Source organism: Megalopta genalis, chromosome 2 (genome assembly GCF_051020955.1).
Source record: "Megalopta genalis isolate 19385.01 chromosome 2, iyMegGena1_principal, whole genome shotgun sequence".
Classification (NCBI taxonomy): Eukaryota; Metazoa; Arthropoda; class Insecta; order Hymenoptera; family Halictidae; genus Megalopta; species Megalopta genalis.
In genome coordinates, this window is record NC_135014.1 from 29,830,083 (window position 1) to 29,968,202 (window position 138,120).

At 41.1% G+C, this 138,120-nt stretch overlaps 15 protein-coding genes and 2 long non-coding RNA genes across 45 annotated transcripts in view; 9 read left to right on the forward strand and 8 right to left on the reverse strand.

Annotated features, from left to right (window-relative positions):
• Nucleotides 1-34,806, reverse strand: part of Pkc53E (Protein C kinase 53E) — a 66,018-nt gene extending 31,212 nt beyond the window's left edge. For all 3 annotated transcript variants that reach the window (XM_033486810.2, XM_033486809.2, XM_033486808.2), the window contains exon 1: nucleotides 34,133-34,806. In XM_033486810.2, coding sequence (XP_033342701.1) covers nucleotides 34,133-34,332 — 200 coding nt within the window. In that variant the 5' untranslated portion in view covers nucleotides 34,333-34,806. The remainder of the gene's footprint in view (nucleotides 1-34,132) is intronic.
• Nucleotides 34,807-35,089: 283 nt separating this feature from the next.
• On the reverse strand, nucleotides 35,090-35,420 carry LOC143258846 (uncharacterized). The gene is made up of 2 exons (XR_013032742.1): nucleotides 35,288-35,420; nucleotides 35,090-35,219 (listed from the first exon to the last, which is right to left on the reverse strand). It is a non-coding gene; the product is annotated as an uncharacterized LOC143258846 (long non-coding RNA).
• Nucleotides 35,421-38,021: 2,601 nt separating this feature from the next.
• LOC117229894 (cationic amino acid transporter 2) lies at nucleotides 38,022-43,960 on the forward strand. Of its 3 annotated transcripts, XM_033486812.2 has the most exons (13): nucleotides 38,022-38,219; nucleotides 38,281-38,400; nucleotides 38,656-38,834; nucleotides 40,311-40,557; nucleotides 41,074-41,358; nucleotides 41,609-41,713; nucleotides 41,827-42,205; nucleotides 42,268-42,407; nucleotides 42,578-42,680; nucleotides 42,768-42,916; nucleotides 42,988-43,154; nucleotides 43,228-43,336; nucleotides 43,410-43,960. In XM_033486812.2, exons 1-13 carry the CDS (start codon nucleotides 38,165-38,167, stop codon nucleotides 43,535-43,537), a joined length of 2,166 nt encoding a protein of 721 aa, XP_033342703.1. In that variant the 5' UTR covers nucleotides 38,022-38,164; the 3' UTR covers nucleotides 43,538-43,960. The 3 variants fall into 3 exon arrangements, with proteins under 3 accessions (XP_033342703.1, XP_076375176.1, XP_033342702.1); XM_076519061.1 differs by lacking the exons at nucleotides 38,022-38,219; nucleotides 38,281-38,400; nucleotides 38,656-38,834 and adding an exon at nucleotides 38,987-39,666; XM_033486811.2 differs by lacking the exons at nucleotides 38,022-38,219; nucleotides 38,281-38,400; nucleotides 38,656-38,834 and adding an exon at nucleotides 39,640-40,232.
• A 310-nt stretch (nucleotides 43,961-44,270) lies between these two features.
• Nucleotides 44,271-47,917, reverse strand: Prp6 (pre-mRNA processing factor 6). The gene is made up of 9 exons (XM_033486806.2): nucleotides 47,743-47,917; nucleotides 47,601-47,660; nucleotides 47,400-47,526; nucleotides 46,772-47,322; nucleotides 45,911-46,691; nucleotides 45,635-45,850; nucleotides 45,213-45,554; nucleotides 44,801-45,144; nucleotides 44,271-44,709 (listed from the first exon to the last, which is right to left on the reverse strand). The coding sequence occupies exons 1-9, from the start codon at nucleotides 47,835-47,837 to the stop codon at nucleotides 44,430-44,432; spliced, it is 2,796 nt and encodes a 931-aa protein (XP_033342697.1). The 5' UTR covers nucleotides 47,838-47,917; the 3' UTR covers nucleotides 44,271-44,429.
• A 161-nt stretch (nucleotides 47,918-48,078) lies between these two features.
• On the reverse strand, nucleotides 48,079-51,750 carry LOC117229699 (NF-X1-type zinc finger protein NFXL1). 2 transcript variants are annotated; one of them, XM_033486367.2, is made up of 6 exons: nucleotides 51,618-51,750; nucleotides 51,235-51,436; nucleotides 50,810-51,092; nucleotides 50,613-50,725; nucleotides 48,864-50,544; nucleotides 48,079-48,786 (listed from the first exon to the last, which is right to left on the reverse strand). In XM_033486367.2, exons 3-6 carry the CDS (start codon nucleotides 51,071-51,073, stop codon nucleotides 48,352-48,354), a joined length of 2,493 nt encoding a protein of 830 aa, XP_033342258.1. In that variant the 5' UTR covers nucleotides 51,074-51,092; nucleotides 51,235-51,436; nucleotides 51,618-51,750; the 3' UTR covers nucleotides 48,079-48,351. The 2 variants fall into 2 exon arrangements, with proteins under 2 accessions (XP_033342258.1, XP_033342259.1); XM_033486368.2 differs by lacking the exon at nucleotides 51,618-51,750 and having other exon boundaries at nucleotides 50,810-51,089; nucleotides 51,235-51,572.
• A 198-nt stretch (nucleotides 51,751-51,948) lies between these two features.
• LOC117229702 (Protein phosphatase 4 regulatory subunit 2-related protein) lies at nucleotides 51,949-56,857 on the forward strand. 2 transcript variants are annotated; one of them, XM_033486374.2, is made up of 2 exons: nucleotides 51,949-52,041; nucleotides 53,030-56,857. In XM_033486374.2, the coding sequence occupies exon 2, from the start codon at nucleotides 53,110-53,112 to the stop codon at nucleotides 55,072-55,074; it is 1,965 nt and encodes a 654-aa protein (XP_033342265.1). In that variant the 5' UTR covers nucleotides 51,949-52,041; nucleotides 53,030-53,109; the 3' UTR covers nucleotides 55,075-56,857. The 2 variants fall into 2 exon arrangements, with proteins under 2 accessions (XP_033342265.1, XP_033342264.1); XM_033486373.2 differs by lacking the exon at nucleotides 51,949-52,041 and adding an exon at nucleotides 52,531-52,651.
• LOC117229701 (ATP-binding cassette sub-family B member 10, mitochondrial) lies at nucleotides 56,787-60,185 on the reverse strand. Its single transcript, XM_033486371.2, has 3 exons — nucleotides 58,511-60,185; nucleotides 57,325-58,439; nucleotides 56,787-57,255 (listed from the first exon to the last, which is right to left on the reverse strand). The coding sequence occupies exons 1-3, from the start codon at nucleotides 59,103-59,105 to the stop codon at nucleotides 56,995-56,997; spliced, it is 1,971 nt and encodes a 656-aa protein (XP_033342262.2). The 5' UTR covers nucleotides 59,106-60,185; the 3' UTR covers nucleotides 56,787-56,994.
• Nucleotides 60,186-60,618: 433 nt separating this feature from the next.
• Nucleotides 60,619-62,643, forward strand: Idh (isocitrate dehydrogenase [NADP] cytoplasmic). The gene is made up of 2 exons (XM_033486378.2): nucleotides 60,619-60,995; nucleotides 61,168-62,643. The coding sequence occupies exons 1-2, from the start codon at nucleotides 60,804-60,806 to the stop codon at nucleotides 62,374-62,376; spliced, it is 1,401 nt and encodes a 466-aa protein (XP_033342269.1). The 5' UTR covers nucleotides 60,619-60,803; the 3' UTR covers nucleotides 62,377-62,643.
• Nucleotides 62,644-64,331: 1,688 nt separating this feature from the next.
• LOC117229693 (uncharacterized) lies at nucleotides 64,332-73,200 on the forward strand. Of its 6 annotated transcripts, XM_033486352.2 has the most exons (11): nucleotides 64,332-64,763; nucleotides 66,114-66,481; nucleotides 66,792-67,022; nucleotides 67,098-67,298; nucleotides 67,380-67,793; nucleotides 67,869-68,339; nucleotides 68,966-69,253; nucleotides 69,755-70,186; nucleotides 70,276-70,412; nucleotides 70,489-70,607; nucleotides 70,669-73,200. In XM_033486352.2, the coding sequence occupies exons 2-11, from the start codon at nucleotides 66,158-66,160 to the stop codon at nucleotides 72,663-72,665; spliced, it is 4,614 nt and encodes a 1,537-aa protein (XP_033342243.1). In that variant the 5' UTR covers nucleotides 64,332-64,763; nucleotides 66,114-66,157; the 3' UTR covers nucleotides 72,666-73,200. The 6 variants fall into 6 exon arrangements, with proteins under 6 accessions (XP_033342243.1, XP_033342246.1, XP_033342247.1 ...); XM_033486355.2 differs by lacking the exon at nucleotides 64,332-64,763 and having other exon boundaries at nucleotides 64,774-66,481; nucleotides 70,489-70,547; XM_033486357.2 differs by lacking the exon at nucleotides 64,332-64,763 and having other exon boundaries at nucleotides 64,776-66,481; nucleotides 67,869-68,000.
• Nucleotides 73,201-73,331: 131 nt separating this feature from the next.
• On the forward strand, nucleotides 73,332-87,905 carry LOC117229691 (intermembrane lipid transfer protein VPS13A). 7 transcript variants are annotated; one of them, XM_076519043.1, is made up of 52 exons: nucleotides 73,332-73,733; nucleotides 73,823-73,930; nucleotides 74,002-74,128; nucleotides 74,190-74,337; nucleotides 74,405-74,616; nucleotides 74,860-75,034; nucleotides 75,102-75,577; nucleotides 75,653-75,877; nucleotides 75,940-76,052; nucleotides 76,123-76,331; nucleotides 76,399-76,574; nucleotides 76,639-76,756; nucleotides 76,818-77,120; nucleotides 77,250-77,382; nucleotides 77,455-77,685; nucleotides 77,753-77,892; nucleotides 77,962-78,059; nucleotides 78,131-78,330; nucleotides 78,403-78,582; nucleotides 78,657-78,846; nucleotides 78,916-79,076; nucleotides 79,149-79,529; nucleotides 79,591-79,757; nucleotides 79,837-80,098; nucleotides 80,215-80,281; nucleotides 80,420-80,757; nucleotides 80,830-80,971; nucleotides 81,039-81,331; nucleotides 81,410-81,578; nucleotides 81,654-81,845; nucleotides 81,907-82,154; nucleotides 82,222-82,486; nucleotides 82,561-82,715; nucleotides 82,783-82,985; nucleotides 83,060-83,396; nucleotides 83,522-83,734; nucleotides 83,810-84,283; nucleotides 84,352-84,621; nucleotides 84,688-85,050; nucleotides 85,114-85,293; nucleotides 85,353-85,487; nucleotides 85,562-85,713; nucleotides 85,783-85,951; nucleotides 86,021-86,220; nucleotides 86,290-86,476; nucleotides 86,552-86,686; nucleotides 86,763-86,880; nucleotides 86,949-87,072; nucleotides 87,133-87,199; nucleotides 87,269-87,414; nucleotides 87,488-87,614; nucleotides 87,688-87,905. In XM_076519043.1, the coding sequence occupies exons 1-52, from the start codon at nucleotides 73,593-73,595 to the stop codon at nucleotides 87,826-87,828; spliced, it is 10,284 nt and encodes a 3,427-aa protein (XP_076375158.1). In that variant the 5' UTR covers nucleotides 73,332-73,592; the 3' UTR covers nucleotides 87,829-87,905. The 7 variants fall into 7 exon arrangements, with proteins under 7 accessions (XP_076375158.1, XP_076375160.1, XP_076375159.1 ...); XM_076519045.1 differs by having other exon boundaries at nucleotides 86,027-86,220; XM_076519044.1 differs by having other exon boundaries at nucleotides 81,907-82,148.
• A 348-nt stretch (nucleotides 87,906-88,253) lies between these two features.
• osa (trithorax group protein osa) lies at nucleotides 88,254-105,938 on the reverse strand. Of its 9 annotated transcripts, XM_076519051.1 has the most exons (22): nucleotides 105,171-105,937; nucleotides 104,836-105,074; nucleotides 104,538-104,660; nucleotides 104,246-104,449; nucleotides 103,873-103,932; nucleotides 100,224-100,356; nucleotides 100,012-100,110; nucleotides 99,609-99,934; nucleotides 99,128-99,515; nucleotides 98,925-99,050; nucleotides 98,673-98,854; nucleotides 98,421-98,462; nucleotides 97,065-97,262; nucleotides 96,039-96,258; nucleotides 95,787-95,963; nucleotides 95,412-95,522; nucleotides 95,073-95,232; nucleotides 94,738-94,996; nucleotides 94,493-94,658; nucleotides 94,102-94,412; nucleotides 93,774-94,013; nucleotides 88,254-93,688 (listed from the first exon to the last, which is right to left on the reverse strand). In XM_076519051.1, the coding sequence occupies exons 1-22, from the start codon at nucleotides 105,673-105,675 to the stop codon at nucleotides 91,724-91,726; spliced, it is 6,234 nt and encodes a 2,077-aa protein (XP_076375166.1). In that variant the 5' UTR covers nucleotides 105,676-105,937; the 3' UTR covers nucleotides 88,254-91,723. The 9 variants fall into 9 exon arrangements, with proteins under 9 accessions (XP_076375166.1, XP_076375162.1, XP_076375163.1 ...); XM_076519047.1 differs by having other exon boundaries at nucleotides 99,609-99,931; nucleotides 104,836-105,937; XM_076519048.1 differs by having other exon boundaries at nucleotides 97,074-97,262; nucleotides 104,836-105,937.
• LOC117229712 (uncharacterized) lies at nucleotides 101,612-104,480 on the forward strand. The gene is made up of 3 exons (XR_004492619.2): nucleotides 101,612-102,353; nucleotides 102,445-102,699; nucleotides 102,797-104,480. It is a non-coding gene; the product is annotated as an uncharacterized LOC117229712 (long non-coding RNA).
• Nucleotides 105,939-106,820: 882 nt separating the features above from the next.
• On the forward strand, nucleotides 106,821-110,132 carry Gmppb (GDP-mannose pyrophosphorylase B). The gene is made up of 6 exons (XM_033486383.2): nucleotides 106,821-107,710; nucleotides 107,976-108,207; nucleotides 108,301-108,694; nucleotides 108,790-108,951; nucleotides 109,029-109,260; nucleotides 109,386-110,132. Exons 2-6 carry the CDS (start codon nucleotides 108,055-108,057, stop codon nucleotides 109,552-109,554), a joined length of 1,110 nt encoding a protein of 369 aa, XP_033342274.1. The 5' UTR covers nucleotides 106,821-107,710; nucleotides 107,976-108,054; the 3' UTR covers nucleotides 109,555-110,132.
• On the reverse strand, nucleotides 108,955-112,320 carry Sse (extra spindle pole bodies like 1, separase). Of its 3 annotated transcripts, XM_033486375.2 has the most exons (9): nucleotides 112,027-112,320; nucleotides 111,738-111,954; nucleotides 111,234-111,508; nucleotides 111,014-111,150; nucleotides 110,728-110,944; nucleotides 110,170-110,648; nucleotides 109,947-110,092; nucleotides 109,708-109,859; nucleotides 108,955-109,620 (listed from the first exon to the last, which is right to left on the reverse strand). In XM_033486375.2, the coding sequence occupies exons 1-8, from the start codon at nucleotides 112,222-112,224 to the stop codon at nucleotides 109,711-109,713; spliced, it is 1,818 nt and encodes a 605-aa protein (XP_033342266.2). In that variant the 5' UTR covers nucleotides 112,225-112,320; the 3' UTR covers nucleotides 108,955-109,620; nucleotides 109,708-109,710. The 3 variants fall into 3 exon arrangements, with proteins under 3 accessions (XP_033342266.2, XP_076375178.1, XP_076375177.1); XM_076519063.1 differs by having other exon boundaries at nucleotides 108,955-109,859; nucleotides 111,234-111,466; XM_076519062.1 differs by having other exon boundaries at nucleotides 108,955-109,859.
• Nucleotides 112,321-112,658: 338 nt separating this feature from the next.
• On the forward strand, nucleotides 112,659-120,067 carry Sf3b3 (splicing factor 3B subunit 3). The gene is made up of 13 exons (XM_033486362.2): nucleotides 112,659-112,811; nucleotides 113,094-113,558; nucleotides 113,762-113,934; nucleotides 114,022-114,518; nucleotides 114,592-114,757; nucleotides 115,010-115,178; nucleotides 115,833-115,984; nucleotides 116,214-116,369; nucleotides 116,587-116,878; nucleotides 117,034-117,700; nucleotides 117,784-117,900; nucleotides 118,171-118,549; nucleotides 118,624-120,067. Exons 2-13 carry the CDS (start codon nucleotides 113,162-113,164, stop codon nucleotides 119,110-119,112), a joined length of 3,654 nt encoding a protein of 1,217 aa, XP_033342253.1. The 5' UTR covers nucleotides 112,659-112,811; nucleotides 113,094-113,161; the 3' UTR covers nucleotides 119,113-120,067.
• Nucleotides 120,068-121,372: 1,305 nt separating this feature from the next.
• On the forward strand, nucleotides 121,373-129,687 carry LOC117229698 (uncharacterized). Of its 2 annotated transcripts, XR_013032740.1 has the most exons (6): nucleotides 121,373-121,880; nucleotides 122,615-124,171; nucleotides 124,229-124,763; nucleotides 124,839-125,535; nucleotides 125,778-126,037; nucleotides 126,099-129,687. XR_013032740.1 is itself a non-coding variant. In XM_033486365.2 (5 exons), exons 1-5 carry the CDS (start codon nucleotides 121,878-121,880, stop codon nucleotides 125,878-125,880), a joined length of 2,895 nt encoding a protein of 964 aa, XP_033342256.1. In that variant the 5' UTR covers nucleotides 121,373-121,877; the 3' UTR covers nucleotides 125,881-129,687. The 2 variants fall into 2 exon arrangements, 1 of the variants encoding a protein (XP_033342256.1); XM_033486365.2 differs by having other exon boundaries at nucleotides 125,778-129,687.
• Nucleotides 129,688-129,777: 90 nt separating this feature from the next.
• On the reverse strand, nucleotides 129,778-136,608 carry LOC117229694 (ATP-binding cassette sub-family C member 4). Its single transcript, XM_033486359.2, has 16 exons — nucleotides 136,448-136,608; nucleotides 136,229-136,339; nucleotides 135,763-136,156; nucleotides 135,170-135,301; nucleotides 134,886-135,077; nucleotides 134,510-134,818; nucleotides 133,723-134,250; nucleotides 133,343-133,648; nucleotides 133,048-133,254; nucleotides 132,466-132,964; nucleotides 131,758-131,988; nucleotides 131,460-131,696; nucleotides 131,047-131,309; nucleotides 130,538-130,977; nucleotides 130,335-130,464; nucleotides 129,778-130,262 (listed from the first exon to the last, which is right to left on the reverse strand). The coding sequence occupies exons 1-16, from the start codon at nucleotides 136,519-136,521 to the stop codon at nucleotides 130,050-130,052; spliced, it is 4,266 nt and encodes a 1,421-aa protein (XP_033342250.2). The 5' UTR covers nucleotides 136,522-136,608; the 3' UTR covers nucleotides 129,778-130,049.
• Nucleotides 136,609-138,120: the final 1,512 nt, after the last annotated feature.

Genomic DNA, 138,120 nt, shown 5'->3' on the forward strand with positions numbered 1-138,120 from the left:
AACATTGTCTTTTCTCATCTTGGAAATTATTACGATCGAGAAACTTCTAATTACAGTAATGTCTCCCTAACTGACGCTCAGATTTTTATACGTTCGATATCGATGATTTATGATGTGCAGGTAATAGCAATCGCAGTTTTATCAAATCAAATTCTGATCTCTATTGTCATCGAAACATTGTCTTTTCTCATCTTAGAAATGATTACGATCGAGAAACTTCTGATTACAGTGATGTCTCCCTAACTGACGCTCAGATTTTTATATGTTCGATATCGATGATTTATGATGTGCAGGTAATAGCAATCGCAGTTTTATCAAATCAAATTCTGATCTCTATTGTCGTCGAAACATTGTCTTTTCTCATCTTGGAAATGATTACGATCGAGAAACTTCTGATTACAGTAATGTCTCCCTAACTGACGCTCAGATTTTTATACGTTCGATGTCGATGATTTATGATGTGCAGGTAATAGCAATCGCAGTTTTATCAAATCAAATTCTGATCTCTATTGTCGTCGAAACATTGTCTTTTCTCATCTTAGAAATGATTACGATCGAGAAACTTCTGATTACAGTAATGTCTCCCTAACTGACGCTCAGATTTTTATACGTTCGATATCGATGATTTATGATGTGCAGGTAATAGCAATCGCAGTTTTATCAAATCAAATTCTGATCTCTATTGTCGTCGAAACATTGTCTTTTCTCATCTTGGAAATTATTACGATCGAAAAACTTCTGATTACAGTAATGTCTCCCTAACTGACGCTCAGATTTTTATATGTTTGATATCGATGATTTATGATGTGCAGGTAATAGCAATCGCAGTTTTATCAAATAAAATTCTGATCTCTATTGTCGTCGAAACATTGTCTTTTCTCATCTTGGAAATGATTACGATCGAGAAACTTCTGATTACAGTAATGTCTCCCTAACTGACGCTCAGATTTTTATATGTTCGATATCGATGATTTATGATGTGCAGGTAATAGCAATCGCAGTTCTATAATTCACTTATTGTCAATTTATTGGCGTAAAAGGTCTCATACGGCAGATTCAGCTTATTTTCGCTGCACAGTAATGTCTCCCTTACTGACGCTTAGATTGTCCACTAAAATTTGGGAAAAGGAGATACGATTATTCGAGCCTCGCGGCTCGTTCTTATAATTGTTGAAAATCGGTAACTATAAAAACGAGTCGCAAGGCTCGAATAATCGTACCTCCTCTTCCCAAATTGTCCATTTCTGTGGACAATCTGAGCGTCAATTAGAGAGACATTACGTAATTACGAAGAAAATGGTACGGCAAGGGGTTAAGGGTTTAACCGTGTCCTCGGAGACCACGAAGCTCGCGGGTCGCCGAATTTAACCTCGAAACCGTGTTCGCGGCAGCGAGTGGACGAGTCCGCTTCGCGAAGCGCAGAAACTGGCGTTCCACGGTTTGCAACAGTGACACCGAGTTCGGTTGCAGACCAAAATGGAACCGGGTGGCCGGCAAACCGTCGAAAGTTTTGCGAGCGGTTGGCCTAGCCGACGGCTAGCTGAATCGTGAACTGCATTTTCAACGTCCAGGCTGCTCGCGGTTTATAATCGGCGACGACGTTTCTACGCTGGACCCTCGATTAAGTCGGCTTCGACGAGCAGATCGATATTTCAAGGTTCCGCCGACCAGCAACGTAACGTTTTGCCCTCCGAACACGAAAATACGATCGCGTAACTCTTTCCCCCTTTGCTAGGGAAGCTTTCGTTCTGCGCGGAATAGCCTTCGGTATCCTTCGCTGTGTTTTCTTTTTTCGTCGATCGGTCATTGTCGCGCTAATTGCCGAAAGCGGAGGCCGCGTACGTCGTCGACGAGTGCTTTCAACGACTAAGATTTCGAGAACGGACGGTCAAATGTGAAGGGTTCACCGGTAGGATCGTTTTCCCTTCGCGAGAACAGCTTTCGTTCTGCGAGAAATACAGGGTACCCCATAATTATGCTAACAGTGAGAAATAGGCGATTCCTGAGGTCATTTGAAGCAACTTTTTCCTCGGCGAAAATTCAATCCGCGGCTCCGTTTACGAGTTATTAACGAAAAACGGTGGCCAATGAGGTCGAGCTCGGCTGGCGCGAGGCGGGCCGAGTCGATGGGCGGAGCTGGGCTTCGCGCGCTCGTTGGCTCGGCCGCCTCGCGCCAGCTCAGCTAGCCTCTAATTGGTCACCGTTTTTCGTTAATAACTCGTAAACGACGCCTCGTAGACAATTTTTGTAAAGGAAAAAGTTGCTTCAAATGACCCGAGGAATCATCCCTTGCCGAGTGTTACCATAATTATAGGACATCCTGTACACGTCGTGGGACGCCTTCGCGACGGTCGCCGTAGTTTCGATTCGGGCCGACTTTCCGCGAGTCGAGCGATCATAATCGCGCTAATTACTGAAAGCGGGGGCCACGTACGTAGCCCGTCGAGTGCTCCGAACGAGCAAGATTTTCCGAGAAAACCGGCCAGAAGCCGGGTGTTCAGCCGCAACGACAATGACAATCAACGAAACGCGGCGAACCCGGGGGGGGGGGGACGAAGTCAGGGAAACGCCGACGAGACGCGAAGAAACGGCCAATGAAATGCAAGCTGGATAGACGCGGGACACCGGGGACGGGGGATGAAAATCGCCGCCGCAAATCCGCGATTAGCCTACATTCCTCCGAAGCTCCCGTCGAAACGTGCTCGGTTACGTCGCCGTTCAGGTTGCCGCGTACCTGTGTACCGCGCGAAAATAAAATCATTTAAGCCATTTTCCGAGCGGGCTTTCGCGCGAGGACGCGCGATCCCGCCTGGCTTGTTCGCGGGACAAAAGGGGCGCCAAGAGGTTCTTGGACAAAGTTTCGTGGACAGATTCGTTTCGAGAATGGACCCGGATTCGGTCTTAGATACCGGTGGAGAGGCCACGGTTGCAGGGAACGGGATTAGACAGTGAGGAAAATTATCTAGGATGTTGTGGAAATTAGGCGAGTCGTGCACCGTGAATGTTGCACCTCGTCCGCGGTGCCCAGAATTTGGGGAAATGAGAGAAGGGTTCGTGGATTACGAAGAGATTCGAATCTTTGCGTGAATTAGCCACGCGCATTGATCTTAAAGTAAATATTAAGAATTTGGTTAATTTTAGGGCAACCGTGATCGAGTACATTCGAATCTTTACGCGTCAATTTTCTTTTATTTTTCTAGTTGCTGTTTGAACGTGAAGATTAATCGTTTTATTCAACCCTTTCGCTGCAACATCGAGTCAGAGTTAAATTATTTCTGATGGAAATTTCGAACATAATCTACTAAATATGCGAATATATTACTCAGTACTAGGTCAAGAATATTATTCGATATTAGAGCAGATTGAATATAAAATATCGGAAATGTTTAAAGAATTTAGAAACACTGTTGCATTATTTTGATCTCAATAAAATAATACAAGAGTTAAAGAAATGTTTGTATATATATATATAGCTTCTGTATCTTGCAATTAAGGCAAGCGATTTTTATTTCGCGTAAAAATCCACAGTTTGATTCTTCTGTTACCAAAATCTAGGAACGAAAATGTACAGAGACACGCGAAACAAAAATTGTCTCCTTCCACTAGGAAAATGATTAACCCCTTGACATACAATTTTCTTCTCAGAAGGGAAAGAAAATTGATGCTAACCGTGTACCTAAATTTACTCGAATGCTTAAATACTGATAACAAGAGATTGGTTATTATTATTTCGATTGTTACTAGAAATTTTCATGACGAGTCACTTTCGTACGCCAAAGGGTTGATAACGAAGAAGCGTTGATCAACGCGGCTGCGAAAGAAATCGTACTGCAACAGCGCTAAAACGTGACAGCAATAGCTAACGGTTCGCTGGAAAATTGGGATTTAAATGGAACGTTTGCGACCGTGGGCCAAAATGGACGCAGGTATCGGCATCCGGGGACAAAGCGATGAAACCGTACGCGACTCGTGTTCGGGAGAAATTTGCCACCCACGGAGAGAGAGAGCTTTGGAGAAATTTTTCGAGGCTCGTCGCGAGGCTTTAGAAAAATGAACCGGCCGAGCGTCGAGTTATTAACCGGTTAAATTACACATGCATGCTGTTGCAGCTTTATTGCATAAACGCTTGGAGAGTTCGGCGAAGGAGAAAGGGCTCGATGAAAACCGATCCCGGACCTTTTGTAAAAATGGACAAGGCGAGCGTCGGATTATTGAATGGCGTCGAAAAACGACCCCTAAAAAATCAGGAGCACCGCCGCGCCGCTCGAGTGTTATTCGCGAAAGTTTCGGGAGCGTGTGTCGTCGGGTCGGCGAGGTATTATTAAAAAAAAAAAGGTAGAAAAAAGAAGAAAAAAACGAGCGAATAAGGAAGAAAATCAATATACGAAGCCTGATTTAATATACAGAGCGAAGCGGCCGATGAAAATTCGCCATGCCTCGGACAGAATTTCCCGGCGAGCCGGTCGCGGACGGGGGATCGATCGACGACACACAGGCTCGGAACCAAAAGAAACCCGTAATTCAGCCCTGCCGGACAGAGAAATCGCGGGTGGTGTTAGCGCCCGCGCGCGCGCGCGCGTTGGCGCACGCTGTCTAAAAATACCCGGTTTCGCGAAAGCCCCGACGGTTTCCACGGATCACCGTGTTTTACTATCGCCAGAAAACTCTCTGTCCCGGGAGTTCTACTTAAACTACGGCTCAAAAGGAAGCCGAATCAAATGGCCGTCTTCTCGCGAATCGAGGGCTCGCCGTACCTTTGTGACAGCTATAGCTATTCGAACGGACTTCAACGGCTCCGGAAAGTCCTCTGTTCTCGGAGTTTCAGCGTCAAGGAAAAAGTGGAAGCCTCGAGATTTGAAACGGGCTGAAGTTTATTGTAACGCGACTCTTTTACGCGAAATTGCGAAGACCGGTTCGAGCGTCGCGGATTTATCGGAAATCGGGTTTGCGTGCCGCGTGTTTTGATTATCACGGGACAACTAACTTTGCAAATGATTTTCTGCGCGTGCAAGATATTCGAGCGAGACAAGAATTGAACAATTTTTCTAAAATTTTATGTCGCTACGTAAGGGTAGAGGAAAATTCGTCCGGCGACAGACGAACTGGCATTCCTGCAGGAATCGTCTCCCTTAATGTCTCCCTTACTGACGCTCAGATTGTCCACTAAAATGGATAATTTGGGAAGAAGAGATACGATTATTCGAGCATTGCGGCTCGTTTTTATAATTGTGGACAAATTTGGAACTATAACAAATAAACCGCAAGGCTCGAATAATCGTATCTCCTCTTCCCAAATTGTCCATTTTTGTGGTCAATCTGGGCGTCAATTAGAGAGATATTAGTGTACACGATGATTTTAATCCTTTGCACTCGAAGCCATTTTAACTGTAAATTTAAATTAACTTTTCTGACTTACAGTATTTCCATTTTATATGACAAAGCGTATTGCATGCGTATGAAATTGAGTCTTGTGACTCGTACAACAGTTAGACTTTTAACAATCTTTTTACATCTAAGCTTTGATAATATAAATATTATTTTAGAACGCGATGTAATAATTTTAGTGGTGCCTTCACCACTCGAGTGCAAAGGGTTAATAATAATAATAAATAAATGGTAAATAAAGAGAGAGAGAGAGAAAGAGAGAGAGAAAGAGAGGGGAGAGCAGTCATTTCGTCGTTTTGAAGTAAATTAATATATCCGCGTAATCGCACGCCACGTAATTAATTCCGCGTCCCTATTTAATTCAACATCAAATATATTCAATCCCGATTCCGCAGCGAACGCACGAAGATTGCACGCGTGTAATGTTCGCGTGCGCATAGCCGAACGTTTAAAGAAAATTGTCAAACGTTTGACCTATAAAAGCCGGACCGTGTGCCGAGTCTAAAGAATCGCTTGGAATGGACAGCTCTGAATGGGCATGGCCCCTTAATACGGACTGGTTTAAAATGTCAACTCCGTGGAATAGGAGAGCCTGTGCAGGGTAAGAGACACAGAACTGCCGCGGCAACCTGACGCCGCTATTTTCGGGCGTAAGGGGGAGGGTGGGAAGGGGCTGGGCGAAAGGTAATTTTCGCGCGGGCCGCGGCGCGATTGCGCGGATCGGCCGCGATCCGCGAGCTTCTCCTCGGGGGTTGAATCCAATTTCGCGAGGCGATATTTTCGTGCTTCTTGGGGTCTCGACGGGTTTCACCCGGGATAAGATCCGCGCTGCACGCGTCCGGTCGGCCCCGGTCCCGTCGGCAATCCTATAGAATATAGATACACGCGGCGAATCCACCGAAAGCCTTTTGTTCCCGCCTAATTGGATGCGCTCGGTGTCCATCGATTTTCTACTCGCTGGCTCCCTTTGCGGCAACGGACCAGCAAAAATTCCCAAAGATAGCCTCGTCGAACACCGACCGAGCTTCGCTGGTACACCCTCTCTTCGACCCCCGCCTCGTCCCGCTACAAAATTCAGCCACGTCTCCACCCCCGCGAACCCCTCCGGTTTCCTCGGCGAGGCGCTTGTATCAGCTCGGTCCGCCACCGCGGAGAATGCCCGGAGTACGAGAGAGAGTCGCTTCTGCCCCCGTGAATACACCCTGTATCGAACTCGGCTCTGGCTGCAGCATCGTGCTCCGACCCGATACGTTCCATTTCATCGACCCACTTCCCTCGGAACCGACCGTGACTCGACCCGCCGCCAGCCACCACCGTCGAAACACCGGCCAAAATCCGCCTCGCAACGACTGAAAAAAGCCTACATCTTCGATCGACTCACAAACCCTGGACAAGCTCCCTCCGCCCTCCCACCCCCTTGAACTTCTCGAAGTAACCGCAACAAGCTGGCCGGCTCGAATGGAAACTCGTCTCTTCGGCTCGTGGCCGAAATTGTACGAAACATCTGCAAAACGCGGCACCGCGGAGGCTACGCGTTTTTTTGGTTCGGATGGAAATTTTCTGAAGCGGTGGCAGAGGAATTCGTCGTTTAAATTATCCTTGTTCGTTGCGCTAATTTTTTTCACCCACTGCGATGTAGTAAGTTTATATTATATTATTTATATTTATATTATATTTATATTATATTTTTATTATATTTTTATATTGTATTTATATTACATTTATATTATATTTATATCATATTTTGATATTATATTTATATTATATTTATATTATATTTTTATATTATATTTGTATTATATTTATATTATATTTATATATTGCGTAAATTTATTGCTTCGAAATCGAAACGGACTTTGATCCTTTCGTAATGAAAAACGTAATACAAATCTTAGAGATGAAAGTGCAGTAAATTCTCCCTTTTCCTTCAAAACAAATTCCTTGTAAACAAAAATGGCCTCGTTTTTATAATTATTGATAATCAGGGGGCTCGAATAATCGTATTTCCTCTTCCCAAATCGTCCATTTTTGTTCACGAGCTGAAGGAAAATTGGGGGGAAGTTACTGTGATTCTATTAGGAAAATTATTAACACTAGGTTCATGGTACCCAGAAAGCAGCCATTTTATTTCTCTACGTGAAAGTAACGATATTATATTCGCTCGGAATTTCAACAATTCTTATATATTGAATAAATGGCTTATAAATCGTAAGGATTGTAGATTCGGAAATTTTGAGTCCGCCATTTTGTCGGCGGAGAATTAACCGACGTAGCTATGAAAGAGATTACAGTGCAAGGAGTTGAAGAACTGCAGCACGCTCAAGAAAATTTTCGGATGTCACTGCAAGATCTTTAATTATAATATAATATAATATAATATAATAATATAATTTAATTATAGATTTAATTACAGATGTTACTCTGTCCTTTAAAATTGGAATAAAATTCTAATCTCTCGTCAATCTCTATACTTAAACGTTCAAATAAATTTAGACACACGATTAGCATCAATTTCTATTCCCTCCCAAGAAATTATTGCGATCGAACAATTTCTAATCGCAATAAATGCGGAAAAAATGCTATGACATTAAGGGGTTAAAGGGGTTAAGCAACTGCGGGGCAATAGAATTCGTATGTTCCTGCGTTCGAGGCGACGAAAATTTTTGCGAAGCAACTCGCCACTTTCTAATCGCGACGAAATTATCCGAAAACAACTGCAACACCGTCGGGATCGAGTGCAAACTCGCCCCTTCTTTTCGCGGCCGAAAATTTTCCCGAAGCAACTGCAAGTCGCGCGACAATGGAGGCCGTCCCCTGTTCAAGATGAAAATTCTCCGGAGCGAGCTCGTAAGGGAGAAGTCGAATGGAAACTAATTTCTTGTTCCACTCGGGATCGAAATTGTCCGAAGCAACTGCTGGGCAGAAGAAGCGTCGGGTAGAAATTTCTTCTTCCATCGGTGACCCAAATTTTCCTAAACAACTGCAAAGACGCGGGACAATAGGAGCCGCTTCTTTCTCTGCTCGACACGAAAATTCCCCGATTTTCACGTATTATCCGCCGCCGATAATTTTATCATTCTTGGAAGTCTACGATTTATAAATAAAAACTGCTCGATACGCCGAGCACCGCCGACGATCATTAATTTTTAACTGGTTCTCAAAACTCATTGCTATTTCAACGCCGCGAATATTCTCTCTTTGTAGCAAAAAAACTTTCGTTCGAAACATTTTCTTACAGATTTTTTTTTGTATAGATTACAAGAAAAATCAAAGCGAATCAAAGTGATTTACCGAATAATTCAGAATGCAAAAGAGTAAAAAAAAGCCGCCATCCACTATAATAAAATTTCAACTTTCGCGTCGTCACGCTTTCATCAGAGTTTCTATCGAATTACTTTCAATTTTCTGGGAATTTCGTGACGTCGATTTTCGCCGCTGCGACGCGTTAATAAATTGTTTAGCGGCGTTAACCGTATCAATTATGCGCCGTCGGCTCGATCCCGGTAACATTATCATCGGGTAAATAAAGCGATAAAACTAGAGATCGAAAGGAACCTCGCGATTGAAATCGTTCGCGGCAATTACTGCACAGAAACGATGTTCTCGGTGTCCAATTTTCCGCGACGGTGCTTCCGACGGTGATTTTTGCCGCGACCGCGTCGAATCGGTGGCACTAATCCGGGGTTGGTGCGCGTCGGAAGAGATCGGCTCGTGGCACGGATGACGGAGTATCGTTGAATTTCAAGCATCTTCCTGTTCGTAGGTGGAAATTGGGCTCGCGAACGCGTGGGCGTTCGTTCGGTCACGGGAACAGGGAGTCGCGCGGAGCCGTCGTGTAGGCGGTGGTTAGACGAACGACGGTTGGCTGCACGCCAAAGTTCATCGTCGGCCCTCTGTGCCTCCCCCGTACGAACGGTATCAATCATAACTATGTATAATAACATTCTTATCGCGTGCACCGAGGCGATCGGCTCGCGGCCGCCTTCGAATCCCAGAAAACAAGCAATCGCGTCGTCCCGCTCGGTGGCGCGAACACTAAATCTACCGTCGAAACGGCCGCTTTCGAAATCGTCGAAATTATTAGGTTGTAAAGTCACTTTGTTCATCGGGCTCGGACGTGATTTATTTATCCGTTCGTGCCGGCGAAGAGCCGGAATTCCGCGAACACCGAGAGAGATTACGAAACGAGGTAGCAAAAGGTCCTGGATGGAGAATGATCGACGCGTCAACGAAATCGTGAACGTTCGAGGAACGTCTTTCGTTCTTAACCGTCGTAAGAAGAGCAACGGAATTGCTCATCGAACGCCTATTACTGTAATGTCTCCCTAACTGACGCTCAGATTGTGCACAGAAGTGGACAATTTGGGAAGAGGAGATACGATTATTCTAGCCTTGTAGCACGTTTTTTTTATAACTGTTGACAATCGGTGACTATAAAAACGAGTCGCAAGGCTCGAACAATCGTATCTCCTCTTCCCAAAATTGTCTATTTCTGTGGACAATCCGAGCGTCAATTAGAGAGACATTACTGTAGAACGAACGCTTAATAGAGCCACGCGACGGACAAAAAAAACAGCGAATGGCCCAAATAAACGTGTTCCACCGTTTTACGATCGGTCAAAAAACGATCCAGGAAAATTCAATCGACGCGATAACGGATTCCGCGAACGCGAGATTACGAAACGAGATAGCGAAAGGTCCTGGATGGAGAATGATCGACGCGTCAACGAAATCATGAACGTTCGAGGAACGTCTTTCGTTCTTAACCGTCGTAAGAAGAGCAACGGAATTGCTCATCGAACGCCTATTACTGTAATGTCTCCCTAACTGACGCTCAGATTGTGCACAGAAGTGGACAATTTGGGAAGAGGAGATACGATTATTCTAGCCTTGTAGCACGTTTTTTTTATAACTGTTGACAATCGGTAACTATAAAAACGAGTCGCAAGGCTCGAACAATCGTATCTTCTCTTCCCAAAATTGTCTGTTTCCGTGGACAATCCGAGCGTCAATTAGAGAGACATTACTGTAGAACGAACGCTTAATAGAGCCACGCGACGGACAAAAAAGACAGCGAATGGCCCAAATAAACGTGTTCCACCGTTTTACGATCGGTCAAAAAACGATCCAGGAAAATTCAATCGAAGCGATAACGGATTCCACGAACGCGAGATTACGAAACGAGATAGCAAAAGGTCTTGGATGGAGAATGATCGACGCGTCAACGAAATCGTGAACGTTCGAGGAACGTCTTTCGTTCTTAACCGTCGTAAGAAGAGCAACGGAATTGCTCATCGAACGCCTATTACTGTAATGTCTCCCTAACTGACGCTCAGATTGTGCACAGAAGTGGACAATTTGGGAAGAGGAGATACGATTATTCTAGCCTTGTAGCACGTTTTTTTTATAACTGTTGACAATCGGTGACTATAAAAACGAGTCGCAAGGCTCGAACAATCGTATCTCCTCTTCCCAAAATTGTCTATTTCCGTGGACAATCCGAGCGTCAATTAGAGAGACATTACTGTAGAACGAACGCTTAATAGAGCCACGCGACGGGCAAAAAAGAAAACGGCGAATGGCCCAAATAAACGTGTCCCAGCGTTTTACGATCGGCCAAAAAACGATCCAGAAGAATACAATCGACGCGATAACGGATTCCGCGAACGCGAGATCACGAAACGAGATAGCGAAAGGTCCTGGATGGAGAATGATCGACGCGTCAACGAAATCGTGAACGTTCGAGGAACGCGTCTTTCGTTTTTAACCGTCGCGAGAAGAGAAACGGAATTGCTCTTCGAACGCCTAATAGAACGAACGAACGCTTGAAAAACGTCGCAACAAAAAAAGAAAGAACGGCGAATGGTCCAAATAAACGTGTTCCACCGTTTTACGATCGGCCAAAAAACGATCGAGCAAAATTCAATCGACGCGATAACGGATTCCGGCCCGTTCTCGTAATCGACTTTCGATCGCGTGGCCCATAGAACAGTTTCGCGCTGTTCTAAATTCGTTGGCGAACGTTCTTTTTATTCGTCGTAGCGCGGACGAAACGAGTTTAGCGGACTGCGCGGATCTCGGCGCGTTCATAGAAACTCGCGCGAAAGATCCATTCTCTGGCCTGACTCCGCGCGAATTATTGGATCCGATCCTGTTACGAAATAACGCGATCGACCAACTCGCTCCCGGAATATCAACCGAAACGAAGACCACGGGGTGCCCGGAGTTTTTTAGAAGCTTCCGACAGCGTCGATTGGCTTTCCGTGCATTCGTTTTCTCGCGAGCACTCGGAATTTCTCGAAATTACCTCGAGAATTACCGTTCGACTACTCGTGCGTTATTCGATAAAGCGTGTCGATGAAATTAGAGTGTCATCTACAGGGCGTTCCATAATTGTAGCCGAGCTCATTCGAAACAACTTTTTCCTTAGCGAAAATGCAATCCGTGGCTTCGTTCGCGAGTTATTAACGGAAAAAAACAGTGACCAATGAGAGGAGAGCGCGGCTGGCGCGAGGCGTGGCCGAGCCAATCAGCGGAGCTGAGCTCCGACCGCTATAGTTACCGATTTTCGTATCGTATCTCCTCTTCCCAAATTGTCCATTTTTGTTCACGAGCTGAAGAAAAATTGGGGAGAATTTACTGTGGTTCTATTAGGGAAATTATTAACACTAGGTTCATGGTACCCAGAAAGCAGCCATTTTATTTCTCTACGTGAAAGTAACGATATTATATTCGCTCGGAATTTCAACAATTCTTATATATTGAATAAACGGCTCATAAATCGTAACGATTGTAGATTCGGAAATTTTGAGCCCGCCATTTTGTCGGCGAAGAATTGACCGACGTAGCTATGAAAGAGATTACAGTGCAAGGAGTTGAAGAACTGCAACGCGCTCAAGAAAATTTTCGGATGCAACTGCAAGATGGATACTGGAATTGAATGAAAAAAAACTCGTGTCTTTAATTATAGATTTAATTATAGATATTACTATTTATATTACTAATTATATAATTACTGATATTACTGAGCGTCAGTTAGGGAGACATTACGGTATTTCTGTGGACAATCTGAGCGTCAATTAGAGAGACATCACTGTAGGTCCAACGCGTCGGGGGTGCGCACCCCTCGCGCGACTCCCGCGACAGTTTAACGCGAACGAACGCCGTGAAGACGTCCGAGGAACTCGGGCCAGGGTTTCTCGCAGATTCGTACGTTATCGAGGGAGGAGCGATAGAATCGAGTTAGGAAAGTTGGCCGATCGCGAAAGTTCCGCGCGGCGAAGATAGCCGCGGGGGGACACTCGGCCGCGGAAGTTGGCCGGGGTTTGTCCCTGGATCGATCGATCATCGGGGAAAAAGGGGGGCTTGCCCGGTTGATTTCGATGGCGAATTCAACAGGCGGTTCTCCGATTGGCGGTCAGCCAGAGACAGACAAAACTACGTTCGCTTTCGAAGGTCCGTGCTTTTTTAGCGAGCCTGGCGCCCCGTGACCCTCGTCGAGAGATTACGAAATTCGGCCGCGATTCGCGAAAATCCGGGTACTTTTAAAGTCGCGGAACGGAACGGAACCGAACTGGATCGGATCGGATCGGATCGGATCGGATCGGGCCAGAGGGAAGTGACTTAGCTCGCTTAGACGACGAGCAGGATTCCCGTGAATTTCTGAGGAACGACGGGGATTAGCGGAATCCGTGTCCCGGTTGCCGGTAATCCCGGACGCGGGCGACGGAACGCGAATAAGATTCGATTCGATTCGATTCGGTTCGGTTCGATTCGATCCGTGGCGATTCGATTTGTACGATGCCACCACGCCTCGCCTCGCCTCGCTTCGTAATCCCTTTGTTACATAAACAATGTTTGCGCGCCCGTGTGTGCGTTTGTCGAGCAAAATGGCACTAATTTGTAACTGTTAGTAACGTTTCGCGAACGTTGCCAGGGCCTTTGGTATACAAAAGTGTTGAACTAACGCGGTAATTTCTCCCGGAAATGCTGGGAGCGCGGAATTGAAACCGGCAGATACGAGAATGCCGAGTCACGATTCTTCGGGTCTCGCGGCTCGTTTTTATAGAAACTCATCGCACATTCGCATATCGGCATAAAAAGGTAGTTGCCAGCATGACGGTGTACGTTAATTTGAATACATAGTAATGCTGGAATGAAAACGATGACGTAAGTATTTTACTTCTAATCTTTTGCCACGATTCGAAGGCAATTCGGAGGCTACGAGACACGATTCGAAGGCGATTCGGAGGCTACGAGACACAATTCGAAGGCAATTCGGAGGCCAGATGCCACGATTCAACGTTATTTCTCCATCTCCTTCCATCTCCCTAATTTTCCATCAACTTTCAAACCGAAATGAACAATTTAGAAGCAGAAGAGACGATTATTCGAGCCTTGCGCCTCGTTCTTATAATTACCGGCAATCGATATAAAAATGGGAAATTCGCAGCAACCCGAAATTTGCCATTTCCGAGAGAAATCGCTGTGCATCCAACAGCCAATTCGAACTCTCTCGCTTCGACTACGTCTATCGAATCGACGATGTAAGAATGTTTAAAGCCGATGTTCATCGTTCGTCGCGTCGATCGTCGTAGAAGACAATCTTTCGCCGAGCGAAACAGAGTTCGGCAACGTCTCGAAAAAGTCTAAAAGAAGTGAAACTCATCGCGCGAAATTACCCGGCGAGCTTTGCCAGAGGTTGTAATAATAATTTGCTGGCGTCGTAGGACGCGCTGCGTGCGAGCTAATGAAACGAGAGATCGCTGATTAATCGGCGAGATGAGAAACGAAAGCTGCGAACACGGACGCGCGGCCCTCCGCGAGCCTATAAATATTGAGCCCGACGAAAGGGTTAGGATCGAGAGAAACGGGTCTGCCAAAGCAGACGAAGTCGCCCCGATCCCGTGGTCGCTCCGACGATCGGGATACCTCGTTTTCCGCGACCGTCGCGGTTTGCGGCTTCGCGGCGGCTGTCTAGCGTCAAAGCTTTCGGATCCGCGGAACCCCGAAAATATTTTCAAGCATCCAAAAATAACGATCGCGTTGTTAGCCGAGCTTCCGCGGAACCGTTCCGCGTACGTTTTCTGCACCGTTTCCGGGACGTGATTGTCGCGACGCGATCACCCGGCGACAGATAGACGACGCGCGGCGCGCCGCGTCTCGGAGCGGAATTGCCGCGTTTACGGCCGTCTCCGCGGGGAAATCGGTGTTTTACAGTCGTCGCGAACACGTTTCCGCGAATTGCGGCGCGATTCGAAGCACGGTTTCAACGCGGAAACGCGTTTTGCACGCGCTCCGAGACCGCTCCGATCGGCTCGCTGAAAACGACGACACACGCGTTCCGAAACGTGCGCGCGATTCCGATAGAATCTCGGTTCATCCGAATCGATCGGGACTGTTATTTAATTAATGCTCTAATACGGAACGCTGTGCTCGTTACGTAACGCACGTACATCCTTGGTGTGCGTGTGTGTGTGTGTGTTACGTTCACGATATTTATTATGTTCGCAAAGCGAAGCGATCGAAGGTCAGAAATTCGTGTCCAGCAATTATTCATTCGTTCCCCTTTGTATGCATCATCGAGATATCTAATTCCCAGCATGCGGATAAAAAATTGTTAGCGAAACGCGAGTTTCGTATTCCTCTGGAATTTCAATTAATTGCTAATTTTCTTAACGATCTTTTATTTAGACATTAAATTAGCGCCACTAACCGCATAGAAAAGTTCAAATCGTTCGATCTATCCTTGACGGAGTTTTGAAAGGTGCTCAAGGTTATTTTCTTTTTCTCCATATATTCGCTCCATCGTTGATGTTACATCACTGTGTAAGTGACGAAATTGGCGAACGCGCGCTATTATATAAAATGATGAAATTCATTCGACATTTTCTTTTTCTTTCAAATCGCTCGCTCTTTTAGCTCGCCTAATTTTGCTTTTTCTAAGTCACGCATCCGTAAGTTGTTGATCCAATTATCCCCGGCTTAAATGCACGGCTCTATTTAGATCGCATTAGATCAATCCGTTTGCAGTAAATTCGCCCTAATTGGCGCTCAGCTTGTAAACAAAAATGGACGATTTAGGAAGAGGAGGTTCGATCATTCCAGCGTTGCGGCTCGTTTTTTTATAGTTCTCTTCGCGTCTCCTCTTCCCAAATCGTTCATTTCTGTGCACAATCTGAGCGTCAATCAGGGAGAATTAAATATTAACAACAAAGAATTTCGATATCGAGTGGTTCGAGTTATCGAAGTCCCGTTGTACAATGCGTCCTTGAATACAGTAATATATAGTTTCCACGGTTAAATTATACTCGGAATCGTGCTAACAAAATAAAATATATAATATAATAATATATATATATATATATATATATATATATATATATATTATTATATTATTATATTATATTTTATATATATATATATATATTATATTATATATATATATTATATATTATATCTTATATAGAGAGAGAGAGGGAGAGAGAGAGAGACAGTTCTCGCGTTTTTCTTTCTGGAAGATATATTAAATATATATTTTATTATATATTATATTAATAAAACAGATAAATAAAATATAAAATAATATAATATAACATAAAATATAATATATATATATATATATATATATATATATATATATATATATATATATATATATATATATTCTAAAAAATATATTTAATATAATATATATATATATCATATAATATATAAGAAAATATTATTATTATAATATTATATTATAATATATAAGAAAATATTATTATAATATTATATTATAATATATAAGAAAAACGCGAGAACCTTCTGGCCGAAGATGAATTTTAGTTTCCCGCGAACCTAATTAGAAGCGAATCGTAGCCCCTCGCATGGTCGTTTCGACGACCTTCGACGACCTTGAGCGATCGTTCGCCGGCCGCGAAAATTCGAAAATCCAGTCGTTCCGTTCGGAACGCAACGATTCCGACGACCTCGGAACCTTCTCAGTGGTTCGCCGCCCACGCAAAAAATATTTGCACCGTATTATGTCCACCCCCGTCCGCGCCACGCGTGTTTTCTATGTAATATTTTTGTTTTCGCGGATGAAAATTGATTGCCGCGGAGGTGGCACGCCGACGGTGGAACGGCGGCCAATAAAATCGCATCGCGTCTTAAAAATACAAGTTTTTCCTGGACGCGCTTTGGCGCGCGCTGCAGCCGCGGCTGTATGTAGATACATACGTGCATACATACGTATACCGGATCGTTCTAGCCCGGTCTTTGAAAATAGTCCACCGCGACAATGGTCTAGCGACGCGGACGGAAGTGTCGGTACAATTTCGGGACGCTTTTAACGGCGTCGAGCGACGCGTCGCGTACGGGCGACGCTAATTTTTCGAACCGACGATTCGAACATTCATTTTCGTTCCAATATGCTTGGACAAAGTGAATTTGACTAGGATGTTCCGAATGCGAAGGAATTCCAATGTGATTCACTGTAATAAATTTTAAGGTAAATTTTAATTTTATTAGTTAATTAATTAGATTAATTTATTAATTAAAATTTCGACTTCTTAATTAAAAATTTTCATTGCGATATGCTCGGACAAAGTGAATTTGACTAGGATGTTTCGAATGCGAAGGAATTCTAATATAATTCACTGTAATAAATGTTAACTTTCTAGTTTATTAGTTTATTAGTTGATTAATTAGATTGATTTAATAATTAAAATTTGACTACTTAATTAAAAATTGTCATTCCAATATGCTCGGACAAATGTGAATTTGACTAGGATGTTTCGAATGCGAAGGAATTCTAATATAATTCACTGTAATAAATGTTAACTTTCTAGTTTATTAGTTTATTAGTTGATTAATTAGATTGATTTAATAATTAAAAATTTGACTTCTCAATTAAAAATTGTCATTCCAATATGCTCGGACAAATGTGAATTTGACTAGCATGTTTCGAATGCGAAGGAATTCCAATGTAATTCACTGTAATAAATTTTCGCTTCCTACTTTATTAGTTAATTAATTAAATTGATTTATTAATTAGAAATTCGACTTCGACTTTCTGCGAATTTAAGTGGCTCCTTGTCGGCGCTGAACGTGTTGGAGTGCTAGAAAGTGAACACCGGCCGTGAAATAAACGCGCTCTTACTATTTGCACAATTACGATGATTTATCAATAAACCAACTATAATCAAGAGGATATTCCGAAGCGAAAGCACGAAGAATTGTATCCAAAAATTGGACTCCCTCAAGGTACACGCTTCCGAAAACCGTTCCTGCGAGATAAATTTCTCGAATTCGCAGAAATAACGAAGTTACGTGTGTTCGACACACGTGAACCGTAAAAACGTTTCTCTCGGAACCATAGTTTCTGATACGGCTGACACGATATCTCAAGATACAGCCTCATCCGGCCGACTTCAAATTTGGACGCAATCTAGCAAACGTGCCGGCTATCGGCCCTGACACAATTATCGATACATCTCGACACACGAGAGCGAAGCTTGAACCACGAAGTACAGTAATATCTCCCTGATTTTCCTTCGTCTAATTCTTATAGTCGCCGACGATCCTAAAAAAAACGAGGCGCAGGACCCGAATAATCGCATCGGCACCTCCAAAAATTGTCCATTTACGAGCCGACGGAAAATCATAAAAACGGAATATTACAAAGTATAATATAATATTATATAATATAATAATAATATATTATACAAAATAATATAATATCATATAATATAATAATAATATATAATATAATATAATATAATATCATATAATATAATAATAATATATAATATAATATAATATAATATCATATAATATAATAATAATATACCATATAATATAATAATAATATATTATATAATATAATATTATTATAAAGTACGGTACAAATTATATATTATATATATATATATATTATTATAATTATATATTATATATATATATATATAAACAAATAATATAATAATATATATTAATTATATATATATATATTATATATATATATATTATTATATATTATTATATTATTATAACAATATATATATTATTATAAAGTACGCGCGACGGATAACGTATCGTTAAATAACGCAACTAACGAAGAATTTTCTGTGTTTTCGCTTCGCAAACGCGCGGCGCGTCTCGAGCGTTGTTTAACGCTCGCGCGCGCGCGCGGAACCAATGCGAAATAGTCGTTCGCGGTGCAATAAAAAAAGAAAGGAGAAAAAAAGGAAGAAACAGAAAAAAAACGCTCCCAAAGAAGACCTGAATAATGAAGGGCCCCCCTGGAGCAGAGACCGGGGGCCATTAATCGGCGCGAGATTGGCCGCTTAACGCGACAATGATTTTTAATCGGCGCGAGGAGGCAAGAAGCGTGAGAAGCTCGAGGAAAAAATATTCCAGCGGAAGAAGTAGCCGCGCGCGGCGCTGCGGCGCATAGTTTGTAATAAACTGGTCCGGGATGTGTTAAAAGCGCTCGTCCCTCTGGAGCGTGCTCTCGTCTGCAACGCTTGGCGCGGTGTTTCGCTTCGCTCTCGAGTGGAAAGGGATGAGGCTGCTCCTCAGTCGAGATCGTTTCATTTCCTCGAGTCGTCTTTTCCAGTGGCTGCCTCGCGGCCCGTATAAATGAATTTCCAACCGACCGGAAAGATCCCGCGCGGATCCCGAACAGTCCGACTGTGCGCCGCGCGACCGACCGCGCTCCTCCTCTCATTCCACACAATAATCTTCGTTTCCTAATAAATCATCGAATTTACCGCGAACACGCTCCGACGTTCTCTATTAGCCGGCACCGGATCCCCGTGATCTATCCCGCGCCGACGAGCTACGGTTCCGGCGAAAAATCGTACCGGAGAATTTCATCAATTCGTGCTTCCGAGCACGGTCGAACGATCTCTTCCACGATTAACAAGGGTTTTTCCTCAATTTTTGCAAGATGATCTGTCCAATGAATGAACACCGGTCGGCGAATGTGCGAATTTTGCGAAATAAGAACATTGCGAATGTCAATATGATTATAAAAATTGCAATATGATTACGAAATGTAATGTATGAAAATATAATGTATAAGAATAATAATTATAAAAATTGTAATGTATTTGCAAATATAATACAATTGAATGAAATTATATATTTATACTGAATATACACAGGGTGTCCCAAATATGTCTCGCAATACGAAAGTGGCGGATTCCTCAGATTATTCGAAGCAACTTTTTTCTTTACAAAAATTTTCTCCGAGGCACCGTTAACGAGTTATTAACGAGACATAGTGACCAATGAGAGGCGAGCTCGGCTGTCGCGAGGCGACCGAGCCAATGAGCGGAACTGGGCTTCGTGCGCTGGTTGGCTGGGCCGTACTCGATTCTTATTGATCACTGTTTTTCGTTAATAACTCGTTAACGGTGCCTCGGAGAACATTTTTGTAAAGGAAGAAGCTGCTTCGAATGATCTGAGGAACCCGCCATTTCCGGATTGCGAGACATTTTTGGACATTTTTGTATATTATATATGTATTATATATTTATTATTTTTTATATTGAACATATATTATATATATTATATATTTATATTGAATATATATTATATGTATTATATATTTATATTGAATAAAATAAAATAATATATTATAATATGATATATCACAGAGATACGATTATAAATAACCTTGCTGCTCGTTTTTATAGTTGTTAATAATCGGTAACTGTAAAAATTAAATCCCAGTCCCAAAGATTAAATCCCAAATTGTCCATTTTTGTGCACAACTGGTTTTAATATTATATATAATAATAATATATGTACAATAATGTACAATTATAATATAATATAATTATCTTTGTGCGGCCAACCAGGGAGAATTTACCGTAAACGAAAATATTCGTGCGTCGAGGGGTTAAAAAATGCGAAAAGCTGATCAGACCAATTAACCAAAATGGAGGTTAAGAGGAAAAGTATGCGAACGGCGGAGCAACACCACGATCGAATTAACGATTCGATTGAGAAAACTATTCGAACAACAATAAAAAAAAACGCGACGATGTATTATAATAAAAAGTAGCACGGAATTAAAATAAATCGAATCTGATCGTCGTTATGAAACGATATAAATTGGTCGCGTTTAAGGCTCGGTAGTTCTAGCGTTAAAAGGCGACTCGTCTGGTCGAGTGGTAGCTAGCAAATAGCCGTGGCCGCTTCGACAAACGGAAGAGAGCGAGCGCGTATCGGGACCGCAATAAAGCAACGATAATAAATCTATCGGAGCGAACGTCGTCGTCGAAGGCGTATGCCTCCGAGTAATCGTTTGCGGATCGGTGTTTATAGAGAGGGTTGGCTCGGGCCGAGCCCTTCTTCTTCTCTCATCGTCTCGCCGACTCGTTTTTCCCTCGGCCCCATAAAATCGTCTTCGTCCCGAAAAAAAAAGAAAAAGAAGAAAAAGAGACCAGATATACATACACACAATCGTGGAAGGAAGAACCGCCTCGTGGCCGGCCGGGTCGGTCGATCGGTCGCGTTTTTCTACGGCATCGGAACGCGTGGCTCGTTTTGTCGCGGCTGTCGAGGCCTCGTAACTCTACACCGGGTCAATCTAATTCCATTATTTCGCTCGCGGAGCAAACGATAAAGCTGTCCACCGGCTACGTATTCGATTAGTCAACGAAAACCGGTTCTCGCGTGATCGCGCGATCGCGCTCGATCACGTTCGCGCAAACGACCAACCGAGAGAACCCGTGCTGGCCGAACGTGATTAACGGACCGCTAACAATGAAACGAACTAACAAAAAAAAAAAAAAGAAAAAAGAAAACAGAGCCGATCGAACGCAAAATTGAGAACGACGTTTAATTAATGCCGATTATTCGTGCCTGCTGCTACAATGAAGTTCTACTTGTTAAAACGATTAAGCACATACACTATACAGACACATTTCTGTATAGTAATTTCTTCTTCTCTTTTAAAATATAGACATTCCTTCTTGCAATTAACGCGGAAAGTTTGCATCTTGCGTAAAATTTAATTTTTCTCACTTAATACGGACAGTTTATAGTTCGTAAAATATTATTATTATTATTATTATTATTATTATTTCATCTAGCCTGTAAAGCTTTGCGATACTTCTCTTCGAGCTTCGTAATCTTTTACATTTCTCAATTCTCTGTCCTACAAGGAAAAAATTCCATGTTGTCTTAAACTGCGTAGAATCTATATTTGGTAAATCATGCTCGAAACTTCGCGACGAGCCCGACACGTTGTCGCAGCGTAAGAAATCCATTAAAAGACAAACGATCAGCTTCGCGGCGTTGACATACTGCAAGTATGTAAAATTCGTTGAGCAAAGATAACTTTGTACTTCAAGCAAGCCGGCCTGTTTTCTGACGAACGTGAACACGAAATTATTTATACAATTATTTCGCCGAATTTCTTGCTGTTACCGATTCGTAAATCGACGGCGTCCGGAATCTCGGATCTCCGCACGAAAAAACCTCGGATCTCCCGAAGCACCCCGTCCGACCAAAATATAATATCGTTAACGTCTATTAGCGCTAACAATAACGTTCGCGCCGGTGAGAATGAATTTTCTCGACAGAGCCACCGGACTCGTTTAAATAATCAGCTGTTCGTTTCGCAGCAGCGCGGCACGGATTCGAACCGTGTTAATTTATACCGGTTTCTGTTTCGTCCAGCATCTCCGCCGCGTCGTTCGCGGAATTTATCGCGTTTAACGCTTCTATCGCGGCTCGGCCGTGATTCGCGGTGAAAACAGAGGCTTTCCGCGATTCGCCGGGCGATTCGCCAAGCGAATTTTCTTCACCGTCGCGGGTCCCTCTCCTTCCGATGAACGTTCCGGCGAGCGATCAATCGATTTATGTAAAACGACGCGCGACAAGCCGGGCTTCTTCCGCAAACAAGATGCAAATGGCCGCTCGAATTTTATGTAATCCAACGTGACCCGAGGGGCATAATGAGCCGGCAATAATTATGAGCGCGGCGGACTGTGGCTTCCTTCGAGACCTATCCGCCCGGTTCTTCTGCAACGAATCGCCGCGAAGGACCGCGGGGAGTACAGTAATGTCTCTCTAATTGACGCTCGGATTGTCCACGAAATATTTGTGGAAACAGAAACCGGTGAAGAGATGCGATTATTCGAGCTTTGCGGTGCGTTTTTATAGTCACGAATTGTCAATGATCGTAGAAACGAGCTTCAAGGCTCGAATAATCGTGTCCCCCCAAATTGACCATGCGTCAGTAAGGGAGACATTACTATAATTCCCGGTAGAGTAATGTCTCTCTCACTGACGTTCAGATCGTCCACGAAAATGGACAATTTGGGAAGAGGAGGTGCGATTATTCGAGCTTTGCGGTGCGTTTTTATAGTCACGAATTGTCAATGATCGTAAAAACGAGCTTCAATCATGTCCCTTCTTACCAAATTGTCCATGCGTCAGTAAGGGAGACATTACTGTAATTCCCGGTACAGTAATGTCTCCCTTACTGACGTTCAGATTGTCCACGAAAATGAACAATTTGAGGAGATACGATTATCCGAGCTTTGCGCGGCTCGTTTTTATAATTGTTTGACAATTTATAAAAACAAACCGAAAGGCTCGAATAATCGTATCTGCTCTTCCCAAATTGTCCATTTTCGTGCACAATCTGAGCGTCAATTAGACAGATATTACTGTATTAGGCGTTCGTAGAGCAATTCCGTTTCTCTTCTCGCGACGGTTAAAAACGAAAGACGTTCCTCGAACGTTTACGATTTCGTTGACGCGTCGATCATTTTCCATCCAAGACCTTTCGCTATCTCGTTTCGTAATCTCGCGTTCGCGGAATCCGTTATCGCGTCGATTTACTTTTTCTGGATCGTTTTTTGACCGATCGTAAAACGGTGGAACACGTTTATTTGGGCCATTCGCTGTTTTTTTTGTCCGTCGCGTGGCTCTATTAAGCGTTCGTTCTACAGTAATGTCTCTCTAATTGACGCTCGGATTGTCCACAGAAATAGACAATTTTGGGAAGAGGAGATACGATTGTTCGAGCCTTGCGACTCGTTTTTATAGTCACCGATTGTCAACAGTTATAAAAACGAGGCTAGAATAATCGTATCTCCTCTTCCCAAATTGTCCACTTCTGTGCACAATCTGAGCGTCAGTTAGGGAGACATTACAGTAATAGGCGTTCGATGAGCAATTCCGTTGCTCTTCTTACGACGGTTAAGAACGAAAGACGTTCCTCGAACGTTCACGATTTCGTTGACGCGTCGATCATTTTCCATCCAAGACCTTTCGCTATCTCGTTTCGTGATCTCGCGTTTGCGGAATCCGTTATCGCGTCGATTTACTTTTTCTGGATCGTTTTTTGACCGATCGTAAAACGGTGGAACACGTTTATTTGGGCCATTCGCTGTTTTTTTTGTCCGTCGCGTGGCTCTATTAAGCGTTCGTTCTACAGTAATGTCTCTCTAATTGACGCTCGGATTGTCCACGGAAACAGACAATTTTGGGAAGAGGAGATACGATTGTTCGAGCCTTGCGACTCGTTTTTATAGTCACTGATTTTCAACAATTCTAAAAACGAGGCTCGAACAATCGTATCTCCTCTTCCCGAATTGTCCATCTTTCGCGTACAATCCGAGGGTCAATTAGGGATGCATTACTGTAACCGAATAAAAGCGGCGGCGCGTGGCCGGATCGAAGCGGCCGCGTGAGCCCCGGTCGACATCCTTGCCAGATAAAGCGAACTTGTTAGCGCGAAACCACACAATTCGATAACGATTTACGGTTGCTCCTAAATGGGTTAGGAGCTGCGATCCGGACACGCGCGCGTGAGCCGACGCGGCGCGGCGCGGCGGGGCGCGTGCAGGAAGCCAGCGAAGTAAATATTAGCCGTGGCCGTATAAGCGGCGAAAACCTCGCCGGCTGCGTTTTTCCGAAGCGATCCACCTGAACCATGACGTATCCCGCATTCGTTTGCATATCTAACGCAGAAAATCGCTATCGATTCCATGCAAATACGAGATCGCGCGACGCCGATTAGCTCCACATTCAGCGGCCGCGCCGCGCCGCGCCGCGAAAGAACGTTCCCGTCCCGCGGACGGCGATGCGGAATTTTCGTTTCTTAGACCGTTCCGCTGCGCCTCGCTCTGCGAAACTCGATAAGATACTCCCTGGAATCCCAGGACTCTGAAGTATCCTGCCTCTACCCACGGAGATTCCAGTCGTCGGCGTTCGCGGAAACGCGTCCGCGCGTTCGAAAACTTTTCGAATAAGGTCGAGACCTTCTCCCCGGAACGCACACGCGCCTGCCACTCGGATCCAACGACTCCGCGAAAATCGAAACGGAGAACACGCAACTAAACCGGCTTGCTTGCTCGCTGCGGAAAATTGTGACGTTATTTGGGACGAAGTTGCGAGCTGTTCTCGCATTTTCACGATTTAACTAGGAATGCTTCTCGAATCGTTGATAATGTAGCAGTTAGCGTTTATTTTTAATTATCGTTGTTGTTGTTCGATTATTCTTCCGATCGCTGCGAATCGCTGATTCGATGTCTTTTTAATTCGTGGGAACCGATGCTCCGACATTCGCACGCTTTCTTTCTTAATATTCGTTCTGGTTTATTGGTTTGGCCAGCTTTTCGAATCGTTGATAAAGTAGCAGTTAGCGTTTATTTTTAATTATCGTTGTTGTTGTTCGATTATTTTTCCGATCGCTGCGAATCGCTGATTCGATGTCTTTTTAATTCGTGGGAACCGATGCTCCGACATTCGCACGCTTTCTTTCTTAATATTCGTTCTAGTTTATTGGTTTGGCCAGCTTTTCGAATCGTTGATAAAGTAGCAGTTAGCGTTTATTTTTAATTATTGTTGTTGTTGTTCGATTATTTTTCCGATCGCTGCGAATCGCTGATTCGATGTCTTTTTAATTCGTGTGAACCGATGCTCCGACATTCGCACGCTTTCTTTCTTAGTCTTCCTTTTGGTTAAATGGTCTGACTAGTTTTTCGCATTTTTTAACCCCTTAACGCGCGAATATATTTTCTATAGTAAATTCTACAATGAATTTTACAGTAAATTAATAAAGAAAGTTTACAGTAAATTGGACCATTCTTTAACCCCTCGATGCACGAATATCTTCTAGAGTAAATCTGCAGTAAATTCTACAGTAGATTAATAAAGAAAGTCTACAGTAAATTCGACCATTCTTTAACCCTTCAGCCCACGAATATTTTCTATAGCAAATCTACAGTAAATTCTACAGTAAATTAATAAAGAAAGTCTACAGTAAATTGGACCATTCTTTAACCCCTCGACGCACGAGTATTTTCTATAGTAAATCTACACAGTAAATTCTACAGTAAATTAATAAAGAAAGTCTATACAGTAAATTCTCTCTAATTGACCGCATAAAAATAATTATTATATATATATTATATGTAATTATATTATATTATATTATAATTGTACATTATTATACGTATATTATTATTATTATATATAACGTTAAAACTAATTGTGCACAAAAATGGACAATTCGGGAAGAGAAGGTACGATTACAAAAATAACCCTGCGACTCGTTTTCACAGGCTCGAATAATCGTATCTCCTCTTCGCAAATTGTCCACTTTTCTGCACAATCTGAGCGTCAATCGGAGAAGATCTATTCTAAATTTATTTCAATATTTATTTTATCCGTCACTCCGAAACGATCGGTCTTAGTCGTTCGTCGAACGAAAATCAACGTCGCTCGACCTCGCGATAAAAACTCTCGCATCTGCGCGCGTTAAAAAATGAAACGCCGTTTCGAGTTTAATCAAGTTCGCACGGTTTAAAACCGTCGTTCGCACATGCCACAGGCACAACCGATAAGGAATCGACTCCGAACCAGCTGCATTTCGATGAAACCAGCTACATAATTTTGATTTAAGACTTGTCGAAACTACGAGGACCCGTTCACCAGAAACAAATTGACTAAACTGCGAACACGCGTGATCCTAAAAACGCCTGGAAATTCTTCAATAAAATTCGGTCTCGTCGTTTCTACAAACAGCAGAGCACGGCTGAGTCGCGTCGAACGAGTTCGCTAGTTTCTAGTTTTCAATTAGCATTTTCGTTCGCCTGTCTGGTGCGCGCGAAAAATACCTCCGACACGCAGCAAAATTTCTGCGCGACCGTTACCATCCGTAGAACAATGTTCCTCGTCGAACGATACCGTATCCAAGGACATTTCCCGTTCCGCGGAATCGAGACCGCGGAAATTCCCGTCGAAAAGAAAAATGCTCGAGGTCGATTCCGTATTAATTAACGGCTCGTTCTCGGTCGAATCGAGCGCGCAGCAGAAATCAGCGAAATCTCCGCGCGAAAGGTGCGAACGTCCCGGCCGGGCCCGCGGTGCCGTCGCCATAATTAATCATAATTTCATTTTTTTCACGTGACACACCTTCGTCCGGCGGAGGTGCCGTCGATAGCCCTCGCGATACTCTCCCGCAGTTTCGAGTAGACGCGATTCACGAGGACCCGTAGCTTCACCATTTTCATGCCTCGTCGAGGAACGTTCGCGACATAAGCCCGCTTTTCACTGGGCCCACGCGATCGTCCCAGGACGCGGCGGAACGGTCCCGAGGGCTGGGGACTTTGCGGTTCGAGTCGCCTCGGACCGGATCGAATCGATTCGAATCGGTTCGAATCGGATAGCGTCCTCGCTGAACCGGCTGGTTCGTCGCAATTTAACTCGATTACCGCTGGATCTCGTTAACGGAATTCTCCGGGTGGGAGAAGCAACGACGGCGAGACGCGCGAAACAACGGCCACTTTACTTCGCAGAAAGCACCATTTTTTCCGGCATCGCGAGCAATTGTCCGCGTCGAGACGCGTTTCTCGTTGCGCCGGACGCTTGGAACAACGAGCCCTGAACACGAGCGAATGTACGGACAACTGTTTCAGAACGATACTGGCAAGAAACGTTCGAGGTTCGTTCGATTATGCTCGATGATTGGAGGAAAGAGGTCGTGATTCATTTGGTCGATCGTGAAGTTTCAGGACTACAGTAAAGTCTCCCTAATTCGACGCTCAGATTCTGCACATAAATACGGTAATGTCTCCCTTACTGACGCTCAGACTAATGTCTCCCTTACTGACGCTCACTAAAATGGATAATTCGGGAAGAGCAGATACGATTGGTCGAGCCTTGCGGCTCATTTTTATGATTTTTGACGATCGGTAAATATAAAAACGTGCTGCAAGGGTCCAATAATCGTATCTCCTCTTCCGAAACTGTCCATTTTGGTGTACGATCTAAGCGTCAATTAGAGAAACTTCACTGTACAGTAATGTCTCCCTAACTGACGCACAGATTCTGCACAAAAATGACCGATTTGGGAAGAGCAGATACGATTGGTCGAGCCTTGCGGCTCATTTTTATAATTTTTGACAATCGGTAACTATGAAAACGAGCTGCAAGGGTCCAATAATCGTATCTCCTCTTCCGAAACTGTCCATTTTGGTGTACAATCTAAGCGTCAATTAGAGAAACTTCACTGTACAGTAATGTCTCCCTAATTGACGCTCAGATTCTGCACAAAAATGACCAATTTGGGAAGAGCAGATACGATTGGTCGAGCCTTGTGGCTCATTTTTATAATTTTTGATAATCGGTAACTATGAAAACGAGCTACAAGCGTCCAATAATCGTATCTCCTCTTCCGAAACTGTCTATTTTGGTGTACGATCTAAGCGTCAATTAGGGAAACTTCACTGTACAGTAATGTCTCCCTAACTGACGCTCAGATTCTGCACAAAAATGACCGATTTGGGAAGAGCAGATACGATTGGTCGAGCCTTGCGGCTCATTTTTATAATTTTTGACAATCGGTAACTATGAAAACGAGCTGCAAGGGTACAATAATCGTATCTCCTCTTCCGAAACTGTCCATTTTGGTGTACAATCTAAGCGTCAATTAGAGAAACTTCACTGTACAGTAATGTCTCCCTAATTGACGCTCAGATTCTGCACAAAAATGACCGATTTGGGAAGAGCAGATACGATTGGTCGAGCCTTGTGGCTCATTTTTATAATTTTTGACAATCGGTAACTATGAAAACGAGCTGCAAGGGTCCAATAATCGTATCTCCTCTTCCGAAACTGTCCATTTTGGTGTACGATCTAAGCGTCAATTAGGTAGACTTCACTGTATTTTGCGGTTTTTCTTCTTTAGTAATCATAGCAGTGCAAAGCAATTCATAGTATTCGTGGCCTGTTCGTTATATAAACGTCGTGATATAAAAAAATCCATGCCACGTCGCGAACGGAGAGAAACTAGAATTTCGTGCTGCGCGAAATTATGAACCTTTTTAATATTCAGTCTCATTGTTTAATTTTTGACTATAACTGTATTTGTTTGTAAGCACAAACAAATATAATGTGAATGGCGTTCGTACGATAAGAATATAATATAAAAAGTAATATAAAAATAATATAAAAAATGATATTAAAAATATAGTATAAAAAACTCATAAAAGTTCTGCAAAATGTAGATATCTCTTCTATCACGCTTACTCATTTTGGTCAGCACTGGATCGACTCGTGAGAGAATGAATACGATAAAAATCGTGAAAAAAATTAGTCACCGCGAGACCATATTTTCTGATACGGCTGACACGATAACTCGAGATCCAGAGTCGTCCGACTAATTTCTTGCGACAGGATTTTCAGTAAACTTTTGATCCTATCGTTCCCGTCACAATTATCAATAAAATCTTGATATTTTCTAATTCATTTGAACGCCAAAAAGCAAGAAAGAAAAGCTACAGAATCGAAGCTTGAACTTCGATGTACCGCCATTTTGTTATTCTCCCAAGACATCTTTTATTCGTCCCTGTACCCGCTTTCGGAAATGCCACCTTATTTAGACTTTCAGTCGGCGAAACAGTGTCAGCCGATGAGACACTTTTTTCCTAACAGACCTCGTTTGTAAATTTCGAATATTTTTCCTTTTAAAAGAATACATAACGCGCCCACGCGAGCACAGCAATTTCTCCCTAATTCGCGTCAGATACGATTCTACAAGACACAATTCGAAGGCGATTCGAAGGCAATTCGGGGGCCAGATGCCACGATTCAACGTTACTTTTCCATCTCTTTCGATCTCCCTAATTTTCTATCAGCTTTTCAACAAAAATGGACAATTTAGGAGGAGAAGATATAATATATATAAATATAAATATATAGAATATATTTAATATATTACATAATATTATCGTTTTAATTAATTAATTAAAACTTAATTAAAACAATTATTATAACAATATTTATATTTACATATATTCTATCTTCTCCTCCTAAATTGTCCATTTATATATATATATATAAATATAAATATATATAAATATATATAAATATATATATAAATATATATAATATAAATATATATAAATATATATAAATATATATATAAATATATATAATATAAATATATATATATAAATATAAATATAAAATTCGAGCCTCGCGACTCTTCTTTATAATCGTTGACAATCGATAACTATAAAAACCAGCCGCGAAGCTCGAACAATCGCGTCTCCTCTTTCCAGATCGTCCATCTTTGCTCGCGTTATGAGCACATTATTCTCCGAAATATTGCAGATACCTTCGAAAAACGAGAACAACGCGAAATAACTGTTCTTTTTCTCGAAAAAAGAAATCCGCGAGAACACGCGAGAACTGCGCCGGTCGGCCAAGATGCCCCTTTTAAGCGGGGCCTTTTAATCGGAGACCTCTCACGGCGGCCGCAGGGATCCGTTCCGAAGAATCTTCGGTGTCGCTGGATCACCGCCGATTTTTTTTCCGGCTGGAACCAAGAAGAAAGGTCCGCGGACGGGTGGAGAGAAAACACGGTTTTCCCAGCGGCGGGCAAACCGGCATCGGGCATCGGGCATCGGAAACGTCTGTTGCGTCCGCGTCCGTTCTCGACGGTAAAATCGATGCCGGCGAAACAAGTTAGTTGGGTTTGGTTACTGGGTCGCGAGCTATTGTGCCTCGATGCTCGCCAGGCCTTTACGTTTCAACCAGAAACCGTAAATGTTTCAACTATAAACGGTAAATAGGTTGTGCAGGACCCGATATCGACAGCCGACGCTCAGATTACTCGGATCCGCGCGATGCGCCCGCATCAATTTAGACCGGAATTTTCAATCCGGCGACCTTTTCTGACCGTCCTGCGCCCTTCCTGCCACCCTTCGACCTTCCGCGGCCACCCTCCGCGCGCAGAAATCGGACGAGCCCGCCGGACAGTCCGCGGCTCGATATTTTTCGATCTCGCCCGTGCTCTCTCTCTCTCTCTCTCTCTCTCTCTCTCTCTCTCTCTCTCGTTTCCGCGAACACGGCGGCCCGCGCGCGGACTTCCCGATAACGAGGGCGAGCACAATTTCGCGCGAGCTATCTGTTGCTCGCGGTCCCGTCTCCTCGCCAACCACCACGGAGCTCCTTTTCGGATCGTTCCGTTCAGCGGGAACATTCCTTCGTGGAGAACCGCCCGTCGAATTCTCTTCGTTCGTTCGGCGAACGGCGGCGAAAATCGGCGCCGCGCTCGGAACTTTCGAAACAAAGAAAAAAAAGAAATTCCGCGATGTAATTTCGGACGAGGAGCTCTGCTCGCGCGGACAATTCTGCTTGGGGCTAGCGAGAAACCCGCGGTATATACGTGCTATCGTAACGCTGATTTTCGCAACTCGCTCTAGCATGTATATTTATAAATCTATTCCTTTGAGATCAAGATAGCCGTTCCATTCGACGCCGTACAATTTACCTCAGCGATTTTGTCTGCCGCGTTTCGCGAAAGAAATTTCGTAATACCCGTGATACATATTTCGCGGAATATCCTCTCGTAACAGAGGAGAGATATTATCGTGATGTAACGTGTAAAATGTTTTCCTCGTTGCGAATTAATTATCCGAACGAACAGCAACGAGGCTGGTTGGCTTGTTCGATGTTCGACAACGGCACGCGTAACGACTCGTTCTCTTTTGTAATAACGGTATAACAAGGGAATGATCGAATGTACATAGAAATGAGATAGGACGGCGTTAACTTCGGGGGAAAAATGTTATATAGAATAAGCACGGTTCCTTTACGTCTTCGGGGAAACTTTCGCAAGGAAATTCCTACCAGGTTAAGAAGTTAAGGTTGCGGAAGTTAATCCTTTGAGGACGGCGAATAAAAACTGGACGGCTTGCGCCAGACGCCGATTAGGTGCATTACTGAAGATCAAAATACTTTGTTTATTTTATCTAGTTTATTATTTATATATATATATATATATATATACATATATTTAATCTATTATCTATATTTTATTCTATATCTATATATATATAATCTATATAATATTCTTCTTCTTCTCTTATAAATAGAATATTTAAATTTATTCTCACTCTCTCTCTCTCTCTATATATATATATATATATATATATATATATATATATACATAAATAGAATATTATATAGATTATATATATAGATATAGATAAAGATATAGATATAGAAGAATATATCTAACATAAAATAGTTTATATATATATATATATATAATATAGAATATATATATATATATATATATATATATATATATATATATATATATATATATAGAGAGAGAGAGAGAGAGAGAGAGAGAGAGAGAATAGAATATAGATAATAGATAATAGATATAGATATAGAAGAGAAGAAAAAGAATATTATATATAATATTGTTGGCGCTTTAAAAAAGATCCTCCGCAAAAAGCTAGAATATTTCAGAATCTGGTAGAGCGGTCACGTCGAATACCGTGCGACCAGCCCGAGGAATGAACGTTCGGAAAGTGGGAATGTTAACGATGCAGATAAGATGTTCGCGCGTATGCCAGCTGGGTACGGTGAACTTAGGCGCTCAGGTTTACACAGGTCGGACACACGTCGTCGTCGTCGTCCGTTACCCGGTTACTCTGGCCAAGGTCCCGACACCGGGGATCCCCGGTCCCGATCTGGAATTCGATGAACGATCGAGCGCACTCGGACAGATCTCTCAACTCGTAAACCCCGCGCTCGGATCGACCTCTCGCTTCTAATTCGGACGAGGCGCGAGTATTCCCAAGGACGGACCGTTTAACCGTTGCTCGAGCCGCTTCGCCGGCAGCTGTCCACTGGATTTACGTCTCTCTCTCTCTCTCTCTCTCTCTCTCTCTCTCTCTCTCTCTCTCTCTCTCTCTCTCGGACGGAGACGGATAGACCGATAAAGGAAGACATCATAAGAGATAGATAGATAGATAGACCGAGAGAGAGAGATAGATAGAGAGAGAGAGAGAGAGAGAGAGAGAGAGAGAGAGAGAGAGGGAGACGCGAGATTCGCGAGAAAATCGGAGGCGATCGCCAGCTCTCCAGGAACATAATCGCACGAGGAAAACAACCGCGAGGCGAGAGAGACGGGCCGCGGCGGGCCGCCGGTCGCATGCCAAATTCCTAATCAAAATGCCCCACCAACTTTTCCGACCTCTGCTCGCTGCATTAAGCCTCGCGAGCTTAGAGCGTCGTTCGGTCACCTTAACGTTCCGCTGGCGGATTTAACGAGAACACGACATGCCGTCCTGTTCCCTGAATTAATCCGCAGTTGAACCGGCGACACACACCGTACACGACCGGCTTTGAAAACAATGAATCATTTGTCCGCGGCAATCGGACACGGTGTAACGGAACCAAGATTAACCGGGCTAATTAAGAGGACATTGATGCTCGGATAATAGGCGAACGATTACGTAGCCGCGACGCTAAAATAAAACATAATTGACTTGCGCGACGCGTTCTGCACTGTACGGATCCATTTCGTGTTGGATTGATAACAGAGAATTCGGATAATCGAGGTTCCGCAGCCGTAACATCGCCCGTACGGAAATGTATCTTTGCAATCTCAGATAATTGTAAAATAAAGAATCTTTCGTTTCTCTGCCTACGACGATGATCGTCCAATATTTGTCCCCTACGTGATTGAAGAACTGTTTTCCTAACCCAGCACCCTCTCGATTCACGCCACGGAGCATCGCGCCGCCGATACCTCTCAGATTTTTAGATCGGATCGATCGGAGGGTACTTATACCTTTCGAGACCTCGGCCGGAGGAACGCTCGTGCGAACTCGAATTAGCACAACGAATTCTATTGAAATTCGATCGTGCTACTAGCTAGCTCGAGTTGCAGAACATTAATATATTATTAATAATAATAATAATAATAATAATAATAATAATAATAATAATAATAATAATAACCGGGCGGCTATGAAATGCAGAACAGTGGAAGCATTTAAAGACTGTTCAATCATTATTGCATTAACTTCATCTCGTTAGGACAATTAAGAAGTGCGATGCTCGTGATTCATGTAGCTCGTAGATTTTGTAATCAACGCGAGCTTTTCTTTCGCATAAAAATCCACAGGCTGGCAATAACGATCGGCCACGGTTGAACCTGGACTACGAGGCACGATGGTATTATGATGGTTTGCGATATAATTGCCAAGTTCGCAAGACACCCGCATTACAGAGTGACACGCAGCTCTCTTAGTAGCTCATCTGGCCTCTCGCACAGGTAGGTCTCTAATGGGTTCGCCCCGTGTGGCGAAACGGGGGTGTTCTCGATCGAAAGCGTTGGCAGGGTAGTTGGGGAGGTGGGGGGTTAGAATATGGTAACGGGATTCGATAGCTCGAGAAGTAGAGATAGCATGTGTCCACTCACCATATGAAATCCTTGCAGTGGCTGCAGAATGTGGGCTGCTTGAAGAACCGGGGCATGAAATTGTGGTTCTTGACGACGTACACATTCTTCTTCTTGAGCGCACCCTTCCGGCCCCGGATCTTCTTGGCGAACGCGGTGTTGGCGTCCCCGGGGCCGAGCGAGTCCTCGCACGTGTTGTTCGCCTCCTGGTCGTCGGCCATGGTGGCCGGCCTCTGGCTCGTTCCTCTCCGAATTGAAAGCCGAAGACGAGACGGAGGCGGCTGCACGCGTTTACGGTTTACGGCGGCCTTACGACGGGTACAGGGAACGCGAGTATGGCTTTGACTGGCAGCAGCGGGTTAGGACACTTCCGCGGCTGATCCCTGACTGTCACTGTCGCTCGAAGGATGCACGAGCGCGCGCGCAAAAGCACGCACGCACCGCCGACCCTGGCTGGCCGCGGCTCCGAGCGGCTCCGAGCGGCTCCGAGCGGCTGCTAGCGACTCTGGAGTCGTACACCGGTGCGTATACCAACGAATCGGATGCGAGATGTCGCCGGAAATAAAGAAACAAGCGGAAAAGGGAACCCCGCTGGAGGTGGTGGTTCCTCGCGACGAAACGCCGACAACCGTCCGGACAAAACGCTGGCCGACGCGAGTTCTCTAAGGTATTATGTTCCTCTCGTAGCTGCCCGATCCGCGCCTCGTCGACCGACCACCGTCGACGATTCTCTGGCCTCGGCCTCTCCAACCCCGCCGCAACCCGCGACCACCCGCTGCCAGCCTCCGCTTCGACCCTCTTGCTCCGTTTCACCGGTTTCACCTTTCTCCCTCCTCGTCGCTCGCTTCGCGGGACCAAGCGCGCGCGCATTCTAACCCGCGGCCGCGGCTTCCATAGCTATACCCTCCTTCTCCCCTCTCCTACACCCCTACTCTTCTGCAAGCAGCCGGTCTTCTTTCCTTTTCCACCTCCCCTGCGTTCCTTCGTATCACCTCGTTTCGACTACCCTGTCTTCATCTCCTTATTCTTCCTCTTCTTCTTCTTCTTCTGCTGCTGCTGCTTCTTCATACCTCCCTTCTGGCGGACGATGTCCGGTTCCACGTTCGTCCTACAAGGGAGCATCGATTAATCGATTGCTCGCTAAAGGAAATTGCCGAGAAACGAAACCGAGGGTACCGAGAGGCGCGACATGCTGTGGCAGATCCGTTCCTACACTTTATCGCAACATTGAATCGTCGATAGTTATCTGCGCGCAAGTAGCCCCTCTTTTCTTCCTCGGTTACGTATTCTTTCATCCATTGCCACGTCCTCTCCTCATTCTACCTCTCTCTCTCTCTCTCTCTTTCTCTCCCCCTCTCCCACTCTATTTCTCGCTTTGGCTCCGTACTCCTCGTCTCGTAATTTTTTCCTCCCCCCTGAATCAAGCTCTCATCAGCTCTACCGACCCCACCTCCTCTGCTTTTCACTCTCCTACCATGCAGGTGTGTAGGTGTATGCACGTAGTACCTATCCAGCACTCCCTCTCTCTCTCGAAGCGAAGCGACCGATAATTTTAGATTCTCGGCGCAGTGGCTCGACACTGCCACTGCTCAGCCTGCGCCGCGCACTAGAATATCGACATCCGACGGCCGCGAGTGCCGCGAGCAAGCCGTGCGAGCAAGTCGAGCGGGCGAGCGGACGAGCGAGCGAGCGAGCGAGCACACGCGACCTCACCGAAACCCCGAGGGAGAGTTCAAATTAGAAGGAGAGAGAAGACCGCCTGCATCAGTCTATTCTGCTCTTTTACTCTCCCTTTTGTCTCTTGCACCCTTCCTTCCTTCCTTCCTTCCTTCCTTCCTTCCTTCCTTCCTTTTTTCCTTTCTTCCTTTGCACCCGCTTCAGAATCATCCCGTGCCTTGTCTATGACACCCGTTTCTTTCCCGCGATTCGTCTTCCCACGATGACCTGTTAACGAGCATGATTTTTAGTTCGCCTGTACGGTCTTGTCCAGGAACGATACATCAAATTTCATGGCTCGCTCTTCTGCTTAATTAACCCTTTTAAGTGTGACAACTCAAACAATTAACTCTCGCAGGGCGCATGCTTTTAGCAATTTCATGGTAGACATGGCTAAATTCAGTCAAATTTCTGCGCACTAATATTTTTTATATATTTTCTAACATACTTTTTTGAAATCAACGTCGGCCTTCTTATTGGGCCCCTAACGCAACTGGTTAATGATTTGAGTTGAAGTTCAAGAAATTAGAATTTAGATGGCACTGAAAGTTTGCTTGGAGCGCCTATAAACGGCAACGTATAATGACAAGCAAATCTTCGGAGCGGCCGCAGGCGCCAACCGTAGTCAATGGTTCAATGTGATATTCATTTCTACCAAATTGGTAAATGGAAATCAATGTTACTCCGCTGTATATCAGTAACGCGGCGGGATAATAAAAGTTCGCCTAAGTCTTCAAATAGTTACGTCGATACGCGTTAAATAATTTAAATAGGACCACGGCGACCTTAATAGTCCACTTAAGGGTTATATATTTTTAGTTTCGAACTTGCTGTTCCGTCTCATTGACTCCGATCTTACTGGAACGCTACCGCTCGAACGTGTGTAGACGATTTCTTCATTGTAATCACCTGAAATAGTTATGGCTTGTTTTACGATGCTGATCGTTAATGACAGTACTTCCGGTAGAGCGGTTTTGAAATCGTACGAAACACATAACTTCCGCTAACGAGAAAAAGTTGAAGCGAACGATGAATGCGATTTCAGTTGTACAAATACAAGTATTCAAATAAAATTGCATTCAACAGTTATCTGACAGATAAGAAAACGGAAAACTGTCAGAGTCCGCTTTACAAATTAATTTTGAGGGTTATCGTTGAGCTCTTTCGACATCTGTATTTATTAATTACAAAGGGAACAGGTTATGTACGATTTAAGAGAATGATAAAAACATAGGCTGTTTTCTCACACAATTGTTCATATTCCTCAGGAACAAACTTATTTGTGATTTGAATTCAAACTCGTACAGTCCGGCAACGTACTGCGAAACCCTTACTGCCATGCTGAACTTTGACGTTAATGGAGGTACACTCGTGTATCGATCGTTGATCTCGTTGACGTCGCATTCGATATCGATTGCTACCTGTTCATCGTCGAAGAAAATATTAAAATAAAATAAAATAAAAAATAAAATTTATCTCACAGTGTTCCACTCAAAATATTAAAAATCTATAATTAAAACTAGAGCATGAATCGAAATTAAATATTTTAATAACTTCAGAGGCTAGATAAGCGAGCTAGATGATCTCCGATATGGCGATGTTCGTTCTTAATGGATGACTAACGAATTAACAAATGAATCAGAAAACTTACTCATCGATCGCAGTTGATAATCAAATTTTCAATTATAATCATCCACTGCTGCATTAAACGCTGCACAATTCTGGTCCGGATGATGCCTATATTTTCTTCGGAAGAAGATCGCGGGTCAGGTGTTCAAAGTAAGGCTTTCTACCAAAATGTAAGATACCTAAATTATAATATATATACATACACATAACATTAGATACGATCTAGGCTGGTCTATTAGAGAATCTGCAATCTTTAACTCAATGCAAGTTTTAACGTACTCGGGTCAATAATACCTCCAAGCTATTTTTAATGACCGGGACCACAGGTGCATGCACGAACCTCTCGCTCGCGTATTTGCTCGAGCGCCACTCGATCACCAAATTTCGATTATATCGAGAGGAAACAATCGATTCGGATCGACGTACCGATTTTTTTTAGATTGATGCGGGTTTATTAGATCGTGTTTGCATTCGATGTATCAGTGCACCAATTATTTAACCTTTAATTTAGATATGTTCGTGCGAGATATGCAGCTGTGTGTGCTCGTTCGAATTCTTACAGGCGCGGTTATGATGATCTCAGTTCTACCAACGACGCGACGCTAATACGATTGTTTCGATTCAAACAAGTGTCTTGTTGTTACGTGTTGTTTGTGGCACGCGTGTATGTGACACCGTTCCTTTTTTTGGATTAAACTCTCATTCGAAATGATACTAAACAAATATTGTTTCCTGCTGATCGTCGCATGCTGTTTATCTATAGGTATGATCAACGTGTGTATATTTTCTGGTGGTATTTGAAATTAATTCATTCATGTTTTTAGGCCACGCCCTGGAGTGTTATGTGTGCACCGATCAGGAAGGTAACAGAGAAAAATGTTTGAAAAGCACAAAAACTTGCGAGCAAGGCCAAGACGCTTGTTTCACCGAGATCAAATGGGGAAGTAAGTTTGAAAAGCTCGTCAGAAAGTTGTGCGACTGTTGACAGTGAGGTTATGTTTACATCGTTCCACGAATATGCTACGAATCTTCGTACAAAGTAAAAGTTTCCTACGTCAGTCACAAGATACAGGAGTCACATAAACAGTTCTTACTTTCTCCAATACTGTCACTAAACTACTGTCTCAAATTGTAGCTACTCGTTCTTTTTTTATAGATGTGTAGACTTTATGTTATTAATTTCAATCTACTGTTTTTAGGCACACCGTATTGGTCTCAGGGTGCTAAGAAACAATTTTACGTTTCTAAGAGGTGTTCCACCAAAAAGGAGTGCGAGAGGATAAAGCACAGCAATATGGATGATTGCACGTACATCTGGTATCAGGATTGGAAATGTTCGGATTGCTGTCAAGGAGACAAATGCAATTATTATGTCATTGTGGGTAACGATACACTTTAATGCTTTTGTCTTTGACAAGTTAGAATATATTTTCTTTTAATTATTCAGTCTGGTGTCGAGAAGTTGCACCCATCCTGGACAATAGGTGTTATAATCATGATGTACATGTTGAACTTATGGAGTAGAACAGATTAACACATGGACTTTCACCCAGTGGAAAAACAATCAACGAACAAGCTGACAAAATAGTTAAGCAATTGTGTGCATGCGACACGACGACTAGATACTCTGTATATGTTCACAGAACTGCCATAGGTATCACAGACGTCGTTAGGATTATTCAGAATGCTTAACCCTGGAAGAGCACACAGTTTCTTCGGAAATGTTACAATAGAATCTCACTAAAGACGCTTCTCAACGCTTCATATTTTCAATGATTCCATGATGCAGGAAGAGAAGATGCTACGAGTCTCAGAAAGTCTAGTGCGCCGTTACAGGGTTAAAGTATTAATAAATCCGTCCATTCTTTTGTATTATATTGACACAAAGTATATAGTATTATAAATATTTTATATTTGTTGCTGCAGCTACGAGTGCAGTTAACGCGAGTGCATTATTTTATAGAAATAAATGTTCATATTTTATATCGTCGACATAATTTCCTCTTACTGTTTACTGTCTCCCTCATGCTCTTGATATTACAGCTGGATGATGTATCATCAACAGCGTACCACATACATATCATGTTCAAAGAGTAATCAATATCAGATAAGAATAAGTAGGGTCTTTAACAATATAGTTTTCCCGAACCAGTCCGGGATCGGCAGAGAAACTGAAAGAATATTCCGCGGACGAGTAATATTCACAGTAGGTATGTGGAAAATAATTCAGATGAATTCGATTCGATACGCGATACTGCATCGCATCAGACAATCTGTCTTAACCATAAGTAACGCGTCACAAAGCACGTGATACAGTGCCATTATACATTTACCGTAAACGATTCGCTAGACTAGATAAAATAACTCACGTCAATCGATCAGAAAACCATTTTTCTTTAATTCTTTAATAAAGGCCAAGGTTGGAGCATTTAATGAGATTAAGCGAGAAATCTGCTTTTCGATCTATACCCATAAAAAACGTTGAATAACTCGGGATCGATAAACTTATCGGAGAGAATCAACGAACCATCAGAGCGGTCGATTCTAATCTAGCCGCGGGGCGATGAAACGATTACAACCAATTGAACGCGGTTCAATCGTACTCGACGACCGATATCTTCCAACTTGATTTAAAGACATTTTAATTAGCGTCTCTTTAGTCGAGAGTCGAGGGCCGTGCGATCGTCGCGTTAGCAACTCAAGTCTGTTCGTACGTGTTCGCTAAACGATTTTCTGCGTCGAAATGAACTCGTCGATGAGTTGCACCCTGTACAAGGTAAGCTTCGGAGCTTTCAGAGGATTAATCTTCATTACGTGTTAAGAAGATTGAACTCTTTCCGTTTGTTTCTTTCAGTTGTACAACATGAGGTCGTGGAAAACTGCGGACCTTCTGAGAGCCTTCGGCCGGAAGAAGGATGTGACTCCTCAGCAGGACACCAAACTGGCGAGGTGTCTGACCACGTTGGACTTAACGGCGTTAGGAATCGGTTCGACTCTCGGCGTGGGTGTTTATGTGCTCGCCGGATCGGTCTCGAAAACAACCGCTGGGCCTGCCGTGATAATCTCTTTCGCCATCGCGGCGATCGCTTCCATGTTCGCAGGTACAGTTCAAAAGTTGTCTGCTTCATCCTGATCCTCGCAGTCCCATCATATGTTTACGCTCGCGCGTAAAACACTTTATTGCATCCACGATAGTCGAATAAATTTCATAGCACCTTGACGACTCCTTCGTCTTGACCATCGTCCATCTTTAGGAATGAACGTCTTCTTCTCTGTCAAGTGGTAGCATTCAGTGGATAGTCTAACGCGAGTGTATTAAAAGAAGTTTCGCTACAAAAAGATTAAGAATACATTAATTGCACATGATTGTGCATTTAGTTTACAACCTACTATAACTTATACTAACTTGTACATACAATTCTCTGGTCTGCAATTGCTACTTCGTTCTATCGTCCTCTTTTCGAATGCCCTACTTAATAACGCATTCGTTTCAGCTTCTCAATTTATTTTCCTCGCCCTTTCTTTTACATATTGTTCTACTTCCGCCTCCACAGGCTCTACATTTCCCTACTTCGTCTGTCCAGAACTGTTAAAAGACGTTTCTTTTCATAAATTAGGATTGTGTTACGCCGAATTCGGGGCTCGAGTTCCGCGAGCCGGATCGGCATACGTGTACAGCTACGTGACCGTGGGAGAGTTCACGGCTTTTCTGATCGGTTGGACGCTGATCCTGGAGTACGTGATCGGTTCGGCGAGCGTGGTACGCGGCTTGAGCACCTACGTGGACGCGTTGTTCAACAACACGATGAGGAACGCGTTCGAATCGGCGGCGCCCATCGACATCAGTCACCTGTCCTCTTATCCGGACTTCTTCGCATTTGGAGTGACTCTAATCTTTTCCGGTAAGCGCCCACGTTCGGGTAAACAATCGGCGTCTACCTATGGGACTTCTCGTTACGAAACTACCCGCCACAGTGGTCCGTATCCGTTGGACACCCGTCAAATCTAAATACCAGAATCCGTTTTAAGGAGAACTACATCTATTCTTTTAATAACAAAAGCGACCATTTTCATAATGAACGATCCATTGTCATGGATCCAGACTAGCTTCCTCTTCCTCTGTGATTCTTGATCGGAAATCGGTTTTCTCAGCTGCGCTAGCCTTTGGGGCGAAGGAGTCATCTGTGGCGAACAACTTCTTCACCTTGGTGAACCTGCTGGTGGTTTTGTTCGTGATCATTGCTGGATCGTTCAAAGGTAATTCAGCAACACGCTTGTTGATCCAGCAAAGGCATCGAAATATGAATAAAGATTATTCTTTGGTCCGACCGAGTGTAATTAATCAACTTTGTAATTCGCTATGGCCGAAGCTGACGTAACCAATTGGAAAACGAAGCCTCCATGCACGGAAGACAGCTGCGATTACGGGACCGGAGGATTCGCGCCTTATGGCATCGCCGGCATCATAACAGGAGCTGCGACATGCTTCTACGGATTCATCGGTTTCGATTGCGTGGCGACCACTGGCGAGGAGGCGAAGGAGCCACAAAAGTCCATTCCAATAGCGATCGTGGTTTCGTTGACCGTCGTCTTCCTGGCGTACTTCGGAGTCTCCACGGTCCTCACCACCGTTCTACCGTACTACGAGCAGAACCCGGACGCACCATTCCCGCATCTCTTCGACAAGATCGGCTGGAGCTGGGCGAAATGGATCGTCACGATCGGTGCTATCTGCGGCCTGTGCGCAAGGTAAATCTGCCCTCTATAATCAGTTCGTATCAAGAAGCCTGTAACTTCACATTCTTGTGCAGCTTGTTAGGTGCGATGTTCCCGCTACCTCGAGTTATCTATGCCATGGCCTCGGACGGATTGATATTCGGATGGATGGGCAAGGTCAGCTCGCGATTCCAGACGCCACTCATGGGCACCTTCTCTGCGGGACTTCTCACAGGTTTGTCTACCACCAGTACGCATGCAATCGTAACTAGAAGTAGAGAATAAATATGAATAGCATCTGAGACTCGGATAAAAAATAGTCTGGCTAATTTGTGTGCTCGAGTAGCAAGATTTTTAGTCTGCACAGGAGCTCAAACTTGAACACAAACTTGAACATGTTCGCAGGTGTGCTGGCCGCAATATTCGAACTGACGCAACTGGTCAACATGATGAGCATCGGAACGCTGCTCGCCTACTCGATCGTTGCAACTTGCGTGTTAATACTGCGGTAACAATGGCATCACGCGTGACCCGCGCTGACCTGAACTGATCAACAGGTAGCAACCTACATAAATTATCGTTCTTCGTGTTTCAGGTACGAAGAAAGCGAAGCATACGAAAAGAAGGGAGATCGTGATCCGAGGTCTGTAACGTTCATCACCAAGCAACTAATTAACGTTAATGGATTGAAACACTCGACGAAACTGACGTCGCAAATCGTCACGTACCTAGTCGTTTGCTACCGTAAGACTAGCTATTCTCCTTTGTTGTCTTCTCTTCCGATTGACGTTACCTCACAGCGTATTATTTCGTAGTTGTTTTGTGCGTCTGCATCGGTGTCATAGCTTCGCTGTATGCCAAGGATATAGCGAATGGAGAAGCCACGATCATTGCGCCCCTAGCGATTTTAGTAATCGCTTTGCTGATCGTCCTCACCTTCATCTACAAACAACCGACTTCAGGAAAGAAACTTGCGTTTTCGGTGCGTACATGCACCGAACAGATGGTTCATAATGTATTTAAGAAAATGGTTTTTTAACTAGCCTAATTTCCAGGTTCCACTAGTACCGTTCCTGCCCGCACTCAGTATTCTCATAAATGTTTACTTGATGCTGATGTTGGACAAGATGACGTGGGTGCGATTCTCGATATGGATGGTTATCGGTGAGTGGACTGAGCTATACAGCAAAACTGATAAAAAGAATCGTAATCGATGCTCTGCTTTTTTTCTTGTTAGGACTCGGCATATATTTCTGTTACGGTGTCCGGCACAGTAAAATTAGGCAACAGAAATGTCAAAAGCCGACCGAGAACGTTGTCAATGAAGAAACATGGAACACCATAGACATCCCCAAACTCACGTGACACCTCCTTTCTTCGTGTTTTAAATTTCTAATAAAAGACTTTTGACAACTCCGAGCAGTTACAGCAATAGAAAACACTCTGTATTACACGAAAGTATTTGTCAAAAGATGATTTCAGACAAGAATAACATCTCGTTAGAAAGAAAAGAGAGGTTTGAGATCGTTCAGAGTGAGCTTCGAGTCAGCAGCATTCCTGTAGCACCATATGTATTTGCTTTCTGTAAATGTTCTATTTTAAACAAACTAGTAAGGCTCCCTTTTGTGCAATCATCAGATCAATATTACCAAACCCAATCTCTTGTTTTGCCAGAGATAATTGCAAGAACCTAAAAAGAAACAGTATTGAATATACATATTTTTATAATATACTTTTGAAAAATTTTATTAAACAAATTATTTAAAGATGTAGGTGAAAACATTGAAATCACTGTTGTGTTTTTCTACCACGCTAATTTCATGTGATCCATTTTCATACATAACCAGAATTTTCAAATTAATGAATATGGCGCGAATATGAAGTATAGAACATACTTAGACGCGAAACTACCGTGTTCTTGGGTGCACTAATTTCCTCTACGCATGCGTTCGTAAGTGGGTCCTGTAAGGGTTGTAACGGGTTGCAACAATTTGTACAGTCCCCCATGAATATAGCCTTGGAAATCTGTATTCAAGTACACATCCGTGTGCAAATTCATATACATACATACTATGAACACAGGTTAAAAAGACAAATATATAATTATCAATATATTTTTATCAAGAATATTACGTTATAAATTTATTTATAACATACGGTAATTCGTTCATGATAATTTAAATTTAACGATTATTTATCACTAGCGCAAGTCCTTAAAAAGTATATATAGCTAAATTAAAGTTTAATTTACATAGTATTATATCGGAATTGGGAGATCTTTCGCCACTAATATTAAAATTTGATCTATACTTAAACACCAGTTTACTATATTCTTCGATACTTTACACCAATTTTCTCCATGGTGTGGTTCCGCAGTAATGCATCGTTTCTTCACATCCTCTTGCTGTTCTTCAGTGCCATTTAAAAGTTCGAATTTGTAAAAGTATGCCCACGCGTCCCCCAAATCAGGGTCAATCTTCACTGTTCTGTTGAACCAATCCCTGCACTTTGAAATTTTATGTTCGCACCAAAACAATCTGAAAAGAAAAACATACGTAATAGAAAAATTGATTTTTAACACAACAGCAATAGATAATAGTAATAGATAGTAAATTGTGTGTTACTAACTTGGAAACTGCGAGAAGCACGTGAGGATCGTGTTCGCATTTCTTCAACGCGTCTACGCTTTTGGTTTTACGTTGTGGCCGCGGCTCCATAAAAATCGCCTCTGCCCAAAGTAAACCCGAGGTGGGACATTCTTGCAAAGCTTTCGCCATCAACGTGTTCGCCATGTCCCTTACGCCACCGTTTTTCAATTCGTTTCTAATCGCCTCCAGCCAAAGTTCCGCGTTCTTTGGGTTCTTCAAGCGCGCTTTTTCCAAAACTGACCGAGCTTTGGTAACTTGACTTTTCCTGTGCTCTAACTGCGCTAATAAACGCCATAGGGGAATAGAACTTGGGCATTTCTTTATCTGAAAAACAAATAAAAATGTAAAATGGAAACTAGAGCGAGTATAGCATTATCCACTTATCAATTCACCGCTTGGTTGTACGTATCCAAAGCTTTATCCAAATTTCCTTGTTGTTCTTCGATTTGGCCCTTCATTAACCACAACTTAGGGAAATCATCGAACGCTTCTAGTGCCTCTCTCAGAAGCAACAAGGCTGCGTCGAGATTATTCAAAGCCCATTCTAGCTTGGCGCTTTTCATCATCACTCTAGGAGTGGGCGCAGATGCTCTGGCCTTCGCTAACAATCGTCTGGCTCTTTCGTACTCTGAATTTTCAGACTCCAACTTTACAGCCGCCAACCAAATCTCCTCAGAATTCGGATTCGCCTGGAACGCAAGGGACAAAATACCTCTAGCTGCCGGAACGTCGCCCTGTAAGAGAGAAAATGTACAGTTAAATGCATGTCAAAAAAACATTGATGTAACTGAAACTTGACTAAATATATACATACAGCCAACCATTTGGATTTCGCACCCATCAGCCAAAGCACTTCACTCTTAGGACAGTGAGCAACCGCTCTCTGCAGCAAAGATTCCAGAGACTCTCGCGTTCCGTATGTTTTCTCGAAATAAGCTGCACGCAGCCAAATTGACTTTTTACTAGGGAAAGTCGACAATGCGTAGGCGTATACGGCCCTAGCACATTCCAAAGCACCTTGTTGAGCACACTGAAACGATATATAAATTAATAACTATCCTTATTTAATGAAATATACCACTAAACATACAGTTTCCGCGTCTTCCATCCATGTATGTTTCCTGTCCTCCTCTTCTACTCCAAAACCAATAATCGCTTTAACAATAACTTGACAGGTGTGCACTGCACCCGCTTTCTCAGCTTCCATAGCTTCTTTGAACCAATGTTCCCTGTTGATTTCTACTCCGTTTGCGCTCAGAGAAGATATAGCGCGATCTATGATCTTTTCTACCATGTGTTTGTTCCCATTAGCTTCCTCCAATTTAGCAGCGGTAGTCCAAATTTGTCTGTCGGTTGGAATATTCTCTCTTGCTTTATTAAGAACCTTTCTCGCGTTGTCATAGGTTTCTAATCTTGCCAGGGCGAGCCATAAATCTACACTGGTGGGACAGCATTCGACAGCACGACTAAGCAAAATGCGAGCATCTTCCGGCTCCTCTAACTCGACCGCCGCTTTCCAAAGTCTAACCGAGTTCGGAATATGCTCCAGCGCTTTACGATACACTCTTCTTTTCGCTTTCGTTTCCGTCTCTAAATCAGCCGCTTTTATCCAAATCCTAACTGACGTAGGTATGTGCCGTACGGATTGTGCGATCACCGCTTTAGCTGTATCCGGTGGCTGAAGTCTGGCCGCTTCCAGCCATAAATCTTCTGACGTTGGATTCACCTCGCAACCTTTCATTATTAAATTTCGGGCGGCTTGTACCTTTCCTGTCACCTCCTCTAAACGGGCAGACGCGATCCACGCTGGAGGATGATTGGGGTTCGTTTCTCTTACAGACTTTAACAATAATCTGGCTTTCTTGATGTCGCTGTAAAAATAGAATCGCTTATAAAATTTGAAGAGATAATTATTGAAGTTATGAATGCAATTCCCGTTTTTTAAACTTACTTGATATCACCGCCGTATGTCGGAATCATACTTTGCAAATCGGTAAGGTATCCCTTCGGATCGACAACCGTTTGTCCCTCGACGGAATCGGAAACCTGATTTAGCTTAACGTTCATCAAGGTATTTCTGGCTTGTCCAATTTTTCTTAAATCTAAATCTCCTGTTGGAGTCAGCATTCCAGGTGTTGCTACACCAGGCATCATAGAAGCTAGACCACTTGAGGGATCGATACTTGAGGATGTTTCACCTCCTAAATTCCTAGCAAGTACGGAATCTGGTAATGGAGTAAACTTTTCAGCTCGCGGATTTCGCTGTTTCCTATTTCTTGCATCGCCTACTTCTGGAACATTTTTCCATTCTTCCTCGGTTACATTTACCAATTCCCTCTTTAAATCTGAAAACTGCTGCTGAATTTTAGGACGTTCTTGACGGTACCTCTCTAGTTCTTCTCTAAGCCTTTTCTCCCTATACTCTTTACGCTTTTCGTCCATTCGCTTGTCGATAGCTTCGTATATAGCATCGGCTTCTTCGTCATCTTTATCATACGGATCCTATATACACATGCAATATGTTAATTCTTAAATAGAGTATGAAACATTCATTGAAAGAATCAAGAATTTCAATTTACTTTACTAAAAAGTGAACCTCCATATCCAGAGAATTCATCATAATTAGAATCATTCAAATCTTCTTCATCTTCTTCCTCTTCCTCTTTCTTTTTTGTTCGCTTTGTAGGTGGAGCATGTCGATCATCTCTACAAACACAACCGAATATGACATGAATGCTGTGTACTGATTAAGCTAAACATTTAATACAACAAATACTTACGATACGTCATTCGCATCCCGAGCTGGACCAATATCAGATCTGGTTGTAAATCCTGTAGCTCTGTAAAATAATGGATTACGGTAGAATTTAACAATTTGTGTTAACAGAGGTTAGATTAACTAAACACTGTCATATACGTTACCCTCTTCCAACACCAGCAACATATCCTAAGGGTGCTGGTACTCCTAAGAAATGCTTTTTATTTCTTGTCGACAAAGAAACTGATGGCACTGCCATTGTTATGTTGTTACTGTCAATTACCGGGAAAAACAACAAACACCTTACCACAAACGGGATATAAGAACTACATGTATATAAATATACGATTCTATCTTTATTACACTACACCAGAAAATACGATAGAAGAGCCATCTAACAAATGTATACAAATTACGATACCATCACCCGGTACACTACTTGATAAGGCAACTGCTTTACCAATCTTGTTAATTCTAATATATTAAATAAAATAAAACGCTTTGTGTAAAATAAAACAATTTATTGCTGTCACTATTCAATACCTTAATGACTATACATGTAAGGTTAAAATAATGTTCTTTGGGCATTCTCGCACATCATGCTATTCGATGGCACAAAATCCATAAAATAATGATTATAATCAGGGATTATAAAAATATGTGACGGTATGTTTGGTGTTTCACAGTATTAAATAGCCTAAGGTAGAATGTAACAAATAAAATCAGTCACATTAGATCGTGCTTAGTTAAATATTGTAATTCCCAAAAATTGTTCACGCTAGTTCGCTTAGAATGTTCACGTAATATATCGCAATACCCACTGTACACAATAATATCGCTAAAATCCAATATTTCCAATAATGACTACTTGTTTCTTTTCGCGATTGTTTCTTATCGAGCTTGTCTCTTCCTTTCCGACGAGGTCTAAATTTCCTTTCGAATTTTTCGATCTCTTCTTGATTGCGTATTTCTTCGGCTTGCCGTTTCTGCTCCAGCAACGCTGCTTCTGCCAGACTTTTCTCTATCTTTAACTTCTTGCAAACATCGTCGCATTGCAATCGAATTTGTTCTTTTTGTACCAACGAGCATATGAAATCTTTTTTGATACGTTTACATGGACAGAATAACTTCACTTTCTTGTTGCATTCATTCTCATTTTTACATTCGCCGAGATGGCAATCATACATACATCGATGACCGCAAGGATACTGTAACAAAAACGATTAGATAATACTGTAGAAAATATAATAAATATCTAAATTATTCTAAATGATATTATATTTACATTTTTAGGGCACTGATTCCCACATTTCAGCAGATCGTTGCGTTCCTCTGCTGTGGCCGATGTTAGCTCGACGCATCTTCTGTATAAAGTGACTATACCACAATGACATGGAATTTTAACTAACTGCTTACAAGGATCACACGGTGCTGGGTGACATGGTTTGGAGCAAGAATGCGTGCAACCCTGCGGTCGCGGGAACACGCATGGCTTCTCACAATCCATGCATGGAGTAGCATTCTTGCTACCCTCGGATGATAATACCTTGTGACAAACTAATTCACAAGTATGATTGGTACAAGGTAACAGTCTTCCGCAAAGTCTTCCACAAGATGTAGGCCGTGCCATGTGACAAGGCCACGGGCGTGTTTCGTGACCTCCCACACATGTGACCTGTACTGACACTTCACAAGGCGGACATGGTAACGTTTTTAACTGCTTCGTTTCTTTCTGTATATCCCATGGTCCCGTAGGTTGTGCTTTCACATCGTTTTTGTTTACTTTTACCCAGACTTTTGTGTGGCAAACAGCAACGCAAGAATGACCGCATCGTTTGTATACTAGCTCGCAAATCTTTTTACAAGGTGGACATGGACCCTGATGACATTTATGAGTTTCCCTCTTAGGATGATGACAAATCGGTGGTACTTTGCACGATTTGTTACACGGCGGAGGCTTCACTCTCTTTATAGTACCGCATGGTACTGTTATTTTATTGTATCCGCATCTACATTGAATAACGTCCGTACGCTCGCAAGGATAGCAAGGACCACTGTGACATGGGCCTGAACATTTGTGTTTGCGGCAATTTAAAGTGTTCTCACAAATTTTTTCACAAATATTGAATGTATTCTTGATCAAGCAATCGCAACATTTCCTGTTGCACATGTGCCTCCCACAGAGGCGCATCTGCATGCACTTCTTATTGCAATGAAATTCTTTACCGCAGGGGACTTCTTTTTTGTAGCTGCCGCATCGACAGGATTTTGTAACTACTTCTAAACATTGTCCACATTGATCCATGTGACATCTCATATTACAATAATGTGAACCGCAGTCTAGCAGCTTGCCGCACGTGTCTCCGCACGTGGGTAATTGTTCTTGACTGCAAGAAACCGCGTAACGCTTTTTGCCGCAAGGACATGTTCTATTCTTTTCCAAAGCACACTGTCCGCAGTCTCCAGGTAGATGGCATGTGCTCTGACAAACATGGATATTACAAGATAGAGATCGGCGACAAGGTTTGTCGCAAGTCCACGCGCCCTCAGAACATTGCCTAATCTCTGTGCTACTCTTACAGCGACATTCAAGTAATAATGATTCCGAGCAAGGAGGGCAATCTCCTGCATGGCATAGTTGCTTGCAGGTGTGAGAGCACGATTTGTACTTTTTATTACATGCTGTACCACAACTCCAATTCTTGGCGTTACATCTTCTTTGTTGAGGTGCTTGTTTACCACAAAAACATTTCATCAATACTGTCTTCGCGCACGGAGGACATGGCCCAGGATGACAAAGTAAAACGCATTTGTGACCACACTCTGGTTGCAAGGGTTTACCGCATACATCTCCACATGAATGTGGTATACTCCATGGTTGGAACACAGGGTCTATAACTTTTTTGCAGAAACATTTATAATTACGAGGAACTTCATCTTGCTCATATTCCATACGACATTTTGGACTGAAACAAAATTTTGAATATAATATGAAGCATTCAGAATGAATTGTATATTTAAATATATGTTTTACCATGCCCAAATAGGTACAACACCCTTCTCACGTTTTACGTTCAGACTATCTTGTATCCAATGTAGGGTACAAGATAAATGTAAAAAAGCGAAGCATTTGCTACAGTTCCAGATCTAGAATATTTCCACTGATTATTATTATTATTATTAATATTCTAAATTGTGTATCTATTGAAGAAACAATATAATTTATCATACCGCATCTGCCTTTTTTACAGTTGAAATACATATTAAACACACTGCACTGCCAGATTGAAACAAATTAACTAAATAAGACAAAGTCTTTTCTGTGTCTGCCTCTCTTCCTTGATAGGCAGATAAAACTTTGCCAACTACATTTTGTATGTCTTCTGTTCGTATATCATCTTCATCCTCGCTGGATGATTCTAAATAAGCATTTGCCTCTAAATGCTTATTAATTGCAATTTTGTTTTGCGCTTGGGCTCGTCTGAACTTCTGCATGTTTTTTGGTAAATTTCTACTAATAAAAACAATATAACAGAACTTTTATATATAATGTGATAACATGTAACAAGTAGTCATTGATAACAAAATTACAATATTGTATAAATCAAGAATATTCTAAAGAATAGTTATGTATGAAACATGATTCATTTACTTACATGTAGCAGTACAAAGAAATAAGCAATACTTAAATAATACATGAAAGTAATCGATCTTTATTAAATAATGTATTTAAAACCAACAAAGAACTGTTTTTCTCGGAACATATTCTGTTTGAATGGTACCAAGTTATAGCCATATTTTTGCCACGCATACCAATAAACAGAACACAAGTGTTCGCCCCACTACTGTTGTCCGTATCTATAACACGATATCTATGAAAGTAGGTACAATATGTACATATGTACATAATGATAAAAAGATTAGGCAATTTCGAAAAAGAGAAATATACTACACAAATAATTAATAATCCATTGATCTCTCGTTCAATAACATTAGAAAACAAATCTCGCCAGAATATGGGAGATAATTAAATAATTACAATGTAATAAATTCCGCGAGAAAAGAAAACAGTCATATGGCGCCAAGTAGAAAATGGTTTCAATTTTGATTTAAAGTACGCTATCATAACTATTTTCGAATTGCAATGCATTTTTCCATTTCTCATTCTATTTCTTAAACCGTAGAAAAGCCTCAATGGACAAGTATTGAAATATTACATATGTACGTAATTCGAACTGTGACGTATAACATATGTAGTACAATAAGAATACATATATGTAACGGTGTCGAGTTCAAACGTTTCCTACCTTAGACCATATTGTAGTTCTATATGGTCTAAGTTCCTACGCTTGCTATGGATGCATGCATGTATGTATGATGTGTACGTGCGAGTGTACGCGTGCGTGTGTGCATGGGTCAATGTGTACATACACATAGTGTTTCGTTGCCCATAAACGGGCTATGTACGTATTTTATAAAGAAAACATAAATAGATATTATGTAATTATGGCGATCTGCCATGAGATCAGTGCGCATCATTATCACGAACATTTTGAGACCCATAACCCTTCAATTATCATATTTTAATCGAAGTGATAATAAAGAAGAAAATAAAGGTGCCTCGAATCTCGGTTTTGACATGTCAGATAATGAAATACACATGTACGCCGGATAATTCGAATACGCCACTATTTTCGATCAGAATAAGATGAAAACATTTCAGTATTGCATCTCTTCTTTTTTATATCGCAACTAGTAAAAAATCCGATATTATATATTCTTGCATGACTATAGTTATTCCCACACTTTTCGAAACAACTGATAATGTCTAGTTTTTGGTGTACCGATAATGTCACGCATGTTTTTCATTGCGTTACCTTAAAATACAACTTATAAACAATTGAAATAGAATTATGCAATTTTAAGACGTCATAAATCTAAATCGGAACTAACAGAGGAATAGAATCGAAATGAAACAGTGCCGGATAATCGGGCATTCCAGACAATAGGGTACCGAATAATTAGAACTTTACTATAGATAAATAATTATAAAATACAAATTTAATATTGCATGTAAGTATTTGTAGAGGAAAGGAATACGCACGAATGTAATTCTTTAGCGGTGTGTGTACATAAATTCAATTGTATAGATCAATATGTATTCGTTAGTTTTGATACACAATGAAACAGAAAAGAGGATAGATCTGATGTGAAGCTAAATGAAAAAGATTTAGAATCCAATTTTTATACTCGAGAAATCAGTTAGTTCAACGTGCAATACAATCGAATTTTCGAAAGCTAACCAAACGCTGTCACGATGACATATTTTTCGGGTGTGATTGGTACCCCTGCTTCATTCCCCCATCCTTTCATTGTTGCTGTGCCAGACCCGGTGTGTTTGCGTTTTTCGTTGTTTCTGCTGTAGAAAGTTTCACTGCCAATAACTTTTAGGATTTTCGCGGAAAAAGTGTCGACGAAAATTCTTCGGCGAACGAAAGAAAGGCAGAGTGTGGGGGTAGCAGGCGGAGAACATGGAAAATTTGGAGGAGGTGTTGCAGGCGCTCGACGAGTTTCAGAAAATGCGTCCGAGGGAGATACCTCGGGAGTTGGAAGACTATTTGTGTTGGGTTGCGAAAACCGGTGATCCCGTTTACCAGTGGTCGCTGATCAAAACATTGTTTCGGGAGAAACTCACGCGCGTGATGACCGACTTTTACGAGAGCTGTCCGACCCTGGAGCTTGCACCCTGCCCGAACGTCGAGCATTTCAATTATGACACCATGAAAAGCAATCTTTTGGAGCGTTTAGAATCCTTCGCGAACGCACCGTTTACTGTTCAACGAATTTGCGAGCTTCTGACAACACCTCGCAAGGAATACAACAGGGTCGACAAATTTATGCGAGCTATAGAGAAGAATATCTTGGTTGTTTCCACTAGAGAGCCAGGATCTATTGCCAGGAGAAACGAGAATGGTGATGGTATGGTAAATGGATCTGTGGATGAGGATACTTCTGGTACTCAACCGCCTCAGGATGTAGAAATGGAATATTGGGAAAAGGACTGTCCATCGACCGTAACCATTAATGTATACAGCGTTGAAAATGAAGCACCTATGTTACAAACCGTTGTACCGACTACTAATGTTATAAAAAATGTATTTGGTACGGAAGAAGTTTCTCAGGAGAAAACCGAGTCTATATCTAAAGCAGATGTTACGACAACTAATTTTGTACCCACCGTGTCAGAGTTTTCAGGTGTTTCAAATTTAACGTCTCCGACACAGACTCAAGAGCCACAGATAGGACCTACTATACAAAATTTGTCATCCATAGTTTCTGAAACCTCTGGAATATCAAATGACATTCCAGAAGGTATAATGAACGAGGATACCAGTTCTCAACCTAGTTTAGATTTGGAGAATGAAGAAGGTGATGTTACGGAGTCGACAAGGAAATTACAGACAACTTTCCAGCCAAAAGATTTTGGCTCTAGTGAAAATAAATCATCCAAATTTTATTTAGACAGTTCCAAAGTAAACGATAAAATGAAGGTAGGGCCCATACAAATGCACGGACAAGAAGGCACAACTAAAACTAATAATGCATTGATTAAGTCTGACATGGAGTCCAAAGAGCCATTAAACAATAAAGAGCCCATTGGTCCAGTAGTTGATAATGTTTTACATGCTTCCAATATGAATTTCAAAGACACCATAAAGTCTGGTACTGACACAGACAATACAGAAGCAATTGTAGATGCACCTGATACAAACACAAAAGAGAAAGAGACTCTATCTTTGGATAATACTAATACAGGGGATATGACTTCTGCAAGCAATTCGAATAAACTTATCGGTAATTTACATTTGTCTACTGATGAAGCAATTTCAGTTGAGACTCCGTTTGTAAGAACACAAGAAGGCTCGTCTCTAGATGTGGAGAACACAAAAGATCAAAGTAGGAAAGTAGAATTAATTGAAGAGTTAAAACCTATTGTGGAAGATTCTTGTTCTAAAGACGATACCACAGAAAATTTCAGTGATGGCCAGAGAGAAAACCAAGAGAAAGACACTTTGACTATAACAGAAGCTATAGAAGATGAATCCAGAGTAATTAAATCTATAGTACCTGAACCAATTCCTATCATAGAAGAACCAAAAGATGCAGAAACAATTGATGTCAAAGAAGAAGATTCTACTGCTATTGTTGAACTCTTAGAAGAGCCTGTGGATCAAAACTCTGCAGGTGCGTGTCAATCAGAATGTGAAGAGAAAATGTCCATTGAAAGCAGTGATGTAATAGAATTGCAAGGTAATAATGTAGATCCTATCGCATCTAAAGTAGAAGACAGTGACACAATAATGGAAAATGTTACAAATAAAAGGGAGCAAGATACAACAGAAATGATGGAAGTAGATGATGAAGAAACATCATCAATGTTTCAACAGGATGATGAACCAATGGAACAAGAAACAGCTCATTCATTGCAAAGTTAATAATGTTTAAGATGGTCTAATTGCTCCTAATGCTCGATTTTGACTTTACCAGAACAACATCAAACATACAAGATAAGAACAAACTTGTCTGTGTAAGAAAATTCTCATTATAATTGAAGTGTAATTTGTATGAACTCCAGAACATGATTCGACATGTAAATCACATGAGAAAATACTATAAAAAAGTTGCAGAGTACGATTATGTATTATTTACTGCTTCATTGACTCTTCTAATTGCAATTAAAATCTGGTAAACTTTGGTATTTACTTGTACAAAGACTTGTGCGTATGAATTTCTAAGCTCCTGTAGAAAGCAAAGAACTACCTATTTCCAAGATGTTATACTATTAATGACCAGTTGTAGCTATGATTTGAGTTTCTGCTCAGGTCAGATTGTAAAAAGTTTCATCATAAATTTATACAGATAACGTTTCTATTTAGGGTATGGCTGTGCTTGTGACTGGAGCATAAGAAATTCTAATGTGACTCCTAACAAATGTGACATGTGATAGCTGTGTGAACAAAGAGCATTTGAAATATGCATTCTGGTGTTCTAAAGTACATTTTATCGATAAAACATCTAATTTATATGTATGATCATAGTTTGGAGCACGTTCCAAATTCAAATTTTCAGTGTTCAACTGGTAATTGTTTTATACAGATATTTTGAAATTTTATGGAACAATTGGTGAATGAATTGATAATTAAAAAAAGAATACGTCAATTTTTAAAACTTCTTGACTCAATAGGCACAGTTTTTCCCAGAGATGACTGAAGATTACAAATGTTCCAATTATAAGTGTAAGCGAAATTAAAGGACTGATTTCATTTTATGATTCAAGATGTAATCGATTAACGAATGTCCTTGTTACACATATTTCCTACATAGAAGAATATAAAATAGAGCAAGAATAAAAAGTATCAATCATTTTTCATGTTAGAAAAATGAATTTTATTGCTCTCTTTATTCCTTGCTGTGTTTTCTAATAGAAAAATAATAGATAAATACTTACTGGATAACAAGGATATCGTAACGTCCTTTTACTCCTTGAAAAGATAATGTATTCATCAGAATTGTGTAATGATTTATTACAGAAATGGAATTAATTTAATTAAAATGATTTACTTTCAGTCATGTGTCACATGGAATATTTTTACTTGTACACGGATTTCAAAGTAGATTATTCTGATGTAATTGTAGTAATGGGATATTAATTTAAAGATAACATAGATGGACAATATAAGAAACATTGATAGTTTAAAACAGCAGTGTACATTATTTTATAGGAAAATATATTAAAAATGATTACCAAAGTGGAATTATTTATAATACCTGCCTTACACCTTAGAACAGAAATTATATATACATATGCATATACATATGTACATATACATGTATACGTATACAGGGCTTTACTGTTTTTGTATTAACACGAGTTACAATCCGTTAATAAGTACTTTCCGCATTATACGAATTATTTTAATACATTAAATGAAGGCACACTGAACACATATATCATTCCCATCTCTGAATTTACCTTTTATCAGCGTGATCATACTTCCTGCAGATGAAAAAGTCAGAAATTAAATGACAGAATAATACAGTCAGTAATTGTAAGAGTTATTTAAGTACACACCTTTTTCGTATTATTTAAAAATATTCTCAACACCCGATATGTGGTATGCAGGAATAACCAATAATTAAGACGTAATTCATAGATTACAAAATAAGATAATGTATTTCAGAAATTAAATTAATAAATTTACTAATTATTTATTACAAGTCTCATGTAATTTTCAATGCCCTCTGTTAATGGCTTCACTCCAATTCCTTTATTTTACTCGATTCCTAACACGTTTATTATGCGCGTATGTAATGCATGTGCGTATTTCATAATACGTGTGTAGTTAATCCCGAGTTTATGTGAAAGTCTGATGTTGAACCAATTTATAAAAATATCCATTGTCAATATTCATAAGTTCTTTATACGTTCCTGTTTCTGCTACCTGACCCTTATTCAAAACTATAATTTTATCAGCATTTTTTATCGTACTAAGTCTATGGGCTATTGTTAATACGGTTCGCCCTTTGATAGCATTTTTTAAAGCCTCTTGTACATAATGTTCACTTTCAGCGTCTAGCGCACTTGTTGCTTCATCCAGAATTAAAATTTTTGGTTCCTAAATACGAAATGATTTTAAAATAGAATTTATATGGATAAATCATTTTTATTTTATGAATGGTCTTACCTTCAATAGTGCTCTAGCAATAGCAACCCTTTGTCTTTGCCCACCGCTGAGTGTAACACCCCTTTCTCCGATTATAGTGTTTAAACCATCTGGCATGTCTTTTGTAAATTGTAAGACGTATGCATCTTTTGCAACATTTTCTATTTCTGATTCACATTTTCTTGAATCTTCTACTCCATACAATATATTTTCTCTTATTGTACCACTAAATAGTACTGGCTCCTGAGAAACAATACTTAATTGTGACTTTACCCACACAGGATCAAGAGATCTTAGATCATGACCATCCATAATTATACATCCCGAATCTGGATCATATAGCCTTAATAAAAGCGAAGCTATTGTAGACTTTCCAGAACCCGAAGAACCAACAAGAGCAACTACTGTAGATTTCGAAATGATCAAATTGAAATTGTTCAATACAGATACGTTCTTTCTTGTAGGATAAGTAAAACTGAGATTTTGGAATTCAATATCACCTGATAAATCCTTCTCTAAAATCTTACCACCTTCAACAGGTATTTTTGGATGTCTTTGTATCAATTCAGAGATACGTGTGTTTGCACCTAGTGCTTTATTTAATTCAACATAAAACGAAGATAATCCGTTTAAAGAAATTCCTACATATGCTGTATATAACAAGAAAGAACTTAAGCTTCCGACTGTAATAGAAGCATCAGAGATCATGACTCCACCATAATACAACACAGAAAGAATAATTGCATTTCCAGTAAAACCAGTGAATCCAAAAAATATTCCTCTGAGCAAACTTTCTTTGTAACATACTCTAAGTATGTTTTCTAACTGGGAATTGTAACGTTTAATTTCGGATTTCTCCTTGGAAAAACTCTTCACTGTCCTTATATTGGAAATTTTTTCCTCAGCTATTGTGTTCAACGTGGCTACATTATTTTGAATATCTTTAGAAATTTTCTTTAAGTGGCGGCCGTAAATTATTGCTATACCAGCAATCGGTGGGACTATGCTTAAACCAACACCAGCCAATGTGGGTGAAACATAGAACATCATAGACATTCCACTAATAGTCATTATGGCAGAACGTAGTCCATTCGATATGTTAGTAGTTATGGCAGAGCTAACAAGTTGTGTATCTCCTAAAACGAACAAATCAATAATAAGGTAAAATTTAATTAATTTTCCTATTTCATATAATAAAAGAACCTACCGGTTAATCTGCCAACTAATTCTCCTGTACTACGCTTATCAAACATGGCTGTTTCTTGATGTAAAATTGCACTGTATAATTCTCTTTTCAAAGACTGAGCAACTCGGTGCCCCGTTGTTGACATTAGATACACTCTAGCAAAGTTACATATAGCTCCGACAACGAATACTCCAAAAAAAACAATACATAATTGATTGAGATTTTTCCTCATGTTCTCTGTGTCCTTAGTATAGATTATATCGATTATTTTTCCTAAGCAGAACGGTACTGCCATTGTGACAGCAGACGAGACTAGCAGAAATGTAATGGCACCAAACAATCTCCATTTCTCAGGTGCAGCTAACATCATTAGACTCTTAAGTTCCGACACATTCTTTGGTTTTGTTGTGATACGCCCGGTCGATTTTAAAATGTTCACTTGTACGGTGTTGTTGCTGTGATATCTTAATGTGGAAAATATACATGTTTTCGCGTTAATTCGATTTAACGGCGTTAATGACGTGTAAAATAATTGTCCATGTTTAATCGTTGGACTACGATATTCTAATCGCTGACAAAGAATACCTTTCGTAAACAATCGCCTAAGCACAATCATCACTAATGTTAACACAAAAGAAGTAATTCTCAAACTGAAAAGTCATTACAGGGGGTACAGCATTTCATCATCATTTTAAAGAGGTTGTCGACCTAACCTGCACGAAAGTCAAACATCTCTAATTTTTCTTAGAGGAAAGCTGTAACTAAAATACATATTTCTAAATATTGGTAGACTTTGTAAATAATTACTAATTATCCATTTAATCGTTATAATTGCATAATCTTTTATTAACTGCATAAAAACCTATTCTTTTCGAAGTATGCACATACAGCATACAGTGAGATCCAATTTAATGGCGGAAAGGTTCGAATAGAAATTTTACGTTGTAAGTACAGCTTGTAATTCTTTATTGCTTAATTTCTTTGCATAATACAGTTGTGAAGAGTTGAATATTTATTTCATTCTTTTACTCTTGGGATTCCTAAATTAATATTGTGCAGGTTATAAATTGATTATTATGGCGCGTTCACGTTTAAATGTTAAAAACATTTGTGGCACCATCTATGGCGGAGTGACTAAGCTTTTGCCTTTAGCCACATCGACAGGACGTTTCTAACGTGTTATTGCGTACGAAACATTTGAATATTAATTATATAAATGTGGCAATCAATAGTTATCGTTGCACAAGAGATATTCAACAAAGAATACGAACCTATTGCATATTATAAGAGACCTTTAAGTACGGGTCAACATGAAGGTGTCACATAACAACAAGACCACTATTTATAAAATTACCGACATTTGTAAGAATTGGATACCATTGAGTATCGTTGTCATTCATGTTTTACGTGCAAGAAAATCATAAAGAATGAATTAAACAGGGTTAAACTTGAAAAACCAGATAGAAAGTAATAACTATTTTAGAAAATTTAATTACCTCTCAAAGAGGATTGATGGAGTTTTTTTATCTTGTTTATTTTTAGATATACATAGAGTACATATACGTATTTTAATTCGTAGTGACCTCATACTAATCAAGTTTTACATGCTTGCGAAATGCAAATTCGAAGGACACAAAAGAAATCTCTGTTGATAAACGTTCAATAATTTCCATTTCATACTCAATGAACGTAAGCACATCATACATTATTTATGTTATTACAAATCTTTTAAATTATTTCAATATTTAGTTTTACACATTGTTCGTCGGTAACACTTATTGATCCACACGTTTACAAACTATGAGTATGCTTCATTATGAGTATGAACGAAAATATAAATATCTCGGTCGAGAAGCGCACAATTCTATTATTTGAATTTTCGCACACAAATATTTTGTTTACCCATAGCAGTTCAAACTCCAGAGATTACGTGAACTTTTTTCAAAGATAACAGGCACTATGCATATTTTCGCTTATGCTAAATGAACATTATCGATTGATTTAATCGATCCTTCGTAGACATTGTTATGCACTAGGTATCTAATGCACAGTTAACAATTTTGTGTAAAAGCGTGCACGTTAAGAAGCGAAAGAAAATTAAAGAAATTGTGAATACATATTTGGTTCGTGTGATGAAATTACATACTACGATAAAAATTGTCGAAAATAACTATGTGTAGAAAAATAGTGATAACACGTACGTAATTATATTTCATGGTCAAGAAGATAGTAGATAAAGATTTTCTGATTATACGACATCGAAAATCTCTCGAGAACTGCTTCAAGTAAAAAGTAGAAACGTCGGTAAAGCGCCATGTTCTCGCCCCACCGTTTCATTCGATCGAATCTGCATTTCATAAGGAGTACAGCGGGCCTTGAATCAGCTAGTAACAGTGCTACGTTCTCACGAATATTGTCGTCAAAACTTCGGCTGGTTCACGATCAGACGACACAATCATTTGCAAGGACATTCAGTGTTTCAGCTACAATAATGGCAAAAATAAAGGTGAGCAGTTTGTAAAGCTATGTCACTGACACTTGTGAATCTATATATATATATCTTCATATACGTATATAAAACGTATTGTATTTATATTAAAAGTAGTATTTCCTACTTTAAATATTAAAAATAATTTCCCGTAATTTTTATAATATTTTCTCATTATGATTTATTTTAGGCAGGAGCTGTTGTTGATATTTTGGGAGATGAAATGACCCGAATTATTTGGGATTCGATAAAAGAAAAGCTGATTTTACCATATTTAGACATTGAATTACATACGTATGACTTAGGCATAGAGAATCGGGATAAAACCGAAGACAAAGTCACTGTAGAATGTGCTGAGGCTGTTAAAAAGTATAATGTAGGGATAAAGTGTGCTACTATTACACCTGATGAGAAGAGGGTAGAAGAATTCAATTTGAAAAAAATGTGGAAAAGTCCTAATGGTACTATTAGAAATATTTTAGGAGGTACAGTCTTCCGTGAGGCCATCATCTGTAAAAACATTCCACGCTTGGTAACTGGTTGGCGTCAACCGATCATTATTGGGAGACACGCCCATGCTGATCAGTACAAAGCAACAGATTTCCTAGTGCCTGGACCAGGCAAACTTGAAATCACATGGACTGGGGACAATGGAGAGAAAATTCAACACTTAGTAAACACTTTCAAGGGGCCTGGAATTGCACAAGCTCAATATAATACAGATGAGAGTATTCGTGATTTTGCTCACAGCTCTTTCAAATATGCTCTTTCCAAAGATTATCCTTTGTATCTTTCTACTAAAAATACAATTCTTAAGAAGTATGATGGTAGATTCAAAGACATTTTCCAGGAAATATACGACAAAGAATATAAAAAGCAGTTTGAGGCTAAGAAGCTTTGGTATGAACATCGTTTAATTGACGATATGGTAGCATACGTAATGAAGTCGGAGGGTGGTTTTGTGTGGTCTTGTAAGAATTACGATGGAGATGTTCAGTCTGATTCTGTGGCACAGGGATTCGGATCTCTAGGTATGATGACCTCAGTTTTAATTTGTCCGGATGGACGAACGGTAGAAGCCGAAGCAGCTCATGGTACAGTTACCAGACATTATCGTCAATATCAGCAAGGCAAAGAGACCTCGACCAACCCGATCGCTTCGATCTTCGCGTGGACTAGAGGTTTGCTTCATCGTGCGAAGCTAGACAACAACGAATCTTTAGAGAAATTTGCAGAAACTTTGGAGGCAGTCTGCATCAATACCATTGAGTCAGGTTTTATGACCAAGGATCTCGCAATATGTATTAAAGGCATGAACAATGTTACCAGATCCGATTATTTAGAAACATTTGAGTTTATGGACAAGTTGGCAGACAACCTGAAGAAGCAACTCAAGTGACTACAAAGCCATTCTTTTGATGTACAATCAAAGTATTAAAGATATATAAAAAGAACGGTATAAATCGATGGTTGAGGGAAAAGAGATTGTAAACTGTCATAAAACTACATATACATATATACAAAATCGAGATTAATATATAGAAATTTTAACATTGGAAATCTATTGTATCGATAGAACATACTTTTTTATATTATGTATATTTCCACCTTTTGTTATGCTGTAACTGAACAATTGTAAATTAAATCAAATATATAATTGTTTATATTTTTGTATTCGTTACTCTACGATATAACAATCCATGAGCTTTTTCCTGTATGCTAATAAAATTTTTAACTTTTAAACGATGAAAATGATGATAGATTTCAAGAAGGATTATGTAAAAGACGATTATTTTAATTAATTAATTTTATATTTTTTCTTGGACGCATTATTAAATTTAATAACTATTACTTAATATTCTTTGCAATTATTTACTACTGTTCAAAATAAAACTAGTATATATACTAGTTAAATATAACTATTATATAAAATGCGAATATAATTTATTTACCACTCGGTCGATATCAAAAGAGTGAGAAGGAGCTATATTTTATCTTATCATCAGAGAGCAAAAAAGCGAACAGAACAAGGCTACAATAATTATTTTTATAATAATAATTGAATAATATGAACCACCACTACATTCAATTAGTTACACATTTTTAGATTAATCATTGGGTATAACGAATAAAGAATTTCCCAATTTTTATTCTGGTTTTCCTTTAATGATTTCCACGTAGACGTATTACCATGACTTTACACTTTTGCTTGTTCCGCCACGTGTCTCATAAAGAATTATTACACGTGATTCTATTATGACACAAGAATATATTTATACAATTTCTCGATAACTATTTTCATGTTATTTAGTTTGCCCTCTTTAAACATTAGTGAATTAACTAATTTCGGTGTCTGGGAAACTTCCATAGCTGTACCAGTGTGCTTTACCGACAAACGCCTACGCCAATGTATGTAATCAGTGGATGAAATAAATGCATTCTACATGTACGTGGATTTGTCTTTGCATTTCTTCATATGTACTCTCATATCAAGAATAATTTCAGACAATATTTTTAACCGAAAGGGACCGCAAATGTAGAATACATAGATGAATAATCTTAGAGCATTGCAACTTAATATGAGAGGCGTAGGACCTCCGCCGTAGGTTAAAAGAAGAGGAAACTATATCGTTTAAGTTATGACCATGGAACGATATGGAAAGTTGCATTAATATTGTATAAGAGCCTTACCGAACGGTAAACATTTGTTAACAATTTGAACGAAAGCTAAGACAATTTTATTTCGGGTGTACAGGGCTGATCGACAGCCCTCGTTGACAGGTATTTCAAAACGACATTCAATATCTTAACGAAATTAAATGAAAGAATACTTACAAGTGCTTCTAGACGACAAGGGATCGATAACAATTAATTAAATAAACCTAAAATAAAAAATTTACCAATTAATATATCTTACCTTTCTTAATTTTATTAACTCAATCATTGTTATGTCGACGCTGGCAACGACAAAGTCCTCGACTATTGAAAGCGCATACTATTTGAATGATTAGATAGGAGCCGTCATTTGCAACCGTGACTGTTTTGTATTTCTAAGTTTCGCGTTGTCGGTGTGTAAACAACGTTCTCGAGATAATGATCCGAGGACAGAAGACCCTTGAAACCCTAGATGCATAAACAATCGTTTAATTTGACAGAATTAGATCTGCAGAGTTTTACGTTTTTGACAAATGTATTTATGCTCCTGCTGGTTGAGCCCGAGGGCTGCAGGATGAGACCAGGCGAAGGAAGTGGGGGCGTACGAGGACACTGTGCTTGGTTACCACAACCAGAATCCGAATTGGAATTGCAGATGGCGCCCGACCTGCGCCACTTCGGCCTCGCCGTCGTTCCTGTCCGAGTTGGTAAAAGAGGAGGGAGGGGCTACTGGTTCGCTCGGTTCCTTCGTAGTCTTCGTACGATTCATCCTCCGGTCCGTCGGCTACTGTTATTAAACGCCGACGACGACGAAGAGGTGTTTCCGACGATAAAGTACGGCATCGAGATAATAAGAGGAGCACGAGCGTGGCCCCCGCGGCGACTCGTAAGGAGAACCAGAGCGATATAGGAGAGAGAGAAGAAGGGAGGGAGCCCGAGGGTCCAACCAGCGTATCCGATTTTCTCGGGCATCGAAATCGTAGGACGTCGCGATGGTAAATCCGGCGGCTGTTTCTCGTTTGGCTCTGCAGACCGCTCGGGATTTATCAATCTGCCGTGTACCTATTCCCAACGGTCGTACGATCCGGAAGATAACCTACTACTGCAACTGAATTAACTGCTCCGCTCGAGGTTTGTTTTCTGTCAGCGAATCCGAGATTGATTCTCTCCTCCCCGTTTCTGTTGGCTCGCGCGAGACACGCACACGCCTCGAGAGACGTGCACATAACACTCTGTGTACGGCCTGTCGGAGAGCGGCGGTCGTTCGACCGTAAACCGGAAATCACTTGGAGAAACGGAAATCGTGTACGCGTCTCGGGAAACTGGATCCTCTTCTTTCTCTGTCCCTCGTATATACACCTTGCCACCAGATCCGAGTCGTTTTTATTGTACGGATCGCTCGGAGATTACACGGTTTATCGAATAACGACGCAGCCACGTCGAATAGAATTGCCGCCGCAGACCGTCGAAGAGAAATCTATGCGTAGAATAATGTTTTAATGTCCCAACGACATCATGACTCTCGCTGCGATCGGCCGTCGTATCGCATGAACCGGATGTCGGGAATAACAAAGACCGACCGTCGGACGAAGTTTTATTCACAGCGACCAAGTTGTTCCTCCGATAAGGAGAACGAAATTATTTTCCTTGTAACACGGCGCAGTCGATGCCAATAAAAAATGAGCTTGGAGTAAAATTATCGTAAATAAAAATATCGAAACATACATTTTCTGTGATCACCGGAGATATTTCTTTTGAAATGTTTCGATGAAGATTCGTTTTGTCGATTTCATCGCTCAGGCGATCTTACGAACACGCGAGAGTACTAGTTTCCAGTGATCGATGTGTCTGCGCGGGCCACGTATCGACGTTAGCACAGGTATCCGAGAATCGATGGAGGGACACTCTCGTAAAACATGATTTTCTTGTTATCGATATTCCGTCGTGCGAGTATCCGCTCAGAGGGCGAGCATTTCTTCGTGGGTGAATTTCGGTGTCTTCTTCGTCATCAGAGTTTCATTCGGAAGAAAAAGAAAAATGGCGGCGTGTAGCGTGTAGATCGCGCGACCACCGAGCGGTGCTCCGTGTATTTCCGTAACGTGCACCACGGGGTCCTCCGTCACGGTCCGATAAACCAAGAGAATTCGAGGAAGTGTTACCTTCGAACCGAATGTGTCGCATCGGGAGACCGATGAATTTTAATTTACGGGTAGAGCAGTCGTTTTAAACATACATACACGTGAACAGAAGAGAGAGAGAAAGAGAGAGAGAGAGAGAGAAAAGGCGTGAGAGAGAAAGAGGGAGATGTGTGTACGCGATCGTAGACCCGCGGCTCGTCACGTTAATGTCATCGGGAAAGAGAAAACGGTGTAGAGCGATGGAGAAGTGAATGCCGTTCTCCTTTTTTTTACCCTGCCGCGAGATACGCGGTCCCGGGAGGAGGCTGAGGGGAATTAAAAGAGTATTCCCGATGCGCGACAGGAACACGGGAGGACGTACGTGGGACAGAACGAGCCTCGTCCAAGATGTCAGGAAGGCTGCCCCGTCTGCGTGCACTTCGGCCACGACCCCAGCAATCCAAGAACGAGCTACAAAAGGAAGGTAACCTTAAAGAAGACCTTAAGGAAGCCACGATGAAGGAACAAGAATCGCGAACCAGTGCCGAGGAACTTTCGTTCGAAGATAAAGACGATGATTCCGCGAAGGACAGCTTAAAGGGCGAGCATGACGGGCTTCTCGACTGTACGGTGCCCTCGCAGAGTTACGAATGCAAGACTTGCAAACCGCCGAAGCCACTTCCGAGTCTTAAGGCTTACCTCGATCATTTGAAAAAGGAGCATAAACAAAAGGTATATACTGTTATCATTCTTGTTATTTCGAACTAGGGGAAGACGAATCCGTAATGGAGTTCTATTTGTACTTTTTTCGCTTCCATAAATAGAAATATAATACAATTAAATCACGCACCGAACGATAATAAAATAGAATTATTAAAAAATTCTACATTGTTTATGACAATTTCATTTTGAAATACTTCTTCTCATATTTTTTTTTATTAACACGGGACATTCGTTAAGGACACTTTTATTATTCAAGAAATTGACTGCAATCTGGATAGAGTTATTGTTGACTTTGTAAGGAGCGCCTAATGGTTTCCAGGGAAAATTTGTACGCGATGCTGGAAATAGATGTTCAATGTGTCCATATATTGCATTAAACTCAAGGGACCTTGAAACCCACCAAAGAGTGCATCATTTAAAAAGGAGATTTTTTCGATGCGCTAAATGCTCTTATGTAACACATGTGCGTGCTCGTTACACGAAACATGTGAAGTATCATTCTATGCCAATGATCAAATGTGATGCCTGTGATTTTCGTACGCCATACAAGGTTAATGCAATTCCCATAAAATGTAAACTGTTTGTTTTCATAGAAAACCAATAACTGTGAACTTACTTTGTACAGTGGAATTTAGACAGACACACTAGGAACCATGGAGGAGGTGGAGCTTTTCAATGCCGTGCCTGTAATTTCACAGCTGACATCAGGCAGAGCTTGACAGTGCACGAGACCAATCACCATGAGCCACCTGTAGGACAAACTAATCGCAAGTCTAATGCACCTTTTGAGCGTAAGCCGAGAAATAGTCCTAAGCGTTACAATCAGGTAAAATATGACAGTTATGTCGATAAAAATTTATAGACATGTTCTAGATGAGTTTCAAATCTACATGTATTATGATTTTAGGTTGGCGCGAGCGACTTTCGGGAAACGCTTCATATTTCCGGAAGTACGACTGTGTCCTTAAGCCCTGGAGACTCGTTTATGTCCGATCAATCGATGAATTCCGTAGAAGATAAAAGAAGTGCAATAGCTAATGCAGAGTGCATAGCACTGAAATGCGAAGAGAAGGGCTGCCAGTTCATTACCGCGTGGGATTCCGAAATGCAGAGACACTTGGCAGAATGTCACGCCCCAGTTACACCGAATAAGTCTAGGAAACCATTGCCAATGTTAATTCCTTTAAGTCCTGCTAAATCCAATAATACTGCCGGTGGATCCTCCACGACATTGTTAAAAGTTCCGCGAGTAAGAGTGCGACCGGAACTCGCTCAAATTGCCAGAGACACAGAACTGGCTAGGTTGTATGGAAATAAAGAAGTTAGTCATCTTCTTTTTTTTTTTAATCCGTTATATGAATTTTGTTTGTTAGTAATCTGAACGTACTTCCTACAGGTCAACAACTTAAAGAAGGATACTAATAACGCAGCAGATTTGTTTGAAAAAAAAAATGCGTCCTTCTTTGATAAGCTAAAGGAAAAACTTACTACATCGGCATCAATAAATAACGGAGTGGCGGAGGTAGCAGTAAGTACCACGAACGATTTGAAATGCTGGTGTACATTTAAAGCTAGTAGCATGGAGGAGCTGGCTTGTCACAAACAAACACACCACACTGCTCTCAGTGTATCTGTGGGCACGACGCGTTGCCCAAAGTGCAGAAGACGTTGCAAAAGCTCGACTGATCTACAAGCGCATATGCAGTGTTGTCGCTCGACGAGTAACGATGCGTCCATAGACAGTAGCTTAGAAAAATTATCGAATTGTTCAGAACTACGTGTGACCTCGTATCGCGGTGAATATGCATTCCCAGCGCAAACGGATTGGGACGTAAATCTCAGTGGACTCAATTCTTCTGGATCATCGGTATGATGTTTCTATAGAAATAATCTATCTATACATACTTTATCTAACCGCGTGCACATGGAATAATGAAATAAACACACGCACACGAATGAATAGACGAATTGCAATACGAGAGTCAACAGATCTGACTATATACATAACATATATCTTGTACACACGTTAAATTTTTATATACTAAGTGTTTTGATTGCAAGCATCCCGTATGACCATTACATGATAATACACAATACGCAGAGTGCCCGATTCGATTTTATCATCTGAAGTATTTTCTTTAGGCTTCGATGTTTCGATAGAGTCTCTCTTATTTTATTGAAACATTTAAGATACAGGAGATAATGCAGAATGACAAAGTCGGATGGAATATACCCCCATACTTAAAACGTACTTCAGCTTGAAGTTACGATCATTTATTTTAAGTATGCGATGCTGTTACGATAAATTGTTGTTAGTGTTTGTATATTCAATATTTTTTTTTTGTTCCTTTTTGTTTATGTTTGTACATACATCTTTTTATTATTAAGAATGTGCTTTCAATGTTTCCCTTATGGCGATCGAGACCGTAGCCAATTGTGTTTCGAACTTGTTTAACAGTTTATTTTGATAAAGGCAGTAAAATCTTTTGTCAGGTTGAAGGCACCTCAGCGCATCCAAGTGGCCGACGGGTATTCAAATGCCCGCATTGTCCATTTTGGGCATCCACCGCAAGTCGCTTTCACGTTCATATAGTCGGTCATTTAAATCGGAAGCCATTCGAGTGTTCCCTGTGCGCGTACCGCTCTAACTGGCGGTGGGACATCACAAAACATATTAAACTTAAAGCAGCTAAAGATCCAGTTCATATGACTGCCAGGGTACTTATGACGGATGAAACCGGTCGACGGAATTATTCCAAGTATAACAAGTATCTTGCACAGGTGAAAGCACTAATTTCACTTACATTAAGCCGAGCTAGATTACTAGTTGTTAGCGAACCAGTGCTTGTCGATATTGTTTTCTAGGCGCACTGATCTTGCTCTTTTATTTTTGTTTACATCTACGACAAGCACCAGTGATGATCCTTTTGAACTGTTCTATCCGTAGAACAATGAAAAACGTATCTCGATGGGAAAATAAAAATTGATTTTTATCGAAGCGCTTGGACACTTGATTGGTGTTATGATTTCATATTTTTATTGAAATTACAAGCATATTCTTAGTAATTGAAACCGACACGATAATAAGAATAATATTTAAATGTTTCGATGCTTCGAAAGTGACCTTCAGTTTTTTTCAAAGAAATTCTCAGTGTGCCGATTAGTCGTTTTTTTATGCCGAGTTATACCGAGTCTATTTCCCGTCGCGCAACAGCAATGTTTCGCGCATATATGGTAGAAACGACTGCATATCAAACGTAATCCGTTTCTGTACTTTCTTAGGTGGAACAACAGTCATGGGACGAGCAAAATATGGAGGAGCGTAGCGTAGAAGAATCTAATTCTGATGAGCCACCGACTAAGTTATTGATTATGAACAGTAATGAGTATTTGCAAACGCCGGAATTTAGTTCTACTCCGGTTTCGATTGTATCCACGAACGAAGGAAGTAACGTTAACACTATCAATATTGGCCTAAGACCACCGCCTCCGTTAAAAGCTGCTGCTAGAAACCGCGGTCAATCTTTGCTAAAAAATAATTTAATCACGTCACACGGACAGAGTGGATCCACTTCCGCTACGCTCTCCTCCGATGACAATAAACGCACCATGTGGAAGTGCAAACGTTGCAACTTTAGACATTCAAATAGAGACACTGTGTCGTTGCACGTGAAATCGCACAGCGAATCAGAGCAACGCCATGAAGACGAGAAAGTAAACATTGTTGCATATTTTATGGATAAATGCTTCAATCTTTTCATTATAGTATCTGTGTTTTAACTCGACTTATATTTTCCCTGTAGAATCCATTCGGTTGCGGAGACTGCCCATTTTCAGCGCCGGATGCTGCAACTTTGTCTATGCATAGAATTCATCATCGCCCCAATTTAGAAGCCATTTTCAAATGCTACCTATGCCCCTATTATGTCAGCACGAAAGCGTATGTATTTGAACTTTGTAAAAATTAAACTGAACACATTCAGAGAGAAGAGACTATGTATGTTTGATCGTTGCAGAGAACTTCTGGACCACGTCAGGCTTCACGGCGAGGAACTTGCGGTCGTACACCAACAGAGTACGGATTATAATTTTTCATCGGTTAAATATAAAGCGCAACAGGCTAATTCCGATAACAGTAAGTCTGCTGCACTTTTGGTGATTCGTTGCTGAGCGTCATTTGTTGCTTTCCGTTTCAGATACCAGTCGCATGAAACAGGAGAAGTCTATAGAACAGGTGATTCACATAACCACGCAGAACAATGTGACTTGTATATCAAACGCCTCGAAGAACGCCAACGCACCGCCGCCACTTCTGTTGGATACTCGAGCACTGCCAGACGCGCCATTGGTCTGGGTGTCTAGACTGGACGGCACCCTCGCGAAGATGTTGAAGTGTCGTCATTGCCCGTACGTGTCTTCTAGACGCGCAGAGGTTCGGGATCACGAGACCATGCACTTGGATACACCCAGCCAGGGGCCCGTTATCGCTTGCACAGACTGTAGTTTCACCTGTACCCGCCGAGAAATCATGGTCGCTCACACGGAAATGCATTCCGGGTCATTGGGTACTGTTCACTGCTTGGTAGATGACTCTAGACCCGACTCCCAGCAACTGAATGACCTGACCACGCTCCTCGGATTTACTCACACCCCTGTGTTAGGTTCGGAGCCGGACCTGCGTGACTCCAGACTGGTGCATTGTTGTAGCAAATGCCCAGCGCGATTCCTCTGCGAAAAAGAACTGAGGATCCATTTGCGGTACCATTCCACAGAGTTGGCGTATTCGTGCCAATGGTGCTCGTACGCTGCTCGCCAGCCGGCTCACTTGTTGGCCCATCAGAAGGCGCACTCCACGGAGTATCAGGAGCGTACGAAGTACTTATTGTCTCTGTACGGACACTCTCAAAGGTACCCACCTCCTACCACGGCTTGCGTCGAAGCGGGTGGCCAGGATTCAAGCAATCGAACGTCCACAGTCGCGTGGATCGTTGTCGAGATCTCCGAGACCTCGAGTAATAACTTTAACAATATTAGCAATGCAAATCAACCGAGAACCGGGAACCAGGTGTTCACCTGTGCCAAATGTCCTGCCCGTTACTTTAAGTTGGATGCTTTGGAGTATCACATGACCCTGCATGGATCGAACAATAGGTTTAAGTGCACTGAATGCGACTACTCCTCGAAGACTGCTCAGAACCTAGTTAAGCACCAGGTAGTTCATAGACGACAGAACGAGACCAGCGAGATAGCTGCGAATCTGTCACCGCCGCCTTCTGACCCTCAGTTCGGACTGTACATGCGGGGCAACCCGAACTTTGTTTATCCTGGTTACTTGAGAAACGGCAGATTGAAAGAGAAACGATATAAATGTCACAAGTGTCCATCCGCTTTCGAGAAGCGAGAACAGTACAGGGTTCACCTGACGTTGCACGGCGCGAAACAGAGATACCGTTGCGACACCTGCGATTACTCCGTCAAGTACTATGCAAATTATATTCAGCATCTGAAGAAACATCAAGCAAACGCCGAAGCTCAAGCTTCTCGTAGGCAATTTGAGGACGACACGATTACCATCGATAGCGACACTGTTTCTGATAATGTAGCATCCGTGTCCCGTTCTGGGAAGACTCTTAAGTCGTCCTGCAGCTCGTCGACCACGGTGTCCCTGAACGGGGCATCGATACTAAACTATGGCGGTATGCAGGCCTCCAATCAGGATAGACAATCATTGATATTAATGCAGAAGAAAGGAATGCTCGTCTCGCATAACGAAGAAGTGGATACCCTACGCTGTCAGAGCTGTCCCTTCTCGACCTGCGACAAAGACGCCATGGACTCCCATAAACGTCGCCACGGTATAGAACGAGTGACACCGTCCTGTCCCCATTGTGATTACAGACCAAGAAAAGACGAAAATATTGGCGAACATATCAGGCTGCACTTTACTAGACTTTACAAGCCTGAGTCCTATCTAATCATAGAGTTCTTAACGTTAACGATGAAGAAACTATCGAACAATGGAAAGGAGGAGAAGCAGAAGTCAACAGAATTATTATTCAAAGAATATCAAGATGGAAGATTCTTCCCCGTTAGCGATACTAATTCATTCGGCAACAGTTCGACCGTAAATAGCTGTAAGGAGAAAGTTTTAGTGGATCCTAATACTGGAGAGACGAAACATTTGAGCGCTTAAGAACCATCATAGGGAAACGATCATGTAATATACACATTTCTGTATATATAATATACACTTGAGTGTCGTTGTATGACGCATTTTAGGCGTTTCTGTACAACTTTTTTTAGATCATTCATTGAATCATAGAATCAATCATTTAAACTATTGTTACAATTTGAATAGTAGGCCATACATAAGGAAAGGAGATGTTTGATTTGTTCGTAGTGCGGCTGTCTTAGCTTTTATTTAAGAAGTTTGCATGAGAACGAGTGTGCAATTAATTTTTGCCTGTTCGCTATTGTAATATTTCTGTACAGATGAAATTTTTCCGTTATAAATAATAACGTCGAGTGCCGCCACTGTGATTATAAGCGAGCACGATCATAGTCACTATATATCAAACTCGTTTTGAGATTAAACGTGTCGTAATTACCGAAACCACCTTATTTCATTCGGTTATCAATTTCACCAGGTATAACACGTTATTGTAAATACAAGAGTTAAAAAACTATCGATCTTGTACGATACAATAATAAACAAGTGCTATTATAAATCGGTGGTAAACCTGTTCTGTTCCGTATCGCCCGCCAATTTCGTCAATTGTTCTTCAGTTTCGATAATTCGATTTGATGAATTCAAATTGCTGCAACGTAGATATAATGTGTTTTATTTTAATTCGGTGAAATTGAATAATATAACAACAAACGGATAGTGGACAGAAGTCGTCCATGATAGTCGGAAACCGGGTCTACGTTGAAAGCGTCGGCAGATGAAATTCCGAGGAGAGAGTCGGTGGGATCAATAAAATCCTTGTCGTAGAGTCGCGCATGACGGAATTTATTTTACGAATTTCTTAAGGTTATGAAAGGAACCCGTGTTAGAAAACAGTGTCACACTGAACGTGACAGGTAAACAACCGTGGTAGATTCACTTAAATGCAGAAAAATGTTCGAGGGTGCTATAGCAGCGTTCCTGAACCGGCTCCTGGGCAAGTACGTTGAAGATTTGGACACTGAGCAGTTTAATGTCGGGATTTTTTCCGGTGATACATGTTTAACCGATCTTAAGTTGAAACCCGAAGCTCTGGTAAGATTTTGGCGGTGTCTTGTCCGAGATGTCTGCCACAATTTTCATTGAAAAATCACAATGATATTCGTGCGAATGATTATTTGCAGTACCAGCTTGGTCTTCCCATTAGGGTAGAAGTAGGGCTCATAGGAAAGATCGTTTTAAAGATTCCATGGTCTGGATTATTTTCCCAACCCATTATCCTCAGTATCGAGGTAGAAAACTTATTTTTCTTTTGCCATCAATTGCTAGCTGTATGCTTAACAATTTTATTTGAACATTTAAGGATGTGTACATAGTAGCTGTACCTGCTGCTTATGGTACTTATGATGCAGAAGTACAAAAGAAATTAATAAGGGCTGAAAAGAAAAAGATATTGGAAGATTTAAGGGAGGATGAAGTTCATAAAGCAGGTAGCTTATAAAGTTAAATTTGATCTTTGAGGCAGTTGCTAACATATAGAATAATTTTTAGAATTCTTTGATAACATATTCACGTCAGTGACAAAGAACTTTCAAATTACTATCAATAATGTACATATTAGATATGAAGAAAAGTTAAATGATTCTCTGTGTGCATGTGGTATCTGTATACAGAGTATATCTGTGATGACTACAAACAGGTAATTGTTTTCTTAATTTATTTCATGATTCATGAAATATGTGTTGCTAATTGAAAATAAATTCTAGCAAATGGAAACCTGGTGTTTGTGGAAATAATGTGAACACAGTTTATCAATTAGTAAGAGCAGAATCTCTCAGCATGTATATGGATCATGACACTGAATCTTCTCTCATGAGCAACAGGTGTGATTGGGACATATCTACTTTCCTAGATTGGAAAGACACAATGCATAGGTCTCTGCAAACTTTTGGTGTTGGAAGCAAGGAATTTCAATTCCGTACGTTTGTAAGCTGTAATTTAAAACTCTGCAATGGCATGCTAAGATGTCCCGAAACAAAATTAAAAAAAACTTTTTTTTATATATTTTGAGCAATTGAATTTTATAGCATTAAGCTATATACCTAGAAGTATTTTATACAATTTATAGTTGGAGAAAACAGTATATGTCCTTGCAAGGTACATTTTGTTACAAAATAGTTACTTATTCAGTGGAATTGACATTATTTGAATGGTATTCTAGTTCTAAAACCTTTCACGGCAAAAATAAAGGTAATTATACACAAAGGAAACGAGGCTCAACCATGTCGTATGTTAGTTGATATAGTTTTACATGATGTTGCGATGCAAGTTACAGAACAGCAATATATTACTTTCTGTCATCTTTATGATTCGCTGGAACGTGCAATTATCAATAAGTAAGCAATCTAAACTCTACGTTTCTTCGAAGAGAACGTATTTGTATTTATTTTAATAACGTTGTAGACCTTACATCAAGTATCGTCCTAATGAAACTGTGTTGATGAATTCATTGGCTTGGTGGAAGTATGCCTACAATTCGATTCTAGAGTACAATGTGAGACCCTATACTTGGCCGAGAATTGTTGAACACAGGAAAAACTACAGGAAGTATAAAGAAACCTGTCTCCAGAGTTTACTTCGACCAAATGATACAGAACTAAAGTTAGATTTACAGAAGTACGAAGATTGTTTGACGATATTGAATATAGTAATCGCCAGAGAACACGCCAGACAAGAATTGCAAAATAAAACTATGGAAGAGAAGTCTCAGGATTTGAGTAACGTTCATTCGGTACAAAAGAATTCGTCTTCATCCACAGAAGAGCAAGCTCCGAATGCCGAGAACATCGAAATGCATGAAACCAAAATGTTATCTCAGAATAATGTCAATAACGGATTAGAAAAAAAGTTGAAGTTAGAAAAGCCACCGCAACCTAATGGTACAATTAGGAACATTTATACAAAGTAATACAGTATATATACTACGAATAATACGTATAATTTTTTTATTGCAGATTATAAATTTAATTTCACTTTGGCAAATGCTTGTTTGAGTTTTCTCAACAACAGCGACAGAGAAATTCTTGTTATAACTATGACGCAATTTCTGACGAGCATCGAGATACAACCGATCATGTCTGCTTTTAAGGTGTCTGCTCGGGCTGAGAGCTTTGTAGTGGAAGGTGTTTCTCCAGAAGGTGACCTGGTACCTCTAATCACTGTAGACAACATTCTTACAGGTATTTTAACATATTCTTTGTACAAGTACTTGATTTGTGATCTTTATGATTTTTCTGTTTAGACAACGTGTCGACCAACTTTCTGGCAATAGACTTCGAGAAGAATGGAGATAATGTGGACCCAACTTTCGAAGTTTCTTTAAAACTTGAACCTGTTGAAATTACATATTACCATGTAATTGCAATATGATTTTTACCATATGGATCATATAGGAACATATATTTTTATTATAATTTCATTTCAGCATGCCGCGATGGAGATTATACAGTTCTTTAAACTGAACGACACAAATATTCGTACCACGATTCTGTGGATGTACAAGCTTTACGAGTACATGAAAGGGAATCTTTTGGCTTTGACGGACAATATCATTTCTCAGACCCTACGGATCAGTTTCAAAATTGACATTAAAGGGCCGTACATCGTGTTTCCTGAACACGGATCGATACAGAAGTGCGTACGATACGAAACATTTCCTAAATGTAACATAATTGTGATTGAATCTGTACGTAACACGAAGGGATTTTAGAGGCGGACACATTCTCGTTCTGGATTTCGGTAACGTGAGTGTGTCCAACGAACTTCAAGCGACCAACTTGCAGCTCGAAGATGCCACGCTTATGGAACTAGAAGAATTGCTCTACGATAGGATACACTTAGTATTCTCTGGAGCACAAATCTTGTTCTGTCATTCAGGTATGTTTCACTTTCCCTTGTGAATTTCGGTCATAGTCTTTAATATCTTTGACATACGTTGCAGGAGACGACTGGAGAACAGCCAGGAAAAGAAAAGACTCCGAGTGTCACTTTGTACAGAAGGTACAAGCGAACACAACTATCTCGTACAGTATAAAACCAGAGTACCATCAATTACCCAGGTGTGTTTTCATAGTTCACATCAAATTGCAATGAAGCTTGTTGAAATTTTTAATTTCACAGGACCAAGGTGAACGTTTCGATTTCAAGCATCAAATTCAATCTGTCTGAGAACAAGATACAGATGATCGTTCACTTTTTGAATTTATTGTTGTTGACCTACCAGCAAAATTTTAAAAACTGTGACTTCAATTGGAAACAATACAGTTCAAAGAAGAGTTCCGATGATACTGTTGTGACGTTAAAAAAGTTGAAAAATGTTCAGCGCAGCGTATGCATGCTATCTATTGGAACATTACAGAACAAGTTTAATCATGTTACCAAAGAACTGTTGGCCAGTAACGTGCAGAAACAGAAACTCGATAGGTAACGAAGTAAGACTTAATACTAACTTTAAACGTGTATATATATATAGATTTATTAATACTTCATTGACTTCTTCTTTCTTAAGATAATTGTAAGCAAATGGTTGATGAAAGTGTTTTATGTCGGCAGGAGTGTTGTATCTTCGGAGATTAGCGAAGAAGATTTGGAATTATTGTCTAAAACTATCAATTTATCTGGATTCGATGATAACGTGTCCCCGTGTAATCATATCAACTTGTTACTAAGATTTGCCATTGGAGAGGTATTCGCACATGAAAATTTGCTGTATTTAATTATCATGGATAGTTTTCTAATAATATTTCTAAATTCTTAGCTATCGTTTCACTTGGTAAGCCTCAATCATGGAAGAGAAGAGCCTTATTTAAATTTGAGGCTGCATGGATTGTACCTTGAGACTGCCCTTATGGTGTATGGTCCAGCAATTCAGTTCGGAGTAGGATCTATACTTTTGGTGGATAAAACTAATGCGGGTGTAACAGGATCCTACTTGGAGTTAATATCAACCGAAGAGCCCCATGAAGTTCTTGTTGTATCGTACCGTAAGGTATATCAGAGAATACTTTCAATTATAAATCGCTTATTCATCCTTCTAAGAGCTTTTAATTCTTCAGGTGAAATCGAACTGTCCCGACTTTAAGTCGCATTTCAGAAGCATCGAAAGATCGCTCATCATAAACATTCTTAGTATTCACATAAATCTTCACAGACCGGCGCTAATGAAATTGCGAGAATATTGGTTCGGTTTAATCAAGTGAGTACTTGATACGCTTGCAATTTTAAAGGAGACTACTTTCATTAACAAGTATATCAATATTTTCAGTACACTCGAGAAGAACAATCTAATCAGTTTCGCAGAGAAAGTATTCCGCACTATAGCACAGTGGAAAATAAAGGATAATGATCCACCCATTCCTCCAGGTAGGGCATAGAGAGTAATAACTAAACTGCGGACCTTTATATAAAGTTAAATTTTCATTAAAATTCCTCAGGTGCCATCAAGTTGAATTATTCTGCGAGACTCAGCGCGCTCGTTCTTCGATTTTGCGACAAAGACATGGACCTGTTAGAGATACAAGTCCTTGGATTGGAGAACGACTGCATTTATAATGCCAATGAGAGGATGGTTTTACGCGCTCATTTGAGGCACTTATTCGTCGAAGACTTACACGACGATACCCTGTATTCAAAAGTATGATTTACTATACTCTATTCTGAAAAGCTTGCTTTTATGTATTAAAGCTAATTTTTTTTAAATTTTAAGCTCTTGACCACCGATGAGGACAAAGTACTCGACTTGAAATATGTAAGACACATGCCAAGACTGTACACGTATTCCGACATCGACACCAAGAAGGATGACGTGATGTCGGATGGAACTTTCAAGCTCTCCATTGGAAGAATTAACTGTGTACTAGTTTCTAAAATATTGCACGATTTAAAGGTACAGATTCTCGTCCTGCATTCTTCTAAAAGTCCTGAAAGTGTAAAAAATTACAAATCCAATTCATTCCACAGCACTTTTTAGCGCCGTTCCTTTCAACGTACTGTATGCAATTTAAAAATTATTTGACCGATAAAATCCGTGATGGTATCAAAGATTTTAAGAAGAGCGCTACGAAATTGCACATTTTTATCGATATTCAAGGCCCTATATTTCTCCTACCGCAAAGGAAAGATGTTCCTAGTCTTTTGGTATTAAATACAGGTTGTGCTGACCAAGTAGTAGCCAAGATTATTAATTGAATGCAATTATTAAGATCTTTATTTCTTTTAGGTGTTTTATCGATGGAAAATTTTTTCAAGAAGGTCGATCAATCGACTGAGAATTCTAGAATCGATGGAAATCATTTGATAATCGATAATATCCTGGTGAAATTGAAGAATCTGACTGTATCCAGAGCGATCATGACGCTAAGTAGGGATTTGGAAATTCAGGTAAAATTTATTGTCGATTCATCTATCGCGAATGTGCTTCTTACAGAAAATTAGAGAAATTTTGATTCGCAGGAACCGATAGTAGAACCCATACACATTCATTTCGACATTAAAAGGAAAACTGAGTATCGCAGTGCGATGGAGTTCCAAACGTATGGGTTGTTTAATGTGCAAGGTACTATGGATTTCGTGCACATCAATCTGAGCCAAAGAGATTTAAAGTCTAGCATTCTGGTGTGGAAAGACAACATCTCGAAGACTATACTATTCGAGGATATGCATGAAAACGAAACACACTTGGACGTAGAAGAAGAATTGACGAAATCTAATCAGGACATGATGGTGAAGAAACTGGAAGACTTTCTCACCCACAACGAGAACACTGTGTGTGAAGTGAATGCGAAGCTAACTCTTGAAGGATTACAATTAAATTTGTTCTTGGACTCGGAAGAGGTATAACTTTTAGTTACGTTATATTCTTTACTATCAAACTAAGTTCTTAATATATTTGTAGGTATTAAGTTCACCTGTTCGTGACTTGAATCATGGTCTATGCAGACTAACTTTTGGAGAGCTAATCAACACTTATGCAGTCTACAACGACAAGAGTTTGAAGATGAAGATGTCTCTTCAAAGTTGCATTTTGCAAGACACCAGGAAGGATTCTCAAGCTATAAGAAAGTTTGTAAAAGCGTTCTACCCTCTGCCCTTGCGACGGAGAATAAATTGTATCAATGTCATCGTTCTTTTTTAACCGAAGGATAATCCAATCGCCTGCAAAATTAATCGGAGCGCATCCAGAGTCCTGTATTTCTGTGTCAATGTCACCTATCGTTGACATTGCGTACACTCGTACCCCTACCGGAGAAAGGTGTCTTGACGCGCTGATTCAGGAGGTCAGAATGAATTTGTCTGTGCCGTTTGTAATGCATTTGACACGATACATCATGGACTCGATACCGGCCGACCAGATCGAGGAAGGAATCATTAATCACGGATACGAGAGCAACAATCAGAAAACAGTAAGTAGAAGTTACATCGATTCTGTTCGATTGGATGCACAACTGTTTGGAGCTTTCAAAGTCTCCATTAAGCGACAATGAAATTATTGTTCAATGCGTGTTTCTTTTAAATCAAGAACAGGGACATTATCAGCATAGACAGAGATAAATTAAAATACGCACAATACTTTAAGGAAGAGCCAGGTACCTACGTTTGTAACGTCATGTTGCTTCGATTGTCGTTTTCTGTTTAACTATTTCTTCTCTCTTTCTCTGTACGTGTAACAACGTATTAATATGTCATACCGAATTGTAATACTGACTGCTATTTCAAATGTCTAGATGCTTCTGTATCTGTGAGAATACACAAGCCAGAGATCTTGCTTTTCGGAGACCTGAAATCTAGCAACTCGCATGTGATTCTACTGCAAGCAGAGGTGACAATCGAGAGCAGCAGGCACAGCTGTTCGTCGTCAATTGTTTGCACCTTCACCGATGTTCGGGCAAAATCTAAAAGGCAAGGAAACTATGCGAAACAGACTCCATACTGGTTACTATGCCCTTGCGACATCGAGATTTGCAGGAAGGAAGAAGCGCCAGAGTTCAATGCCGATTATACAGTCACTGTTAACGCCATCGACATCCACTTGTCTGCAGAAATCATCCACACGTTCATTGACGTGAGCAACAACAAAGTTTCCATGTTCAAGAATCATCCAATCAAAAATAATACATGTGTATATCTTTTTCAGATACTGAACGAAGCAACGAGTTTCCTGGAAAGCATGCACATAAAAGCGGAAGAGAAGTCATTCAATCCGGATTTCAATGCACACTTTAACTTGTGGACACCGAAAAAAATATCAAATGTACCTTACAAGAAAACCATCAATGGTGAGAATCAAATGTTGATTAGATTCTATTCAGGCTAAAAACGTGTTCTTTGAATTGTACATTACAGATGATTTGAATCTGCTATGCGAATGCAGCGATAAAGTAGTGACATTGCACCTCAAGCCTCTGGTCATTTCTTTGTTGCTGGAGATTGAGTACTCGACGGAGAGATTGCCGGTTATCAAGATGGAGAACATAGTAACTGCCTCCATCAACGATTGGTTTAATAATTTCTCTTTTGAGTCCAGCATGAAGTTTCACGCATTCTGTTATAACGCTGATTACAAAAGCTGGGAGCCATTGATCGATTTGTGTTCTGATGACGATATTAATTACAGACCATGGGAATTAGTAATAAAGGTATTCGTCGTTCAATTAAAAAAAATGATTGTCTTTTACCGTCAGTCTTTACATTGGATTTTATTATGTTTCTCACAGATGCGTCACGGCGAAGCTTTCATGGTAAATTCTAATTGGACCGATCCGTACCAGCAAATAAAACAAGACGCGTTGAAGACTAAAAAGAGGGGATTAAAGAGCATTGATCAAGACTTTACGGATATGGTTTTCATATCTCCGGATCACTTGGCTGTGCCGAAGCCAAATGGTGACACACTTTAAACTCGATTTTCTTTCTGTCGAAACGAAGTACAGAATTTAAATGTGACTACAAATATTTCAGAGACTGAATTGTATGCACCGTATGAAGAAGATTCTGATACAGATGATGACGAGAGTCAGAAGAAGTTGACGAGGACGTCCAATTATTTATTTAATAGTAATAGCAGCGGCGACGAGGATAGTGATAGCGATAACTCCAGCACAAACGAGGATGAAGGACTGGAATTGACACCGGAATGCAACGTGGATTCCTGTGAGGAAATAGCATTCGATAGAATTAATACAATTATTTATATAATTATGTTCAATTACAGTTGGTCCGATCGGTCGCGAATCGATAAAGTCCAACGACATGGCTGTCTACATCACCATCTCCGCGGAAGAGAAATTGAATTTCATAGTCACCCCGAACTTGATTGCTGTCATCGACGTTATCATGAATGCGTTCCACCAAGCCAATAGTGGAATACCAATAGTACCTACCAGTATCAAAAAACTCAATCTGCAGAACGCCATCGGTTACGAAAGTCGAATAGAATTGCTTGCTTCGGAAAATGTCAGGGTACACACTAGAGATACATTGAACATCTTTTTGAATTTAATTCGAACTCTGTTTCCTCTTGTTGCAGGAAGATAACAAAACCGTTACGCGCGTTCTAGCGAGCCAAGGCTACCATAATGTAGATTCACCAGTGAGTATTCCAAGTAGCCCGGAACCAGAGATTCAGTCTACCCATGGCAGTCCGCAATGGGCAGAGAATGACATGGAGTTCGCAGATCCTAATCCGAATTTGCAAAATCACACGATGCCGATTAAGGAAATATTTCAAGACGATTCTTCCATTAGAATATACAAGACAATCACAGGAGAAGTATTGCGTGTTATTGTTCAAGGTATCAATTGTTCTTCATAGGACCGCACCTGCAGGAAAGCGCCGTGACTTTCACAGATTCTTTGTTGCATTCAGGATTCGAAAACGTACTTGTCTACTGTCCTATGCGACAAGGTTGCAATTTGGTTCCATTGCGACCGATCAGGCACGAAGTCCGTTATCATTTGGTCATTGACGCTACCATAGATAATTATTTGCATCGTACAATTACCGTACGATCACCGTTACAGGTAAATGATCAAACTACTGTTATCCATAGTGGTAGTGTCTCACGCACGTTTCATATTCTAATTGCAGATCAGAAATGAAACTTCTTATGCATTGGGTCTTTATTATAAAAAATCATTGTTGGACAAACTGGGACTGACTTCTATAGGCGTGCCAACAAACCCATTCGACGACAATATTAGAATGACAATCATTGAGCCAGATTCTACTTACAATATTCCTTTGTATATAGCTTATCATTTTCCTATATATATACTACCCGCTTATTTAGAGTAAGTGGAAGTCCAAATGCATATAATAAATAACAAATGCCAAGGGTGTGTGGAATAATAGATATCTGTCGCAGGAAATACCATGTCAGCGAGGAAGGAATCTACTGGAAAGAACTGAGCGCGTCGATGAACATAGCCAGAGACATTTATTGTAACATGAAGGAGGATGAGAATCATTCTGTGTTTTGTGTCAAGGTCTCTTGTAACGAAGTTCCATTAACCACAAGACCAAGCTGCCAAGTACCGAGTTACTTGATAAGCATCCACTCTCCACTTATTTTCAACAATCAGTTACCATTCGTTGTAGACGTGAATATACCCTCTATCAACTATGAAGTGAAAATTGAACCCGGGGAGAAAATCAATATGCACTCCTTAAACTGCAACAATGACATACAATTTATATTCAAGGTGCGTGGCATTAATGCATCAAGCTGGCATCGTTGTTTTACCTATTGGCAATGATTTTTTGAAAAATTGGAGACAAATATAGTTCACGGTTTTACAATAGATTATTAGATAACGTCGATTTGCAGATTCAGAATTATTTGGGCGGATATTGGACCGGCTCAGCAAAATTGAATACTAACTTGGAAAGAAAATTCATTCTAATGACAGCGGACAGTGAATCAGACTTGACCAAACCTTTCCTGTTGAATATAGAATTGTGTAAGATCACAAGTTGGCACATTGTTATTCAATCTCAATATTGGATAATAAATAAATCTGGATTGCCTCTGTATATTCAGGTAAACACTCTTTTTTTCTTTTTTTTAAGTAAAATTACAATGCATCAACTTGACGGCTTAACGAAACGGTTTCAGGAGTGTCATTCCCACATAATCAACGAAGTTCCTGAAGAAGAGTTGATTATATTCTCCCAGAAGAATAACAAGAAGGGTACGGTCAGGCTGAAAGCTCATCAGTCCGAGTGGTCCCTACCATTTGGTCTTGAAGGAATTACTTCGATGTCCTTGATCGTGTGCAAGGATACAGAACGCGGAAGGAAGTACAGAATCCTGACGGAAATCGAGAGCTCGCGTTTGTCGAACTTCACGAAAATCATAACGTTCTTACCCTATTTCTACATCAGTAACAAAACGAAAAGAACTCTGAGATTTATGGAGGAGAATGATCAAGCAGACTTATGGAACGACCTCCTGCCTGGACAGAGTATGCCATTTTGGCCAATGACTGATTCGATGAGGATGAGGATAAAGTGGAGAAACAGTCAATTAGTGTCTCAACACTTCGGTATTACTCATATAGGGAAGACTGTTTTGAGAATGGACAACGGAGTAAGTACTGAAAATACTTGTAATGATTGTGAGACTGTATAATGAGAAAATATCGCGTGGATTTATAGTCAGCTATCACCGTCGAGATCAATGGCGGAGTGAATTCTCCTTACAACATCACATTCCAAAAGTGCGTGTCTGGTGATATACCAGTGAGGATAGATAATTTCTGCGACGATCTGTTTCTGAAGATCAGCCAGCACAACTTGGGGCAAGTGGCATTGGTGAATCCGTTCCAAAGCCTTTTGTACACATGGGATGATCCTACGAAGCCCAGAGAACTCATATGGAATGTCTACAACAATAAGAAGACTGGATACGACGCCAAGTTCGAAAAAGCAAGTATACGCGTACCCTTGTGCGAGTGTTATTTTTCAAATAAATATGGATTGTATTACCTTTAGGACGGATGTGGCCAAGAGATTGTTCCTCTTGTGATCGTTGACACATGCAACAGTGTGTCCTCCTCTACTTATTCATACAAACAGGGCAACAACAAGTCAACGTGGTTGGAAACCAAATCTGCAAGTTTCAGCGGCAGTGAGAAGAGCAACGTCTGCGACGAGGATCTAAAGTCACCGACACTGAAACGCTCCCAGACAGAACAAACCACTGTTGTTTATTGGGTGAGCTATATGCAGAGCAATCAAAGGGTCTTGTTGTTCACTCAACAGGAGGCAGTGTTTTTAAAAGCGAAGAACATCATCGATCCTGAACCAAGCAAAAAAGAGATATTCGTTTCCTTTGCTGGCATTGGCGTTAGCATTGTAAGTTGACGATAGTCACTCGGCCTGCTAATTAATTGCTGATTGAATGCAAATACATTTTAGGTAACAAAATCAAACGAAATACTGAGGGAGTTGGTGTACGCCAACGTGACAGACTCTGCGGCTCACTGGGAGCTTTACTTTGGCAGAAAATGGAAAAGTTTATCGCTGGAGTTGAGCGCATGGATAGAGAGCAAATATGTAAATTCTTGTAAAAAGGCTCAGTTAGACAATTTAATTGACGTAAGTACGCCTGGTCTTCTAACATTTGACAAAGAACGAATATATGAATGAATTTTCAGGTTGATCTTGTAAAAATGCACATAACTAAGCCGTTCTTTGGAAAACTGAGAAGAACCTACTCTCCAGCCATTTGGTTGCACATTAGGAAATCTATGACGTTGACTTACTTGCAAGGACATGTGCATAGAATACAGGTACAACTATACTTTCATTTAGCATTGCTCGAATGTAAAATGATACTGAGGTTTGTGTGTGTGTTGCTTCACAGATTGATAATCAAATCCGTAATACAACCTTCCCAGTAGTTTTATACTCGAACTTGCAAAAGAGTGTTTTCAATCACGTTGGAAACCCTAAATTGAAGCACTGTATTGAATTTACTGGTTTGAAGCAAAAGAAGCTAAATTATAACGTTTACAAGTAAGCGTGCAACTTTAGATTTATATTTGTATGTTATTGTTTACTAGAACCTTCGAATTTGTTTCACAGAGGTATTTGCATCATAATTCGGGAATTTGATTTGAATCTACAAGAAGGTTTCCTTCTCTCTTTAATCGACTTAATCCCAAAGAAACCGGTGACTAAATATTCTATTGCTGCAAAACTGAGGAAAGACGTTTCGAGCGTGCACATTTTGCCTTCTAACAGGAATAACGAGGTATCTCCGAAGTAATTTTCATATAATATTAGTTCTAAGCAACTGATGTGTTAACAAAGAACCTGACAGTTGCAGAGTTCGTCTGTTAAAAAGAGGAATATAATAGAACAGTTGTATATTTCTCCGATCTTAGTACGTTTAATATTGCTGGCTGACACAGAGAGACCTAATATTTATAATATCAGTGATATTGCAGATTATAAAAATATTGTCAGATTTATTTTTGAATACTCTGAGAATGGGAGCTCCGAAAAACATGCTGAATTCAGGTGTGTTGAAGTGTTCACATTCTATATGCTTTTGGTGTACTAATACTAATATTAATCTTGAAATTTCAGACTCCCTTGTTACCAAAAGAACTTTATTACCGTTAATAATGCGGAACTTTTGTTTGATTTATCACGGTCATATGCGGCTCAAGCTATGCAACAGTTTCAGGTGTTGATTCGCTCAACTACCGTTCTAGGAAATCAGTATGGCTACAACTTTAAATCACCAGGAGATAACTTTTACGAGGCTAATACCGTAAGCAAATGGAACAGAATATTAATGGGGATATTTTATTATAATCTGAACTATTTTTTGAATTCTGTGTTGCAGTTGATTCTGTGCGGTGACGAAATAGCAGAGAAACTGAGCCACGAGATAGCATGTCAATTGGGCTATGCCACGGTAGACTCTATACAGACGACAGCCTTTAATTTTGACTTTGAACTTCACGTAGCACCAGTTAAGGTAATAGACCAATAATAATAATACTAATGTTTCTGCGATTATTATCGGGTCGATTAATGAGAGCATTTGATTATAGACAAAAGAGCCATGCTTTCAAAACCAGGATGTACCTCCTTTGAATCCTTTGATTCGTACCTCATTTTCTACAGAGATTGAATTAGAAACTTCCAACTTAGTGACTGCGTTTATAAATAGTAAGCATAAATCATTTATTTTTTTCAAGTAAACAAGTACGTAACCATTTTTGTGTCAACTTGTTTAGGTGTTCACCAGGAAGAGTTGAAGTATTTCTTCAGAACCTTAGGAAAGAAAACATCAATATTTTTTCATACTGAAAGTTCCTCCCTGAAAGCTTACTCGAAAGTGATAGCGGACATAATTAAAAGGTATAGAATAAATAGTAATACATTCAATCGAGCAGGTTTATAGTCTGCCATATTTTTCAGGGCACAAGAAATAGGTCATAAGTTTATATCTCGCATACGCTTACCACGTTACGTCAATCCATATAAGGTAAATCATAGTTATTTGAATTAATCAAATTAATTTACAAATGTGAAAATCATTATACTTTCGTTCCAGGGAATCGAGATATTCTCAGTTCACAAAGCGAAAGGAATGCACATTTTGACTTTAATAAATAAAAATCCTTGTATGGAAGCAGACACGTATTGGGCGCATGCTGCTTTGTCTAACGATGGGAAACATATAGCACTGGTTTCTTTGCAGTGAGTAGATTAAAATCATATTTGTTTATCCAATCGAAAGTGTTTCTTGCAACTTATTTTTGATGTTGACTAGGCGTCTATACTTTATCGAGAAAGGATGCGTATGGGGATCTTTGAATGTAAAATGGACATTGGAAACACATCAGCTGCTATCACCTACAACTGTAGTCAATAATAAACTAATCCTACATGTGAACAAGGTATTTATAATGTATCAAAGTAGTATGTTAACTGCTTATATACTTGTAACTGATGAGTTGGTCTTACCTTTAGAACGAAGACAGCTTATCGCCCATGGGAGATTGGTATTTGGAAAGCGAAGCGACAGATATTCTGGAGTGGCTGTGCCAGAAAATAAATATAGCCATGATCTTGAACATGGAGAACGGTATATGTTCAAACCAAGTTGTGTAACTGGAACCCAAACTATAAAAGAAAGATCATTGTATATTTAAATTAATCAGGCACAATAAATTCTCCAATGAACGCAACACTTCCTTCTATATTGAAAACCTATGACTAAGAAGCAACATTGTTTTGTTTCCTACAAGTACAATTTAATTCATTCTCAACTTTCGTATAGTTTAAATATCCTCTACGCATCATTATCGCCGCCATCGCCATCATTATCATCATCATCATCATCATCATCATCATCATAATCATCATCATCACCATCATCACAATTATGTAAAGAGTACATCATATACTCTTGTAAATAGTTCTTTTTCCCCCTTGTTTAAATCGCTATTAAGTTCTATTTCAATGCGTCAGACGTGTCCGCATATCATATATATATATATATCTATTATATATATATATGTATATAGTCATTTGGATAAAGTACGTCTAGTTTATTTCATAATTTATTTACAAAAAGTCTTAGTAAATTACACTTACAGGCATCTCCACTCGAACTAAAGTAAATAATTTAAGAACTACACGTATTTAGATATCTATAGAGTAGGATACTTTGGGGTCAGGGAGAAGCTGGGATTAGGGAAAGTGTTCTGTTTAACTTATTTACCTCGTTCACCTTTTTTTCCATTTTCCTTCGTCCTTTTCACCTAGTTATCCTCGAACATAGTCGAATCAAATAGATCCTTTCGTTTCTTTTTTTACATGCGCTACCCTTGTGAAAACTTAAACACCACTCGTTCGTGACATTTCTCTCTACCGAAACGAAAAAGGAAGTACCGGCGTGGAAAGTGTGTGTATGTGTATGTTTTTTTCCCGTGATCGTGTTCCGCGTGTATGTACGTATGTATGTATGTGTGCGAGCGAATACAAACTTCCTTCCAACAAACTATTAAAAATATGGGTGGTTTCATCTTCTTTCCTCTCGTTCCTTTCAATTACATTAGATAAATGTATACGTAAGAATCGTCGAAATATGTGCAAAAGCTGACAATGGGGGGGGAGGGGAGATAGTAATTACTAGTTTCTTTTTTTTGCTTTACGATAACATATGCGCTTCGAAAAAGCATAAAAGTCTTGAGATTACAATTATATCCCATTAGAGTTGCTTAATGGCACGATCGAGAGCTTAAGATTTAAAAATTCCATGGTTTATCCAACTCTGTATGTTGCGTTTGCTTACATTACAGAAAACTCACTTTCAAAAATTCTCTCTCTCGCTCGCTCGTTCTCTCCTCTCCGAGTTTCTCTACTACTTTTTTATCCACAGTTTATGAACGATTACATTTTTCTGGTCGATCCCCACAATTCATGTTTACAAACGCTTTCATTAAAAAAAAAAAAAAAAATAATAACAAATCATCGCAGAGAAGAATGTATCGCCTACGAAAACAGAAGAAAACTCTCTTTCGCAAAGTCGCAAAAAAAAGAAGTTAGAAATGAAAATGAAAAAAAAACGGGAATCCACCAAGAAATAATTACATGAACAGATTTTTTTTTCTCCGTGAATTTGAAATTAACTTTACCTAGCGCGCTTGTTATTTCCGGGACTATCCTTTTTGTTAATCCGTTGTTTACACTTTTCCTGTGCTTTTCTCTCGATTACCCTCTCTTTTCTCTATGTATCTCTTTTCCCACCCTCTCCTTCTTCAGTTCTTGTAAGCTCGTGTATACGTAGTATATTAGCAGTTAATTTCACAGACACTATTCCCCACCCCTTTTTCTACCAGCAACCCCATCCCTGGTGCACATACAGCCGAAGCATTCGTTCGTCACTACCTTTGTCAATTCACATGCGCACATAACATACACTCGCACGGGCAAAATAGCGACACACGAATACAATGAGTCACGTGTCCCTTTCTGGTCCGACGTCATTCATTCCGTTTCATTCTTTCCTCACACTCGCCAACTTCCATTCATTCAACGTGTATACTTTTGTTACAATTCCGCAAGTTTATCCTCCACCTGAATTGTTTTTTCTTTTGTTTCGTTAATTTTCTTGTTTATCCGTTGCGCGCTCACACGTTCAGCAACACAGATTCCCTTTATTTACGCTCTCTCTCTCTCTCTCTCTCTCTCTCTCTTCGCACAAGAATGATCTCTTGGAGAAATCGGACAATCTTTCAACATTATTCTTATTTTTCGCACGTTTATTTTCTTTCTCCCCTCACGTTACAATTTTTCCATTTCTCGTTCTCATGATCGCAATTTCCTTTTTTCTTTCTCTCTACGGACACATACGCACACACATGTATTCGCATGCACGCACACACACTCACTCGGCCTCATTCTCGCTCATTTTCCCAACAATGTCTTTCTTCAGTTCTAGTTCTGCCTGTGCATCTAAAGTCGAGACTCTGGGTGGTCTGCCGTTTTTCTCGTACAGTTTTCGAATTTCTTTCGCAACGGAGACCACCGTGGCGCGATCACACCGCATTGTGTACTTTTATTCCTCTCATATTTCTGTCCACCATCTTTCTTTTTTGTTGTTGAAATTACTTCGTTATTTGACACGCGCGGCACGGCACGCGGTCAAATACGATTCAATGGAAGTGTAGATGTATGTTCTTCTCCGTGTCTCTGTGTGTATATGTGTTCACGTGTACGTATGTGTCGCGTGTATATGTGTTATCTACAAAATATCTTAATTACTCGCTAATTACAGCACAAAACATGCAAATATAAAAATTTGCATTATATTATCGTTAATATTTATATATATAATCGTCACCCCAATATTATCGTTCCGCATCGCACCATTTTAAGGTTCGTCAAACAGATTTGTTATTTTTTTTTCTTCAATAGTTTTGTCTCAATCGTCAGCTCTCAGTTATTCTTTTATATATTATTATGCTGCTAATAATCGTTTGTCTCATTTCTTCTTTCTCTCTCCCGCTCTCTCTCTCTCTCTCTCTCTCTCTCTCTCTCTCTCTCTCTCTCACGTTCAATCTGTCCGTATCCGTCTCATTCTATCTCGCATTCTCGACATCTCGGTGTCTTTAGTTTCCTCTCCCTATCCCTCTACTTGTAATCCATTGTTTTGAATCGGCCCGATTTCACTCGTGGCCTCGGGAACCCGGTCTTTCGCTCTGTTCATCGATCTTTTCTCCCTTTATCTTTCTTTTCATTAACTATGTAAATATCTTACACTATGTCGATATTATTCCAATTCACGAAGGGGGCGGGGGAAAAAGGTATAGCTGACAGGTATCGCGTGTCGTGTCATGGCGCGGGCGCGGCACTCGCGTATTCTCGCAGTGTATCTGTTAACGCGCACGCGGCTAACACCGTTCAATCAACTCGTTTGTTACTTCTCTTCCCCGTATTTACTCGATATAAAACTACAACCACGCAAATCTAGTGGCGTGTGTATATCGACACTTTGTTCCGTCTACATATTCTCTATAACCGACCCCGCGTTCTTTCCATTATTCCTTCATGGCTACACCATGTTAACGTGTTCCTTTCTTTTCTCTCCGTTATACTGAACACTATCACCTTCCTGCTCGCACTCTTTCTACACCTTTCTACGTATTTTTTTTATCTTGCTCGCTCGTTCTCGCACTCTCTTTTTCCCTTATTTTGCTCTCACACTTTTTTCTAACATGCTCACACACTCTCTCTCTCTCTCTCTCTCTCCCTCTCTCTCTCTCACGTTCGCTCACGCTTTCTCTCTCTCTCTCTCTTTCTTTCTGTATTATCTATATAGAATAGCAGCCACTATGTATATATATAGCTGTCTTTCTGTCACCTTGGAAAAACATTATCATCATCGTCATCGTATCATTTTACACAAGGAAGGAGGCTAAACAAACACGGATCAACACACCCGCGTGTATCCCAAAAAGAAGTAGGAGAATACCGTCTGTCTCTCTTTTTGTCAACAAAGTTACGCGCCCCTGGAACACTGGAACAATACACGAGCAACAATTGCGGCCACTTGCTGATCCAATATCTGACTCATCACCAGAGCAAGTAGCCGTGACTCGTGCTGTAGCAGCAGAGTCCTGTTGTCCGGATGCCTGGCAAGGTTGAGCAGAGTGCCGGCCGCGCGTCTCAGCATGTCCAGGCTGGTACCCATCGACTCGGGATTGTCCCGCAACGCGGCCAATCCATGTTGGTTCGCGACCCCTAACGCAGTCGACTCCGCTTGTTCAATGAACGCCACCAACAACGCAACGCATGGCGTTTGCAGGGCTATAGTGCGCGCCACTCCGCTGTCGGCCGCGGACAAGAAATGAAGCAGGTTCACGCCGAACTCGCGCAGCACTTGCTCCTCGCTCCGGCACAGTAGCCTGGTCAATACGGAGCATAGTCTCTGAAGCCTGGAGTATGGGGGTGTCGCAACGACTAGGTCCACGTTGCACTCGGTAACACAAAGCTTACAGAGAGCCTCCAGCGCTAATCTCTGCGGCGACAAAGACGAGTTCGGGCCTACCGTGGGGAACGGGTCCTGACCGTGAGCGGCGGGACACACCGCCCAATGCAGAAGCCCATCCAACACTGGCCGGGATATTTCCTCCGGGTGCTGACTCAGATCCAAGTGACCGGCTATGTTCGCCGCCATCACCAGCACGTTTTCTCTTATGTGATGCAGGAAGTCCCACCACCATTCGCTCTCGCCTTGCAGGCTGCTGCAGGAGTCCGCGAAATCCGCGTCCTCCTCTCGGTCGTAGTTGCGAGTTTTCTGTGTCCTGGCCGGGTGCTCGTGATGCAATAGCAACAGCTTACCGAGCAAGCTCAAGAAGGTGACATTCTTCGCGAATTCCGCCTCGTTGCCCGGTATGAACGTGAGATTCCTTAGTATTGTGGATAAGCAGACACAACGCCGAGCCAGGTGATCCTGTGTCTCGGTGACGAGGTATAGGCTCGCCTCGTCCCTCGAATAGCTCTCGTCCTCGTAGTCGCTTATTCGTCTCCTCTTTAATGTACCCGCTGGATCTCTTATTTTTAATCTTGGTCCCTCCTTATTATCGTCATCCTTCGATATCGATTCCTGCTGCTCCTCGTTCTCCACTTTGATCTCGGGTTTTTCCAACTCGGTGTTGGTCGTCGTGTCATTCAACCCGTTCTGCGTGGGAATCATTTCCTCATCGGACTTTTGTAGGTCCGAGAAGTGTTCGCCCATGTTGTTGTTCACCTTGGCCTCGGTCTCACATTCCTTCTTGAACCCGTCGTTCTTTTTCTCGAATAGCTCTCTCGTGAGATCGTTCATCTCCACCGGTTCCTTCTTGATCCTGGACAAAACGTCGCTCAAGGTTTTCGTCTTTTTCTTCTTGTCCAATTGTTTCTTCTCGCTGGCCTCTTTCGGTTTCTCGCCGAGCTCGGCAACCTTCTGCGAGAACTCCGACGCCTCGAGCGTGTTCGGATCTACTTTGGTTTCGTCCTTCGAATCCGTACATTCGACTTCCTTCTGCAACAACGGCGGTTTTTCGTCTCTGAGAAGACGCGCGAACGGTACCGATCCAATCTCGGACTGAAAGCAGGTCACTATGTATTTTGTGGTGCTAGTGTCGACTTGCCAAGGCTCGGTTTCAGATTCACACTCCTGATGATCCCAAGTCCTTCGGGTGTCAAGAACAAACAGGTCTTCATCCCTCGGAACGATTTTCACTGGACGACCCCTTCTCGACAAGAACGTGTAATTCGAGGACGACAATAGTTTAGTTCGATCCTCAGGATCAATGGGTCGTGTCACGGCACCTAGATCCACTTCCGGCCCTTCTGCTGATTGGGTCCAATTGCGATCGTCCTCGTTCACGGCCGACTCGAACATGTCCGACAGGGAACGCGAGAAATGTTCCAGCAGAACGTCCAACAGCCCGGGCAAGTGTGTCAAGCCAAAATAACTTACCTGTAAATGTTGCGTTTCAACAACATCCTTTAATATATTTAATTCGCTTGCGAAACTGCGACGATCAAAGAGATAAAAGACTTACAGAGGAGTCGTCAAACAATAATATGTTTAGTACGTCAAGGGCCCAACAACTTTCAGCTAATAGGCCAGATCGCAATGCCATCATTATGCGCCAAGCTTCGACAGGCGCTACATCAGCTCGTGTGAGTTTCCGCCGCTTATACATAAGCGGGGTCATCGCTTCCATGCTGTCAGGAGGGAATGTCATTTCTCTTTTTGATGTAGGTTGCTGGCTTATCATGGGATTGATTCCAAGCTGAGTCTACGAACGTGCAAGTAACGTTAAATACACGTTGGTCCTGTGTCTGAAATTGAAAATACACGAAATTGTTACAAGAAGTCCAGCATACCTGGTGATTTCCAGGTGCAGGATAAAGAGGGGACGGTTGATTCGAGTATCGATGATCCCACGGAGGAGGAGCGTGCGCTATAGCATTCAGAGTTGGCTGAGGAGTGGTTCTATTTGGTTGTTGATTACCCCATTGCTGACTACTAGCAATTGCTCCTGTTGGAGGCGTAGAGGGCACAGGACCGACCGGTGGCGTCGGCTGCTGCGACTGTGGCTGTTGTGGCTGTGATTGCGATTGTGGTTGCTGCGGCGTGTATTGTACTCTACTGCTCCCACTACTGCTGTTGTACTGACTGGTAGTATTTGGCCATCCTGCGGTCCCAGTATCGGCCGTTACATAATGTTCAACGACTCGAACTATCGTTATTCGTATATTGAACACGCTAGTTTACCTGGATACGTTGGTCTTGGTTGATTATATTGAGGATACTGTTGGTCTTTGGCAAAATCAGGATGTCGCCTGGGTGGATTTGGACCTGGTGGTGGCGGAGGCATGTTCTTGTTTGCACTCGTGCCTCCTGAATATATCTGTGTCCCTGCTGGAGCTCCATACCCTCCCTGTAATCGGAAAGAAATCATTCGGTGAGATACCGCGAAACTAATTAATTACGCATATTACGAATTAAGGAATTGTTACCTGTTCCTGTCGGTAATAATCTTGTGGACACGAATAAGACGAAGTAGCAGAAGGCTGGGAAGGTGAAGAAGGTTGACTGGTAGCCGTTTGTTGTGGTACAGTAGCCGGATGTGTCTGCGGTGCAGACGGGTAGCTGTTACTTCTGGCATTGGGCGGAGTTCCAGCCTGATAACTTGCAGCTTGTTGACTACTACTATATCTATTGTATATGTCCTGCCCACTAGCGTTGTTCGGTGGCATGTTCCCTCCAGGATAGCCCCTACGAAATTTATAAACGTGATCAACGCTTTCTCTTGCACACTTTCCTTCGTGTAATTATGCTTCGTTTATCTCACCTGTCGACGTCCGGTACATAAGGTGAATAATGTGACCTTGGTGAATAAGGTTGATTGAACTCTCCTTGTTGAGACAGCGTGTTTCCTTGGGGGCGAATATACTGATCCTGAGGATAGTTTTGGTAAGAACCTGTATTCTGGTAACTGCTTTGTTGTATACCTTAAACACAAACAAATATTTTCCACTCGTTCAATGATCTTTAGTTGTAACATGCTTCCAGATAACAATGAAAAATATGAAGAAGTCATTACAGCCAATAAACAACGGATAAAGGCGTGCTCAAGGGACACATACGCATCGTTCTAAGTCGTGAAAGGACACAAGGAAGAGAGAAGTACCTGGGGTTCGTAGTGGACCAGGGTAGGGCGCCGCGTTCGACTTGCGAGCAGAGCGTCCCACACTGTTGTCGAACGATTTTGCGCTATTCTGCCCGCCCTGGTTCGAACCACCTGTCGGAATATCATTCTCTCAACCGCTATTCCTTTCACACGATTCCACAACTATCAGGTTGATGTTACTGTCGTCGTATATACATCAACTTAACACGTTCAACCCGAATCGAAATCACTATATTCGCTTGCCAGTAATAAAGGAGCTCTATGAAAGATTAGATTATTGGCTTGCAGTTGCTTCTGTAACTGCTGAACGGGCTGAACGTGTTAACGTGTTGTTGTATGTAACATGAATAATAAAATAGAGGATGAAGCATTTACCTTGATGAGGGGAGGGAGCACTACTCTGGCTAGGTGGTCTGGGAGGAGGTGGTGTGTACTCCGCAGACGGTCCTCCAGGTGTGCCGCCAGCGTAACCACTCTGGTAACTTCCATAACCGTCCATGGAAGCATTACTCGATCCAGCAGCAGGGAAGGAATCTTGTGAATTGGAAGACCCTGAAGAATATTTAAAGTTTGTTTATCGAAAACGCTTCTTTATCGGTTACGCTAATCTCAATAGTAAATACCTACCCGGTGAGGGTACAGAAGCGGTTCCCTTTGATCCTTTCTTCTTCGAGCCAGCTTCAACTTGATTGATGATGGGCTGTGGATCCACACCGCCGCGATCGAAGTGACATTCGTATGCCAATAAGTGTTTCGTGTAGTGTTTCCGCAGCGTGTAGGCTGCGCTACTACTCGCACCAATGCCTAGCAACCCGGCTATGTCTTTCCACGTTTTGTTCTTTGTCACCTATGGAGAATTAACGTGATTTTTCCCCTGTTAGACGTGCCACGCCATGTTTACCAATGTCAAAATCCAAACAGCAAAAATCTGCATCTCGAAAACGCAAAATAAAAATAAAAAGTACACGTGGAATAAAAAAAAAAAGAATCGTTACAGGTACTAGTCTAAAACAAAAACAAAACATTGATTTGGCAAAAATAACTAACTCTGCCTTATTTGCATTCGAACGACTTAAAAATTTTCTGACCATGCAGAAAAGTATGGAAAAAGTGAAACAGACAAAAGTACAGTCGAGACGAATTACCGTTATCATATTGATATTAAAAGTTTATCTTCACTGAATATTAGAATAATTCCATATAGCACCAAGGTTTGTAGGTCAGGGCGTATTCCATACGCGTCGAACGACTACCTCAAGAAAAGACGTGTTAAGCATCTTTGTTCTCTCTCTCTCTCTCCCTCTCTCTCTCTTTGTTTTTTTTTCATATAGTATACAAGAAAAAAAAGAGAATAAAATGGTACACTAATAGCAAAAAAGTACAATGTGATCATGCACAATTCAGCGTAAACAGAAGGAAGCGTGTTCACAGTGGTATTCAACAACTGACGATACTTTTAAAATGCATAATATAGAAAAGGAAAAATAAAACAGGAAACGACCAACTCGTGTGTGACTTCATCAAAGTTGTCAGTGCATGACATCTCGATGAGTGTACATAATTATTTAAACAAAAGACGAAAACGTGAACACATATAGAGACAATAAAAAAACTACGTAAAGACACCGAGGGCTAGATGGAACTACACTGCACCTTGCATACCTCCATGAAGCCCCCCCTCTCTTTGACGTGGAGGTATAGCCGAAATAGGTCGAGGGGGTTCTTGGAGATGGTAGGACAGCTTGTAATTGGTGTTCTTCGTTCTTCCATGAAGTTAACTAATTTATCCAGCCATGTTCTTCGTTCCATTGAGTCATCCATTTCATACAATTTCGCCAAGCTATCTGGTTTCTGTAATAGTCATTGTTGCAACTTTAGCCACATCTATACTATTCGACAGTATTTAGTCTGAAATGTTTAGAGCACTAATTCTAACAATGAATGTTATATATACATTTTTTTTCAAATATCGTATGTTACAAACGTGACACTATATTAATATTTTTGTTCGACTTGGTTGAGTGCTGCTACAACCCAAATCTTTCATGCAATGAGTGCTGTTTTCCCTGAAAGGTTCTATGTTCAAAAATGAAACGAATCGGATGTATCATGCAGCTATGCAAAGCAAAATAACATTAAAAAAAAGTTCTTTTGATGATAAAACGTGTCGGTAACGAGTTATGATATCGTGTGTTGCCAAGGTTAATAAATGATTGTGTTATGTATATATACAGACGGGTGTGAAGAAATATAACCACTATGCAACAACTTCTCGATCACTATATTACGAAGAATATACAAACGATATGGGAAACATATTGTTATTTAATAAATGAACGAGTTCTATACGAATATACACAAGGTTCGACCTAATATGCAAAAGCAGGCGGCACGTAATTTCTTATAAAAAGTGAAGAAAAAAACAGTATAAAATTGATTCATTATCGGTTTAGTTTTCGAGAAAATCGAAATTAACAATCCCTATATTGTTACGGTAAAGTCAACAAATGTCTACACGGCATTTAAAATCTTTTAGGTTGAAAGAAAAAAACACGAAGATTATTTTTAACGAAAAAAAAATTTTATTTTATCAATTACAAAATTGCTAAAATTGTTATCAAAGCATATCTTTACTATACGCTGTACACTATATACAGTTTTTTCGTATTTTCATTTCAACCAAATAACTTTTAAATACCGTGTAGACATTAGTAACTTTGCCGTAACAGATTTACTTGACATCTAAGCCGAGAATGAAACTATGCGATTCTATATTTCTTTTATAAGGGACCATGTTCTGTCCGCTTTTATGTATTATTTGGCCAGATACCGTGTATCTGCAGAAGTGAGGCATTAAAAAAAATAGGTGAATGTTAAAGTGATACACGAAGAACGTTTGCAAAGCAAAAATACAAAAACATCTTGAGATTAAATAAAGCTCGAAGCATTCAATGTGTGTCATATTTTTCGCAACAATATAATAAATACTTATAGTGAAAAAACAGTAACCTTAGATCTGTATGGGTCTTGAGGCACATGACTGTTAAAAACCTGTAAAATATATAAAATATTGAAAAATGGAAAAGACTATGGTGTCAAATTATTTACCCTGAATGTATATCTTTCTTTTTTTTTAGAATTTCTTATCGTGTAAACGACAAACATACGTTTAAAAGTACAAATATATATATATATAGGAAGAAGAAACAGGTAGATCGAATTCTGTTCTTTTAAAGAACTATGTAACAATACTATACATACAGGACTAGCAGGTGTTCGTGGCCAACCAGGACTGTTCATGTCGGGATATTCTTCATGGATTGAATTGATACTCGCGGCACCAGGTGATGGAACTGTACTCTGCGGTGTGGTTGGATGGCTGTGATACCCTCCCATCATTTCTTTCCGGACCTTTGGTGTGAATGCTGGATCTTCCCCAGAAGCTACACAGAGATGAGAATTTATAGATTTTTCTAAGAAATAAAGAAGTACTTTCTGACATTTTCTACTAACCAGCCGATGCATTTGACAATGTGGATTGTTGAGAACCCTCGTCTAGAGATGTGCCATCAGGACCAGTCGTTATTACGGATGTAACAGTACCACTTGAAGTGGATGTGACATTAATCGATGACGTTACTTAAAAAGGAAATACATATTTTTAACACTACTAACACAATAGAGAAGCGAAGTGAAGAATTTAAAAGTGCAAATACCTGAAGCCGTTGTAGTTATGCCATTATCGTTCGAGGTTTCTGTGGTGAGGTCCGAATGACTGGTCGAAGTTGGCGTTGAAGTAGGATGCGAATTAGGAGTGGTACTTGGTGGAGGCATTGGACTTCCCTCGTGGTTCAGAGGTGGTGTAGCTGCAGGGGTATGTAAATGTGGTACAGCCGAACTTGCTGGAGGTGGTTGACTGCTAACGTGATTGGGCGAAGGTGGAGGAGGGCCCATGGAGCTTGCTGGAGGTCCCATGTTACCAATCACTGTCACACCAGGAGTACCAGGTGGTACCATACCTGCTGTGTTGCTGCTTCCATAAACTTGAGGTGGCCCAGGGCTGGGTGGCATACCAGGTGGTACACTATTAAATCCCATTTTATGCTGAAACCAATAAAAAAGGCGTTATAAAATAATAGAACTGCAAAAATTTGAAATTCATCATTGATCAACTTTAAAATTGTTTTGTAAACTTACCGTATATGGAGGATATTGCACCAAGTTGTTGGGTCTGTTGGGAGCCTGATATTGATTATTAGGTGGTGGTTGTGAATTAGCTGGTGATGGATATCCTTGTGGAAATTGTACATGTGGTCGTGGAGGAGGATAGGTACTTTGCGCGTGATAACCCCCAGGCTGACCAGCAGCCGTTCCACCAGCTGCATACCCCATCCCACCACCCATTGGGTTTATTCCACCAAGATTTGTTGCACCAGGTCCTGGTTGAACTACACCAGGACCGGTGTTATTCATTTTATAGCTATGCATATGTGGTGAAGGACCCAATGGTTGCTGGTATGCTACTGGAACAATAAAAATTGACACGTTTAATGATTTACATGAATATCCAGGGATCTATTATCTTTATAATATTATTTACCCTGTGTTGTCATAGGAGAATGACTCATTCGTGCTGGTCCACTACCATCTGATTGGCTACTCGACGGACGTGGAGGCATCTGAACAACGTTTTGTTGGCCTACAAAAAGGAAACATGTTGCAGCAACAAGAAAATATTATTTCCTTCGTTTTAGAAGAATTATATGAAACATTCATGTTACAGAACAATTTTTAAACTTGAAATACACGAACCAACAGCAGGGGACATTGAGCGAGAACCTGTAGATCCTGTAGGTGAAGGGGTTGGTCTCATCCCCTGTGAGTTTGGTGTTCCTGGACAAGCTGGTCCATTCGAACTATCGTTACTGTTTTGCCCAGATAACTCCTGTAACATAACAAATGAAGTAAACTACAATGGAGTCAAGAGAGCAGTTTATGTTATACCGAAGGATGTATACAATGTCGCGTTCGTATACAAAAGTTATCTATGCCGTATAGAATGAGCCAAAACATGGTTGTGTCGTAAACGAAAGTAAGTAGATAAGGGTTATGTATACAGAAGTCACTTTCGAACGATCGCATAATAGGTTATTTTTCATGTCGTTCGTCGATCACTTGTACATGTTCCATTGAGCCACGATAGAAAACACGATATTTTCAAGGAGAAGAGGAAATGACTAAACAAAGGAAAAAGAAAAGTTTCGTTCGGAAACCTTCGCGAAGAAACCCACTTTGCAAGAGACGCGTTAATATTCACACTTAATCTACACAACACGATCTATTCGCTGTCATATTTTGACCACGAGTCAAATCAGAAATACACACTACACGCGGCATTCGCTATACTAATCGTACGGTGCAACATAACACGTCATATACACACGCACATGTCTCCATGATATTTATTCGTTTGAATGTACGTTCATGTATATACACACGTAACACTTCACACAGGTCGTTACAATGATACATCGAGAGCGAGAGAGATAAACAGTGCGCAGGATGAAGGGCGAGGAACAAGCGAGGGAGGGGAGACTGTAAGAGAGAGAGATAGACAGAACGTGCAAGTTCGGTGGTAGAGAAAGAAGGTGAGTAGAAGATAGATAAATGGACAGAGACGGAGAACGAACTATGTAAGTGTAAGTGAGATAAAGACAAGAATACAGAGTGGTAAGAGGAGAAGCGAACGTACGAGAGAGAGAGAGAGAGAGAGAGAGAGAGAGAGAGAGAGAGAGAGAGGAAAAGACCGAGAGAAAGAGGGACAGAGAAAGAATAGGAGAAAGAAAGAAAAGAGCACATCATTACACCTACCAGACAGTGGACAGTTCATCCGTAGAGAAGACGATTAGAGACTTCCTCGGATGGATCACGGAACGTATAGCATAGACAGTGTTGGACACAAGGACTCTCGGCATGACGCGAGAATCGAAGGAGAGGCGTTACCCCGCGCGCACTACGGCAAAACCGACCGTGGACGACTTGTACGTTCCCCGTACGATTTTCACATGTTTTTACGGGAATCTCGTGGCTAAAAATGACAGCAGAGATCCGCGCTCGGATCATGTGCAGTCGAGAGAGTCGGTGATTTCAATGGAACCGCAGGAGAACGGTCATAACATTGTCAGTACGTTATAGAACTGCCTACTGGTTCACACACCGTGTGCCTTGCTCGACCATCGCATGTTGTGTCAATAAGTCCCACCGAGCAGTTTCGTATCGCGAGGAACAACCCTCCGATATTCTCGATCTGGGAACAGCTCCTCGCGATCGATCGGATCAGAAGTCCACGAGCAAACAACAGACTCGAATTTCGGAGCGTTGATCGTCTACGTACGTGTACATGGCCAGAGGGCAAACGAAAAACGTGATTCTTTTTATCGAATGTGGGTTCCGTGACTTCGGTTTACAAGATTTCGCGTCTAGCTGCTGCTCGTTGGAGGGCGTTCTTTCGTGGCGCGGCAAGCGTTCGGTAACCGTCGGCCGTTCCCGTCGCTTCTCGCTGAAAAGCACCCGTGTGCTCCAAAAACCCCGAGAGAATACGCGATAGAGAGAAAACTACTCCAAAGTCCAAACAGTACGAGGGTGCAACTACTCCTTTTTCTCAAATCTATTAATCAAATTCCCGCGAATTCACGTTGATTCCGACCGATCTGCCTATCGTATTTCAATTCTCCCTCCTTCGATTCTCTCCTGATCACGACCAACAAAAACTTGTTTTACTCGCGCTTAGTAAACACTTCGACATTATCGGCTTGGATAAATTAAATTTCGGGTAAACAGTCGAAGATGACAAGTGGAAATGGAAAATTTGAATGAAAAGATGATACTTTCACATTGTCCCGTTATAACGTTAACTATACGTAACGAGGTAGATGATAAAACGTCGGTATATTTACGTAGTCACGGATGGTATTACGGATATTATATAATAATGTTTTTATCTTTTAATGCTGTAACAACGTTATCATTGCAGAACAAATTCAATGGCACGACAATAACAGTTCTAAATTAAAGTACGTTCAACGTTTCTAGTACGTTACTCTATCGCAGAAAACTGAAACCCTTGTGTATTCGAAAAGGCACGTCAGTTGAACAATGGTTGATTGGGGTTATAGCGTTTCAAAGACAAAATCAGAGAGAACGGAGCTAGATCATTGTTTGAAGCGCAAAATGATGAAACGGAAAATTCTTAGATCGGTGGAGAGCAAAGAATTTCAATGGAGAAGAAGTACGACTGATTATACACGAGAACCAGTAGCTCGTTTTTAATGTCACACAGACTGAACTGTTCATCGAGCGTTTAAAATATATTCGACACTTTTCAGCCGTGTCATGGGAATACGAGAAGTTCGATAGCATGTCGCGGAGTGACAGTTGCATGATCTAACGAACCGAATATAGCTGAACGATATAAAACGTCAGAAGCGTTGGTGGGGGAAGAACTGCCTCGGATATATTCTGTATACTCCCCACCATCAATCCGAGCGAATCATACGCACGCTCTTGCTCGCTCCTATGCTCGTGTAACCTATGTTGCACATCGGCCTCTCACTAACCCGCCCATCTACGTTGGAAGAAGCGAGAGCACAAACATAGAGGAGTGGGGATGCGTGTACATACTCGCGTGCGAGTGTATGCGTTTGGAAGGGATACAGAGGGAGGGAGACGGAGAAAAAGGGGTAGGGAGGGGAAGCCAGAGAGAGAGACGGATGAGAGGGAGACCACACACGTATGCGCAATGGCGTACACTTACACTACACTACAGACTGTGGTGTAGAGCGAGTAACTGTGTGTGAGAGGGAGATAGAGTGAGTGGGAGTGAGCGAGAGAGAGAGAGAGACAGAGAAGGGGAAGTCGCTAATATCTGGGGCTCCAGCGGCCGCGCAACTCGCGCCCTAATCGAACTCTACAAGTCGCTTATTCTCCATCCCCACTTCCCACACCCTGCCCCTCCTACCGTAGCCAAGCCATACTCGAGAGGTCTCCCTTTCGCTCACTCATGCTTGCTCTTTTCACGAGGGAAGTATTCAAGTACCTCCGTCCACTGTATCCAAGATCAAATGGCACTTCATGGCAACGTGAAATTAGAATTGCTCTGCAATGTCGGCAATATCGTCCCACATAAGACTCAATTCTCATGCCTCTTTTCGTGTCTTTCCAATTTCCAATCAATTGATACAAACAAAAACAAGAGAAAAGAAAAAGACGAAATAACAATGACACGTGTGTACACGTGCATTCACACGCATGTGCCGTATAATTATGACTACAGTTTCGACTCGAGGTGAGGCACGTGAAATTTCTAATTCGAATAATTTAAGATCAACGCTTTACCGAAGAAAGAGACCTCAGAGCGTGTTTCTTTTTCATTTTTATGATTTGATATAGCAAAAACACTTACCCCTGAATCAATTCCTTGAGTATTTGGTGTTGTGGATCTTTGCTGCAGATTGTGGAAACTCTGTAACCATGAAGATAACTTATATAATGTTTGTAACGATTTATACATGTAATTATAAAAGAATATTGTTACTACAGGAGCACATTTAACATAATTGCTCGTTTTTCCACAAATTCTAGAATCTTACTATTTTTATAATTCATACACAGACATGTTTTGATTATTACAAGTATTTTAAAGACTTTCTTTCTTATTCAAAATTATGTGCACATAATTGCACGTGATTTTTAATGTATATCATGAAAAGTTTGAACATAAGAAGAGTACTTGAGTAATGAACAAGAGACATAGGTTTTGTATAGGTATAAATTACCTGTGATTGGCCAGATTGTGGTTGTGGAGATGCTGAAGGTGGCGGTGCTGGAGATTGAGAAAGTGCACGTTGCGGTGACTGACTGGAAGGATTGGCTTGATTGGATGGAGGCGGTGGTGGATTTGGTGGTCCACCTTGGTTCCATCCTCTCTGCTCTGTGTATAGACTGGAAGGATGACTGGTTTGTGTGGTGTATGAGTTTATCTAAAAAATACAAGTTACCATTAATTACCTCTTTTTGAAACATTCACAAAGTACTATATAGTTCACAAAGTAAATGTGAAGATGCTACCTGATGGTGAGTATATGGTGCATGGGGTCTTGTAGGAGAAGAATAACGTTGCGTGTACTGTTGATATGGCATAGGAGTTGGAGAACTTGGTCCTCCAGGCCCTGCATGTAATCTTGGTGACCCCTATTTTTCACAGAACATTGTTATATTTTTAGATATGTGACAAAATTCAGAATGTTATGATTAAAAAGACAATAGGGCAATGAGCATCAATCGACCAACAACCAAACATATTTCTTATCCGTTCGTAAATATGATTTCTCTGGTGTTACATATAAATAGATTCGTAAGAAGTTACCGTCTGTGGTGGTCGTTGACCAGGTTGAGCATAAACTGGAGGAACAACCGGCGGTCGTTGAATAGGCCAGGGTTGTTGATAAGTCTCTGGTCCCATTCCAGGATAATTTCCATGAAACCGATGCACTGGCGTAGATGCCTGAAGTAACTGATTTAATGTCGGTGTTGGACCAGTGGCTTGCGATATACTTTGGCCAGACAGAAACCTTGGCTGACCCGGAAAGCTGGTCGGTGTAGCCCCTACGTATGCCAATCGGGATTCAATCTTGGAAGCTGCATAATGCTCTTCCATGTCTGCTCGATGGACTCTTTCACTTTCATGTATTAAGTGTTTACCATGATACTCCAATTGTTTCCCTGGAAAATCTCCATGCTTTCCCACGTATTCCGGTATCTGCTTGGCCGGATAATCGGTCAACGACTTGGAGGGAAACTCGTTGGATTTGTTAGTATACTCCTCCGAGTAGTCGCGTATTACATTCGACGTGAACGGATGTCCGGGATGGTTCGGATGACCGGGCGCGTCGAGAGGCTCCTGCTTGCCGATAGTTTCTTGAGGCGCCTGGCCAGCCTCTCTGGGTGATTTTACCTCACCGGCAGTGTGTCCACCAATGTCCTCGCGGTATTGACTCATCTCGAAACCCGTGTCCCCGCCGCGATTCACATATTTAAGCAGCTGGGCCGCGCCCCGGGGCACTTTATCACCCGGCTCTGGATCCAGCTGCTGCTTCGCGTTAACACTCGCACTATTCCCACCGACTTGCGGACGTTTCTGTGCGCATTTCACGGACTCGTTCAGCTTCACATCGTTTTGTTGGCTCTCGGCTTGCGTCGCAGCCATGTTCTCCTCTCCTCACGGAGCCATCGTCGTCTCATAAACTGGCCAATCGCGGGACCTCGTGTGTCTCGCGTACTATGTGCTCGAAATCGAAATCCTTTCCGGTTGAATCTCTCCTATCGTGCCCAACACTTTCCACCACATCCTCAGTCAGACCAGTAAGCACTAAGCACAGTACTAACAATTTTCGCTTCCTGCCGTTTTCAAAGTAGAAGGAACCAAAAAAAAAAGTCGTACGCGAACGTCAAAAGCAGCGTCGTACTTATTACGCCATCTCGTGGCTATGCCGTGCAATCGTCTCTACCTTTAAACCAGCGTTTTCAACACGACGATGTTTTCTCGGATCACGGTTTCTATCGAAAAGCTATATCGTTGAAGATTTTTCACAGGGGCAAAACTTCGAAGTTCTTCAGTAATCAGTTTTCAGTGCGCAAGTGTCCGTAAGTGGATAGTGAATTTGTATAGTCTCTCAATTTTATATGATGCAAATGTACATGCGTACACGTATACAAGTTTATATACAATGAATGTAGCTCCAAAATATTATTGTCTTGTTATTCAAACTTTAACTTTTTACCGCATTATATTTCAAATCTGGCCATATCTCCAAATGTTTCCAACTTCTCCCATGCAGACTTTTGGGTCTCTCGCTTCGAAGAACAATTTAAAAGTCAGAGATATAAACATGAAAAAGTAGCAATACTGTTGGTATGTAAGTTCAAAATTTTGGGATTACAATTACACTGGCATCAAATGTTCTCAAAGGAGTTACACCTCTATAGCAAGTGTCTATATGATTTCCGTATGAAAACTATCCTTTAATACTGCGTTTCTCAACTTACAACCGCGTTAAATTTTTAATGAATCGTAAAACCAGAGATGTCATCTCACGCTAAAGTAAGGGAGGTGATTAATGTGTAAGAAAAGTGATTAAATATTATCTTTGTTTCTAACGTGTATATAAAAGTTTTTAATAAATATGAATCAAACTAATTTACTAATTTTTATAATTTTGAAATTGAAGTATCTGTTATAAATGAGTGACAAAGTGAAAAGGTTGAGAAGCACTACTTTTGATATGTAAAACAAATGTGTAACTAAGTTTCCATAATTTTATTGACAGTTATTAAATCATCCTCTTTTTACCAATAAAATTTTCAAAATTATTTTGCATTTGGACAAAGGATGTAGAAAATCAATTGTAACAGGAGATACATTAGTTACATCTTTTTGTTTTGTGATCATGAACTATTCATTCTGGCGCAGACGCAATAGTTATCGTGCTACAGTACGAAAAACTACGATATATGTAATAACGTTATGTTTCTGTGTATTTAATGTGTATTTTCATTTTTTACGTTAATAATAATTAAGTAGAAATTGGCACAGTGTAGGTGTAGTTTTAAATTCTGCGATCTTCATGCAAACGATAATGAATTAAAAACAAAAATGATACATCGCATTTTGTATTCATGACTAAAAAATACAAATAAGAAACGAATAGTAAAATCTGTCCGTAGTTTAAATTAATATAAATTTAAAACTCCTATAATAATTGTGACAATGTCGCTGATTTTATACAGTAAAACATGAAATGATATGATAAATGTATGCAAAAAATTCTGCACGAAATCAAGTGGTTGGAAGAAGAAAGAAACAATTTTAAAAGTGTTATATGTACGTACTACTGTATTATGTATATCTATACATATAAATGACAAGTAAATTATAACATGACATATATGTATTGCGATTCATTGGTGACGATGAATGGTTCGCTACGTGAAATTAATTATGAACGAGTGATTTAGTCAGGAGTGAAAGGTAGAAATTTTAATAAGAATATTATAAAGACTGATAGTGATTGATACGACACGACTATATTTGTATCGTTACATACGCGTGTATCTTATCGTGTATGTGTGTTGGTAGTCACTATGTACATACGCACGTCTACGCGGCATTTCAATCATACGTGGCAAAAACAAGAATAATTATTTTATAACTTTACTCTAACAAACTGATAAGTAAATAACAGGTAAGTTTTTTGTATAAAATCTTAAGAAATTGTGTATCGTAATCGAAAATATTTATTATGTTAACTTTTACATGTTATTTTTTCATTATACTTTGACATAAATTCACGACGATCTTAAATAAATGTTTATGCGAAATCTAAGTGTCTTTCTACATTTAACATTTTTTTGCTTAATCTTCAATTCAATGACAATATGTATCATTGTTTAATTGACAAGATGTCATTTTTGTTGAAATTATCTGTAGTATTAATGACGTTTTTTTAGATAACAGTTCTGTTAAAGTTTTATCCAGTTGCAAATCCATGTTGTTTTATATCTGTCGGGACTGAAAAACCAAGGAGTAATGCAACAGAAAAAGAAAAAATTAGGTACAATGAGGGCATTAATTCTTGTTGGTGGATATGGCACCAGATTAAGACCACTTACATTAAGTCGGCCTAAGCCTTTGGTCGAATTTGCTAATAAACCAATGCTATTGCATCAAATAGAAGCTCTGGTATGTTATATTTTTCTTCATGTACTTAATACTCTACCTATCGGAAGTTCATTAAAAATTATACAAACTAATGGTCACATTGTTGAATCACAGGTAGAAACAGGTGTAACCGAGGTGGTATTAGCAGTATCTTATCGTGCAGAGGAGATGGAAAGAGACTTAGGCGAGGAAGCAAAGAAATTAGGTGTACATTTAGTTTTTTCACATGAACCAGAGCCTCTTGGTACTGCAGGACCGCTTGCACTTGTACACGATCTATTAAGCTCAGGAAATGAGCCATTTTTTGTTTTAAACTCTGATATCATTTGTGAATTTCCATTTAAGCAGTTACTTGATTATCATAAGAATCATGGTAAAGAAGGTACTATAGTCGTTACTAAAGTAGAGGAACCATCAAAATATGGTGTTGTTGTATATGCGGACGATGGTAAAATAGAAAGCTTTGTAGAAAAGCCACAAGAATTTATCTCTAATAAAATCAATGCAGGTGTTGTATTCTCCTTTGATTAATGAAATTAGATGAGAGTCAAATTAGTGAAGTTAGGTACTAGCATCTAACAAAGCCTAAAAATTATTTTTCAGGCATATACATTTTTAATCCGAGTGCCTTAAAAAGAATAGAACTGAAGCCGACTAGTATAGAAAAGGAAATATTTCCATTAATGGCCAGAGACGGAGAGTTGTACGCAATGGAATTAACAGGATTTTGGATGGATGTAGGGCAACCAAAAGATTTTCTCAAAGGTATATATTCTGAAAATTATATTTGCTCGTAAATAATGTTTACATTTACTTGATACATTTGCATTCTGTTTATGCAGGAATGAGCATGTATCTGACATCCCTAAGACAAAAATCTCCTGAAAAATTGTACTCTGGTCCTGGTGTAGTAGGAAACGTTTTAATAGATGAAACGGCGACGATTGGCAAAGATTGTAGGATAGGACCCAACGTCACCATTGGTCCCGGTGTTGTGTTATCCGATGGATGCTGTATCAAACGAAGTACAATTCTTAAATCAGCGATAATAAAGGAACACGCATGGCTAGACGGGTAAATTTCATCATCCATGTTATCTTCTTCATGTATTTATCTTATTTATTATAATTAAGAATTGTCTTATTTATCTAATTATCGTTTTATTCATTTGTATAATGAGTTTTGATATATTGTCTTAGTTGCATCGTTGGTTGGAGAAGCGTCGTTGGCCGATGGGTACGCATGGAAGGTATAACGGTTCTCGGTGAAGATGTAATCGTGAAAGATGAATTATATATCAACGGAGGTCAGGTTTTACCTCACAAGAGCATTTCCAACTCTGTGCCAGAGCCTCAAATAATCATGTGACTAAAGACAATATTTTGAATTACCACACTGAGTATGATAACTGAGAGACCAATCGCGTGTTCTTCTCTGAAGAAAAAATTTTGTATCAGCTTTTTAAAATATGTGTAAATCAGCTCGAATATTTATAGTAATTTGTAACGTTTTTACACTTACAATTCAAATCAACTTTATCGGCAATCCTCGTACTACTATAGCAGCCGCAGTCATGTACTGAGAACAAACATTTTTCGATTTTGCTACTGCCCTCAACATCTCGGGCTCTGGAGACAAATTTGTCGTATTGCTTCGTGAATTTTTCACCAATTCTAAACGTGTGAAATTTGGATGAATCGTAGCATAACAGTAAAATTAACTGACAAATTTTTTGATTGTACAAAATATGTCATACTAACGAAAGATTCCCTGGCACCATAAATTAATGTCTACATCGGCCCACGAACTACTCGTTAATGACGGTATCCAGCTACTAATGAAATTTGCAGTCATTTTATCGGTGTCAGCATCGGTGACTTCCCACAACATACCAAGTACGCAAGGACTATAAATAAAACATGAATGACTTTCTTAATATTTCAAAATGGACACAATCATTTTTTGTAACTTCTAATTTACTACCTGCTGGCTATTAAATACTGATTCGAGACACCATATGGTGGATAACGTCCTCCTATTGGAAGTAGTTTTACACTGCTACAACCGAATAATAGAACAACTGCTTTCACTCTTAAACGTTCAATTTGTTCTCTAGGTAAGTATTGTATTCCATTACCATGACCACTATACATTAATATATCGTGATTAACTAAAGCATCTTCGAAAACATCTACTTCTGGTTCAACATTGTACAAGCTTTTCCAATTTGGTAACCAGTATTCAATAAACAGTCTTAAACGTTTTTCCATTTTAGGCAAATCGTTTGACGGATTAACTATACACGTACCCATGTCATTTTTTATTTTAATTATTTTACAACCATTTTCTATTGTGTTTTCATGTTCTTTAAAAAGAGCGTAAACAATATGTAATGATGGAAAACGAGTAATAGGGTGACAATTTACAATTTCCATAGATTCAAAGGGTATATAATCCATATGCTGAAAAAGATTAACAAATATGCGAATATTAAAAAAAGTATAATCTATATGCACATTTCATAGATATTTTTAAACTTACTTCATCAACAATTAAAACTAATGTTTTTCTAACTGCATTCTTAATCTCCTCCATAATTTTCAATTTTCCATATATAGATAATATGATATTATTTGCAAGTTTATCATAACCAGTAAGCACATACTTAACTGCACGTGCTATCTCTTCTCTTGTTAAAAAACATGCAGTTAAAGCCACTTTTCTTAATAACCACTTTGTACGCTTCGATATGTTCTTACTAGAAAATATAATTCTATATAGTATTCTGACTATCACAATTAAATTATAGATCAACAGCTTTACTTACTGGTTTTTGTTGTCCAATATAAGTTTGTCAATCGTTTGAACAATGTTTTCTGTTACATTGTCTTTATCTATAGGGTCTGCGACAAACAAGATTCTCCATTCTCGCAACCATTTGAATTCTAAGGCTTGTATAGCTGTCTATCATACATGTATATACATTTGTATACATGCATAGAAATGATAAAATCTAATTATACACAAATTATTGATGTTCTAAATACCTTCATTGTATTATTTTGTTGATCACGCATTTCCCAATATAATTTGTTGTTTGCATAAGTAGCCTGAAGATCCGACATGTTATGAACAAGTAATTTCTGAATTTCACAACAAATATCATAAGAATCTAACTTTGGTTTTGGTATTGTTATGCACAAAGGTTCCATGTCTTTGGTTCCAGTTGGTAATATGGAAATATATATCTCTTGCATTTTGTTCTCTTGCATTGTAATATCTGTAGGATGATATGGAGCAGTGACTTGGATCAGATACCACTCTATATTTCAAATTAAAATAATATTAGCAACAATAATTATAATGGCACATTTGGATCTTTCAAATTCTATTAAAATTTCCGATGTATTAATTTTTGTTAAATGTGGATGCAACAACTGCAAATATAAAATTTGTATGACTTCTTGTGCAAATGAATTTTATAATCTTTTATAATTCGAAAGTATAATGTGCCTTTGAAGAGTTGAAAATATTTGGTTTACATATCTCACCTTTAGGTAAATCAGAGAGTTTAGCCTTCCAATTATCAGTAAAACTTATATTACTTGTATTAAAATTAACATGGGATGAGTTAAGTCCATAGACCTGTTGATTTTTCTGAATTGTCTTTCGGAATTCCGATTTCACGTATCTGTGTATTGTTTGTTGACGAAGTAACACCGCATGTGATTCAATTAAACGGTTTATAGCTTCCAGTTCATTACACAACTGTAAAAAATATTTCGAACCTCAATATAATGATATACTTAAAATGCTACTCTCTGAATGCGCAAACAGTACCTTTAAATTCAAGATTGCTAGTATTTTATTTAAATTAGAATATTCAACGGTTCCCATGCAGCATATCGCACTCGAGAGAAATTTTTCAATATTACTTTTCATATTTTCTAATGATTCGTTCTCAATTATTTCCGGTGCTTCTTCATTCCCACCAGTACCCAAACGACAGTCGCGAAGAATTTGAAAGATTTCTTCCATATTACTGTACGGTCTTTTAATTTTCACTTATTCTTTATATGTACAATACAAACTTCAATTCTCTATTCCTACATGAAAACTGTTAAACGAATGATTCGAATTCAAACGAACTTGTTGTCATAAGAATACCAACCTAATGCTTACATTTCTATTAAGAAAATATGTTCATGTATGTAACATGATCCTTTTTTTAAAAAGGTAGAATCTTAATTATGTCCAAGGAAAAGGTCTATGTTTAATTGAATGATACTATAATTTCGAAAATATAAAATGTAATTGTATAAATTTTATTTTCATGCAAATAAAAGTCGTGATTTATTTACATGTAAAGAAATTACGGTCGATTTACAATTACGCGTTGAAAACTATATTTCAATTCTACTTTTTACCGTCAGATGGCGTTTAGTTGTTTCAATGTTATATAAAATCTTCTGGTCACCGTTCTACCTCCATTTACTAATTAGGTTCGTAGAGAATGTAGAGAGAAATGGAAAGGAATCAGTCATTGCAAATGGTGGTAGGTTCACGAGGAGAACGTGAAATCGACGATCATCGTTGTTGGGAACGAATGTGCTCATAAATACAAGGTAAAATATTGCTTTTTGTATTTCCATCTATTCGAAAATGTTGATATTTTTTTCTTTTTACTACGACTTGTGCGAAAAACGTGATGTGGTGTATTCTTAAAATCCAGCGTTATTTTTCAATCTACCGTTACCATTAGTAGACTTTCAGTATGATGCTTGTTGGAAATCAGTTGTCGTAGCAATCTTACGATTTATGAAATGAATTTAATTTTATTTATTTGAAAGATTTCATAATATTAATTCGATTTATTAAAATGATTTTGCGTATGGTATTTATTGCAGAATGGCTGTATATTCCCTACGTCAGTAGCTTTTTCATATTCATTGATTGAAAGAGAAAGAAAAGGACAATGTATTTGTATAACTTAACGTTGCAACGCGCAACGGGTATTACCCATGCGGTGCACGGGAATTTCTCTGGTAGTAAGATGCAAGAAATTCTGGTTTCGCGTGGGAAATCTTTGGAACTTTTAAGGCCAGACCCCAATACTGGGAAAGTACATACCCTGTTGACCGTAGAAGTATTCGGAATTGTAAGATCTTTAATGGCCTTTAGGCTAACTGGTGGTACGAAGGATTATATTGTAGTTGGGTCTGATTCTGGACGTATTGTAATCTTGGAATACATCCCAGCAAAGAATGTTTTCGAAAAAGTACATCAGGAAACATTTGGAAAAAGTGGTTGCCGACGCATTGTTCCTGGACAATACCTAGCTATAGATCCTAAAGGAAGAGCAGTAATGATAGGTACTGTATTTATCTCCTTTTCTACTTATATTACTGAAGATATTTAAAGAAAATATATTTTTTACCATATGATTTGATTTAACCGTGTTTCAACTGATCAACACTGATTATACTATTTACTCTGATGGTGCAGCTTTAATATATTTATTTAAAATTTTTGTTATAATTATCGATGAGTACTGACTACATTGAAATTATTTCAGGTGCAATTGAAAAACAAAAACTTGTATATATATTGAACAGAGATCCAGAAGCTAGGTTAACGATTTCCTCTCCTCTGGAAGCTCATAAAAGTAATACATTAGTTTATCATACTGTGGGTGTAGATGTAGGTTTTGAGAATCCTATGTTTGCCTGCTTAGAAATCGACTATGAGGTACTAATATTAAAACTATTAAAGCGATTATAAACTGTTGTATTTGTACCATTCTACAATTGAAGTGATCTCAATTCTATTTTATAGGAAGCAGATAGTGATCCCACAGGTGATGCTGCAGTAAAAACACAGCAAACATTAACTTTGTATGAGTTGGACCTAGGTTTGAACCATGTTGTCCGCAAGTATAGTGAACCTTTAGAAGAACACGCAAACTTTCTTGTCTCCGTCCCTGGTGGAAATGATGGACCGAGCGGCGTTCTTATTTGTTCAGAGAATTATTTAACTTACAAAAACTTAGGAGATCAACATGATATTCGTTGTCCTATTCCTAGGCGGCGCAACGATTTGGATGATCCCGAGAGGGGCATGATATTTGTTTGTTCAGCCACTCATAAAACTAAGAGCATGTTCTTTTTCTTGGCTCAAACTGAGCAAGGGGACATTTTCAAGATCACTCTTGAAACAGACGAAGACATGGTGACCGAAATTAAATTAAAATATTTTGATACGGTACCTGTTGCGGCAAGCATGTGTGTCTTGAAAACAGGATTCTTATTTGTTGCATCAGAATTCGGTAACCAGTACGTGTATATTTATAAGAATTCTAATTTCGATTCGACTTCAAATTTTAAATAACTTCATTTTCTTTTCCAGTTATCTTTATCAAATTGCACATCTAGGAGACGATGACGACGAACCAGAGTTCAGTTCTGCTATGCCCCTCGAAGAAGGTGATACCTTCTTCTTTGCGCCAAGACCGCTTAGAAATTTAGTGTTGGTGGATGAGATGGATAGTTTATCGCCAATAATGGCGTGCCAGGTAAATGTGATCCCTTAACAGAACCTTCAATTCTATGATAAGAAATGAAACATGAGTGCACCCTCAAGAAGGAAGATAATATTTACAGTATCTTTTTTCGGTGGTACGGTGCAAAAGTAAAATATTCTTAGTCGCCTTCATTTTGTCTTTGCAAAATGAAGTTGAACCTAAGAAAGACACGTATAGTATACCACAAATTAAGATAGATGTGAAATATAAATTCGTACTTACAGAATTAGTAAATTCTTGCAGGTGGCTGATTTAGCGAACGAGGATACTCCACAGTTGTACATAACGTGTGGCAGAGGACCACGTTCTACGCTACGCGTATTACGGCATGGTTTGGAAGTTTCTGAAATGGCAGTCAGCGAATTGCCTGGTAATCCAAATGCTGTGTGGACTGTTAAAAGAAGAATCGATGGTTAGTTCGTATACATCTTACACAGTAGTTGTTTGCATGTTTTTATTATCATATGTTTAATCAACAATTCAGAACAAGTTGTTAATTCTAATGTCACACACAATTACACCTTTATATATAATACATACATACTATTTGATTTAGTACTAGAGTACATTGTAGTGGCTCTATTTGTTTAATCTTAAGTACACTTATATGTCGGTCTTTTTTTAATAATAATAATAATGGGAGTTTTTTTTTAATTTAATAATGGTAGAAACAAATATTTGTAAATATTCGATATCGATACACGATAGGAGCTCTATTGCTATTTTTAAATGCGAATAATTCTAAAGTGATATAAATTAGTGTTTGTAAATGATATTGACGAATCTGGTGGCTTGATACACTCTTATCAAACACCAGTTCTCTCTTTCAGGCTACCAGCATGCTATTGGTTGAACTACAGAACACAGAGTGACTAAAAGGTAAGAACACTCGATTTTGCTGGGGGATATAAGAGCATTGATTTGCACCAAAAGTCCGTCTACTCTTTGTGTGTAGGATCACAGTATGCTCGACGGTCACGAAGACGAATTCTATTATTTTATCCATTTCTCCTGTGTTTTATTCTGCTTAGATATCTTAGAGTGAGCTTTATAATTTTGATTACAGAGGAGTATGATGCTTACATCATAGTGTCCTTCGTCAATGCAACTCTTGTACTTAGTATTGGAGAAACTGTAGAAGAAGTGACCGACTCTGGTTTTCTTGGTACAACGCCGACGCTGAGCTGCTCTGCTTTGGGGGAGGACGCGTTGGTGCAGGTAAATTGCATCACATTTGTCTGCATTATTGCACTACGGTATCTCCGGCACCTGGTCTTACCACGTGACGGTCGCTATAGCTAGTGCTAAATTAAACGAGTTCGTCGCATCGTTGAATGTTTAGTTTCTATCTAAATACTTCTGGTATTAAGGACTCGACAATTTTCTTTAAAAAAAATGGAAATTACTTTTCCTGCGAATACGAAATTATTTCGCTATTTTATTTTAGGTATATCCGGACGGTATACGTCATATTCGCGCTGATAAACGTGTCAATGAATGGAAGGCACCCGGAAAAAAGACTATAGTCAAATGCGCAGTGAACCAGCGCCAAGTTGTCATCGCGCTGACCGGTGGAGAACTGGTATACTTCGAAATGGACCCTGTATGTGAATATATTATTGCTTTATATATTAAATCTTGTTTGCGGATTGCATCGATTGTTCTCTCTGTGAAACCACATTCTCAGAGATGTAAAAGATGCACAAATTATATCACTTATTCGTCTTACGTGTGGCTAGCTCTTAGTCAAACTAGACGAAAAGCGAACATTTTACTGGTTTAGTTTCTTCGATGAATGTCGAATGCATTGTATTTTCTAGACTGGACAATTGAATGAATACACGGAACGGAAGAAAATGCCATCAGAAGTTATGTGCATGGCTCTTGGTAATGTAGCTATTGGAGAACAAAGGTCATGGTTTCTGGCTGTTGGTCTTCAGGACAATACAGTGAGGATCATTTCGTTGGATCCATCCGATTGTTTAGCACCTAGAAGCATGCAAGCCCTGCCCGCGGCTGCAGAAAGTTTATGTATTGTTGAGATGGGTGCGAAAGATGCCAACAGTTCCGAGGAATTGTCACCCCAACAATCTAGCTTATACTTAAACATAGGTAAACGGAATTTACAACAATGTTGTTGGTTTCATACTGGGTGGTCCGCCTAAAGGAGGAGACATTTAAGTAGGCCACACTATCGGCAGACTGTTGTATCTAACATTCGAACCGAAGCAATATACGTTTATAATATATATTTGCATCCTCTTTAGGTTTGCAGAACGGTGTGTTATTAAGAACAGTATTAGATCCCATTTCCGGTGATCTTGCGGACACGCGTACACGCTATCTGGGATCTCGACCTGTGAAGTTATTTAGAATAAAAATGCAAGGGAACCAGGCGGTGCTCGCAATGAGCAGCAGATCGTGGTTGAGCTACTATTACCAAAACCGTTTCCACTTGACGCCGCTGTCTTACGAGAGCTTGGAGTTCGCGTCGGGTTTCAGTTCTGAACAATGCCCCGAGGGGATCGTTGCAATTTCGACGAACACTCTAAGAATTCTTGCTCTTGAAAAGTTAGGCGCCGTATTCAATCAAATCAGCTTTCCTTTGGAGTACACACCAAGGAAATTCGCCATCCATTCGGACTCCGCGCATCTGATAATTATCGAAACTGAGCACAATGCGTACACAGAGGAAACGAAACAGCAGAGGAGATTACAAATGGCGGAAGAGATGCAAGAAGCAGCAGGTGTCGAAGAGGCAGCGGTAGCAAGGGAACTAGCGGAGGCCTTCTTGTCGGAAGAACCAAACGAAGCTGTGTTTGGTGCACCAAGAGCTGGTCCCGGTTTATGGGCATCGTTGATAAGAATAATTGCACCCACAACAGGACAAACCTTTGAGATTCATAGGCTTGAGCAAAACTTGGCCGCTTTATGGTAAGGTTTGAATATTTGTGTACGTTTTGGTTTTTATAGTTCAGAGAAAGTGTAATTCAATTGTTTATAAATTTATATTTCAGTTTGAGTCTGGTGAAATTCGCAAATCAAGGCGATCAACTGTTTCTCATCGTTGGCGTCGCCAAGGAGTTTCAGTTAAATCCCAGAGTTAGCAGTGGAGGTTTCCTGTATACGTACAAGTAAGTCTCATTCAAAAACATTATTCACACATTTCCAAGACCAAAATAGATAATAAAGGCAATCCAGACACGATTGTTTGAGCCTGAACGTTTCTTTAACATAGTGATCAGTTTATTCCAATTAAACACGACATATATGATGACGAAATTACACAATTACTGTATTGTATGATGATATTCCTGCAGTGCTGACCCTAAATTTAAGTGACTGAAATTTGTACATATTCTACGACGAATACAGTTTTAGCGAATAATATTTTTGTTGTCTAGAGTGAACGCTGAATGTACCAGCCTCGAATTGGTTCATAAAACTAACCTGGACGAAGTACCATTGGCTATATGTCCCTATCAGGGACGCGTATTAGTTGGTGTCGGCAGAATGTTACGTTTGTACGACATGGGCAAGAAAAAATTGTTGCGCAAATGCGAGAACAAGCATATTCCGAATGCCGTTGTTTCTATCAATGCAATCGGCCAGCGAATATACGTGAGCGATGTTCAAGAATCGGTATATGCGGTGAGATACAAACGACAGGAGAATCAGTTGATAGTATTTGCGGACGATACGCACCCAAGGTGGATAACGACCACATGCGTACTAGATTACGACACTGTTGCTACTGCGGACAAATTTGGAAACATTGCTGTTGTGAGTGTTCCTTTGTATTCTTGAGAAATTTATTATAAGTTGAGCAATTCGATTTATGCTTAACGTTGTTACAGATACGATTAGCAAGCGGAATTAACGACGACGTAGACGAAGATCCTACTGGGAATAAGGCTTTATGGGATAGGGGTCTGTTGAATGGCGCCAGTCAAAAAGCAGATACCGTTGCCTGCTTCCATGTCGGTGAAACTGTTATGTCTCTACAAAAGGCTACGTTGATTCCTGGTGGTTCTGAAAGTTTAGTGTATACGACGTTGAGTGGAACTGTGGGCGTTCTTGTTCCGTTTACGAGTCACGAGGACCATGACTTTTTCCAGCATTTAGAGATGCATATGCGTTCCGAACATCCGCCCCTCTGCGGAAGGGATCATTTGTCTTTTAGATCGTACTATTATCCTGTAAAGAATGTGATCGATGGCGATCTATGCGAACAGTTCAACTCGATCGAACCGGCAAAACAAAAGAGTATATCTGGAGATCTTGAACGAACACCGTCCGAGGTGTCGAAGAAACTTGAGGATATCCGTACGCGTTATGCTTTCTAAGGTTCTTACAACGTATTCATTGTCAGTTCGTTTGGAAGCTACATTTCATTTGCCTGCATTCCGTTCGCATCTTTTTCACACATTTATATTTCCCTCTGTTTTTTTTTGTTTTTTACAACAATAGGCAACCGATAATCAATCAGAAATTACGCACATTATACTTTTTATGTACAAGGGGCGACAAAAATGATAGGTGTAGAATATAACTCGCGTCGTATGTAATAAATTAAAAAGTTAGTTTTGAATGTGATCGTAGAGAAGAGTTTAATTTAAGTATACAAAAAAAGCATTCGTTAGTGATAAGGAATTGTATTTTTAAATTATCGAAAACATGTAAATTTTGACATCTCATCTCTTTATACTAGTTTAGAACGAATCCTGATTTCTGGATATTATGTAAGACTAGCTTTATTCCACCGAAGTTTCTTTTAAGTTCTATTTTTATTCGTTTCTCTTATTGTATGTCACATGTTACGACAAACCTCCGATGCGGTGCAATTCTCAAAATACACACGTTTTTTTTAACTACAGAAAACAACTTGTTTCGAGTATCACTTTCGTAATGTTTGCACATTATGTTCCCGTTAATATTATACTTCTTATCCGCAACCTCGCTGCAGTTTACTTACCGTACATTGCTAAAAAAACTATAGACAAACTGTACGCGAACAGTTCAGAAAAAAATGGAAAATGCCTTATCGACCTATTTTAACATTATAAATATAGCGCTCGTAAAGTGAGGTGTACTTGCTGAACATAAATTGCAAAGTTAAAAATGAGATTGACTATAGATTAGATATGACTACTAGATTATTAACTATCTACAAATCTAATTGTTAAAGTTACGTATCTAGATTTCATATATTTCTGTATTCGTCGCACGTTCAATTTCGTTTCTATATTATTGTACACGGTAACGGCTTTAAACCACAAATAAACTAAAGTTTTCGTAAAAGTGACTTCAATGAAAGAGATTACCATTGAATATATTTATATGAATAAGAGAAAAAAAGATGTGGTACGAAATGAAGTATTTAGTTGCTGCAAGCATGGAAATAAATAGAAAGAAGTAAACAATTTAGGCAAACACGCCGGGGTATTACTAACTAGAAGTTATCGAATCAACGATTTTTTTTTATACGTTTTCATTATCGCAAAAAGCTCACAATGAAATTGCTGATCCAACATACGCAAAGCTTTCGGTGTGTTTTGCGTCTTATTTTTCGTTTGAATTCCGTGATCTCGTTTTCTTCTCTCTCTTATTGCTGTCGGCTTATGTGCATCTTTTTTGACCTACAATTCATCCCCTATAGCGGTCAGCCGCCGCTATGACTCGCATTTTTTCTCGTGAAGCTCCGAAGTGCGGTTAATCTGCGTACCGAAGCGTATCGAGGGTATAATGCAACGTTATTACCCTCGTTTAACCTTCAGACGTATAACTGGGGTACGAAAGGCTTTAAATGCTCCACTGTGTCAATGAAAGAAAACTTACAGGTCAGTTCTATTTAAACTTTCGCAAACCCTCGGAAATTTAATAGCCGGAGTCCATTTCCAAATATTTTCTCAGGCGCAGCTCAATTACGTTAAAAACATGTCGTAATTAACGCTAGAAACGTCGAGGGGTAAAAGTCATTAGATTCACAGAAATGCATTTAACTTGTCTTTTGCAAGAGAGTTTCATTTTTTGTTCGATATAAATCTCCATCCCGCTTTGGATCGCATAGAAAAAATAATCTGTTATTTCATTAATTCGTGATAAACCATTTTATTAGTTCAAACTAGAGCGTTTACACTATTAGATCAATATTTGGATGCCCATTGAATTGGAATCCGGGTATGCGAACACATTCGACGTACTGTAGGAATTTGATTCGGAAAACCGAAAGATTGCAAAGCAGACGAGTAAATATGTAAGTACCGAAGTTGTTGCAAGGGATGAAACTATTACGAGAAAACTTTCGATGTTCACTGTGAGAGGAGTCGATAATTCTGACGACTAAGCTAATGCTGAAATTTCAGCTAATAAGCAGATTTTAACTAAGATTGGCGTACAACATCTGTTGACAGGAATACGGACTATACATGTATACATGGTTGGGTCTGCCGACAAGTGGATTTGGGTGTCGCGATCGGTAGTTACGTCACTGCGGCATACGTAGCACGGTTTAGGGCGTTGAAACAGGGAGAGCGGAGCGAAGGGGGGGAAAGAGAGAGAGAGGGAAAAGGACCGAACGTCGATCGATGCATTGAGGCGCCAGGCTCTGAGCTCAGCCCCGTTTCGTTCCATCACCCTTACCCCAGTACATGCCCTGCAGCGAACTAGCCCTCCGGGCTTTTCTCTTTTACCGTGCAGTTGCGCATTAACCTCTCGACGGTGTGGAGCTGTGTGCTGTTCGTTCGGTCACTGGACTTTCAGTCCCGCTGCATCGGTCCCCGTTGCATCCGTTGCACCAATTCGGTTTCCATCCGCCTATCGAATCGTCGCAGCCTACATATTCTCCAAGAGAGTCAGCATAACAACCACCGACAATATGTTCATCCAGGATCCTCCGCGGCTTCATCGGAAGTGGTGTTGATTACCGGTATCCATTCGTTAATCGTAATCATGTCGACTGTGTCGGTCGCCAGCAGCAGACGTCATCTCGACGAGCCACTTTCAAGAAGCATCCCTTGAGAGTAAAGTCGCTGGTATTCTGTGAATGTCATCGATTCCGTCTACGTCCTCGGGCTTGCTATTGTGATGTTCGATTCAATGACAGACGATTATGGTAAATCTTTCGCTATCTCTTCTTCGGCGTCCGTTCGTGTTTGCCGTTCGGCTTTAAAGATTCATGCGCTTTTGACATACATTCGAGTGTCCGGGGAACAAATAGATGTACTACGGACAGGCAGCAGTTTTATTTACGCGGGTATACATAATGTGTTACGTCCTTACGAAGGTAGACGTTTATCGGCAGTATAGTTCATTCGTTAGAAATCAAATACTTGCTGTTTTTCTTATTAATTGTTTCCATTAGATCGTATTTATTGGCAGCGTCTTTTCTAAAACGACACAAATTAAGATCGTTACTTGATTCTGCATGGATAAGAACGTTCCGATTTAGATTCGATCTAATCTCGACGAGAGCTACGTTGCGCAAACAACTCGCAAACGAGTGTGTGTTTGTATGCGTGTGTGTGTGTGTGTGGGGGTGGGTGGTCTTCAATTATATTTCTGTTTACTTTTCAGCTTTTCAAAATTTTTGTTTGCAAACACTGAGGACGGGCACCGTGTAAATCGTTGACTAAATGAAAAAAAAGGTTATATCGAGTAGCTCGAAAATTGAAGCAGCTTTGGGAAACGAGTGTTTACACGCGCGCCCACTTCATTACTTCTCTCTTTCATTGTCACATCGAAATATTTGTCGATGTATATTTTCTTATCCACTTGTACATCTTCTTGAATAATAATATTTTTGAAGGACGATTGAACTAATTGATGTTTTTTTTTGTTGTTTTGTAGGAGGTAGCTGATGCTGGAGGTGGTTACAAGCGAATTCGGATAACAGCCCTGTTTCTGTCGGTGCTTTTGTTCGGTTGCTTCGACTATGCAGCCGGAGGTGATTGCGGTCTGGCTGAGTTGACTTGCAAAGATCGACATTGCGTACCGATCGACGCTTACTGTAACGGGCGAGACGATTGCGGAGACAACAGCGATGAGCCACCAATGTGTTCACCATGCAATCGTACCTACCACGGCCGTGAAGGACGTACATACAAGCTAGATCTTCCAAGACCCGCCGAGGAACGTCTGCCGTTCCTTTGTCATTTGACGTTTACCGCTGCTGGCCAGGGGTACGGAGAATTGGTGCAGTTGTTGTGGGATGCGTTTAGCGTGGGTAGAGTAGATCCAAACACTGATAGCTTTATAGCAAGTTGCCCGGAGGGTTCGTTGCAATTAGCCGAGCTGGGCAGACATTTCACGGGTGGCTCTTGGTGCGGAGCAGGCGAGGGAAAAGCGTCTTATTACAGCGAGACCAGCACCGTAACAGCGTCCATACGGTTGTTTCATGCTCCTCCCGGCGTGCCGTTCGAGTTCCAGTTGCGGTATAGATTCGTAGCACGCAATGAAGCTGTCGCTAGATTAGGAAAACCAGATCTTCCAATTGAAAGAGGCTCCCCGGTGCCGGGCACGTACTGCTCTAGAAATTTTTACGAATGCCATTTGAAGCAGTGCCGACTGCAGAGCCCGAACTATCCCGGCGAGTATCCGAGAAATGCGAGCTGCTTGATCACCATAAGGCAGAAGGAGGTACCCACCTGCAAGCATGCCATGATTTCCGTGAAATCCACGGCGCCCGGTCCAGTCGGAATCACTACAGCCAATAGTTCTCTAAGCGTATGGCAGGATTGTCCACCGGACAAGGACCGCCTCATCTTCCACGACGGTGTTCGCCTAGAAGATCCGATTTTGTTGATCTACTGCGGAGGGCCTTTGCCTAGAATAACTGCCAGGGGCCCAACGATGCAGGTGGAGTTCCGGAGCTCCCCCATAGCCATTCCTCTGGGCGCGTCCGCTCTGCGGCTCGAGCTCGAGATTCAGGTAGTGTACGTTGACTCCGACGGGCTCGATTATGCCAGAGACCCTCAAGGCTGCCACTTTTTTGTAAACGAGACTAGCAAAAGAAGCGGCATACTGCGGGCGCCGCTTCACGCACTGCCACCAAACTCCAGTTGTACATGGAATATAAAAGGGGCCGCCGGAGACAGAGTGTGGATCTATTTTTCTTCTTACTCTCAGAGGGATTTGACGGGCACCGTAGAGAATAACGCCAGTTCTCAATCGGACGTGCCCTGCGCGGTGAAATTGATCTTCTGGGACGGGATACCGAACACCGCTTTACCAATGGCCACGCTTTGCGACGACACGCCTAAGCTGTGCGCGCACGCGGCTTTGAGAAACATCACCAGGAGTACACGGCCGTGCACCAAGGAAGAGAGCTACATGACGGTGGCACCGACTCTGACGCTGCGCATGGAGACGCTGTTAGGCACCGCTCTTCACACCGTTAATTTTAATGTAAGTTGCCTTGCGCATCATATCGAGGCATATCTAATGAGAGATTCTACTCCGCAGGCACAGTATGAATTTATATCGACTCTTCAAGTCGGCGAGCCTTGGGGGGACGGAGTCTGTAGCCGAATTTGGCGGAAAGTCCGAAGCGGGGAGGTAATATCGCCGCGGGACGTCCGGTTATTCGGCAGGGGCGGGTCCTTGAAGTTGGACTGCAGGTATCGGATAGAAGCAGGCACGGACGAGAGGGTGCGGCTGACCTTGCACAACGTCAGCCTCGGCGAGGCAACAGTCTGCACGAGCGAGCCGGACCCTCACACCGGTCGACCACGTTGTGTTCAGGAGATGGGCTCCAGAGAAGCTCGGCTGGTCTTATACGAGGCACCCTGGCGGGACGTTCGACTGCCCAGAGCTTGTCTCTGTGACAACACGTCACACCTTCCCCTGACTCACATCTCCTCCAGCCGAGCTCTTGAGATCTCGTTTCTGATCGACCAGCAGGCGCCGCACGAGGACTTCGAAACGCTTTTCTTTTACGCGAGCTTCGAGCTGGTCCGAGTGCCTGAGTGTCCCAGAAAGCAAAGAGTACGCGGAGAAGGTGATTGCACCAATCCACATGTTTTCCTTATTCATCGACTTGTCCGCCTACTACTGAACCTCTATTTTTTTTTAGGAGGCGAGTTGAAGTTCTTGTCACCGCCGCTGTCGCGACCGGACATCTACTGCGAGGGACTCCCTTGGCTTGTGGAGGCTCGCGACAACAGGTCTCTGTTCGTCCTGACCTGGGGATGGTTCCTGCCTCTAGAACCACCCCCGGCGTCGGAGCAGAATGAGCAAACCAAGTGTCCAACGACCAATCGAGTTCTCCTCTACTCCGGATGGCCGCCCAAGCTGCTAAAGGTGGTGTGTCCTGCAGAACCAGGCGCCAGAGAGTTCACGGTTCACGTGTTCTCTGAAGAGTGGCTCGGGAGCACGGAAGAAGAGGGCAAGTGGCTTGGCCCGCCAAGACCACCTGCGCTTCTTCTGGACTTTGTCGCCAGGGAGTCCGGCCAGGCTGCGGCTTCGTGGCTGGAAATATCGAAGAGCAGAGCGGCCTTGCGTAGACAGCTGCGTCTACCCGAAAGGGGGATAGAGAACGAGACTTTGTCGCCTGGAGACTGTCCTCACAGGTGTCCCGAGCTGAGCGCTTGCATTGCTGCGAGTCTCTGGTGCGATGGACGAGCGCATTGCCCATCCGGACACGACGAAGCAAATTGCGGTAACGGTGCGAAGCTCCTCGGGCTGCTCCCATCGGAAATGTGGCTGGTGTTGGCTGGTGTCGCAGGAATCATCGCTGCCTTCGCGTGCTTCTTTGCTGTGCTGATCAGCAGGTGAGCCGTCATTTGCTTGATTCGTTGAAAGACGGCTTGTACAGGCTCGGCATCGCCTGTTGATCGATTTTCCTGTATACAGCAGTGCATAGCTGGCTGCATAATAGTTGGCTCAGAGACACCTGTTGTCGATATACAAAAGTGTACACCGAGTTGCCATTAACCGGCGAAGAGCGAAAAAACTTTCGCTCTTCCCGCCGTCTGGTTGATGAAGACTTTGAAGATCGTTCTTTGTTTTCCAGGTCGAAAGCACGCAACAAGGGTCTTCATTACAAGGGTACAAAGAAAAGCAATAGACCGAGACGCGCGCCTACAGAAGAGACGCTGCTCGGAGCAGCCTCCTGACAACAGCAACCCGGTTTCGTGGAATATATCCACGTCGACCGGGAAACAACCGTTTAGCAATATTTCTCTATGCTTCACCGTCCACTAACTTACCACTGTTCTACGTTTTTCGAACATGTTTCATCCTTTCGAGTATTATTGTTTTTCTAGTCGAATGGTAAGTGGAGTCTTTCAGTTATCCCTGGCTATTGACTGTACGTTTTTGTTTTCTATTAAAGGTTCATGTTAATTAGAAGCGCAATAGCGAGGGACACATGATTTAACGATTTAAGGATAGGTTGTGTTTTCACAATGTTTACTACAGCTGAAGTGGTTGACCTTAGTTGTTAATTGTTGTTACGTTGTTGTGCGTAATCCGTACAATTCAGTTCCATAGAGGTCGGAGGACTTGATTTTCATCGACGTAGCGGATGCAAAGATAAGTGCAAATAATCTTAAAGTACGTACACAGGAATACATGGATAATTTAATAAAATATCACACATTGCTCAAAGAACGTTGTAACTGCCAAAAAAATACTTTAAGTTCGATTAGCAGTTGTACAATTTTTAGCAACAACGGAAACGAACAATAGAAGAAAGAGAGAGAGAGATAGCAGTGAATGTAAAATGTCGTTTAGGAGTGTTCTCGATTTTTGATTTTTAAATATAAGTTACATAGAATCGTGGAACACGGTTTTATATAACAATACCAAAGATTTCTTTGAATGTATATTTAATGTTAACATCTTTCTCGTACTGTTTAGAAATATTTTCGACTTTCTTCATCGCTGAACCATACTTTCGATGAACTTACGTATTCCATTGTTTGACTTGGAGGAGCTTGCCGAACTCGAGCAAGAAAGGAGGATTACGATTAGTATATCGACAACGATGTCGCATCACGTTTGATCTGTTGAACGGTAGAATGTTGCAGGGCCGACGTTAATAACTTGGCAGGTCGGAGTTAGCCTGCCGGACTATTTTTGTCGAGCTATACGTAAATATATACCATTAAGGGAACAATTGTAGGTGAAGTTCCAGCGCACAAGAAACTCTCATAAATCTGAAGGAAAGAACAAAAAAAAAAGAATTAGATGACATTTGTATGGTACAATATTATATAACAGTGTTTCCTCGGCTCTTATTTCTACCGTATGAAAAAAAGTGTTCAATTAACATTCAGAACTGATCGCATCACTTTCATATAGAATATATTTTCATCGCGTGTGTTCGCTTTGATTTTTGTAAACGAATTTCTTTGGTTCGCAATGATATATTATATATCTATATAAAAACGTGAAAAAAACGACAAAAAAAAGGCAGCAGTAGCAAAGTATATTCTTACTAACCAAAGGAAATTGAAACTCAGACGATCTATTTAAAAGAATAGAAAAAAGATAGCGACGTATAGAGAGAAGAGCACTTCCGCGGATATTCTAAAAAAGGTTATTCAGAAAAATCGCTGTTATACAATATTTAGTACTATAGGTTTATAGTTGCACACGAACGATTAGAGTCTACTTAGCTGCGACAGAACGAGAAATGGGATAAAATAGCGACGTAACTTACAAATATAAAACACACTCGATAACGTTAGAGAGTTGTTATTCGATTATAATTACTGTTACACGAACGACTAAACACGTATTACTTAAGCGGAGATGGATGCATTCGCCTACTAGGTAGATCGAGACTAGGATATGAATTCGCGCGTGAAACAGAGCGAGAAACGATTCATTGACATTGAATATTTTAAACGGAGACCTTCGAGAATTCACGAGCTACAATCCGAACGAATAAATCAAACATAGTTTTTAATTGGATGAAATCGTATTGCTGTACGCGAGCCACACACCACACACAGTATAAGGAAGTTACGCGTTAAGTACCACTGTAAGGACTGAAAGTAAATTACAAGAAGCAGTGATTAAGCGAAAGGAAGACAACAATATGTATTATAATTAAGTGCTACTTGAAGAAAAAGTTTACAATTACGATATATCATATAAAATTAGTTTTTAGAAAGTATACAAGAAATTAGGACATTCTTCTACGACGCATCGCGTGATGCGCCCGGCTCCTCGCAGAGAATCGAATGTTTAAGCAACTAGGCGATTAACACTAGATTGTTATTGTCTTATGCGTTTACGGGACTGTTCGTCCCTCCCCCTCAAAGCTCCTTGGAAATAGTTTAAGAAGATTCTTGGCTTCCTTGAAACATAGTAGAATCTCTAATACGGGGAACAAACATTTTCGTTCGACTGCAACTTTTGTAACTTAGTTATTACAGAGATATATTATACATTCGCATAAAAGGACTCGGAGCAGAGTCCAATACAATCGCAACTCGCCGGGAGTCTCGCAACGCGGGCGCGGAATTTCATTTCGTACGCAGAGCATACGTTCGTGTAAATAACGCTTAGGGTACGAAAACTAAAAATGTACGTAACACGGTCCGCGCTTAAAAGTACACTACGAATTCCGATATCTAAATACAAGCGACGATTTACGTTCTCCGCGTCGTCCGGTTCAATGAAAACGAAAGAATCCGCGCGCACCGGAAACGGTTCTTTCGAGCGACCGGGGATCAGATTGAAAACTTTTACATTTGTCGTATCCTCGACCCTTGATCGAACTATGCGAAGCTGTTCGCGATCGCGTTACAATATTTTGTAAGATGTTACACGCGTATTTTATGATTTCGTTGGTCATCGATTGCGTGTAAATAACGCCTAGGTGCTCGCGTTTCAAAGAGGCTGTGTTGTTATTTTTTAATCGTTTTACTGGGATATCGGTTATACGTTATTTGGATATCCGAATGCTGTCGATTCACGCAGACCGTGTGGCTCAACCACTTTAACAGGTATATTAGAAGAGTTTTGATAGAGAATTCCACGGGGATCGTGTCTCCCCCCGGACATATTCTAATCCGACAAGTACGATCTGTTTCGTTTTTTTCCGAGTCTCGTGGGAAGATACATTTTACGAAGAGCAACGTATACTTAACTAGAATCTACTTTAGTAACGAATTTACCGAACGTAACGAAATGGGAATTGGGGAGAAGGCGCGAGAGAGAGAGGATTTAAATATTACTACACTCACACACTTATACATAGGACGTACGCGTATCTCAACATTTATTACACGGAACGCGAAGGAGGACGGAGGACCTCGGAGGACGTGTCATAGAAAACTTAATGCCTTTTACGCTGTAAGTGTGATCCATGATCCCTTAATAATCTTGTTTCAAGATCAAGAGGATTATCGATCATTGCTCGGTTGTAGTGATAGACATGCCAAAGAGACAGACATAGAAAGAATAATAATTTTAGGATTACTACTTTCTCTTCGAAAGTGGCTTCTTTACTTCCAACGAATCTCGACCGGATTCATTGTTTTCTTTTTTTTTTTTTTTCGTTTTCATTACGATCAATCATGTTTCCGTTGTCCTTATCGTCGACTTACGTTGACTTATGCGTGTGCGTGCGCGTGACACGATACTTTTGTCTCCGATTAGGATCGTCCGTGTCACGAACAATCGTTTTGCGGCGGAACGAATCGACGAAACAACTATATTTCCGACGTTCTCTGTCCCGTGATTAGAATTGTTTGCCAGTCGAAGATCGGTCGTTGTCTATCATTAGTTCGCTTCAGGTTACAAACAGAAAAAGCACGAATAAAACATTGTTGGCAAAATCGAAAATTCTAAATACGATTACAATACCGTTATTTTTGAACACTGGAGGAAAACGATTCGTCGCTTTCCATTGAAAGTTACACTTGTATAGGTACTTTCATATTTAAATAAACATAACAAATCTGAAAGTCTGCCCCCCCCCCACCCCCGTCTCTCTGTAGAATTGTCTTTACTTTAGTATGCTTGTCGTCTAGAAGACTTGAATAATTTCGATAAGCTTATTTTTCTATTCGTTTTATTTCCTATGAATTGTTTTTGTAAATGTCCGTCGAACGTTCACAGTCGTTCTTGTACTTTTGTCGTTCTGACCCAGAATGACAAAGATTGCAACTATTATTTTATGTTTCTAACAGTCAGTTTCGATTATAAAGTATCAGTTGCTAGACTAGGTAAGATGATCAACTTTGATCTCAAAGAAGCAAGTTTCTAACCGCATACAACATGCAATTCAATAAAAAGTAAAATCGAATTATTCCAGCATAGAATCGTCCTACAGCATCGTTTGGGCAATAATTTCGGTGCTATCGCTGTTGATGGATGACCGTCTATTCAGATCCACGCTTCTCTCGTGACTGTTCCTCGAGCAAGCCATTTCCGCTTGCTGCCGCAGCATCCTCGCCTTCGTCAGCCCTGTGTTGTCAACCATCTGCGAGAACACTCCGTTAGGGTTGTCCCTGAGGAGCTCGTGGGGACAGCCGAATTCCTGTTTCGGCAAACCGATTATTGTCTCGCGATTATTGTCTCGACAGAATAGTACTTTTAAATTGAACCGTACCACGATGTGTCCAGCGTCCATCACTATGATCCTGTCGCAGTCGATAATGGTGTTGAGGCGATGAGCGACGGTGATCACCGTGCGGTCGGCGAAGCTGGTGCGAATTGTTTCCTGGATCAAGGCGTCGGTTCTAAAACAAAAAACATTCGCCGTGAACAGGTGATCGATCATGGTCGAGCAACGAACAGGGAAAGCAGCGTTACTGGTTGTCGATGTTCGCGGTGGCCTCGTCCAACACGAGAATGCGATTGTTCCTCAAGATCGCTCTGGCCAGGCAGATCAACTGCCTCTCGCCGATGCTCAAGTTGTTCCCGCCGCTATGTAACTGCTGATCCAGGCCCAGATTGTTCAGCTCCACTTGCTGCAGGCTGTCCCACAGCTTCGCATCGTCATACATGTTGAACGGGTCCAGGTTGTTGCGCACGGTGTCAGAGAAGAGGAACGGTTGCTGCGGTATGATGGAGATCTTCGAGCGGAACTCGTGCAGCCCCAACGTGCTCAAATCTATCCCGTCGATCTCGACCTTGCCCTGCAGACCTTCGGAGAACAAGCGGAACAGAATCGATATCAAGGACGATTTTCCTGCACCCGTCCTGCCCACCACGCCGACCTTCCATCCCGGCTCCAGCGTCACGTTCAGGTCCTAGAACGATCACGAGTAGGTTCGCAAGTCGAGATCAAGAGGAAGAGAGGAAGGAAAATCGGTAATCACCCGCAGAACCATCGGCTCGTCCGGACTGTATCGGAGGCTGACGTTCGTCAGTTTCAATTTGCCTCGCTCGGGCCAGTTTGGCGGCGGAGGATGGTCGCTTCGCCACTCCCCTTCCGACGGCAACTCGATGTAATCCATGATTCTTCCTACCGACGCCATGTACGCTACCAAATGGTAAACTTCTTTCAAGCCGTGCGGCAAGACGGTAACAATGACGTATGTCTGTGCTAGAGCCAGGCCGACGTTGCCACTGAGGGTGTCACCTAATGAAACGTATTCGTTAGCGACGTAAACAGCAAGAAAAACAGGGGGACTGGTCGGTTCTCACACTTTAACCAGGGCCCCCCCCCCAACTTCTCCTAATTTCCTAACGCTTCTTACAGATCTGGATTAGCTCTTGGTCCCATGCTCACCCGAATCCGCCAGTATGAACGAAAAAGAGAGGCACGCGTAGAAGATCCAGATCAGAATGTTCGAGTAAAAACCGGTCATCTGAGACGCGATGAACAGCAGATGGTTCGCGCCGGTGTTTACGTCCTGCAGGTCGTCGAACTGCTTTTCCAGTAGAGTTATCATCGCGGGCCCGGTGGCCCGAATCGTGGTCAGCCCCTCCATCGTTGCGTTCACATGCGAGAACACGGGGCTCTTCGCTGAAATTGATCGCGATCGGGTCAGATCATGCGCAGGGTTCAGCACAATGTTAGTACGCACCCGTGCTTTCCATTTGCTTCAGTTTGATCACGTTCTTCGAGTAGATCACCCTTAGAAAATGAAAGACAACACCTAGAATTAGCACAGGACCGATCATCCATTTGTTGCAAGTCATCACGACGATCAAGCAGCCAATTATTAGCAATATGACCTGAACGCTCTCCAATATCGTCATCGGCAGCAATTCGTCTATGGTGCCCATATCCTTGGAGAATCTGTTGAAAATTCTGCCTGCAAGCATATACAGGGTGTATCAGGTTTCAATGTTCAAAAATTTCACAGTATATTCTGTGACGCTGAGTAAGAGAAAAATGTATTACGTAAACATAGGTCATTCGGAACTTTGTTGAAATAGTTTTAACAAATCTACCGTTACCGCGAACATTGGCTCGAATAGATCAGTGATATTTGCGTTGAATTTGTTTAGGATTTTTAAAGTAATTCTCGCCAGTGATAGCTGTCGATAGCGGAAGCGATAATTGCAAGTAATAAATACATTGATCTATTCGAGCCAATGCTCGTAGTAACAGCAAATCGGATGCTATTCCGCTTGTATCGGGTATTTTTACTGTAACTGTTTCATAAACCTCTGAACGACTTATGTTCAATGCCATAGAATGTGCTGACAAAGTTTGGACATCAAAGTCTGTCAGATCCTGTACAAACAGTCTGAATTACTCGATCGGTAAAACAGGCAAATCCGTTTACCAGACTGATTGCGGTGGAAGAACGACAGCCTGGTCCTTAACACGCTCGAGAACATCGCGTTATGAATGTTCAGGGTGGCTCTGCAACAGACCCATATGATGGAAACGTTCCGTAGGATTATAACGAGCGAAGAAAGCAGAGTCCAGAACGTGTAAACGTAGATGGCGTCCATGGTCGACAAGTAACCGTGGCTGTCCAACGTGAATATCTTCGCCAGGAACGTGTTGTTGTAGACGAACCGATTGTCCGGGATCGCGGAGCTGTTTCCCTCGATGGTGCGTCTGGCGACCTCCAAGTTCGTCCAGTTCGAGAGCCATAGATCGTTCAAGCTGAGAGTCACTTGAGACAGGAGTACAACGATTAACAATAAAGTCAGGACAGGATAAGACCCGCCGTGCCTGAAGTATCCTAGGAACAGGCTGCTGGTACTGCGAGCCTTAGCAGGCATCTCGTCGTCCTCGTCCGGACCGAGCTGTTCCCCGTCGTAATCGCAAGACATCTGAAACCCGATTGAACATCGTACATTCGCCTTGGCTTAATAATTCCCTGGCGTTAACGTGAACAGAATTCTTTTCCAGATACCATGCTGCTGGCGATGGACCCCACCGAAGATCTGCCAATGGTCCTCCTGCTGGCTCTCCTATCCATGGGTAGGGACGGTAAAACAGTGTCATCGCCTGCTTGTTGTCTGGTGGCTTCTGCCGACTTCGCGATACCCTCGAAGATCTCGACGAACTCCTCCGAGGTCTTGTACAGCTCTTCGTACGACCCTTTCATCCGTACGGTGCCCTTCAACGAAACAGTCGACTTTCCTGAACGCGTCCCGCGCGTACAACCGTTAATACGACGTAAGTACATCCATATTTCCGAGACTCACTCGATCCACCACCGCGATGCAATCGGCTTGCTTGACTAACTGCACCTGGTGGGTCACCAGGACTCTGGTCTTCCCGTGTAGGTACTGCTTGATGCACTTGTAGAAGAGGTGCCTGGCCACCTTCGTGTCGACGGCGCTCAACGGATCGTCCAGCAAGTAGATGTCGGCCTGCCTGTAGACGGCCCTCGCCAGGTTCACTCGGGCTCTTTGACCGCCGGACAACGACGACCCGTTCTCGCCGACGTTGCTCATGTCGCCGCGAGGAAGCTGCTGGAAGTCGTGGACAAGGGCGCATGCTTTGATCACCTGCAACGCACACCGAGTTCACTCACGCAGACTGTACCGAAGTAGGGAAACGTCGAGCCCGGGTGTGAACTCACCGCGGCGTATCTCTCGCTGTCGTACGGCTGTCCGAAGAGGATGTTATTTCTGACGGTTCCGGAGAACAGCCACGGATCCTGGCTGGCGTACGAGATCGTCAAGTTCGGTTTGTCGATGATATAACCCGACGTGTTGTCGCAGAGTTCTTTCGGCTCGCCGCAATATACTTTCACGGTTCCGGATCCCAGGGGCATATCCTTCAGTAGTAGATAAAGGATGGAGGACTTGCCGGAACCGACGCTGCCGACCAGCGCCAGCAATTCCCTGGATCGAATTTGTAACGAGAGGTTGACCAATGTCGGTGGTAACTTGCCGGGTGCCCAGTTTGCGTACACGTGGTCCAGCGTCACGGAAACCGGCGCGTTTTCCTCGACGCGAGTCACGGTTGTATTTCGAAGACCGTTCTCCGCTTCGATGGTCTCCTCGGCCTTCGTCTTCTTCTTCCTTTCCCGGTCGTTCGATTTACCGTTCTGCTGGGCCGAATTCAACAGCGTCTCGACCGGTTGTTCGTCCAGTAATAAAAATTGCTGGAACAGGCTTTCTTTCTAGCGAGACAGCAAAATAGCAAGGTACGGTGCATTCTCCCTAATCGACGCTCAACTTGGACAATTTCGGAAGAGGATTATAGGTTTTAACAATCGGTAACCGTGAAAGCAAGCCGCAAGGCTCGAACAATCGTATCTCCTTCTCCCAAATTGTCCATTTCTTTTTTTTGTACAAATCGAGCGTCGATTAAGGAGAATTTACTGTACACAGTGAGGCAGCCAGCTGCAAGCCGAGACGAACCTGCATCCTGTTGGTGCAAACATATATCTCTGCGCACTGTATCAAGGCCAACGGAAAGAAAAATGCACCTAACGTTTGGAAGTGCTCGAAGTAGCTCGCCAGCATGAACGTGATGTGCGGATAAAGCTTATACCCCATCAGCACGTAGCACAAAGTGGTGACGTAGAGAATGATCCTTGTGGTCAGCACCACGCTCATTAGGTAGATGCCGTATATGTTGACGCCCTGCCGTATTTTCTTCACCTCTTTCTTCCTGACCGTGGTTATGATATCCGAGAACGGTTTCTCCCAGGCATACATCTTGATCACCTTCCGGGAACAATCGGAATTCTCCGTGTAAAACCGTTCGTACCGCGACCGCCGGCGTTCCGCTTACCTGTATACCTGTTAAGAGCTCTTGCATCAATTGCACCCTTCTGTCCGTCAGATAGGCGATCAGCAGTCTCACCTTGTTGACCATCTTCACGGTGACGCTGTGCAACGGAAGCGACAAAGCGATCAGAGTCGCCAAACTGACCAACGTCAGGATACCGATCCTCATCCATAGCAGCGAGCTGATCACCACCGTCTGCGAACGATGGAAACAAACCGATGTTTTTTGCGTTACCCAAGTCAGGACGAACGCGAGCAAATTCGTGTACTCGCGTCCCGGTTAATTACCTGCACTGGTGTCACCCAAATGAAATGCATGAAGAAGCAGAACTTCTCGAAACGCTGGACATCGTTGCTGAGCAGGTTGACGACCTGGCCGCAAGTGGTTTGAGTCAACGTGCTCTTGTTCAACCGTAATATCTGCGGGAAAAGATGTCTCTCTTTCAGCGGGAACAGGCAAACGTCGGGAACAAAGGAGGTTCATCCGGTTGGCCGTGTGAACAACCATTCGCGAACGATCGATACCAATTTGTATGGTCGGCAAACATTTCGAAGGACCGAGCCTGCTTCTCGATTCACAAGGTTCTGATAGCAACATGTCAGCGGTTGGTCGACAACGATCATAAATAGCTCGATAACGCGTGCTCTTTTAGTATGTAATCTTTTACGCGCGAAGGACAACAACGATCGCGAGAATCTATCTTATTATTAGTAAGACGGTGCGTGTGTGCGCGTACATGGAAGATCGATCGGCGACCTTGTTGTTACGGAAACGAAGCAGCGTTTTCCCGGCTCGAAATGATGTTCCAAAAGGTTGCCGTTGCTCGAACGTTTCCGGACGAAAGAGAATTGACGATTTTGCGAGCACGATCATCGATTACCTTTTTGTAAATGAGAGAGGAGCACGCGACTCTCATTCTCAGGCCCAGTTGCATCGTCAACAGCTCTATGTGATGCATAAAGAGAAGCGAGATGAACAAGTGTACTATCATAATGCCCGAGTAGATCAGCGCCTCGGAACTGCTGATCGAGTTTTCTTCCTCGTCTTGGTTGAAGTACTTGATGACCTGGTATTGCAGGAGAGGCAGGGTCGTTGCCATGATCACGTAGTAGAAGCCCAATAGCAGCGCCATGAATGCTATTTCCGTGTGAAACGCCGACAGACAAGCCAATAACAACGAGGGACCGTTTCTGTTTTTCGCCTTCAACTCGTCCGGTCCTTTCGTGCCCGTCGTGCCGGATGATTTTGACTTCGCCAATTCGTGTTCCCACGATCTACCGTTTGCAAATTTCGTACTCGTTAGTCGAATTTCATCATTGAAAAAAAAAAAATTGGTCGATACTTACTTGCTTAGTCGTTCGCAGACGTTCGCGGCTTTGTCCTTCTCTAACGGAAAATAAAGATCCGATAGCTGCAGCTCTTTCTTGACGCCTTGGATCATCAATTTCCAGGGCCATCTGAGGTCAGAGGAATTAGATTTTTACGCGAAATTCTGGCCCTTCGCGAGAACTACAATGAAACGAACAATGAAATGCGCCGCTCAACGAGACGATCGGAACACTCACATTAGAAACAGTCTATTTAACAGACTGGCGGTCTCTTCCGGGCTCTGTTTCGTGTACACAACTTTCGACTCCATCGTTCTATTCGGGAATACGTAACCGTTCCTCGCGACGTTTATACCTTTTGCAAACAGCGTTCGAACGAATCGGAAAGTCGAGCAACGCTGACGGTCGGCCGTGGATTTTGTATTAAAATTTATTCGTACCGATAAAAATTACGCGGTAAACATCCAGATAGCGAAGATCGACTCAGCAAACACGTGAAACTTGGACGTCGAACGAATATCATTCTCGTTACGACTTCGAAATCATTTTCGTGTACGACTTCAGCGCAAGGGTATTTTCCTGTGTCGCTTGAAGCGGCCATCGAGAATTGAAAGTATCTCGTTTCATTCTACTGTTAGGGAACATTTTTCATTAACGAACTCTAGCAGCACTCGTAAGAGACGGAAAGTCCAAAAACTGACACGTGCAATTATCCATCTGTGACGTAACATTCAATGACATATTTGTCACCGGTTGACAAACACTAATGACACGGTTCTTGGTCGTTATATTATAACGTTTCAACTATTGTTCGAGTAATTTCGTGCTTATGCAATGAATATGGCTAACGAAAACCTTCAAGGCCGTCATGATACCGGAAAATTACACACGAATATATTAGAAATAGTATCAAAAAAATGTATTGTAGACGACGTTACTCCCAAGAGAGATTCTGGGGGTAAGTGCCGAGACGTCGATCACGGTACTTTCACCCGAAGGCATCGTCTTCGCCACTCTGTGATCATCTGCACCAGGAAAAGAAGTTATCCTATACTTGATCGATGCGACATTGGGTAGCTTGACTTCTTCAAACATACTTCCCCTTTCAAAATAAACAGTCTTTGACACCCGATAGCCGAGGGACCAACGTGATCGCCAACCGTCGTCTACCTGCAAAAGGGATTATTGTACGTGTCGATAGCCACTACTATTTTTCCATTTTAATCTTTGTTTAACCTTTTAGGCACGACGCGCCACTATAGTGGCTTTCGCGGATGTCATCTCTCTGGACGACGCACCACTATAGTGGCTTACTCTAGCAGCTCACTCGGTCATCGTTTGAATCAAATAATCGTCTTCATATGCATTGTTTCACACTTCTTTTGTCTTCACATCGATTTACAATATACTATATTATAGTATAATATAATATAATATATTATAATAATTATTATTATAATATATATTATATATATATTATATATTAATATATATAATATTATATTATAGTAGTAATATATAGATATATATTTATAATATGCGATTCACAATATATATAACAATATATCTTAAGAATATACAGACACTCTGTATAGTGCATATCAGACTCTGCCGTCCAGAGAAATAGCCTCGCGCAGAATTCAGCCGTACCTAAAAGGTTAAATGAATCTTACGTTAAAATTTATATTTTATTGCACCATTTAAAACGTATTTTTTAAAATGAATAACTGGGCATACATCATGTTCTGTGTTGAAAGCCTAGAAGAATCAGGACATTCCCTTTCGACTCCATCTGTTCATCAAGCAATACTAACCCATCCGTAGTATGCAGTTTCTCTGAAAAGCCGTTACTATCTTCAGAACGTAACATTTTATTTAATTATGGCCCACTAATGCTCATGAGAGGTCGA

Bases quoted from the DNA above. Each gene is read 5' to 3' on its own strand.
- LOC117229693 (XM_033486352.2), top strand. From the start codon at position 66,158: ATGTCAGGAAGGCTGCCCCGTCTGCGTGCACTTCGGCCACGACCCCAG. The intron at 67,794-67,868 runs GTTAGTCATCTT...TACTTCCTACAG, and splicing joins GGTTGTATGGAAATAAAGAA to GTCAACAACTTAAAGAAGGA. The intron at 70,187-70,275 runs GTAAACATTGTT...TTTTCCCTGTAG, and splicing joins AACGCCATGAAGACGAGAAA to AATCCATTCGGTTGCGGAGA.
- LOC117229894 (XM_033486812.2), top strand. From the start codon at position 38,165: ATGATACTAAACAAATATTGTTTCCTGCTGATCGTCGCATGCTGTTTA. The intron at 38,835-40,310 runs GTGGGTAACGAT...TGTTTCTTTCAG, and splicing joins AATGCAATTATTATGTCATT to TTGTACAACATGAGGTCGTG. The intron at 42,206-42,267 runs GTAAATCTGCCC...ATTCTTGTGCAG, and splicing joins ATCTGCGGCCTGTGCGCAAG to CTTGTTAGGTGCGATGTTCC.
- LOC117229698 (XM_033486365.2), top strand. The intron at 124,172-124,228 runs GTAAGTTGCCTT...TCTACTCCGCAG, and splicing joins TTCACACCGTTAATTTTAAT to GCACAGTATGAATTTATATC. The intron at 124,764-124,838 runs GTGATTGCACCA...ATTTTTTTTTAG, and splicing joins GCAAAGAGTACGCGGAGAAG to GAGGCGAGTTGAAGTTCTTG.
- LOC117229701 (XM_033486371.2), bottom strand. From the start codon at position 59,105: ATGATTGTGCTTAGGCGATTGTTTACGAAAGGTATTCTTTGTCAGCGA. The intron at 58,440-58,510 runs GTAGGTTCTTTT...TGTTCGTTTTAG, and splicing joins ATTAGTTGGCAGATTAACCG to GAGATACACAACTTGTTAGC. The intron at 57,256-57,324 runs GTAAGACCATTC...TTTCGTATTTAG, and splicing joins TTGCTAGAGCACTATTGAAG to GAACCAAAAATTTTAATTCT.
- Sf3b3 (XM_033486362.2), top strand. From the start codon at position 113,162: ATGTATTTGTATAACTTAACGTTGCAACGCGCAACGGGTATTACCCAT. The intron at 113,935-114,021 runs GTACTAATATTA...TCTATTTTATAG, and splicing joins GCTTAGAAATCGACTATGAG to GAAGCAGATAGTGATCCCAC. The intron at 114,758-115,009 runs GTAAATGTGATC...AAATTCTTGCAG, and splicing joins CGCCAATAATGGCGTGCCAG to GTGGCTGATTTAGCGAACGA.
- LOC117229702 (XM_033486374.2), top strand. From the start codon at position 53,110: ATGGAAAATTTGGAGGAGGTGTTGCAGGCGCTCGACGAGTTTCAGAAA.
- LOC117229691 (XM_076519043.1), top strand. From the start codon at position 73,593: ATGTTCGAGGGTGCTATAGCAGCGTTCCTGAACCGGCTCCTGGGCAAG. The intron at 76,575-76,638 runs GTATGTTTCACT...CATACGTTGCAG, and splicing joins AATCTTGTTCTGTCATTCAG to GAGACGACTGGAGAACAGCC. The intron at 83,397-83,521 runs GTGCGTGGCATT...GTCGATTTGCAG, and splicing joins ACATACAATTTATATTCAAG to ATTCAGAATTATTTGGGCGG.
- osa (XM_033486341.2), bottom strand. From the start codon at position 105,675: ATGGCTGCGACGCAAGCCGAGAGCCAACAAAACGATGTGAAGCTGAAC. The intron at 94,659-94,737 runs GTAACAATTCCT...TTCCGATTACAG, and splicing joins ATTATTACCGACAGGAACAG to GGAGGGTATGGAGCTCCAGC. The intron at 94,014-94,101 runs GTATGCTGGACT...GCACGTTCGTAG, and splicing joins CTGCACCTGGAAATCACCAG to ACTCAGCTTGGAATCAATCC.
- Idh (XM_033486378.2), top strand. From the start codon at position 60,804: ATGTTCTCGCCCCACCGTTTCATTCGATCGAATCTGCATTTCATAAGG. The intron at 60,996-61,167 runs GTGAGCAGTTTG...GATTTATTTTAG, and splicing joins CAATAATGGCAAAAATAAAG to GCAGGAGCTGTTGTTGATAT.
- LOC117229699 (XM_033486367.2), bottom strand. From the start codon at position 51,073: ATGCAGAAGTTCAGACGAGCCCAAGCGCAAAACAAAATTGCAATTAAT. The intron at 50,545-50,612 runs GTAAAACATATA...ATTTTGTTTCAG, and splicing joins GTTGTACCTATTTGGGCATG to TCCAAAATGTCGTATGGAAT. The intron at 48,787-48,863 runs GTAAATATAATA...TTTTTGTTACAG, and splicing joins GGAATCAGTGCCCTAAAAAT to TATCCTTGCGGTCATCGATG.
- Gmppb (XM_033486383.2), top strand. From the start codon at position 108,055: ATGCAACAGAAAAAGAAAAAATTAGGTACAATGAGGGCATTAATTCTT. The intron at 108,208-108,300 runs GTATGTTATATT...GTTGAATCACAG, and splicing joins TGCATCAAATAGAAGCTCTG to GTAGAAACAGGTGTAACCGA. The intron at 109,261-109,385 runs GTAAATTTCATC...ATATTGTCTTAG, and splicing joins GAACACGCATGGCTAGACGG to TTGCATCGTTGGTTGGAGAA.
- Prp6 (XM_033486806.2), bottom strand. From the start codon at position 47,837: ATGGCAGTGCCATCAGTTTCTTTGTCGACAAGAAATAAAAAGCATTTC. The intron at 46,692-46,771 runs GTAAGTTTAAAA...CTATTTTTACAG, and splicing joins ACATACGGCGGTGATATCAA to CGACATCAAGAAAGCCAGAT. The intron at 45,145-45,212 runs GTGAATTGATAA...TTTGTTTTTCAG, and splicing joins TGGATACGTACAACCAAGCG to ATAAAGAAATGCCCAAGTTC.
- LOC117229694 (XM_033486359.2), bottom strand. From the start codon at position 136,521: ATGGAGTCGAAAGTTGTGTACACGAAACAGAGCCCGGAAGAGACCGCC. The intron at 134,251-134,509 runs GTTCGTCTCGGC...AGCCTGTTCCAG, and splicing joins TTTGCACCAACAGGATGCAG to CAATTTTTATTACTGGACGA. The intron at 131,697-131,757 runs GTGCGTACTAAC...GATCAATTTCAG, and splicing joins GAAGCAAATGGAAAGCACGG to CGAAGAGCCCCGTGTTCTCG.
- Sse (XM_033486375.2), bottom strand. From the start codon at position 112,224: ATGGAAGAAATCTTTCAAATTCTTCGCGACTGTCGTTTGGGTACTGGT. The intron at 111,151-111,233 runs GTATTTAGAACA...CATGTATGATAG, and splicing joins AACAAAATAATACAATGAAG to ACAGCTATACAAGCCTTAGA. The intron at 109,860-109,946 runs GTTAGTATGACA...TCACACGTTTAG, and splicing joins ATGGTGCCAGGGAATCTTTC to AATTGGTGAAAAATTCACGA.